Below are 135973 nucleotides of genomic sequence, written 5' to 3'. Positions count from 1 at the left end.
GGAAGATAACTTCTGGAAGATAACTTCTGGAAGATTTATTCTGGGGGAAAACATCTTCTGGAAGATAACTCGCGAAAGTCTTCTTCTGGAAGATAACTTCTGGAAGATTTATTCTGGACGAAATCTTCCAGAAGATTTCTTCTGGAAGATAACTTCTGGAAAAAAAACATCTTCCGGAAGACATTTGCTGGAAGATAACTTCTGGATGACATATTCTGGATGACTTCTTCTGGAAGACAACTTCTGGATGACATATTCTGGATGACATTCTGGAAGACATCTTCTGGAAGTTAACTTTGGAGGATTTGTTTCTGAACTTTATTTGAAGTTTTCGTGACTGCAGGACTCCATACTCATTGGTTCTTTCGGTAAAGTCACGTCGGTAGAAATAAAACAAAATAAATCGACATTTCTAACGCAACACAAGCGTCCGTCTTCAGGTAAAAATCGCGCATACCCGCGATGTCTGCTGCGAGCAGCACGATGTCTGCTGAACATTACGGCAAAAGTTGTAGAGCTTCATAGCTCATCGGATTTCTCCAGTATGAAACACATTCCTGCGGAGGGAGCTGGTAGGAACGTTGGGTTACTCGGTCAATGGCCAGGGTCAACGGCGGCGTGGTGTATTCCGCAAATATGCCCGACTGTGAGGGCGGGCACAAGCCGGCGTGAGTAGGTTAAACGTTGAGTTTTATAAGGGCACCACGGGGTGACCAGCCCCTCCCCACCCAGCCCCACCCCTCCCACCCCCCACCCAGCCCCACCCTCCCCTCCCCACCCAGCCCCTCCCCTCCCAGCCCCTCCCCACCCTCCCCACCCAGCCCCACCCAGCCCCACCCTCCCCACCCAGCCCCACCCAGCCCCACCCTCCCCACCCAGCCCCTCCCCACCCTTCCCAGCCAGCCCCTCCCCACCCAGTCCCTCCCTGCACGACGGACGGACGGACACAATAATCCCCTGTGGGGTGGTGTAACCAGGAGGCTCCTACCAGTATCAATATTCTGATTCTCAACGTGACCGCAAACGATTGGAGCGGAAGACGCAGTTGGCGACGGTGCCGCATTCAGACCTCGCTCTGCCAGGAGATGGCTCCACTCACCTAGACTTAGACTCCCCCCACCCTCTCCCGTGTAGCCTCAACAACATCTGTGGTGAAAATTGCTGTGAGCGAATAGCACCTACGACTGGAAACCAGTGGTGGCCAGCACCTTGCCCGGCCCCTTGTATTCATTTTAGGCTGAGTCGACTTAGGGGAAGCCCAAGACCGGCTAAGATAATCGTCGCCAGGTTCGGAGTGCAGCGCGCTGAGCACTGCGCCACCGCTCCCATCCATATGGACCGTGCACACACACATAACGCGTGTGTGTGTGTGTTTTGTTGTAAAGGCACGTCAACATGCACCTAGCCTGGCACAAGCGCCGTGGGGACGTCACCGCCACTAAGTGGCGGTTGTTGTTGTGAAGGGTGTATCAGAGCACTTTCACATTCCACAATGCCCTTCAAGATAGCCCCACGTCTCGGGGTCAAAGTCCACCCGGTGATCAAAATAGTCTGTGCTCTTATTCCTTGAACCAAATTCCACATTGCCATGGTGGAGACCAGTCTGTGTCTGTTTGTGTGTTTTTTTTAATGTCAGCATAAGACCAACAGTCTATTTAGCCAGGTGAGTTTTCCAAAATAATTATAAACAAAAGATTTCAGGAGGTTTCTGTTGTCATGGGACGTTTGCTGAAATCCATGAATAAGCGCTTCGCTTCGTATGGGAGTAAACTATTTTACTCAGAGACAACACGCACAAACACATCAGTGGGTAACACAGCTCTGCACGGATGGAAACAAGAATCCATGGCTGTGCTGGCACGTTCATCATCTCCTTGCCTTACAACACTGGGTATTCTGAGGCAGTCTCCCAACCGAGAACTAACCAGGCTCAATCCAGCTTACCCGCCGTGATCCAACACGATTTGGTGCAGACTGATTTTATCGTAAACAATTTCTGATGAATTTCCACCAAGTTCTGCGGTGTTACTAGGTATTGGTCGGTTTAGGCGACGAGATGTTCACTACCTCGCTTGGTATACAAGAGCGCATGGGTTCGATGCACACCCCGACGTCTTTATATTTGAGTTTGCACGTTCTCCCCCCGTTGGTCGTGCGGATTTTTCTCTGGGTCCTCCGGTTTTCCGTCCATATTTAGAAGCATGCGTTTAGAATGTTTGGCCGCTTTAAATGTCCACATGATGAGCAAATTCGTTGAGCTATCATTTGTGGCAATGTCGCTTCTGAAAAAAAAGCTGTATAGCTCAGTTGGCCTTACCTGGTAAAATTAAAAGTTTGTAGTTTTGAAATAGCTTACTCATCCCAGAGTGGATGATGCTGAGATTAATTGATGATGAGAGCAATGATGATAGGTCTGTGTTGATCCTGCCTGGATGAACTCAATATGCCTGTAATGCTATTAAATGAACAATGGCCTAAAATACCAAACCGATATAGCCTTGTACAATATGCACAGTGTTGAATACAATTTTCTTGCTGTGGATTTCACACCTGATGATGATTGCTTGTGTTGCAGTCGAAACGTCGTGAGAATTTTTATTGTTTTATATTTGTATTATTGTATTATTTCCCTTCTACGTGACTTTACCGAAAGAACCAAGAATATGAATCCCTGCAGTCACGAAAGCTTTAAATCAAAATTTAGTATTGAAAGACGTAAAAAAAAGCTATCAGAAAATACTTAAGCAAAGATGAAAAAGACACACATGGATCGGTGAGCCAATACAAATCAGGCACGTGCTTGGGCTGGAGACGCCAGGGCTAGAAGGGATGATGGCCAATGGACGAGACTTGAGACAGAACGGCAGGCAAAGGAGAGAACGCACTCAAGAGCACGACCACCACGGAGATCGAGCGATACGATCGCTCTACGTGCTGCACTGACACAGCCTGTGGCATCGCCACACTCAAGAGGGATGGTTCTGACAAGACAATGGCCAATGATGATGATGATGATCTTACCACCTCAAGTGTCGATGTGGAGAAAGTTACACAGGTGCTGTCTTACAGCGAGTTTGCAGGCGTGTGCGTGTGTGTGTGCGGCGAAGGCCATAACAGCGACGGGTCACACCAGACGACTGCAATGCCAACCAGTCCGCTTAAAACCTGCGGTAGATATCAGCATCGAGGTTTTGTTTGTCACAATGGGGGCTTGAAAACGGCTGGAACGTACTGGTTCGTCTCAATACGGGTCGTGTGTAGCACTTGACATATGCAAAACATGTCCTTACCCGCACTTGAGGGATGTTTTAACGAATACGACATCATAAACAGTGTTTTAACACGAAACGGTACAGAAATTGTTATTCCCTTGTACACCGATGATACCGGGCACCAAGATTGTGGATCGAGGGGGTGTCAATAATGCCTCGGATTATAACACATTTCACCAAATCATGACCGAACGCAGTGTCCCGGCGCTGCATCGAATCAATATTTTTAAACCGCGATATTGTTTGAGAATTAAGAATTCCCGTCACCAGCTGTCACTTCGTGCTGGAGATGTCACTCTGAGCGGCGATGCTGGTGGTGATGGAGCGCTGCGCTGTGGCCCCCAGAGGGAACTCGAGCTCGATTCCAGGCCATGCCAATTCCTGACCGTGGCGAAGGCTCCGATCAAGTTGGCGAGTGATATCCAAACCGGGCCTGCCCTCTGCCCCTTCACCAACCCACGCTGACCAGCTTCGTGAGTTTTGGTGAAACAGGCCCCATACGGCGTGGGGATGGAAGTGGGGGGGGGGCATTTATCCAGCAGTGGCAGGACAAAGAGCTGTAATTAATGGCATATGTTAAACCACGTGTTGCTTACTGGCCGCCAATATCACATCCGTAGGCTTTCGTGAAGAACTGCCACCTGGCAATGTATATATATAAAAGGACACCACCACACATTCCCACCTGCAGGAAAGGCTTGTCTGCGATATAAGCCTGCAATGTATATGTATATAAAGGCGGCGAGACTTGGTGTGGAATCAAATGACCCCCGGCTGGATCAGTCATGCTTGTTTGTGACACGGCAGAGACTCACCTATTTGTCATCTCTCTTGCGCAACCGTTGTGGGGGTGGTGGAGTGGATGTGAAAGCCTTGGCGGCGGGGAAAACAAAAAAAAGGAGGGTGCTTGTCAGATGGTATCGAGCTGAAGTGTATTTTTAACTCTGGAAAAACAAGTACGGTGCTTATTTTATTGTTCTGCTGTCAACTTGAGAGATTCTTTCTCAAAATAAGAATGAATACCCCGCGTGAAACGAATGCCCAGTGGCTCCGCATAACGAAGACACATCACCTACCTTTATGCCTTAGGTATATCAGTCATCGCCTGTGACCAAACCGCCCTGAAATGCGCCCGATCTCGTGAGATGTTAGGGAGCAGAAACAGGATTTTGAACCTGAAGATCACTTGCGCGGGTGTCCACCCCGCATCGCAGGCTGCAGGGAGTACACGTGGTTTGCTGAGAGCAGAGAGCAGTTCCGATCATTCATCCGTCGTTACATCGCATCCTGATCCCATGATTCCAACGTTCACTTGTGCTGCCTGCCCAGTGCCGGATGAAGCTAGTGCAGGGCCTGTAGCAAATCTTATAAAGGGGCCCTAAATAAAATAAAATAAATATTAAAACACACATTTTTTTACTTGCAAAGTAATTGTATTTTTTCATTTGCTATACAGTCAGATAATACGACAAATCGCTAACCCTAAACACCCAGTCGTTCATAAACGTTGGAGGCAGTATAGTGCTATAGTAATAGAGCAAGTGCAGAATCACTGAACCGGAATTGACAGCTTGAAAGCATTTTGGCGCGGGGCCCTTGAACGTGCGAGGCCCGTAGCATTTGTAGCTACTTTTGGTCCTAGGATAATCGGGCACTGTGCCTGCCTTCGCCAAAGCCACACTGACCCTCATGGCGAAGTATGCTCAAATGACCCCCGACGAACCCGCACACCTGGGGCGACACGATCCTCTACCCCCTTGTGTTCGTTAACATCTGCCTGCAACTGGCACTTTGAGCGCATGTAAGGCAGAGGTCGCAAACGGGTTTTGATTCCTTACTCGTACCCGTACCCGGTCGCACCAGGGTCGCAAATGGGTACCCGTACCCGGGTACCCGTACCCGGCCGGGTACGGGTACCCGTCACGAAGGATTGCTTCGTGACGTTGTTTATTAAGGACCCGTCGTCTCGTATTCATTGCGGATCTTCAAATATTGAGGGGTTTTTTGACCTAATTATTTTTAAGAAATGGCTCTTTTATTGTTATTATTATGGTTGCCGAATTCTCTACTAGGCCGACAGTGTTGTCAAACTCGGCGTAAATAATACCAGAAGCCCATGCTCTCAATATCTCCCTACGCTATAATGAAAATCAGTGAATAGCAAAATACATAAAAGTTATAATTGAGTCATTGGTAAATTTAGAAAACTATTTGGCTTTGTTTTTTTTGTGGCCGAAACGTCGTGAGAATTGTTTTATTATGTTTTATTTTTATTATTTTATTACTTCCCTTCTACGTGACTTTACCGAAAGAACCAAGAAGGCTTTGGCCTAACGAGGGATTCATTTTGCACTCGATGTTTCCCAGAATAGTGCAGGGTTTGGCTTGGAATAGGTATTATTGGCATAAGGCACTACCACTAGAGCATAAGGTACGCCTATTCATTATAATAATCCGATATTATTGTGCCCTAAATTCCTGCATACCCACCGTAGTATCACGAGGACCAACAGTAGGACGATAGGGACGTGGCATGCCAACATTCCTGACTGTTCAGGTTAAAATTAAGCACTGGGCATGATCTTCTATTCGATCTATTCTATTTTTATTTTAATATTTATTTTTTATTTTCACCAGGTAAGGCGCGCTGAGCTACGTAGCTCTTTTTCAGAAGCGACCTGGCCACAAATGATAGCTCAACGAATTGGCCCATCACGTGGACATGTATAGCAGCCAAATACTCCAAACGTGCGTTTCTAAACGTGGAGTGAAAACCCGGATGACCCGGAGAAAAGTCCACGCGACCACGGGGAAAGAGACACGCAAACTCCAAATATACAACAGGCGTCAGGGTCGGGATCGAACCCACGACCTCCTGCATACCAGGCGAGGTCGTTAACATCTCGCCACCGTGACACCTACTTACCCCTAGCCGAAAGCTAGCCCTTACCCAGGTCAAACACGACACGAGCATTTCCTACAGCACGTGGGTTTTCATTGCGGCGCCGATAACTCCTTGTGAACCCGAGTTATGCAAAATGAATGGTGCCTCCCATCAGAGATTTACTTTTTTTGTTTACAAATATCACATCGCCGGCACGAGACTCCGTCACTCCCCCGCAACCAGTGGCTTTATTAACCACCGCTATTGCGGAACGAAATGCCTCAGCGGCTCGCAATCGGAAAGGTTGTGAGTTAAAATCCTGGTTGGTGGGTTTACTCAGCCCATGCTCCCCCAAATACATTTTTAAAAGACGAATCCTTAATTTCTTCCGGAACACAGTCGGGTTCAAATGTTCACTCCCACCACGGCAAACCGTAGCCTTTTGGCGTCCTCTGGTCTAGCACCGTTTGAGACGAGGCTCAAAAGAAAGCTGTCTCTGGTGTGGACCAATCAGTTTCAAAGATAATGCATATGTTATCAGAGTATTTTTTTGTTTGCATTTTGACCACAAGTATTGTGATTAATGCAGAGATGATTCCTTGTAAAAGGTTTTAGTTTGGTGTTTTAACAACTTAACACCTGTTTTGTTGCCAGATAAAAACTGAAAAAACTTATTCTCAAACATACATATACCCATAAACTTGCAACAAGTTATCGATTATTGCCAGTAGGATTCAATCGTGATCAGAATCGTCGATGTTTGTTCATGGTCACTTGCACTGCAAGCTGACTCCCCTGTCATTGCCTCCCGTAGCCACCAGTCCACTCACACTGCAGACTGACTCCCCTGTCATTACCTCCCGTGGCCACCAGTCCACTCACACTGCAGGCTGACTCCCCTGTCATTACCTCCCGTGGCCACCAGTCCACTCATACTGCAGGCTGACTCCCCTGTCATTACCTCCCGTGGCCACCAGTCCACTCACACTGCAGACTGACTCCCCTGTCATTACCTCCCGTGGCCACCAGTCCACTCACACTGCAGGCTGACTCCCCTGTCATTACCTCCCGTGGCCACCAGTCCACTCACACTGCAGACTGACTCCCCTGTCATTACCTCCCGTGGCCACCAGTCCACTCGCACTGCAGGCTGACTCCCCTGTTATTACCTCCCGTGGCCACCAGTCCACTCATACTGCAGGCTGACTCCCCTGTCATTACCTCCCGTGGCCACCAGTCCACTCACACTGCAGACTGACTCCCCTGTCATTACCTCCCGTAGCCACCAGTCCAATCGCACTACAGGCTGACTCCTCTGTCATTACCTCCCATGACCCCCAGTCCACTCGCACTGCAGGCTGACTCCTCTGTCATTACCTCCTGTGGCCACTAGTCCACTCACACTGCAGACTGACTCTACATTCATTACCTCCCGTGGCCACTAGTCCACTCGCACTGCATGCTGACTCCCCTGTCATTACCTCCCATGGCCACTAGTCCAATCGCACTGCAAACTGACTCCCCTGTCATTACCTCCCATGGCCACCAGTCCACTCGCACTGCAGGCTGACTCCCCTGTCATTACCTCCCGTGGCCACCAGTCCACTCACACTGCAGGCTGACTCCCCTGTCATTACATATCCATTCAACCCGCTGTTGTTGTTGTGTATTATGTTTCACAAGAAATCGCAGTACCTGGAGAATGTTCTGCACAGGTAAGCCAATCAGAAACCCACTTGTTGTACTGCTGCTCTGTGTGTCACCAACTTGTTCTACTGCCCCTCTATGTGCCACCTCATATCCTCGAATGTGGATGCCTCAATAAAGCCTCAATAACTCCAAGTCTACACGATGCACCAACCCCATCGCCTCCATCTCTGCGTGATCCACCAACCCCACCACCTCCATCTTCATATGATCGACCAATTCCACTACAGCACCTCCCATCTCTTTGTAATCCACATTACCCCGCCACCTCCATCTCCCCGTGATCCACCAACACCACCACCACCTCCAAGTCCCTGCATGATGGGATAAGAGAGCATGAATGGTGGGTTACATTCACTGGGTTTCCCGTAAGAAGCAGGATCGTTAACCGGACTTCTTTTGAATATTTCAAACCCTTTGCCAGTCTGCTGCCGAGCCATGCTGGCTTCCACACAATGTGTCAGGTGATCGGCGGTCGTGCTGTTAGAACCTACCTCGTCAAGCATGGTCATCGTGGGCCAGGGTACGGCAGGGCACCCAGTACACGTTTAGATTTTAACTCACCGCTGGCGTTAACCCGTTGACCTGTAACTTGAACTCGGGGTCACGTGGTTCATGGGCACAGCGCGTGCTAACCGCCGCACCACTTCTCCTCCCCCCACCCCCCCGGTTCAGCTTACTCGGATGACAATCTGTGTCAGTTGAATCATTTAGATTTTGTTTTGCCAACGCGGACTTCTCTTCTGCCGGTGGTCACGTGCTGTGATGGACGCAATGATTTTGTTGTTGTTGCAGCAGCAGCATGGGGCGCCACGGTGGCTAGGAGATGTTAACTGCCTCACCTTGGTCGACAGGAGGTCGTGGGTTCGATCCCGACCCTGACGCCTGCGGGCAATGGCGGAGCCAGGATTTTCAGGTAGAGGGGGGGAGGGCAACCCCTCCAGCAATGAAAAATGATAGAGGAGTTGTTAGTCAGTAAGGACTTGTCCCTTGCTTTTTATTCGACGCGTGTGCAGCGATGGCACAGCCATCGATCCAGGGTCGAATTCGAACCGTGCGTGATCGGCATCGCGCTCGCTGAAGGTATGCGCACAATTCTGTGAGTCACTTATAACTGCTTCGCCGTTACTTATTGCCAATTATGAACTCAGACTATTGTCCTATCAGCTCAGAGTCCCTGGCACGTAATAATATGCTACGCAGTGGCAGTGGTTGGTCGCAAAATGCCGATTTATTACTAATAAACCTAAATGATCCGATCGAAATTAGGGATTTCGATCGGATCATTGGGGGAGGCATGTGCCCCCCCCCACTGGCTCCGCCAGTGCCTGCAGGACATTTGGAGTTTGTGTGGTCTCTCTCTCTCTCCCCGTGGTCGCGTGGATTTTTCTCAGGGTCCTCCGATTTTTCTCTCCACATTTAGGCTGTTATACATTTCCACGTCATGAGCCACTTCGTTTAGCTATCATTTGTGGCCAGTTCGCTTTTGCAAAAAGAGTTATACCGTATACCTCAGTGGGCCTTACCTGGTAAAATCAAAATAGTCCTAGTAAAAACTATTGGCTTGAATGTAACTGTGAGTGAATGGAATCAGTCAGGCATAGTTTTGTTTTTTCAGCAAACACAAATTCGCTGCACCCAAAGTGCATTTATTTGCTATAAAGGACCGGACAATTTTTTTCATCCTTTCTTCGCTTCTTCTTTCGTATGGGAAGGTGAAATGTGCAATATTATATTCGTGTGAATCGAGGTTATGAAGCCATCAAATATCCTCTGCAGAGGTTGAGTGGATGCCGGCGATGTTGTTATCCTGTTTGCCCGTAGGATAGATGTTCGGGAGGGCATATAGCCGCACAGTACACGTTGTGCTCAGCAGAGGGGAGTTCAGAAAAAAAAACTTTGTTGTACTCTACGATGCTTAAACTCCCTGTCTTTACCAATCCACACTACCCAGCTTGGTGAAGTATGGTCAAATAACCCTCACGGTGGCATTGTATGGCCCCTTATCCATCAGCGAAATGAACGGCATCTAAACACACATCCGTTGTCATTCATCCTCTCGAAATCTCCGAGGTAACTCGTTCTAACCGAACGAAAATGCGGCACTTATTCGACCAAAAAACGAGTTGCGCGTGACCGCAGCGGATCTCGGCGAGTGAGCCTCTGACTTGCGCCGTGGCATCAAATGTCCAATGTCTCTTCTAGCCAAAGTCCCCTCACCAAACGGACAACTTGATCACCAGTGAGCCATAAAGCGAATCGGAGGGTAAGATCCTCCTGAACACAATCCAAGCGAACGCAGCCCCCTCGTCGCCGCCGCTGACGCAAATGGACCGATGCTTTGAGATTCCGTGGCGTTTAAGCAACCGCTCCCCTGCCCGCCCGCACTCCAATGAAGCAAATCCTTATCTGCAGCACAATATAAAGGTCACGTCCACTGTGCAGCAAGCTCGTGTACAGTCGCTCTGTGTAGGAGGATGAGGAGGAGGGCTTCTGAGCTCACGACACCCGGAGGGCGAAAACGCCAAAGTGATTTCCCACGCCATTAATGCGTGTGAACGAACCTGCTCTGAGCCGCGAGGTCTGGCAATTCCACAATCCCATGGCAGTGTGAACTCTGCGAGAAGCCACCAGACAAAACGGAAACTATTTATTTTATTTTACCAGGTAAGGTCCCACTGAGCTATATTTAGCTCTTTTTTTCAGAAGCGACCTGGCCGCAATTGATAGCTCGACAAATTAGCCTATCACGTGGAAATTTATAGCAGCGCAAATACTCTGAGCGCGCTTTTTCAAAACGTGGAGGGAAAAACCAAATGGACCCGGAGAAAAATCCACACCACCTTGAGGAGAACGTGCAGCCTCCAAATATACATCAGGCGTCAGGGTCGAACCCAGAACCTCCTGCATACCAGGCAAGATAGTTAACATCTGGCCACAGTGGCGTATATTCACCATATCTTTCGCCATCTGTTATCGCCATCTCTTTCCATCTAAGACAAGAGGACCACAATGCACTCCTTGAGGAAATTATGATGGGTTTTTTTTTTGCAAAAGGCACAAACGGCTATGTTTTTACACATTGGTGTCTGCTGCTTGAAACTCATGGGTCACCCAATCAAGGATACACTTCTAACTCGATACTTTCCAGACTGCTGCAAGGTTGGCTTGCAGTAGACATGATCAGAGTAAGGCACTACCACTAGAGTACAAGGTACAGCCATACTATTAATTAATACAGCACTGTGGATGCAAGGGTTGGTGGATCACCACGCATTTCGTGAAACTTCCAGCCCGTGTTCATCGAGGAGGTGCAGTACCCTGGATCGCCAGGCGAAGGCAGTACAGCAAGTGGACTAATCGCCATCTGTTTCCATCTGTACGGGGATAGAGCGTTGCCCCCTCGCACAAGGCGTTGGTTTTCTCCTGCTGCTCCAGAATCCTCCCACACGCGTTTAATATTAATAATAAACAAAAATCATTATTAATTGGGTGAAAACATCTTCAAATAAAAACACAATGTATCCGCAGGGCCCTCCTGCAAAAAGAGTCATACGACTCAGTGCTGACTCTCCTGGATCAATAAGTAGAATATTATTATTATTATCTGATGGTACCACAGTATCATGAGGACAATGTCGAGCGACACGCTTGCTGCGTTCATCCCACGACAGCTCTCCGAACCGCCCAGCTGGAACCAAGCCACTGCGGTGCAACGTACGTCAAGCATGTGAAACATATAGGCAACGTCGGAGCGGTGATTTGTGACCGTGACATGTATAAGTGGATTGCAAGTGCACGGGCACGTTCGCCCTGTGGGGCTTGGACGGAGCACGAGAGAGAGAGAGAGCGAGGGCGAAATATTTTCCAGGTCATAAACGTGACCTTTAGCTTGTTACCGCTCAGCAGCCCCGTGTGACCTCATTGGCCGCCAGCGACCCCACGCAGGGACACAGCTGACAGACGGGCGGCCAAACGGTGGCCACAGAGAGAGCGGCGTGCGATTGACCGGTGGCGTGAGACCCGAGCGGTAGGGGGAAAAGGGCGTCTTGATAAACCATACAACTCGGGGCTGCCACCCGTGAGGTACAACCGGGTCACGTGTCATGGGATGCATGAGAATATCTGACAATTGCCCGGAAGAGAGGACGACTTGCCTGTAAGTGCGTCCGTTGTCTTCGGGTCGCCAATTGTTTCGCAGCGGACAAAAACACGGGAACTTTTAAGTGTCCCGGGAAGACTTAACGATTGCTCTGGGCAACAGCCACCTCGACGAGATAACGAACCTTGGTGGCAACTCGAGCAGCTGGCTACTCGAGTTACAACGTGACGATTTTCACTTGAGTGGAAAGTTGAGTTGGTGGCGAGTTGGTTGGCGGAAATGAGTCCGTGGTGGCCTTGGGGTTTATGGACAGTTTTAGGTTTTATGCACCGCGTATTTATACTCTTAGCTCTTTCGGTAAAGTCACGTAGGTAAATTTTTTTAATTAAAATTAATAAAAAATAAAATAAAAATCACGACGTTTCGGAGGCAACACAAGTCTCCGTCATCAGGTGGGACCGTCACAACCAGATTTGCTATATTTTAATTTCATTTTTTTTACCTACGTGACTTTACCGAAAGTGCTAAGAGTATGAATCCTTGCAGTCTCGAAAGCTTCAAATCTAGAATCACCGCGTATTGGTTCGAATTAAAGTTGACCACCAAGCAGATGGTACGAAAGAGTAAAACTACATCCTGTAATCTGCTGAAAGTAAACTGAGCGACAGTTTCACGAATATGCTTGGAAAGTGCAATTTAAGTCAAGGGTTTAGTTGAAAACACAGGGATATAGAATTACATGCAGAGAAAGGTTACCTTGTTACCCAAAAAAACCCCATGGGGGCGTTCGAATGTCCAGAAGGGGGGGGGGGCGATAATCCTAAATATTGGTTGAGGTGTGCTGGGTGCATGATTGCATCGCAGAACCATGACGGTTGGCGACGACTTGGTGAGGCTTTCCCCCCAGCAGTGGATTGAGCATGACTGCTGCTGCCAATACAATACAAAATCACAACACTAAATATAAATATATATCTCGCCTTGTTTTTTTTTACTTTGACGAAGAGTTACATTTTTCTGAACGAGGCAGCCCAGACAGGCATGGCGCCTTCACGAAAGTTATCTCTCGTCGATTAGGAGGTGGGGGGCGGCGAGTGGTGACTTTGAAGTTGAAAACAATTCGGCCTGGCACACATCAAAAAGACAACTGACCCCGGGCGAATCCGGAATGGCAACACCAGAAGATTTTTTTTTGCTCGGACAAAGCCAAATCTACATTGGCTCACCGCCGCTGCACCGCATACCATCTCGGCCAGACTGCCCCCCCCCCCGTAGGCTGCCGTAGGCTGACGCGGGCTACGTCGTGGGCAGCAGAGGAAGGGCATCGCGGCAATGACATCGCTGGCCAGTTGCACGACGCCCGCGCTGACCAGAGTGCTGAAGTGTGTGGCCGAACGAGGCGCCCGACGGCCTGCTCGGGTGTGGGAGAGGACTGATTAAACAAACAACAGAGCTGCACAGGACGTGTCCTGCCCATGTCAGGGGTGGCCAACTTGTAACGGACCAAGAGCCAAACACTATCCCAGAGTTTTGCAAAGAGTCAAGTGTATACAAATACACATATAAGTGTGTGTGTATATATAGTGGCAGTTGTTGGCACATCACGGGAGACATTCATTATCTCTTTGCTACGACCGCGAGTGTACGGACTACGTTACGTCCCTTCGATAGAGCCGCGCGCGGTGGGTTAAAGAGCCGCACGCGGTGGGTTAAAGAGCCGCGCGTGGTGCCCGGGAGACGCCGCTTGGCCACCGCTGGGCTTCCATCTCCTCGGCAAATCCCTCGGAAGTCGAGGACCATCATCTTCATCTTCCGCCCGCGTCTTGCCCGTGGCCGATGTGGCCGACGATCCGGGATCGACAGACGTCGCAGCAGCTCGGGCGCCGCGTGGTCGTTTTTTTGTTGTTGTTGTTGTTGTTTGTTGTTGTTGTTGTTGCGAGCGGGACGGCTGGCCCTAGGTCACTCGTTCGGCCCCGCGACCACGCTGCCGTCTCTGCAACTCTCGCCCTGCCCTCCGTCGTATTTCCATCGTCACGATAACAACAATGAGTGTCACCGTTGCGCCCGCGACCGGTCCCCGTAGCGATGGAGAGCTTCGTCCGAGAAAGACGGCAGCGGGTGTCGCCGCGTCCCGACGCGCTTCGCTCGGCGGTCGACGTTCGAAGCGGGGACCGCGACCCTCAAAGGAATGACGCCACCCACGTGCTCGCCCTCACCCCCCCCCCCCCCATGATCAAACAAATCGATCGAGACGCCGGTGTACGGCAGCAAGAGCAGTTTACGCGAAACGCCGTCGCCACGAGAGGTTCAAGTTCAATTTCATTTATTAGGTATAGCCCTGTGAGCCATTCGGCTCTTGAATCCGGTGCAACCGCAACAAACAAAAAACAAAAACATGAACAAAAAACATCTTAAAGTGAATATGTGACTAAGTGCAAACAGAAAATCCAAGAAAAGACAGCAAAATATTGCAGAAAAAAGACCGTACACACGTTGGGCGCAACGGTCCTTCGCTGGCTTTGCCTGCGACGAATTCATGAATTGTCATCATTGCAGCAGCAGACCGGGGGGGGGGGGGGGGGGGGCGAGTCTCCCACCAGTTGGTGTCGATGTACTTGCAGCGCTTCCTCCGCCCTCCCGCTGAGCGCGCGGACGCCTTGAGCGAGCTGGCGGAATTAAACGTTTGCTCCGAGAGTCTGCGGAGTCGGACATCCGGGCGACGTGGCCGTTCGAGTCGACGCTGACGTTGGATGAAGCATTTGGCCCTCGATGCCCGTGGCATTTGCCTCGACCAAAAACCCCGAGAGGACGCGCTCACGTCGGTGCGTCCATCTCCTTCCGACCGACGGGATTCGAAAGATCTCACGCAGGCCGCCGTCGACGTCGCTTCTCTTCTCCAGCGCGCCCGCGGTGTCTTCTGCGCCGGAGTCAACGTCTCGGATCTGTGCGGCACGGGGGGTTTGGAGGTCACGAACCGCTCGGGAAAAAACGCGAGCGCGGTTTTCTAATCGGAGGTCGCGATCTTCGAACACGCGTGTTCCCCAGGCGGCCCCTGGGGCTGGAGATGTTTGGGTTTTTTCTTCGATGTCAGCATTCCGTGCGAGGTGACCTCCGAGTTTCAGTCTCGCCATAAATCTTAAACAATACGACGGTGGGGTTTTTTTTGTATTACTTCGCCAGTACGATTGTGGAGTCATGGTTATTTATTTTCATGTTTTTGTGATGCCTGCTCAGGGTTTGGACAATTCCTGGAGCAGAGGTATTTTAGCTTCGTACGCGAGGAAAACCCCGGGACGCCAGGAGAAACCCGACGTGCGCAAGGGGGTAACACCACCACCGCACGGGTAGCCGTTTGGAAACCCACTTGCCACACTGCCTATCGAAGTGATACTTATTTTCCTGTGGCCGCTATGCCATCTCAGGCTGCATATCGTGGCCACAATGACCACTCCGCGCACAACGGGGCTTTCCATAAAACATGCCAGCGTTGGCATGTGGTTGGCATGTGGTTGGACCAACGTTGGGTCAACGTTGGCATGTGGTTGGCATGTGGTTAGCATGAGGTTGATCCAACGTTGACCCAACCAACGTTCCATGTTTACCGGATTATTATGATTATTAATAACCAGCAAAAGCTTGTGAAATTTCACGATTTACATGCACGCCTAAGACTGCATTTGCATCTAACATGTCACCTGAATGTTTCTTCATGTAACAAACCTAATTCTTAAAGCCACAGCTTAGAGAAAGAGGAATGGGAAGATAGTCCAGCTACTGAACCACCTCCGATTAACACGGTTGGCTACGTATGGTGCGAAAGAAGTTAACCATATTTACACTTGCACGTTTGGCTACGTACGGTGCAAACGAAGTTCAACATACATACACGAGTACGGCTGGCTACGTATGGTGCAAAAGAAGTCCAACATACCACCACGTTTGACTACGTACGGTGCGAAAAAAGTTCAACGTACATACGCTGGCGTCCGTCTGGGTGACCTGTGAACCAAGCGATCGCGACCCCGGGGTGGGACAGCGTCTCTCAAGCGCGCAAGGTGACAGTTGTTGTTGTTGTCCGCACACGAAAGGGGGGCCCACTCCCCACAACGGTTCCCTCGAGCCAATAAAGAAACATCGAGCCGGACGCGCCGGGGGCTCGCGAATTCGGGTGACCGTTCGCTCAGCCAGGGCCGGGCGGTCGACGCCTCTCCTCCTGGTTTTGCCCAGAAGCGTTCGCGTTTCGAGGTCGCGGCAAGACGTCGCAGGACGTTTCGACGTCTCCTTTTTTTTTTACTTTTTGCACTTTCGTTGTGCAGTCAAAGTTGCAAATCGAGACAATGCAATTTTACACTTCATTCCCAAAACAACGTGGGATCGCTGGGAGGCGGGGTTCACCGCGTGCCGTTGTTTTGCTCAATGAGAATTGGCAATCCCAGCCATGGCACCGGGCTACGGAGAGGGGAGAGAATTGTCCAAGGGGCCCGATTCTCACACTTTCCCCCAGTCCTACGTGCCGGCCACGCTACATCACTGCGTGCATGGCAGCGGGTGGGTGATGAAGGTCGCATTGGGCTCAAAGGCAAGTCCACTACATCCTCCAGCGTCTCTGGGTTTGCCATCACTCTGCCCCCCCCGCCCCCACATAACCCATAACCCCACAGGTGTTTATTATCCCACTGTGGGCGACAGCCAATCAGGCACAGATACTCCCTTGGGGCTCGATTGCAAGCCTCGAGCCGACACCACAACAGGAATTGTTCTCAACGTGATGGGTGATTGGGAAGGGTTGAGTCTGGAAGGTTAAGTTGTGGGATCACTGGGAGGTGGGGTTTAGGATGTATGATGGAAATCGCCTTTTGCCCGTCCAAGGACGAGTGTATTGCAGTAAATCTGAAACTTGCAAGCGAAAAGCAGAGCGCGACCTGATATTCATTGCATCACTGCGTGTGCAATTTGTAAGGGCGCGGTAACACAGACCTATTTAATGTAAAGGTTATAATCCCTTGTTCATGATGACGTCCTTTTTACTTTGATGTCTCAACAGCGTGACGGAGATCGCGTAATGACGTGAGGGTTCTGCCTTTGTAGTGAGGGTTGTGAGTTGACGCCGAGGAGGGGGGGAGGAGGCGCCTCGCCCCCCCCCCTCTCCCATGTGGAGTGACGTCACCCGCTAATTATTATGAATGGCGGGGGGGGGGGGTTCATTTGGAGGACGTCACCTGCTCATGATTATTAATGAGGGGGAAGGGTGCTCCATGTGGAGTGACGTCACCTTCTCATGATTATTAATGAGAGGGGCTGGTCCATGTGGAGGACGGAACCTGTTCATGAATATTAATGAGGGGGGCTGGTCGATGTGGAGTGACGTCACGAGCGTTAAGGACAGACATTCCTGGGTGATGATAGTAGGTATATATATGTGTGTTACAGGTACACCGCACCAGGTACTCAAATGATCAACCTATTTATTAATAATCTGATAGCCCCTGTGGGCCCTCCTCGGCAGCAACGTTTTCCAACAAAACTCATTTCCAGCATCTTATTTGTCCAGATTAAACAACCGTGGCGTTTCAAGCAATTGGACCATCAGCATAGGCTGCTGTTATTTCATGGAATTCTTATGCAGACACTTGTCTGGACGATGGGCCAGGCATTTGTCTGAACGATGGGCCAGGCACTTTTCGCCAGGCCACTGCAATTAAAATTAGAAAAAATGGACCTATGACAACATTGGCCACAAATTCACGATTTGTTGTTACCGTCACTGCTGGTCGCGATAAGGCCGAGAGCTTTGGCACACGCAATGCGCATATCGTGTGTGCACTGTTAAAATCTAGACACTCCCCTGTTTACCCGTTAATTCCTTATCATCAATGTCATCGTAGTATCATCCCCTTCACCTGCTCTAACCCTAAATAAACACTGCACGATGAATACCGCTGTACTGTGCATACCCATAGCACTCAAGCCGTGTGTACGTACACACGACACTTTGTCAATCCACTGCTGGATGAGGGCCTCCCCACGTCACTGCTGGTCGCCCACTGTTACTTTGACCATACTTCACCGCGCTGGTTGGTGAAGGTGCATTGGGGAGGAAACAAAACGGGGGAGCATAGAACGGAGCACAACCATGGATTTCACTTCATCGCACCATGGATTTCACTTCACCGCACCATGGATTTCACTTCACCGCACCATGGATTTCACTTCACCGCACCATGGATTTCACTTCACCGCACCATGGATTTCACTTCACCGCACCATGGATTTCACTTCACCGCACCATGGATTTAACTTCACCGCACCATGGATTTAACTTCACCGCACCATGGATTTCACTTCACCGCACCATGGATTTCACTTCACCGCACCATGGATTTAACTTCACCGCACCATGGATTTCACTTCACCGCACCATGGATTTCACTTCACCGCACCATGGATTTCACTTCACCGCACCATGGATTTCACTTCACCGCACCATGGATTTCACTTCACCGCACCATGGATTTCACTTCACCGCACCATGGATTTCACTTCACCGCACCATGGATTTCACTTCACCGCACCATGGATTTTACTTCACCGCCCTCCGCTGTCCAACACATCGGCCCCGCAGCCTCTAGCAGCCTCACTCTGCATTTCCGGTGGCCCATCAGAGAAGCCCTGTTCAGACTTTAACCCTCCCTTAGCTGCCAAGATCGCCAGCATTCTGGTAATCGGCCAAAAAAACACACAACAACGAGCAATTGCAACCCTTTTGCTTTCTCAAGTTGTTCACTCCTTGTGTGTTTGCGGGGGCGAGGGGAGGGTGGTCTCAGGGCAGCTTGTCGAGCTGGGGGTCAGAGTCTCGCAGACACGAAAGTCTAATTGGTTGGTGGTGGTGGGCGCTGTGTGGGCGGTGGGTGGTGTTGACGTGACAGCGTGCCGACTTTCCCGTCAATGACGTCGATTCCCGCACCTGGCTTACCTGAAGCCAATGGCAGTGGGCGTGCCGATGATGGAAGGGTGGGGTGGGTGGGTGGGTGAGTGGGGGACTAGAGGAGGGGCAGGGGGGGATAGGGGGTGGGGGAGGCGGAACTCACCTGTACGGCGGTGACATCGCTATGCAAATTATGGAGCTGGGCCACGGCAGCCCACACATTGGGCGAACGTGACGGAGGACCAATCCCATTGACCCGCCGGGCAGAGAGGGGATTTCCCCCTCCTCTGTGTTCGTGAGCGAAACAGCACTAAAGTGTGCCGGTGGGTGGCGGCGTGGGGGGGGGCATGCATTGCTTGGGGCGGGGCGAAGACCCGTATATTACAACTGGCACACGCGCGCGCCAAGACACGTAAGACTCATACCTCTCAGGGGCAGCCGAGCAATCGACAGTTTCAATATTGACGAGTGAATCGTCAGACAGCGAGTAGGTAACACGCTGAGGTCACCTGTCCGGCGAAAAACTAAAAAAAAACCCCAAGGGAGGCGATTTTCTCGTGGTCCGCTCCCCACCCACCCCGACTGCCACCTCTGCTACTACCGTCTGATGTTTGGTGCTGAGCACACCTGGACATCACCTGCGTTGGACATCACCGGTGTTGGGCATCACCTGTGCTGAGCGAGGAGTCAACCCAAGCAGGTACGTGCCGCGCCTGCGAGTGAGCGCATTGCACACAGCGGCAATGATACGGCTACAATCATACAATCTTAACAATAATGCAATCTTAACAATAATGCAATCTTAACAATAATGCAATATTAACAATAATGTAATCTTATAACAATAATGCAATCTTAACAATAATGCAATCTTATAACAATAATGCAATCTTAACAATAATACAATCTTAACACTAATATAATCTTAATAATAATTTGATATTAACAAAAATAAAATCTTAACAATAATGCAATCTTAACAACAATAATGATGATTTTAAGCCCATGGTCAATCCACCGCCGAGTGAAGTTCTCCCCCACCTGTTGTCCCTCGTGGGAATTGTTTGACCATACTTCACCTCGCTGGTCGGTGATAGTAATCGCATCAAAATATCCTTCACCCTCTGATCGGCCATGGGGAAGGAATAGAATTCAGGGTGCCCAGATTCTCGGACGCTGCACTCACCACTGCAGTATCATGAATAGTCTTGGTCAAACGTAGATCACTACACATGAATTGTAAGTGTTGTCATTATCGTCGTCGTAATGATTATGTTGGATAATTCACAATACACACGTGCCAGAAATGCATCTGTAGGTATAGAGAATGTATGGTGTACATTTCAGACATGCGATGTCAGAGCAAAAAACACATTTATGTTTACTTATTTTTAATAGGATGTTTATGCGTAATACAAACAATAATTATGGTATTTATTTTACCATAGAGTGTAAATATTGTGGATTTGCTCTCCAACACACCCGTGTAGTGCTGTACTAGTAATGAATTGGCCACGTTCTGTTTACGTGACAAACCCCTTACTAATCGGCTGTGTCCGGTGGTGACGGGTTTAGCGACGCATTCACATGTATGCGATCTAACCCCCCCCCCCAAAAAAAAACTCTACTATGGTTTAATCTTACAATGTCGTCGTGATTACCACAGCGCCGTTGTAATGTATCACTATTATCGTCGTTCAGCGTTGCCCGCAAAACTTTGTGAACTTTATTTAATTTCACGACGTGCAACTTGGCACGTTGTCGCCACGCTTTTTGGACAATCATCCTGCATCACATGCAGAGGATAAAGTGTGTAACAGACTGTGTCGAGGCAAGTGCTGTTAGCGAGCACCTATGAAAGGTCGGCACGGTACACGAGGGGGTGGATGACCAGCACCACGCCCGGTCGCCTTTCTCTCCCCAGTGGCGATGTTTACACATCGCACCAGGTACTCATTTGAGGCTGAGTCGACCTAGGGGAGGTCGATGACCGGTTCAGATAATCGTCACCCGGGTCGTCGGGTTCATAGCCAGGCGCGCTAACCTCTGAACTACCGTTCCACACACACAAAGACACAGATCCCCCGTATAGCCTTCACGGACTGTTGGGGCAAGTGCTGTTAGCGAGCGCACGTGAACGCACGCACGCACGCATCCACCGCCACAGAAACGTGAGAACTCCACACCAACTCAGGGCCGCCGACAGGGAGCAACACGCCCCGTGTGAGTTGGTAGGAATGCAAACGATCTTGTCAGATCTCAAAAAGCTAAGCGGGGGGCGGGGGGGGTGAGCTCGGACAGTGCTTGGATCGACGACGACTACCACCACCACCCCTACCAACCAGGCATAGAACAGGTGCTATAGGCTTCGGCAGGTGACTGCATCGTGGGGAGCAGAGGGCGGTTGTGGCCAAAAAAAAATACACATCTTGTTGGGCTGCACTTGGCACGTTCTGTTTACGTGACAACCCTGACAAATTGGCTGCCGTCGGGTGGTGGCGGTTTAACGACACATTTATATATTTACGCGATCTAACCCCCCCCCCCCAAAAAAAAACAACAACCCTGTATTATGGATGATATTGGTCGCGAACGCCGACTGCGTGTTAAATTGTTGTACTACACTGCCGTGTTCCAAACCCGCGCTGACCAGGCGCGGTGAAGGACGGTCATATAACCCCCGCGACGCGCACGGCATGGGGAGGGCCCCTCATCCAGCAGTGGATTGGCAAAAGGGTTGCACATGTACACAGTCACACAAAGAGAGAGAAAAATATATATCCCCGTATAGCCTTAACAGACTCTTGGGGCAAGTGCTGTTCGCGAGCACCTATGAAGGCCGGCACGGCACACGAGGGGGTGGGTGGCCAACACCACGCCCGGCCGCCTTTGTCTCCCTAGTGGCAATGTTTACACACCGCACCAGATACTCATTTGAGGCTGAGTCGACCTAGGGGAGGCCAAGGACCGGTTCAGATAATCGTCGCCGGTGTTGGCCGTGCGCGGGAATCGAACCCGGGTCGCCAGGTCCGTAGCGCAGCGTAGCGCTAACCGCTATACGGGCACACACACACAGACACACACACACACAGACACACACACACACAGACACACACACAGACACACACACACACACCGTATTGAATCGAATGTGTGCCCGCCGATTTGCTAAATGGATGTGCGCGTGTCTCGGCGTGTGCAGCATGGACCAGTGCATCAAGATGTGGAATCAGTGGACCAAAGACATATACCCCGAAGTGCCGCAGACTCTCCTGGATAGCGGAGAAAGCATGTACCAGCATCTGACGCCCGCAGCTTTCATAGAGCAAATGGGTAAGCGGCAGCTCATGGCACACCGCTGCCTTCCAGCCTCAACTACTGCCACTACCGCCACTACCGCCACACCACCACCAACACTACCATCGTCACACCACCACTGCTAAACCACTACCACCACCACACCACCGCCATCACACCACCGCCACTTCCGCCACCACGCTACCACCACCACCACTACTACAGCCACACCACCACCACTACTACCGCCACACCACCACCATCACATCGCCGCCGCCGGAACCACTACTACCGCCACACCACCACCATCACACCACCACCACGACCTCCCCACCGTCGCCACGACCTGCCACGCCACCACTGCTACACCAACACCGCCACTGATTCCCAGCACATCAACAAGACCACGCAGCCACTTTGGCACATCCCTACCTCCCAGCCTCGACCATAACCCACCACGCCACTCCAGCGCACCCTTCACGGGCACATCATCTCGGCTGCCTGTCAGCGTCAGCCACCACAACCACACCACCACCACCACCCCAGCATTGTCCACCAATGCTGGTCCACTGCCACCTTCACTGCTACCACAGTGAGCATCGCGGCACCCACTGGCATATCTCTCCATGCTTGTCACATCACATCATCATTGATCGTTGCTGAGCGCGTGGCGGTGAGTCTGGATACCGTGTCTCTCAACTCCAGCCCTCACAAACGTCCACCTTTAAGCTTGAACCCACTCTGTGGTTACAGCCTTCCACGATCACCACCATCGAGGTGTGTGCCGTGTGTTGGTGGGCTTAAGTTGCAAATGAATGGAAAGGCTTGGTGGGAGTTGTGAGGATTGGAGTTGAGAAACACTGGCATGGTGGAGCACGTGGTGGAGTGGATATTGACCTGGAATGGCAGCGGTAGGTCTATCTTTTGATTATTCCGCTGGTTCAGTGCTTGTATTGTACAGTCAGAATCAGAAGATGTATTTACACTGAAGGAATCCGATGAGCTATAAAGCTCTTTTTCACAGTTGTCCAGTCGGGCGGATCAGAAAGTTACAACAACAACAAAGTAGAGGGAAGGTAAACAAGTCACTTTAAAAGATATATAGGCAAATAAAGCTAAACTATTTCTGCCAGGTAAAGCCCACTCAGCTATTAGCTTATTTTTCAGAAGTGACCTGGCCACAAATGGTAGCTCAACGAAGCGGCTTGTCACGTGGGGAAATTTATAGCGGCCAAATACGCCGAATCATCTAAACGTGTACAATGAAACACTTGAACGTGCATTTTCATACGGGAATTTTTTTTGTATTCCATTATTTAAGAGCATTCACGTGCGTACACACCAGAGTATGGTAACCTCAATATCTCAGTGGCCACGCAAAGGTACGGTCCAGCAACTTTTAATGAGCAACTTCAAGTTTTCGAAGTAGATTATGATTTTATTTTGTGTCTAACGAGGTGACCAGCGACACACGGAGTCTCATTGGCAAGAGCGAGCGAGCGAGCGAGTGACTGGGAGGTTACCGTTGAAAGTATTTTTTTCTTTATAAACCGGAGCAGGCTCACGATTATGGAACCGAGGCGATCACGATTTGTAAGCGATAACCATAAACGGCGATGATTTAGAAGGGGGCGAAGATGATGACAATCCCAAGAGCGCACATTTACCGAAAACCTCGCCAAATTGTACAAGTGCACGACCTACATTTGTAAAACAATGTAATAATAATAACGAAAGGGCAGTAAATTTGAGGTTACCCCCCCACCTCGCCCGCCTTTCCACCTCCCACCCCATACGGGCGTTGGTGGTGCAGCAGCAGCAGCAGTCGTAGTAGCGACTCAGCCGGCTGTCGCTCGCGATAACGCCGCGCGCACGCCTCCTGCGGCCGCCGTGGCTTCCCGTGGCTGCCCACCGACTCTGGGTTCACACGCACGGCAGAGCCACTCATCCTGCACCCCCCCAACCCCAGCCCCTCCACCCACGCACCCACTTAGCCCCAACTCCCCCTCCCCCACACACCCTTAACCACGGTGGCGGCGGTGGTGGTGATGGGGGGGGGTGCAAACGCTCAAAAACGAAGAGGAACTAAACTCGTTTCCAGAAAAAGAAAAAAAAAGTTTAAAACCGGAGGGGACCATTTGCATAACCAGTTTTGGGGGGTCCTGCTGCGAACTTGAACATTTCGGCTCACGCACGAGCTCTCTTTGATCGGCGGCTTGGGAAAGCGCGGAGTTGTGCCTGTGGGAATATCGACACCACGCTTACTTCAGCAGTGTGTCATCGTCCTCGCCGCTGTTAGTGGAACTGATATCTCAGAAATGCAAAGTCCAAAAGATGTAGATTGACATCAATACGTCCCACTGCCAGCCTACTCGCGCATCCTGGGAGACATTTGACACCGCTTGTGCGTTGTTAATTCGCTCACTCGCTCCCCACGGACACCGCAATGCTGAGTTCCATATCCCGGCCGGAGTTCACGCATCGGTGGCGAGTGCTATCTGAAGCGGCCATACGCTACATCCCGCTCACCCGCCCCCTGTCCTCCCCTCCCACGCCCTTCGCCAACCCAACCACACGAGCCGGCGTGGTGAAGTATGGTCAAGCGAACCTCCATGACCAGCGTAGCACGGGGAGGGCCACCTCGACTGGCAGTGAAATAACAAAAAGGTTACATTTCGACGGCTGCTTGCGTTGTGGCCGAAACGTCGTGAGAATTATTTTATTACGTTTAATTTTTATTATTTTATTACTTCCCTTCTACATGACTTTACTGAAAGAACCAAGATGAGCAAAAAGGTTTTAAAGGAGTGCGTGGTTCCAATGTCGCCGTGAGCTGTGCGTCCGGTTGAAAGCCGACAACGTGGAAATGTGTATCGCTGCAAAGAGCGGGTCACGTGACGTGGCTGACACACTTGTTCTCGACAGGGCCGGTGATGGCGTCAGACGACCTGCTTGAACCCCTGCCGTCGTCGAGCGATACCGACAGTAAGTGTCCCTCCCTGACGCTCTCGCACCACCCACCCCCATCACCGTCCACGTTTCACGATCACGTCTCTCGAATCACCGAATCGCGCCGTGACGCGGGGATCTCGGCTCGACGGGCGATTATGGGATTCCTCATCGATTCGCGATGTCAACCAAATTGTGACGTGCTTCGTGGTCGATTTGAATGTTCATTTTTAAAAAATATCTAACAACAACAACCACCACCACCAACAGCCACTTCTGCACCAGAAACAGTAACTACACAACGCCTCCGCCCTGTCGCGGTCTCGTACCATCAGCAGAAGTCCTTCCCTCCCCGCTGTTTGCTTCCAGCTCATCGGCGGTTGTCGTCGGCCGTTCGCCATTTCCTGGGACTCGCGTGAAGGCCCCCCTCATCCAGTAGTGGATTGACAAACGGGCTGTGGACGAAGGCCTCGCCGTGCCCTTCTTCTCTCCGCCGCCGTGCGGCACACGTGGCCCAACCAGTTCAGGCGGCGTTCCATGACAAACCGTCGTGATTGACGGGCAATTGGTCCATTGATGCGACCCACCACACGTAACCGCGTCCGCCCAGGATGCGCATGACATTTTTACCCTTAACCATCGATGGTGGGCAACTTCTAACCTTTTGGCCTTTCCCATAAGCAATGCCCCACCAGGTCCCAGCTCCATCAAGTAGCGGCGGGTACCCAGTAAACGCGGAACATCGGGCTAACGTTGGGAATATTGGGCCAAAGTTTCGGCTCACGGTGTCGACCCGGCGTTCCACGTTCGCCGCGCATCACGATTGGCTCAGACCGTCGACAACTCCCGTAACACCGACGAGACGGGAGAGGCGACAAATATAATTTGGACGGCGACTTTAAACGTGCTCTCTTTGGCAATTCCGCCAGGCTGGCACCTGCTCATGGGGGACATGGTGGAGATGGCGGACATCGGCTACGTGTCGGAGTCGCCGAGCCCCACCCCGGGTTCAGAGGACAACGTTGACCCGGGATACACCATGCACAGTCCAGGTACCAGAGGCACTACCCCAGCCACTTGTATTCTCATTTTTCTTCTTCTTATTATTCAATCACACGCTCTGTTTAGGTATCGGCAGGCAGTGTGAACCCTGTCCGAGATTCAGATGACGCCGCCGCCGTTGTCCGTCCGTTTGTCCGCGCTCGATTTTGCAACCCAGAGGTCGGTAGCTCCCGGCGGGGCGGTTGAAACGACGGCGCAAGCCTCTTAAAAACCCCCCCCACGCTGCCGCCCCCGTCCATCCAGCCAGCGGCGTAGACGGCGACTCCCACCGCTTCCAAAACGTCTGGCCGGCGTGGAAGAGTAGGCCAAATACCCTCCACGGGAGGGCCTTCTAGAGCCGCCTCGAGTGGAGGCCCTTCTGCCCGCAGCGGGGTGGGCGAGCAATCGCAGGGCTGCGCCTTTTGCCTCTTCCAAATCCCCCGGTCTGTGACGACGCCAAACTGCACGCGGCGTGTGAAAGGAGCTCCTCCGGCTCAATCCCCGAGTCAGCTCTCGGCTCGTGGAGAAAACCGTCGGACCAGCGCGCGGCAACAACCCGAAAGCACATCGGAAGCGTCGCGCGGCGGCGGCGGCAGCGCGACCCGAGCGAGGGAGAGATCCGTGCACGTCGAGGCGGCGGCGTGACGACCCGCGCCGGGACGCGGCTAGAGATTTGCTCGCGGTCATTCGCATTCACGGGGCGAGGTGGACGGGAAGGGAGGGGGGGCGAGCAGGCGAGTTGCGTTGAAGCGCTCGCCCTCTCCGCGACCTGACCACTAACCGAGATGCTGCCGCCCCGCTGCTCTCTCCGCGTTGCCGCCGCAGTCACCGTGGACCGGGGTCTCTTCCCCGTGATGACGCCTTACACGGACAGCGACTCGGACTACGACCACCTGGAGCTTCACAGCAGCACGCCGTCGCCCCCGCAGACAGGTGCGTCGTCGTGAGCGGTCTACAACCGCCGCTCATCGTGACCCCCAACCCCGTCCCCGCGTCACGGTGCTCTGGGCGTAGGGAGTTAAATGGTTGCTACCCGTTCCCTTATGTTCGCGTTCCGTCGCCTGTACGGGCACCCTGCAGCCCGTGGGGCCCCCGGTGCGGTTGCACCGCCTGCACACTCGATAGCTACGGCATTACCTCGCGCAAAGCCCATCAGCTCGGCCCTTCTCGCGATAGAGTCAATCTCCTGTAGGCACGGTTGTTGTCTGCTTTCTATTCGTTTTTTTTGGGTACTGATTTGTATTTCGCTTCATGGCCGTACTTTTACTTGATTGTTTTTGTTGCTTTGGTGAGCCGGGTCACCCTTGCACAATGAGTTCTCGACCTGGTTCAACAAAATAAATTTGAACTTAATGCTGGGGACATTGAAACGTTTTCGTTGGACTCCGAACTCCGAAACACCAAGCACGTCACACACAAACAGAGAATCCTTGTGATGGAGCTCACCCTGGTGCTGCTCAGACACACACACCATTTCAACAATGATCCGCTCACACATTCAACATTCATTCTCAAGCACAATCATCATGCGAACTCCGGCCAAAAGCCGCTGAGCGAATGACCGCATTGCGCTTGCAGGTGCGCTTCTGCGGCCGTCTGGAACACTCTTCCTTCCGATATTAGGACGCCACTGGAGCTACGCACTTTTAAATATCGATTGAAAAAAAAAACTAATTTCTATACAACTACTTTTTGTGTTTAGTTTGCTGCCCTTCCCCCCACACCTCCAATTAGCACGGTTGGCTACGTACGGTGTGAAAGAAGTTCAACGTAACATAAGTATTTATATTTTTCCGAGGATCGTAAGTAAAGACTTTCCGTTGCGGGTCGATTGAATGATAACGACAAACGGTAGAAACATAACACACGATAGAGATGACACAAACGAGACAACCACAACAACAACAACAAGAATAATATCCGCCTGTGTGGAATCCTCACCCCGAATCGTGACACGTTGTCAGATCACTCGGGCAGATGGCAAATCATCACACGACTACCAAACACCGCCCAACCATTCCCACACCACTCAGTGTGACACCCAAATGGCTCAGTGGAAGAGCAATCTGAAGTTTGTGAGTTTAAATCCTGATTGGGGGGGAGGAGGGGGGGGGTTACTCAGCCAATCAGCCCTCCAGGGTGGCATACAACTAGCACCGCTTTGTGTAGCATGCAAACAATCCTTGTCTTATGGATAGCCTCGCCCCGTCATAGGAATGTGCAACTTCCATCAATATCTCAGGGCTGTAAACAGGAGGTGAGCACCGCACTGATTGCTCAATTGAGCGGCAATCACTTTAGCTTGAACGGTCACTTTGAATTAAACAGTCACTTTGGTTTGAATGGTCACTTTGACCATGAAGGGTCGTCACCTTGGCCAATCCGATTAGAGCGCCATCCACGTCGATTCTGATCCGCGTCACCCGCCCCAAAGCTGCGGCGACCAAGCGAATCCCGCGCCTTGTCGTCAAGTAGTCGCCCATGAACGACAACGCGCATCTTCACCCCCTGGGCTTCCAGAAACCAAACGCAAGCCACACGGGCCCGCGTTTGACGACCGCTCACAATCGGAGCGGCCACAACAATCGCAGCGGAGGTTTATCTTCGCGCGGGCTCTGCGAGCACGTGGCCGATTTTCTCGTGAGATTTGTCCACAGAAAAGGTCCGTGCGTGACCCAGGTGGCACGGCCGCCCCGGGTTTCATTTATGTCTGAACAATTGAGGCTTAAAAAAAAGGAACTATGCAGGAGCATGGGAAGCGGAGTGCCGCTCTATTGTGCGACGATGTTGACTCCCAACTGCCCGTTTTGTTGCGCCGCAGACACCGACGACGTTTTCGCGGCTGCCAGGAGGAAGGCCGGCAGGCCTGGCCGCCCACGCAGCGCCAACAGCCTGCAGACGACGAAAAAGCACGGTGAGGATTCGACGACTCCCAAAAAAAAATAACAATGTTTTCAACGAAAGAGCACAAAGGGAACTGAATACGTATCTTATTCCGCTGATTCTTAAGTTTTTCTTATCTGGGCATCGGTATTTCGCCTCGCAGTACAGCGTTTTTGCCAGCAAGCACAATTGTACAAGGAAGTTTTTTTTGTTTTAAACCAAAGTTAAATACAAATGTTATTATTAAGCCCCACATGGAACTGGCAAGCAGGGTCGATGCAACGTGTCCAAGTGGTAATACCAGAACAATCATTCAGTTCCCTTTATTCAACCTGGAATGTTAAATGCAAATATAGAGGAATAGACTCTGCTCGCCACAGTCGCGACGTTCGTTATTTAAATCGTCACGAAAACGTCGGCTGGTCTTCCGCTCAATTCAGTCGGTCAAGTCGTTTTACTTCGGGTAAAGGCCCCTTAGAGCCAAGAAGCCCTTCACCAACGGCCACCCGGTGAGCATGGGACAGCACTTGTACCTGGTTCAGCGCTTGAGGTCGCCGCATTCCCCCTGGTTGAAGGGCGTCCCATCCACTGAGCAAATGTTGACTTCGCCACAAAGTGGAACTTATTTTATCGACCCCCAAAGGGATGAAGGACTGAGACAACCGCCAACCACGATCAGCGCTCACATCCTTTTGATTACGAGCCGCTCACTCTGTCGCCGGGTTTAACTTTGGGTAATAAAAACAAAAGTTTGTTTATCTCATGTCCCATGGAACGCAATAGACTGCTCCTCGGAATGATTCAGCAGGATCTTGAGAGTTAATTTCACGCTGCCATGTTTACTTTGTCGAAGCGCCACGGTGGTGAGATGTCAACGACCTTGCCTGGTATACAAGAGGTCGTGGGTTCGATTCCGAACCTTTACGCCTGCTGTATATTTGCCGTTTGCTTGTTCTCCCCGTGGTTGCGTGGATTTTTCTCCGGGTCCTCCGGTTTTTCCCACCGCATTCAGGAGCATGCATTTTAGAGTATTTGGCAGCTGTGAATTTCCGCGTGATAAGCCACTTCATTGAGGTATATTTGTGGCCAGGTCGCTTCTGAAAAAGAGCTACATAGCTCAGTGAACCTCACCTGGTAAAATAAAAATAGTAAATAGACAAAGACCCCCTCGCCCTCCCCGTATAGCCTTAAGAGACCGTTGGGGCAAGTGCTGTTAGCGAGCACCTATGAAGGCCGGCACTGTGGCACACGAGGGGGTGAGTGTTCCAGCACCACGCCCGACCGCTTTTATCTCCCCCAGCGGCGATGTTTACACACGGTGCCAGGTACTCACTCACACACACACAGACAAAGACAAAGACAGCGAACGCCAGAACTCGCCACCGCGATCCGAGACGCGACGCGGCGGCTCCGTGACGTCGCCGTGACGACTCCGTGACGTCGCCGTGACGACTCCGTGACGTCGCCGTGACGACTCCGTGACGTCGCCGTGACGACTCCGTGACGTCGCCGTGACGACTCCGGCCCATGTCCCCGCAGGCTCCAGGGGAAACCACCTCTGGGAGTTCATCCGCGACCTCCTCCTGCAGCCCGAGCAGAACCCGGGCCTCCTCAAGTGGGAGGACAGGCGGCAGGGCGTCTTCCGCTTCGTCAAGTCCGACGCGGTCGCCCGCCTCTGGGGCAAGAAAAAGAACAACTCGTCGATGACCTACGAGAAACTGAGCCGCGCCATGAGGTGAGGAGCGTCTGCCCGTCGCGATCGTCCTCGTTTCTCTTGTTGACGTCGTCGTCGTTGTTGTTTTAAAGCTTTCGTGACTGCAGGGATTCATATTCTTGGTTCTTTCGGTAAAGTCACATAGAAGGGAAATAATACAATAATTTCGATTTAAAGCTTTCGTGACTGCAGGGATTCATATTCTTGGTTCTTTCGGTAAAGTCACGTAGAAGGGAAATAATACAATAAATTCGATTTAAAGCTTTCGTGACTGCAGGGATTCATCTTCTTGGTTCTTTCGGTAAAGTCACGTAGAATGGAAATAATAAAATAATAAAAATAAAACATTTTATTATTTCCATTCTACGTGACTTTACCGAAAGAACCAAGAAGAATAAAATAATAATTATTATTTCCCTTCTACGTGACTTTACCGAAAGAACCAAGAATATGTCGTCGTTGTTGTTGTTGTTTAAAGGAGGCCCTCCTGGGAAATCTGTCTCACCAAGGAGGCATTCCAAGTCAGCGGAGTAATAGTACGGCACCCAATAGAATGCGTCTCCAAGCGGTTCACTCCCTCTTCCGTCACTGCGAAACATTCCTCTTACTTCCCGTGGTATGACCCCGGTTCTTTGTATCTCAGCGGTGGCGGTGCTCGAGGTTCCGTCATTCTCCCCATGCCAGGGCATAGTTCTCTCCGAGTCCTCTCTCTGCAACATCCTCCGACCCGTCGCCGCAGCTCCAGAGTAACGCGAATAATCCCGCACGTCGCCGGCCGGTTACAACTTCCACGGGCACGACTCCTTCAACATGTCCCTCTTGGCCCCTCGACGGTCGTGTTCCCAACTTTTTTTGTTTCACCTTCTCGCCACCTGTGAATGAACCGTTTCGGTTTCCATTACCAAAGTCTCATCCTCTGACCCCCACTGCCTGTTCACTGGCTTCTTGGCCTTTTGCGCAACGGGGGTTCCTGTGCTCGGCCACCGTGATTTAGCTTCATCGTCATCATCACCATTATTATTGTTGTCATTTATCAACTCCGGCATCTCTTTCAGAACTGCCCTTTCACCTATTGTGCCACTATCGCCGTTTTTCCGCCCAAGCGTCGCTCAGCCCACAATATTTGTGGCTCGCCTTCCGTGACAGCGAAAATGCAATTTTTGTTCGTGTGCGTTTGTCCCCCTTTCATACCGCTGTCCTTTTACAACACGGGATGACACGACACGCGACCTCGAAAGGCTTCAAAAGCGCGAGGGCGTTTACCAAACGCTGCTAAAGGCCGGGCGGGGGAAGCGGTGGCCACATAACCCATCTTTATAGTCCCATTCGTGAATGGTTTCATGGGCCTGAGTGTGAACAAAGAGGCTCAGGAGGCATCAAAGCCGCCTTTACTGCACAGCTGTTAACTTTTTTTTTACTTTAGCAGCGAGTATTATTTGTGGGGCGTTTGCTTTTATTTTTATTAAGCTGCAGTGGAGCGCAGTGAATCCGCTGAGCCGAGTTCCATTTCCGGTCACGGATAGCAATCAGCGGCGAGCGATAAACGAAACGATCCAGGGCCGCTCCCCCTCTGCCCACCTCACCTTCACCAACCCACACTGACCAGTTGAGGGGGTGGTGAAGTATGGTCAAACAACCGCCATGGCAGGCCCAGCAGCGTAGGAAGGCTTTCAACCAACAGCGGACCGTAACTCGTAAAACTCGAGGCGTAAATGAAGTTAAACAAAGCGTAACCAAGTGAAATAAAGTGTTACGGAAACTGAAGTCAGCCACGCACAAGCGGAGATTTTAAGAAGTTATCATGTTCGCCATTAGCACCACGTTATAACAGACGGACAAGTAAATGAGTATGACGTTTCAGGCAATGGCCCTTTATCAGATCCAAGAAGGCATGATTCACTGACTGTGTAGTGGCTCTTGGAGAAAGAACATTTCAGCAGACTTCACAAGCGAAAGATTGTTTCGAGCTAAACAACGACAGCTTTCCACAAGTAGATTATTGAGCATCGCACCGATCAAAAGTTCATTATTTCTCCGACTCAAAACCTTTCCGTCGGGACTGCGTGAAACCTTGCAGCGTAAAGTTTGAGGTGACGGAAAACCCCACAATAATAATTTAAATCGACAAAGCGCGCTTCTACAACTGCGATGGTCGAGGAGTGTGAACGCGTGGGTGGCCACGTCGCGAACTCGGCGAAAGCCGACCCTGCTTGATAGTGGGGGGGGGGAAAAAACACCCCCCAAACATAAAATAGCTTGAGCCACGGTGTGTGGGGGGGGGGGTCGTTGTGCGGGTGTTGCTGGGTTGGTTGTGGTGGGAGAGGGCAGGGCACGAGCGAGTCCTGCAGGCAGAGATACGCATGCCCTCTCTCTCGCGCGCGCACACATGCGCACACGCACAAAGATAAAGATCCCCCGTGTAGCCTTAACAGACTGTAGGGGCAAGTGCTGTTAGCGAGCACCTATGAAGGCCGGAACGGTACACGAGGGGGTGGGTAGCCAGCACCACGCCCGACCGCCTTTGTCTCCCCAGTGGCGATGTTTACACACCGCACCAGGTACTCATTTGAGGCTGAGTCGACCTAGGGGAGGCCCAGGACCGGTTCAGATGTATCGTCACCGGTGTTGGCCGTGAGCGGGAATCGAACCCGGGTCGCCAGGTTCATAGCGTAGCGTAGTGCTAACCGCCGCACCACCGCTCCTCGCACACACATGCGAGCACACACACACGCGCACACACACACACGCGCACACGCACACACACGCGCACACACGCACACACACGCGCACACACGCACACACACGCGCACACACGCACACACGCGCACACACACGCGCGCACACACACACGCGCACACACACACACGTGCACACGCACACACACGCGCACACACGCGCGCACGCACACACACACGCGCACACACACACACGTGCACACGCACACACACGCACACACACGCGCACACACGCGCGCACGCGCACACACACGCGCGCACACACACACGCGCACACACGCGCGCACGCGCATACACACGCGCACACACACACGCGCACACACGTGCACACACACACGCGCACACACACACGCACACACACACGCGCACACTCGCAGGAACCCCCCCCCCTCCTTCCCCCCTCCCAAACGTCGGTGGCATTGGCAGCGCCGTCGAGATAAGGCGGCGGAATTAAACCGCAGGCGTCGAGCGACGCAAACCTCCTGCTGCACTTTGCACGCGGCACACGAAGCCGCCTTCCACTCTTACTCATCGTGCTCGACAATAAGAGTGCGCGCTTATTCGCGTCTACGCCAGGGTACAATGCACCGAGCAGAAATTCAACGCATTCCTCAATAGGAAGGGGGCGGAGGCGAGTTGGGGGGGGGGGTGAGATAATCGAGGTGACATTTCCTGAAATCGTCCGTTCTTCGCGGCAGAGACACGAACGGCGTTTACGATAACGGCATCTTTCTTAATAACAGGGGGTTTCCCCTTTTTTCTGGCGACAAAACCTTTCGCAAGGAATCATGTTTACATTAACCACAATACTCGCAGTCAAAATGCAAACAAACAAAAACACACTGATAATTTTTGCATTGTCCTTGAAACTGATTGGTCCACACCAGAGACAGCTTTCCTTAGGGCCGAGTCTCATTCGGTGTTCGACCAGATGACTAATATTATTATATTTTGGTACTGGCAAAGGAGGCCCCGTGATGTAGATGCTTGCCCCGAGCTCTCATTACTCTGATGGTGCGTTGTCTTTGAGCTGTGCGCCTTTTGGCGTCATCTGGTCGAACACCGAATGAGACTAGGCTCAAAGGAAAGCTGTCTCTCGTGTGGACCAATCAGTTTCAAGGACAATGCATAAATGATCAGAGTGTTGTTTTTTGTTTGCATTTTGACTGCAAGTATTGTGGTTAATGTAAACATGATTCCTTGCAAAAGGTTTCAGTTTTGTCGCCAGAAAAAAGGGGGAAACCCTATTAGTATACTTTGGTACTGGCAAAGGAGGCCTCATGATGGCATCTTGTTGAAATCACGTTTTAATCGTTTGCAATTGGTCGTATCCCGCACTTGCCGTTTGACCTGCATTTACCGTGGGACAGTGGGAATTTTTATCCACGAGTTCCATCACCAGATTAAACATGATGATGATGATGAATATGATGATGATGATGTTGACAACTGTAACGATAGGCGGTCATCGCTTTCACGTGGGGTACTCCGACCTTGCCACGGTTTCTGAGCGGCGAGGCACTTCCGTTCAGCGCCTCCCTCCGCTATCCGAAGAGATTCGGAGCGTCAATCGATAGCACCCCCCCCCCCCGTCCTCTCTGAGATCACAAGAACTGGCTGGCGATGGTGGGTGCTGGAGGAGACTCTGACCGCTCCGTGTGCTGCCTCTTGCGCAGGTACTACTACAAGAAGGAGATTCTCGACCGGGTGGATGGGCGACGTCTCGTCTACAAGTTCGGACGCAACTCGAGCGGCTGGCAGGAGGAGCGCGCGTGATTGGTCGCCCTCCTACACAACACGTGCCGCGCACGGCACGCTGGCATCAAGAGGGGGGGGGGGGTGGTCGGAGAAGTGGGGGTCGGGGGGGGGGCAGCATTACGGTTAAAAAGGGTTTTGAATTTTGAGCCGGGGTCCCACGAGATCCTGGGATCTGGGATGAAATTCGTGGCAAGACGTTGGCCCTGTGAAAGTTTCGAGTCTTGCAACAACAACAACAGCAACAGCAAAGAGACAGAGCTCCTCGACGGGAAAAAGGAAATACCCATCTCTGGTTATAAATGTGACGACGCATCAGCCATGCACTCACTCAGGAATCCTCAAACCCCATGCGGGTGACTGTTAGTTTTTTTTTTGTATCGATAATGTATTTTACGTTTTTTTTAATCGGCCCTGAACTGCTTTGAGTTATTCAAGCTAGTCGGGATGAACGTTCCAATAATCTCTGCAAGACAGAATCAATGTAGTGAACACAATCAGGGGCATTTAAAAGCGATGAGATTTTATTTTTTAAACGAGAATATATTGCTTGACATTTTTTTTTGTATATAAATACGCCTTAAATGTTAACTCAATAAGGAAATGTGCTCCCGTGTCAATATTGGCGACAGTGCCTTTTGTGAATACGTTGACAGTTTGCACTGTGTAGAAACGTGGGATCGGGGAAGGGAGGGGAGGTTGAGGTGGTGGGATTGCTGTGTTCTGGAGAAGTTTAAGCCATAGGTTGGTGACAAAAGCAGTAGTCAGTCTATTTTATACATTTACTTTGCCTCTATTGTATGTTGCCTTTTCGCGGGTTGGGTATAAAAGAACATTATTTTAAATGTGCAAACTGAAAGTGGCAACGGCGTTGTTTTCCATAACAAAGGGTTCTTTGGGCGAGATCGCGTAAATATAAATGTGCCGTTAGACCCGCCACCACACAAGCAGTGTGTTGGGGATTAACGAATGGACACGTTTTGTTTACGTGACAAACCTTACTAATTGGGTGCGTTTCGGGTGGTGGCGGGTTTAACGACACATTTATATTGACACTTTGTTACGAATAATATTGATCGCGAAAGCCTACGTGTTAGACTCGCTTTCTTTCCGTGGCCTCGGAGCCAGCCAATCTCAAGTACTTAATTATAATTTGTTTTATATATTTGTTCCGCGGTGAATTTTATAAAGCCGAGCGCTTCTCCCCATCACTCCGGCAAAGCGCCGTTTCGAGTGGAGCCACGATGCTGACGCAGACTTCCTGCCGCGCTGTGTACACACGCGGTGCTGAACGATGCCAACAAAGTAGACGTGCAGCTTAGCTGAGTTTGTTCATGAAGCGAAAGGCAAACGCCACTGGGGACGCGGCTTGGCCTGTGGAGAGTCCACTGACCGACGAAATGGAATGCCGATAACTGTTTTTTTTACCCTTCTATCTGGCAACAAAACTGACACTTTTTTTTACAAGGAGTCATGTTTGCATAGACCACAATACCTGCAGTCATAATGCAAACAAAAAACAAAACTCTGATAATGTATGCACTGTCCTTGAAGTTGATTGGTCCACACCCGAGACAGCTTTCCTTAGAGCCTAGTCTCACATGGTGTTGGACCAGATGACGCCAAAAGGCGCACAACTCAAAGACAATGCACCATCATTTTTTACTGGCAAATGAGGTTCCAATAGTGAAATGGAATGCCGTTTAACGTCCGTGACGAAACGACCCCCCCCCCCCAGCTTTGCCCATGAGCCCCTATGTGTCCTTTTTTGTTTGTTATCATGTAATGTACAGCACTTAGCCTATCCACTGCTGGATAAAGGCCTTCCTCCATAGCCATGTGGGTCTTGTCACGTCGTTGCGCCACGCTTCGTCGCCATGCTCGTCCGTACGGGTTGAGCGAAGTGCGAAAACCCAGCGGCCGGTTCCGATAGAACTCGTCACGATTGTTAGCCGTGGCCAGCAATCGAACTCGGGTCGCAGAGCTGAGAGCGCGGTGCGCTAACCGCCGTGCCACCGCTTCATCCGTAAGCCACCGAAGGCAGCTTTGTAATTTAAGTTGAATCTTGCAACGAGCACCTTAGTGAGAGTGCCTTTCGCTTAACTTGTGCAGTTTTACGTGTTTGTTTCGGCCGCAACTTTAGGTAACGTCCCATGGTGGCGAGATGTTTACTACCTCGCCTGGTATGCAGGAGGTTGTGGGTTCAATCCGGACCCCGGCCCCTGCTGTATATATGGAGTTTGCGTGTTCTCCATGTGGTCGCATGGATTTACCTCTGGGTCCTCCAGTTTTTCCCCAACACATTTAGAATCAACATGCGTTGAGAGTATTTGGCAGCTATAAATTTCCACATAAGCCACTTCATTGAGCCTTTCATTTGTGGCCAGCTCGCTTCTGAAAACAAGCTAGTCAGCTCAATGAGCCTTACCTGGTAAAAGAAAAACAAAATTAGTTGATAGTGTTAAGCTTTCAAAGCGACGCCACAAACACAAAGCACTCGCGACCCACTCGTGGCGATCGCCGCTGGAGGGATGGTGGAGAGGCAACGTGTAGATACGAGCATTCGAGACCCTCCAACGATGTGTAAATGCTGGCGTGCGTGTGCATCCCGTAAACGTTGACAGGGGTCAGGGAACCCAGCGCCAAACGAGAGCACATTAAACCGGTGTATGAAAGAGTAAGCATTTGTGCTACTTATAATAATGCAGTGTTCGCTGCTAACCTTTGTATATATTTTTGTTATTTCCCCCCCCCCCCCTCGCCTACTGGGCTGTATTATAATGGCAAATTTTTTTGTTTTGTATCGATGCCTAAACCTGTACGAAATAAAGAAGAAATTTGTGACGGTCTTGGCGTGGCATGCGTTGTCCCTCCCGTTTCGCGACGTTGTGTTTGGCCGTCACTAAGCGGTGAGCAGCGTGCTGGGCTTGACCCTACCAGAGGGGTCGTCGGTTCCATTCCATAGGCGCGGCAGTCGAAACGATGGAGCCATAGTCTTTGGTTCTTTTGGTAAAGTCACGTGGGTATAAAATAAAATAAGTGGCGACGTTTCGAACGCAACACAAGCGTTCGTCTTCAGGTGAAAATCGCGATAGACCGCGATGTCTGCTGCGAACAGCACGATGTCTGCTGCCTTGTGAAGAGAAGCTGTTACCAGCAAGAGTTTGTATACGTTTTTTTTAGAACAAAGGTAGCCGAAGTAGTGTTAATGGGGTAATTATAGTGTAAAGGTAATAAATAGCGTGGCATGTTAAAGGAAATGAACTTAGACGAGCATCTTGATTTGAAGCTTTCGTGACTGCAGGAATCCATACTCTTTGGTTCTTTCGGTAAAGTCACGTGGGTAGAAAATAAAATAAAGACGGAGCAAGTTTCGAAACCGCTCCCCCCTCCACACACACACAACCGCCCAGCAGTATATAATACAGGGACACCACAGGTCAATCGCAGGCCACGTGTGGTGGCGTAAAGTGTGGGCCACTGCCAGATCTTCCGAGACGTGTGGACCAGCTTGCAAAAGGCAGCGGCCGAAATAGAGCGGGTGCCCATTCGCCAGCAGTAGCGAGTTGGAAGAAATCGCAGTCCTGCACCTTTACTATGAGTGCCCACAACTTTGGTATCCAACTCACATTGGCCAACGCTATCATTTCCACGCTTGCGAGAGTAAAACTTGGTAACAGAAGAGAACACACACACACAGAGTTTGGTACGTTACACCCTTTCTCAGTCACGGAAAAAAGCGACGGAGCGTTTTGCATACTGCGCAAATAACCTCCCCCCCGCTCACCCGCCTTCACTAAGCCACACTGACACAGCATGCTGAGGTATGGACAAACCAACAACCACGTCCAACAGCATTCGGAGGAACTTCATCCTACGGGCTGTAAATTATTATTATTTTATAAATGTATATCCCTATTATTAATTACTAAAAGCAAACGCTTTTTTGGAATGGGAGGGTTAATACTAGTCGAAGGAACTACAACCAAATTTTGGATGTTTTTTAATAGAATTTCGCACAGGTCGTACATCTAAACTAAAACTATTAAATTTTATTTTACCAGGTAAGGCCCACTGAGCTATGTAGCTCTTTTTCCAAAGCGACCTGACCACAAATGATAGCTCAACGAAGTGGCTTATCGCGTGGACATTTATATCAGCCAAATACTCTGAAACGCATTTTCTTAAACGTGGTGGGGAAAACGGGGGGACATGGGGAACAATCCACGCGACCACGGTGAGAACACGCGAACTCCAAATATACAACAAGCGTTAGGGTCGCGATTGAACCCGCGACCTCCTGTATACCAGGCGAGGTGGTTAACATCTCCTAGCCACCGTGGCGCCCCACTCACAGCAGTGACACGGCGCACGTGAGTGTTGCCTCTGTATCACCTCCAACACAAAACACAGTTTGGAAGTCACGCACGTGACAGCATGCGCGCGCTTCGCTACATCATTAACAGCACTCTCAGCGCGTTCACTCATCTCGCCGGCTGGGGTCCGACGATTATGGAGGCTGGGTGTAAAAAAATAAACCCAACAATTTAGTCGTTTCCATTGCTTGCCGTGAGTTTAGGCCGACGAGCGAGAGTAGAAATATATTCCTCTCTGACAAAAGTCGTTTTCCCTTCGACGGAAATGTCTCCATTATTGCCAAAACAGTTTAAATCCCTCTTTAAGCCTGAAAGCGATAATCATAAGACAAATTAAGAAAAACAAACACTGAAAGGTGCACAAAGCACCATTGAGAAAATGCGTGCTCGGATATGCATTGAGAATTTTGAGAGGTCCTCATCCAGCAGTTGACCGATCATGGCTGACGACAATTTCAGTTTGTTTCCCTCCCTTGATGCAGCGTCTACATTACCCACAACATTCACCTTCAATAACACGCAGGCCTGTGACTTCACCCACCACGTGTCCCTATCACTGATAAGGGGCCGTATTTAGAGGAATTCACCTTGACTGCTGTTTTTGGGTATAAGTCGAAAGACAGCATGACTCACTTTAAATGTTTTGTTATATCATTCAACATCACCATTAGCCATGGTTAATCCAAAGTCAGTGTCATGGAGACACACGAAACACTGGGGGCATTTTCCAGAGGATCACAGTTCGTACCCAGCGGCCGTCCTCAAAATTTACTTCGGGGGTAATAAGCGTGACGAGGAGTATTTACACTTACTAACATCGTACCTGTCGCACCGAGATCCCTGAATGAATCGCAACTTACGTGAATAATTCTTACTACTACACGCAAAAATCTGCTTCACAGCGGACATGAACGACCCACTGACGTCATTCGCAAGTGGAGGCCATCGTGTGTCAGTGTCCAAATTTGCCTAAAAAAAACGACACTGCTCAGTAACTCAACTGGGAGTGCACATTGGGTAGAAAATGGCAGACTAATTCCCAAGGTCACTTGCAACCGAGAATATCCTGGTGTCTTGAATTCTCACCCGGTTAAAGAAAATAAAACTTGAAACTAGGATGAAGGCCTTCCACACCTGCCTGCATCATCTCTCAAAATCCTACGAATAATTCACCCAGCACATGCAGCCACAAGCTGATTTCACGGGCCGATTTTACTTCGGTTGATGTCCTCTTTCCATTCCTTGGCTTTCACACCGCGATTATAATTGGCCATTGACCATCATTCATTCTAGCCGTGTCCTGCCCAAGCCGCTTACTTTTATTACGTTTGCGTCTTTAACCTGTGTATGTTTAAAATCACTGCGAAGCTTATTTTTCTTCATTGTCAAAAAAGTGTTGACCTCTCGTCGATTTAGCAAATATTTTCACATTTGCTTAAACAAAAAGTGTTACATTCAATGTACAATACAAGTTGTGTCAATGTGCAAAATGCATCAACGCCTGCTAAGAATATCCACAATGACTGACATCGCAAGTCTGGACTTCAAAATTCAAAGGAAGATCATTCAAATTCAGACGCTCTTATTTCCAGCAATCAGCAAAACACAAAGCAAAATAAAACAGCTGAACCATGCAGTGGTGATTTGATCAGCTTTTTATTAACAGAAACACCGATGAAAGGGGGCATTTGGCAATGTGAACATCGGACCATACACATCTCAAAATCATTTGTACCACAGCAATGCAGCGTATGAATAACCGATAACTATTGCCACTAAAGCCTTCCTCGATTTACGGAGCCACATGCCAAGATTCGTAAGAGGTGCAGAAGCTCGAGGTGCAGCCGAGTGATGACTCGCACCACTGCTGGCAAGAGGGCGTCCGCAAAACACCCACAACAGAGCCCCCTCTAGAGGGTATTTGGCCTACTCTTCCACACTGGCATGGACATTTTGGAAGGGGTAGCAGTCTGCACAATTCACCCCACCACACGCGACCTACCGATCAATTAATGACATCGTTGGTAAATAAAACTAAACATTAATTTCAACCACCCATATTTAATAGCGCAACCTCTTTAACAGCTCAAGAAAAACATGCGGTGTGCAATTGCATTTTAGATTGAAGGGTCAAAATAATGCCCCACTGAGTGGCCTCATTACAGCACCTGGGCTATTTGTCACCAAAACACAGTGCCTTTCTTTACTCTCCATGTACACCACCCCCCCCACTGGGCCACATTCACCGACTCTATCCCCATCACTATGTACAATAACGTCTGTAGGCAGGGCAGTCTCAAGTTGAGCCACGGACCATTTAGCTTGCCCGGGGACATTCATTCAATGGGCATGTTTGTACATGTTCGTCTCGTTTGGACGCTCCACTTTCCATCAGGAGCTTTGTACGCAATTAAAATATATCATTCCATCATTTACATCGCTTTGTCCACCAATCATTGGGATGAAGGCTTCCCCAACGCCACAATGGTGAATGAGGTTGTTTGACCCTACTTCACCACGCCGGTTGGTGAAGGTGGTGGTGGTGGTTTGGGGGGGCGGGCGTGGAGGTAGGTTTCAGATATCACTTGCCACCGATACTAGCTGTGCCCAGGAATGGAGCCGAAGTGGCCGACTTCACGGCGCAGTGTGTGAGCCACTGCACCGCACAGGTTACATTGGTTGTCTGCATTCCGTCTGTACACGGTAGTGCCTCCACGTGTATATATGGGGGTGGTGAAAGGGTCTTGCGAGTCTAATATAACTCCCAGCAACGTTGCACTCGTACGATGTTATTAGTGCCCACAGATGGGGCGTCGAAGTAGGCCTACAATTAAGTTGTGCAGGGGGATTTTTTTTTTTACAGGCGTCTTTCTCAAAATGCTGTGGCTGCTACTTGAATGAGCAATATAAACAAAATTATAGGTCTGCTTTCACAAATGTTCCGCAGACAATGTATGCACAAAAAGACAAAGATCCCTTGAAGAACTTCTGCAAGACTGTTGGGGCAAAGTGCTGTTTACGAGCACCGATAAAGGCTGGCACGGTGGGGGGGGGGGGGGGGGTTGGGTGGTTATCACCACGCCCTACCGCCTTTGTCTCCCTAGTGGCGATGTTTACACACACCAGGTATTCACTTGAGGCTGAGTCGACCTAGGGGAGACCCATGACCAGTTCAGATGTTCGTCACTGGTCTTGGTGGCCGTGAGCGGGAATCGAACTCGGGTCACCGGGTTCATCGCGCAGCGAGCTAACCGCTGCACTACCACTCCCCCACCGTACACATAAACACATATGTAGAGCGTACATATTGCACGCAAACAGGATGGAATTACCGCCAATGGGTGCAAAGGGACGTTGAAAGTCATTCGTGTTAATTCCTTCACCGGAGGACGCATTCAATTCAAGACGCAATTCGACGGAGCTCCTGTAGTTTATGCGAAGGACACTGGGTCACAGTAAGTGGAGCGACCAATAATTAGCAGTGTAGACAAACTAAGATCAATCAAGTAAAGGTGGCCAAGTGTTATCGAGTTTGTTGATGATAAAAAAAAACAAGTACGATGTACGACGCTCGCAAAACACGGGTCCATGGAGACGCGAGGTGCCGCGTCTTCGAAGTGGACACCTTCGGCCTGGGTCGGTGTGACCAGGAGGAATTGGATGTCACAAATAAAACGCGCAATTTTGCAATCGCTCAAAACCCTTAAAGAAAAAAAACCCTTTTAAAAGCAACTCGACGCCTTCATGCTTGCAAGAGTACACACGTGCACACAGACACACCAAACGCCACTGCACGCAGGCAAACTGCTAAATAGTTTGTTTCTGGGGACATATTTTTGGTTAAAAGACCCCACCGGGACTGGTTTCATGCTTGTTACGCAGAGCTTCTACGAGGTTTTAATGCGTCGTGTTTGGCGTTTTTTTCCCAGTGTCAATAATGCTCAACCTGACACCGTGTCAACTTTCACCGCGTCGTTTTCTGGACCGCCACCAAACTGCGATGCAGATGGCCCCCCCGAGACACACCGAATACTGGTGCTGCTGCTGCTGCGTAGGTTTTCTCGTGGTTGTGCTGTGTAGCTTTCCGATGTGTTTTCGGGTTCTGCCATTTACTCGCTTGCTGCAGAAGCTCCCAGGACGTGGAACGAAACGTCGGACGTCATGCCGACCAACATTTGGTATGAATTAAACAAAAACACAATGGACAGCCACTTAATGTCCTTGCTGTAAGAAGAGGCCAATAATTACTAGTCGTGTAGCGATGCATCAATTCATCAACAGATTCTCAAGCGAACAATACATGGATATAGTTTTATATGCAAGAACCACTGTTGGTGTAGACATTGCACTTAGTTGATTGAGGACTCCTCCAGCCACTAGAGGCCACTACATTCAGCACACTGTAAAAAATGAAAGAATTGATAATTTAATCTCATCGCAAACGTGAATCGCAACAATTACTTGAATCGGATTCAGGGGTTAGCATTATTATATGTGGGATAGAGAATAATTTAGAATCTTATCTTAAAGGGATGTACAGAGTGTCTTTAGCAAGGCGTTTTACAGCATTCATAAAATTGTACATAGTATGATAACAATTTGAAATAAAGAATTGGGTTATTGTAGTTTCGATGCAGTAAAACAAAAGGGATTGATAAGGAGGTATTGGGATAGGCCTGGTCGTAGTTAGAAGGGGGGGGGGGCAACAGAAAACTGGGCAGCTGAAAAGTAATAAGGCATCATTGCAATAATTAACTTTTACAGAACAAGTGAGAACTCAGAACCTGGGACAGCCAACATATTTCAAAAACAAAAGCGTGCAATTTGCCTGCCGCTCATTACGCACCCGTTGGGATGTCTGTGCACGAATGACGAGCGGAACGGCAGAGAATTGTGACGCTCATTAGTTGAACTCTCAGCAGAATAAAATACAAAGAAACAACCCAGGTGTGCCTTTAAATCGAAAACTTGTTTATTGAAGAGTAACGCAAAACGTTGCAGTGGACAGCTAGCTATAGACACCAGGCTTACAAAAGCAAAGACATGAACACAGACCTCAGGAATTATTTTTTTAAATGGCCAAGAATAAGTAGTAGTAGAAGAAGAAAAGTGTTGCACGGTCACGTTTTAGTTTTCGGTGATGTCAGTTTGGACGTTAAATATATATCCTCAACACTAATGGTGTTAGCGATAAACTCCAGAGAATATCACATCTCCAGTTGCAAATAAAGATGCATTAATGGAGGCTCACATCTACGCATGCATCAATGCCACATCATGACACATCCACCGCATTTATACAGCTGAAAACGAGGGACCGATAGGCAAAAACAGAAACCCAGAGTCAATCTTTAAGGACACGGAATGTGACCTTCCAATGAGGTTTAAACAGCAACAATGTATTCTCTTGCACCTTAACCCTGTACACACGTGGGATTGGGGCACCCGGCTGGCCACCTCCAGATACGAAGGATACTTTACATAATCGTGGACTTGGTGGAATCAAAGGATTAATTCACTCCAGTGGTATTCACTGCCTCGTCTTTAGAGCCTCCACCAGCCTGTCGAAGCGCACACACGCACACACACAAGGCGACAGAACACCGCGTATTAGGAGGCAAAGTACACAACCTACATTTACCTTGAGCTCACTGGCACAAAGGAGCATCGCTGTTTGCTTCATTCAAACTGCACCTGTCCTCCGTTGACAAGTGCATGAGTAACAGAGGTGATCGTGACAGCAACAGCTATTGTGGCATAGTCAGCAACTGCTCTACTTTATGGGTGGCTGCGGCGATGGAAAGAGGTCATGCTCCCAGGATGCGAAGATGTGCATGCAGAACCTTGGGAGAGAAAAGGTGCCAGATGTCATATTTGTGAGTTGCTCGCAAAAGGGCCTACCACTCCATGGCCTCATCGAGCCCGGTCCCCTTGGTGGCGGACGTCTTGAAGATCTGCCACTTGCGGTCCTTGAGGGCGGACAGGCCCAACGAGTTGGCCACCTCGGTGGGTGTCATTGCCTGCTCCATGTCCTGCTTGTTGGCGAACACCACGAGGATGGCCTTCTTCAGCTCTTCTTCCTGCAGGGGTTGGCACACACAGCAACAGCCGCCATTCGCGCCGTTACGTGACAGTGACGTCGCCATAACAATTGTGCCAGGCTAGGTGCACCGAGGCCCCGTGAAGTGTGGAAGGCTCGCTTCCGGCAGGAGGTCATGGGAGAGACCCATAGGTTACAGGTTAACTGACTGAAATGAGTGGAAAATGCACCATCGGTGCTCCGCACTGTGTCAACTTGCGATGTTTTACTCAGCCAATGCCCTGCTCATTGTGAGAATCAATTTCCTGCCCTCCGTTATTATTGGGAAGGGCGATCTTGACATTGCTGGCACCAGCCATCGGAAACCCCAATCAGCTCCGCATCCTTCTGTACCGCATCAGCCCATCTCTTCTCCAGCCTGTGCCGCACCCATTTAACCCCCTCGATCTGGCCAAACGGAAGCCGCTTAAGGCTTGTGGTGGTTGGGCATATGGGCGACATGACACGGCCAATGCAACCCGCCTGTCAGAAGAACTTACTGATGGGACTTTGTCCATCCAGATCCCATTGGCACGCACGCACGCACACACGCACGTGCATGCACACACGCACACACACCGTGACTTATTATCTACTTATATAGCCCTCCTGTCAATCAAGTGCTGGAAGAGAGCCTTCCTGCACCTTTTGGGTCACGGGGGGATATTTGACCACACTGCACTGTGCTGGTCATTACAGGTTGGTGAAGGTGAGGAACAGACGTTGGAGCATAGAGCAGTACAACAATGTATTTGGCTGTCAACCTTGCCCTAGAGCAATATAAAACACCTGTTTTTATACACGTTGGGCGCCCATCCAATCACTATCCAGTCTCCATCCTGCTTAGCATCTGCAATCTGATGTTTGATTACATCTTCATTTGCATATTTAAAAATGCAAATGCAGACAATGAAAAGTACTTTTGACAAAGGCAAAGAAAGCTAAACATTTCCATTATTTGTAAAATAAACAATTTGACACACAACAAATGTTCTCAAAAATGCACAGCGTTTGTTCAATTTTGATTTTTATCAGCGCAAAATCAGCAATGTTTGCTGTTAAGCTAGCAGCGCATACACACCACAAACATGGTTCGCCAGAAGTGGTCAGTGATTTTTGCAGGAGGGGCCCAAGCCTTTCTTTCACATCACACGCTCTCAATGTCTAGGGGGCAGGTGCCTTCAACCTCAAGTTAATACGTATTTGTCCGTCTCAATTCTCTTACGTTTACTTCTGGGAATAGAGCGAGGGAACTACATCAAGGCAACCCACGTCAGCATTGCAAGTGCATCAATGCTATCAGATCAAGTAAAACCGATCTCGTAGCACGCATTCCTTTACCTCAAGCACCCGATTACGATCTCGCGATCGTAACTGCAGATACTCGCATGATGCCATTCCGCAGAAGAATCCTCTCCTTAGAAATTGTAATTTCGGCACCAGTAAAACTTTTAAAGGCCTCGTTAAAACATTTTCATAAGCGTGTCCCTATTTTGGCAGTGACGACATCGCACAGAGTGAAATGTGGACACTTTTAATAGCCTACTTCTACCATTCTTTGCCAAACATCCACGTTAACCCATTCCTAGCCAAAGCGTAAAATAAAGCACTCGCTCTGTATGTCTCAAAGGCACACTCAAGCTCTTGGGTTGTGCAATTGCGAAGACGCACTAAGACACATTCGCAGTTTGTCCGCCAAAGCTTATTCCATGTCCAGCGAATGACCAACCACACGCAGAGAAAAGAGAAAAAAAAATAATTTGGCATCATCTTCTTGGTTCTTTCGGTAAAGTCACGTAGAAGGGAAATAATAAAATAATAAAACATAATAAAATAATTCTCACGACGTTTCGGCCACAACGCAAGCAGCCGTTCTTCACCTGAGAACGGCTGCTTGCGTTGAGGCCGAAACGTCGTGAGAATTATTTTATTATGTTTTATTTTTATTATTTTATTATTTCCCTTCTACGTGACTTTACCGAAAGAACCAAGAAGATGAATCCCTGCAGTCACGAAAGCTTTAAATCGAAATTTAATTTGGCATCGACAAAATGCGATTGCAATTTGGGGAGATTTAGAGTTGAACAAGAGCTCGACATTCTGCAAGCACAATTTCACTTCCCTAAACTGTCCGTGCCCGCACGGTTATCACCGCCTCGCACGCCTCGTCCGGCCATGTCAAACCAAAACCACGACCAGCTGAAGCACAGAAACTCCACGAATTACTTTCACAACACAACGCGCACACTACAGTTACAAGAACGCATGCCTATCCAGGTTCGTGCAAATCCCACTCGTAATTTCTGACGCCTCTCTTTTAAGTGTTAACGTAAAAAAAAAAATACGCCAGCTTGTATTCTGCGCACCAGGACCAGCAATCGGTTAATTTATCTATCACACACGTGTAAAACTGTTCACGCTGCCACGAGTTCGATTACGGGGAATACGGCCGTAATTGTGGGTTAATCTAGTTGAAAATATTTAAATACTCATCAACGATGCATGGGAATTTAATATTTGTTAATCTCGATCCACACCCTGAAAAAGTATCCATAAAACAGTACACGTGCTGTGAATCAGAATGTCGAAGCCTAATTCAAAATGAAAGTCTTAAAAAACAACTAAAGGCACTTTGGCAGCGAGATGCGCGGAAATAAGGGCTATGATGAGAGTCATTATTTTGAACAGGTGCGCAAAGTCACGGCAATGCAACGATGAAGCATTCGTCTTTACATTAACAGGCGGAAGGAATGACGGTAGTTTGCATAAGGGGAGCAGTACATAAGCTGTCACTGCATTTTATCATGTCATCATCCACATTATCTTCACAAAGTGCAAGATTTGCATCTACCTGGCCAAAAAACTTGGCCATCATGTTTAACTACCTATAGCTTTAGAAATGTCTTGTTTTTGCATGACAAACATATTTTTGACACGTTCGAAAGCAAAAAAAAAAGTGTGTTTGAGTGGTACTGGCCGGCAAATTCCACGCGAATGGGTTAGGGTTTCGCGCCGGGATGAGACACGGGTTCCCTTTAAAAGTTCCGACCATTTCGACAGATGCTGGACAGCAAGGATGTGAAGCACGCAATTTCTCACAGGGCCTCGTTCATATTTCGCAAGATATTGGGAAAGGGCATGTGAAACTCGCTGTGCCTCAGGCCGGTTGTGGAAGTATACGGTCCCACGGATCTATTGCCAATAAAACCACAGTTGGCACAGCCGGCACACACTGGAAAAAAACTTACCGCAACGGCTAACGTTTATCTCAATGCAGCATAATCTTACCTGGTCAGCACTTACGATAGCTCGATTAACATTCAACCAGACCTCAATCAAATCGCCAGAAACGGTAAAGCACTGTGCGATTGTAGATGGGCAAATATCTCAAAGTAAAAACGCACACACTTAACCTGTGTGTATTTCATTTCATGCACAATTGTGACATATAAATGTTCAAAAACGCTGGTATACAGACGTTGGGCGCACCTCCAGCATGGCCACGAGCTCAGACTTGGAGATGCCCATGCGGTCACGATCGCAGCTGTCGACCACGTAAATGATGGCGTCCGTGTTCGAGTAGTAGCAGCGCCAGTAAGGCCTGCGTGAGATGGACATTAACATCGAAGAGGCATAAGAGTAAAAATAATAATTGACGTCACGAGTTCATTCAGGCAAGCCTTGGCGAGCCTCAAGACTTGTTCAGAAGGATCCTGCACTGGGAAATTTAGCCGATTATTGTTTCATATATATGCACAGATCTTGTCACTCCACTGCTGGATGAAGGCCTCCCCACGCCGTGTCAGTTATGGGGACTGTTTGGCCCTATGTCACCATGCTCGTGGATTGGCGAAGGGGGTTGGGTTGCAAACGACCAGTTCGGATACCACTCACCAGAGGTGTGGACTCGAGTCATGTGACTTGGACTCGAGTCAGACTCGAGTCATGAATTTGATGACTTGCGACTCGACTTGGACTTGCATAACAATGACTTTGTCCCACCTATGAGATGTGGACTCGAGTCATGTGACTTGGACTCGAGTCAGACTCGAGTCATGAATTTGATGACTTGCGACTCGACTTGGACTTGCATAACAATGACTTTGTCCCACCTCTGCCACTCACCACTGATATTAGCCAAGGCCAGGAACCCAACTCGGGGAGCTGGGTGTTTATCATTTGCTATAAAAGCAGAGGACATAGAAATCCAACATGGAAGGGGATAACTCTGAAAGGTCCACACAGATGGGTTTAAGATTACATTGCCGAAGTGCCATCTCCCATCCACTTGGCAACCCAAAGCTACAACACCTGGCTATTCCTCAGCAGTTTCCAATTCAGGTGCTAACCAGGCTGAACCTGCTTAGGTCCCAATATCTGATGAGATTGGGTACATTCGATGTGATTTATTCTTTGATATGGATTTGGCCAACATTCCAATGCAGGACCCTCCTGAAAAATAGTTTTGAGAGTCAATGAAGCGGTCTTCAATAAATGAATGACATTGCACTATTAAATGTGCATTCTAAGGATCATGCAATATTAGCTACAATTATATGAACAGAGGACTGAAGGAGACACAAAAGAAAGTTATATTATAAAGCATGAGCCAGCAGTGTGAAATATACATCATATGCTGGTTGCCAAAATGTTTCCATATAGTTGTACGATGTTTACATTTTACATTATTACTTTTGAAGTGTTGTACCTCATTTAATAGTTTGTTTATCACCTTTTTTACATCTACAAGCACTCCGTACATATTTACCACAATCGATTTCTTTAATATGGCTTGCCATAGGACATTAAAAGAGCCAAACAAATGTCCTTATTAGCCAGGCAGCAGTGATGTCCATTTGGTTTACAGCCAAGAGGAGACAGCCGTGCCCGATGACCTCACCTGATGCTGGTCTGTCCTCCGAGATCCCACACTTGGAACCTCAGATTTTTGTAGGTCACAGTCTCAACATTGAATCCAATGGCTGGGGAGAACAAAACAGAGGGAGTGGAGAACACAGAGAAACGCACAATGAAACAGCTTTAAAGCCATTGACATATTTCATCATCATCAGTCATGAGCCACGGTAGTTTAACATCAATAATCTAGAGGAGAAAGCGGTCGGCTGATTTTAGACCAACTTGAGTAACAGATTCAAATTCCTGTACACGCGCATTGATGAGAGAGATGTCACCTCTTTTAAACAATGTATCAAGTACAACAATAATGGATAGTGGGTGGAAGGGGAAGGTTAGAACAGGGGTCAGCAACCGGCGGCTCTGGAGCTGCATGCAGCTCTTTAAGGACTGTTTCGAGATGTTACCTATCAAGCACCACAGTCTCGTACTCGCATGCACTGCGGCTCTTGAAATTGTTTTAACCGAATTTTAAAAACAGGCTCTTCTTGATATTTTGGTTGCCGACCCCTGGGTTAGAAAGTAGATAACAAATTGTCCAACATATTTATGTCAGGGCTAAATCAAACCGAGCCCATGGACAGTCTTGGGCAATCGTTGGCTCACTGCCACCTGGGTGCTGCTGAGTTGCCTCTGAGTTGCTCTAATACTGTACACTGCGTTGCAAATCAAAATGATGAATTATTATGAGAAAGAATACAATTGTGCACACGTATATGTACAGCCCTTTTGTCAATCCACAGCTGGATGAGGGCCCTTCCCCACGTCGTGCGGGCAGTGGGAGTTGTTTAATGACGTCACCGCACGGTGCGGGTTGGCGAATGTGTTACAAAGTCACGTTGACAATAAGCAATGTCGCCAGGACTTGCGGAATGTAGAGATTTTTTTAACTAAAATTATTCTCCTCCACCGAGTTTGTCAACAGGTTCAGAGATTTGAATGTGTGATAGATAGACATCAACAATGATTCCATCTCACTGGCCATTTTACACAAGCTGCAGTTCGAGATGATGTTGTGCAGTCAGTACTGTACATGTTTGCTCATTAATAAAAGATTATTCATTTGACAATTTTAAAACTTCCTCTTTTAACGTGAAAAAAAAAAGAAAAATCAGAGATGTTTTTATGATAGAACTTATTTCATCTGGCCATCCCTTCGGATGGAACATCTCATTTGCCAAGGTGTCATTGGGTGTTAAGTGACACACGTACAGCAAACACGTAAATTACACGTGTACCAACATTTTAAATTTATAACTTGTACAATGAACTTGACAGCCAAACACATGCATCCATAAATAAGCGGTGCTCACCGCCAGTGGCTGTAGCACGAGCTCTCACTGTAACAGTTGTAGACGTTGTGCAAATGGCATTAATTTTTTAAAGTCAAATATTTAGGTAAGTCGACACTGGCGGCATATATAACCTGCCCAATGAAGCAGCTCTGTGTCCGAGAGAGTGTGCCGCCGTCTTTGGGTTTGTACTCAAGTCATGTTAAAAGCATTGCGATTTCGGGAAAGGAGAGCAGCGTTATTGTTGGGAGTCAAAGGATAGCTGCTCAGCTAAGTAAGAAGCACCATTTTGATGCGTACACTTGCCCAGTGGACTCCCTTCTATTTTGGGGGGAGAGCCATGTCAAGCAATTGTACATATTCCACAGTTGTATTGTCAGATATATCTGCAAAAAGAGTTGGAGACAGTGTCTACCTTTTTAAAGGAAAGTTTACGAGGCAGCAGAACAAACGTCAGCAGAACATAGTCAAGTAATATTATATTTAGCATGTTTTGCACGTTAATTTCATGAGACAGTGACACTCACTCTAAGCACAAATGACAACACCATGCCTTCTAGGCCTGTGTGTATGCAATATTGACCTCAGACAGGGGTCATTTGGTCTAAACGGTGAATGGAAAAAAAAATGTTCAGTTGCAGCACAAAACCAAAGCTGCGTGGGTGGTATGGTGGGGAAGGGTGGTCCCTATGTATGCCCAATTAATATACTGCGTGAAAACTGGGTACAAGTTGCACTATTGGGGAGTTTCTGACGAGATTACTTATACCAAATCACACACAAACGCACAAGCAAACGGCGCTGGTGTGGTCACACCATTAAAGAATTGCTGTTCGTGAGCGACCATTGATGTTGGAGTGGCACATGGGCGAACAGACAGGCCAGCACCACAGCCACAGCTTTGTCTGCCCAAGCCACTGTTGACACACCTGCAATGGGCACGCACAGTTTAAGCCGAGTCAAATTAAAGATGTGAGCCAGGTGTGAACGCCAGTTGTCAGCGGCGTGCCAACTTGGATATCCAACCATGAACACAAGCACTGAGGGACGGTGTAGAAACGGCAAGCACAAAAATGTATTTACGTGAACACAAAAAAAAATCTCGAACGTTTTATCTTTTATCGTACAGTCCCTTTGTCAATGCATGACTGGGTGAAGGTTTACCCCATGCCGTGTGAGTCACGAGGGCCGGTATGACCATACTTCACCACACTGGTCAATGCAGGTTGGCGAAGGGGGGGGGGGCCAGTTAAGATATCACTTGCCATTTATGTTACGCATGAACGGGAATCAATCTGCATTAAGCAGATTCAAAGTGCAGTTCGCCAACCTCTGCACCAGCACGTTACATACTTAGTAAAATTCCTAATTTCTGAATCTTGGCGGCAATGAAACAAAATGCTTTTGAGCGAAATCCAAATTTCAGCAGCAATTTGGATTTCACTCAAAACCACTTTGTTTAAAAAGTGGCTCGTGTTTCGGCTGGGGCGACACCATGGATCACGTCGCAAGCAGAGCAGTAATGTATAACTCGGGACAAATATTGAAAGATTGCCAAAAGAACGTTGCCGTACGACATAATTCTGACAAAAATGGAGGGCCACTCAAATGGTCCGTGCTGATGCGATAGGAACAAATCCCCATTCAAACATAGAATAGCACGCATGCCTGCCATGCGAGCGTGTCACACACAACACCCAAAAATCTAGGCACTGAAATGCTTAAATGACAATGCACTTTCTGCTTCGTCCTAGCCAAAATGTTTACACCACCTGCTACAGCACGCACTTCCTTTCTGGCAGGCAGCATTACCCTGACTTGCTTATGCAAATTATGTATTTAAATGAATGCCAACAGTGAGACAATTAGAGGTGGGGGGGACCATTCGACACCAGCAGTGGTCAAACTTTCTACACTCAGCTTCCCAGTATTTTGGCCTGAACTGTAAGAGGCAATAAAACATACGCTGATCAAACAGCAAGGAACACAGAAATGATGAGGGATTAACTTGACAAGGGGACGCTGACTGTGTTTGTGGTCAAAGCAAAGGCACTGGGCCTCCTGTGTGCTATGTGTGTTTGTACTTGCATGGGGCAGTTATAGTCTGGCTTAAAGGCTGTCTGTTCTGGACTCATTGCTTTTGTTATAGGGCCCACAGTATTTATTAATAATGGTAAAGGCGCAGCCCTGCAACTGCTTGTTCAGGCCACTGCTGGTGGAAGGGTCTCCGCTACAGGGAGTTCTGGTGGGCCCTTTCGGGAGTATGTTGGCCTACTCTTCCACGCTGGCCAAATGTCTTGGTAGTGGTGGGAGTACCCACACTCTTTCGTCCACCATGCCACACTACGGTGGACTCATTTATACTGCTGGATGGAGAGGTGGGGTAGAGATGGGAAGGGATTTAAGAAACGTGCCCATTGTTGCTTATAACGACAGCATCCACATCGGAAGATCAAACCGGTGACCTACGGATGGCAAGTCCAACGTGCTAATGATAATACCATTACAGCATGTTCCACGTATTAGCTGTAATACGTTTTAGTTTTCTGTCATGTTGGAAAAAAGAACGTGTCGTGGCAATGATGAGCCCTAGATTGCACGACATAGTTGTTCGTGCAGACACGGTGTGCGCGCACTCACGTACGCCACACGGTGCTGTTTGTTTTTACAATCGGGCGCAAGCGTGCATGCCTGGGTAAACGCAAATCGTGTGAACGCACACTCATGAATAGAGTTGACGAGCTCGGGCAGAGACACGCTTGAGACACCACAGCAGCAACGTGGCCCTTAAACCAGTGACCTGGCCTCCACACCGCCACAGCCGTCGAAACAAGACAAACGGCTCTGTGCAAACGAGCAAACCCAACGTCCAGAAACTGAATGTCTGCTTGGCACTTGAATGTTCCATTCGGATACGGGCCGTTGCCCCAACACATGGCCTATTATGGGTTTTTTTTCTTTTTAGCTCAGTTTTATGGACAATCACGTTTGGTGTTCATCATTTGTAAATTCGTACCGAAGCTCTGCAAATGACCACCATCATCGTTTATTATTCACATAGTGCCTCCCATGCAGTACATTGCGAGGTGCCGGAACAATGGGACATTTTAGATGAATTACTCAGAGTAAGGAAGTGATTACAGATCAAATCGAAAGTTCAGAAATAATACATTATGGGCAAAATATACAACAAATGAGAATAAACAGATTCAAAAGCTGAACTGCGGAGAAGACTACTTAAGTTTCGATCCACTTAATTATATTTTTGTCCACAAATGCTGTCGACAGAAGAACCCCACTAAAAGCCCCACTTTTTTTATTGCAGTGCATTGGCTAAAAACATTCCCCTTGAGACGGCAAGGCAAATCAGAACTCACAGTAAAGAAAAAATAATTTTAAGGTAAAACATGAACCAAAACAAATTGCTCTGATATTGTAGCTACAGCACTTAGGGTCGGTATCCGGAGTTGTCCGGTGGAGTTTTAAAAGTTTTTGATGAGATAAAAAGGGAAGAGAAAAGGACTTTAAAGGCGACTTTGAGATTCACTCTTGTGACGGCACTGTGACGAGACTGCCATACCCTTCAGTGGCATCATTAGAGTGAAAATGAAAATACATTCAAAGTCGTTCTTTCACGTAAAAGACGTTTCAAACTTCTTTCAAACAGCCAAGGACATACATAATAGGTACAGAATAATGAATGTGATAATGCAAAGATTAATTCATGTAAATTCATTCTTACCCAAACGACACTTGGAGTCAATCAGGGGCATGACGATCAATCAGGCACGTATGATCCGTGCAAATAATATAAGGCATTACGTTTACGCGAAGGCGACAAACAAACACTTTATTGAGAAACGATACAAAAGGTATTCGGGGAAAAATAATTAATGATTTATGAACTGAATTTGGATCCTGGCTTGGGACAGTTCACTAAACCACTGTGGGGGGTATCGATAGCCGCATACCTACTCGAACAAGAAACAATGCAAATCAGATCGCAAAAACGATACTACAATAACATAAGCGAAGCGTGACCCCGACTCGTGAAAATTCATCAAATCTCTGCGGGGGGGAAGGGCGGGATAAATAGGTGTCAACAAAAACAGCTTTTTGTTGTTGTTGTTGTTGTTGTTTTCAGCACGTTCTCATAAACAGCCTTGCAGAGATTGCTTTCACTTCCAAACGTCGACCTCATCTCACGGTCACTGTGATGGCATGCGACCGAGTGGGCGTTTGGCTTGCGTTGCGCAACGAAGGCCGCCCAACAGGCTGCCAAGATAACCGGCGTGAGCCGGGAGAGAGGGGGCCCACGAGCAGCAGGACTACGCTCAGATGCACCCCCCCCGCACCGCCGTGTCCCCGGAAAGCTCTGCCCACAGCACCTTAGCCCATCAACGATCTTGCTAAAGCGATAACTGCTGGTTGCCATGGCGCAGGGTATACTATCGGCCGAGAGGGACAGCGGGCGGCTGTCAAGTTGGGGTGTCACAACGGAGTGCGTTAAGGGTAAATATGAATCACCAACATTCGCCCCCTCCCCCCACCACTGCTCCTTCCCTTCGCCCAGCCAAGATTCCATTAATAAATAACGAATTTGAACATTACAACGAATGTCGCAACTCCAGTGGCCGTTTTGAGCTGGGTAAATTTCCCCCTTGAGGGTCAAATGGAGGATTGACAAGAGGGGACACGTCTTGAACCACCTCCTGTTTTTCGCCGCGTCATCTGCCAGGCATCACATCGTGACAGTTCTAACGCATTACTCATGGGTCTTCATTGGCTGCCGATTCAGAAACGTATCGCGTACACAGTGGCATCCGTCACTCATCAGACTCTGACAGGGCAGTCACCCATCTAATTGCCTGGACGGCTCACAATTCACAGTCCGATCGGGCGTCGGTGATCGGACAGCAAATCCCTGCTTGCGATTCCACTGACCAGAACCGTAATGGCCGGCAGAGCATTTCCAGCTGCCTCTCCATCGGCCTGGAACGCTCTGCCCCATCACCTTCGATCACATCCCATCTCATGAAAGATTTTACAAAAATATATTGAAACACCGTTTTTTTTACGTAGCCTTTGGGACTTAGACCAAAAGTCACCGGCACCTCCACACTCGATCATCGGCCACAGGCCTCTGCATTGTGGCATTGCATATGATAAATAAATGTGCTTATTATTATTGTTATTTTTTCCAGCTTTTCCTGCGGCTCAAACAGGATGGTCCATTGCTGCCTTGTGAGATGCGCGAGATATCTGACCAGACTTCACCACACCAGTGAACGTCGGTTGGTAAATGAGGAGGGAGTGCGTAACAACAATGGATTTTGCCAAAGTGCCCTCACTGATGCCGATTATACCAGTCTTTTTGCACATAGTGGTCACCCATACAAGCACTACACCAGGCTCAAATTCTGCTTGGCCTCTCAGATCTTTCCCTCAGATCTAATCCAATCAGGTGAAATCTGGACGGCGACGGTCACAGACTCATCTTCGGGTTAGAAGACCCAAATTGACGGCACAAGACCCCGGATGAGGCATATACAACGTGTGGCTCTATGGTGGATAAGAGGCGATTGAAAGGACTTCTGGGATGCCATCTTTAGGGGCTGTTCTCTGGCACAAGGTGATGTGCTGCTCGCTGTGGAAGGTATGAATGGAAATCTCTCTCGTTACAGTACAACTGAGAGCACCGTTGGAACATTATTTGGAGAAAAAAATGCCTAAAAATATATACTTTTGAAATCGCAACCCATTATCCATCCACCTTTATGTTCTATGTCAAATGCTTGTCAAACCTAAAATGCCCCAAAGATTAACAAATATTGTTCTGGGCACACTCCAAAATAGATGTTGAAAAACATTTCCTTGCAAACAAAAGGATGTTAAGATATAACTTATTTAAATAAATTACTCATGTTTTTGGTTTCTATAGTCCAGTGGCGCTAGGGAATGTAGAAGAGCAGCACTACGATTGCATCTGTAAATTCCTTTTTCAGACCAGTCTTTGAAAGATTATGGGAATCGCATGTCCAAATAGTTATCTAGAAAAATACCTGCGCTCTGGACAAAATTCTGAGCGGCGATAATGATCAAAACAATAACCATATATATATTTTAAAAAACTTATGATTGGCAAGGAATGCATGCTTGGATACAGTTTAAGTATTCTGTATTTAACAAAATTAAAGCTCTAAAAAGAGAGTTATTGCTTTCGTAATGGCAGACCCGGTTTTAACGATCTATGCAAATTATTGGTGGTGAAATTCTTGGGTAAGCTGGGCAAAAAACGGCAAAAAACAATGACGATGGGGCGATAAAACGACTGGCAGTACTCTTAGTGCAGTGTGGATGCCATCATAGCTCATGTTTTGAAACAATGAACCAGCTGTTTCACAATGAAAGTACAAATGCGTTACAATGGTTTTGTTGATGGCATGGCTGGCATATATACAGGAAGAGATTAGGACATAGTGATATTGTTTACGATGAGGGTAAGATAAGAAAGAGAATCATCATACGAGAGCACATTGAATTGTTCGATGAATCACACTATTTGTTTATTTAAATGCTAAAGCTGTCCTCGAACTTTTCAAGTCCCGCTGTTCATTAAACAGGAAATAATTACGTTCATCAAGAAAAACGAATGATAATTTCACAGTGCAAACATTGCTCACAGGCATCGTGCTATCAACCCAGCCACCAGTTTGATTCCTGGCCATGGCTAATGGTGGTGACTGACATTTGAAATGGTTCTGATCAACCTGCACTGCCCAGTGTAGTCAGGTATGGTCAAACAACCTTCATGATTTAAATCACGTGGGCTGGGGGCATTCATCCAGCAGTGGACTGACAATGGACCTGCAACTTTAAACTGTGGCTCACGCATATATTTCTGACACCAGATTCTTTTTTTAAACCATCATGAGGAATCCAATGCGTGGGCTGAAAAAAAAATGGGGATCCGCACCCTATTCTTTCAACTTGCCCAATGAACTTGACACGTGTGCAGTCAGGCCACCTCCATGTCAAATCCGTGGAAGTGACTACCAAATGCGGGCAGGAATGCAGGCAACCCATAAACAACCGCACGGTGTAACCGGTCCTTCAAGTCCTCCCTAGCCTTGAGAGCTGTGCCATTCGTCGCAAATTTATATATTCCTGTCTCCCGAGGACAATGCCAGCAAAGTATGCGGTGTAGTGATACGACGTGCGCTTTTGAAACTTGGCTACGGGTGGAAATATGTCCATTTTGGTTTCTTATTCCGTGTTCGTTTATGGATAATGCCTCATTTTAACGCATATTAAGAGTAGTTATATTGCTCTACCCTAGTAAAGAATTGGTTTGTATACTTCTTGAGAACAGGCCATCACTGATAACACTTTACGATTATTGGTAACAAAAGGGTGTAATGTTGTAGCAGTTAAAGTATTGCCACATTTCTCTCTACTTTATCGATGTACATTTTCTTATCCGTAATTAAATGGGATTACGTAATCTTAACATAATTTTCTATCACTTAATCCTTTATTGTACGAACTATTAACCACGACATGATTCCATGTGGTTGTGAAGCCTGCCAATCAGAATTTTGTGTGCTCGTGTGTGTTCATCAGAAAATTGCAAACTTCTTTGCATGAAATGTTTACCAATCCTCAACTTTCTTGTCCAACTGTGGCAAACCAATTCACCAGGAGCTAGCGATATGTTATGGGGGGAAAAAAGCACATACCCACACACCCCATTTTTTTAAGGAACTGAGAAAAATTCAAGGGCCCTTCTCAGTATTCAATCCAGCCAGCACGTCTTGTTTTTTAAAACATCCACACACGTGCATTCGTGGCGTAATGTGGAGGGGACAACTAATCCGTCTTTACGAACCTTCGACCGAAATCGTATTCGAAATCTATATAGCCATGCAAACTACCAGAGCACCTTTGTCCACTATCTGCATGTAGATCTAACATGAAGGCGGACAGTCAGCAGGCACTGATGCGTCTCAGTCGAGGCATGCATTACAACCTGCCCTTTAAAAGCAGCCACGTAATGTAGTGAAGCCCCCTCACTTTAAGCAACTTGTTACGGAACGCAATGGAAACTTTTTTTTACCTTGCAGTTCCTAGTACTACAGTACTGAATTAATACCAATTTAATATAAAGCCATTGTCAATCCACTGCTAGACGAAACCGTTCCCCCCTGCCCTACGCCGTGCAGGTTATCAGGGTTGTGTGACCGTAGCTCACCACGCTGGTCAGTGCCAGTTAGTGAAGGCAGATGTGGGATTATAGAAGTACAGTACAACATTGGATTTTGCTGTACTGCCCACCGCGTAAGCTCCTTAGCCTGCGACACCTGCTGTGCGTGGCCATCGCACAGGCAAGCGAGATGCACCATCCCGCTTCCAACATCTAGGACGTCGTGTGCATCCCTCGTGCCTTGGGTCATAGGCTTTGTTCCTATGACAGTGGTTTTTAATCTTTTTGCTGTACTTTTGTAAAAAAAAAAATTTGGGATTTGCAGTCATTTATCTCCGTTTTCTCTTACAACACAACCGTGCAATTTAAACTGCGGATGGAGTTTGGTTGAAAGTAACACTGGCTGGGTATAGAATTCAATGTACCGGAACATTTTTCTTGTGCGTGTGAGGAGGAGCAGTGGTGATTGCAGCTCATAGGGGCGTACAGATAGTAAAAACACGCTTATGCAAAGACACACACACACGCATACCACTCCTCAACACACGTGCACAGTTGTAAATGTTGTAACATAGGCTTCATGGGTGTAAAGATGGATCCATTCGTTGATTTAGAAAAAAATCTGAGGCTTACGTATTCCTAACATCTCATGGGTTCCAACGACTCCTGCAACCAGTCGTGGCGTCCTTGATCTTCACGGCAATGTAAAAAAAAGTATTTATTTAATTGAATCGCAGGCCTGATTTGCGGAAATGCATCGATTGCCTTTAGTTTTTTTTCCCAACATTGAAATCATACGATTGAGGCCTCTGTGGATGCCTGGCCGAGTGAGACCCCCTGCTGTATATTATTAGGCACTGGAACATTCAGCTTCCTGGGCCAACCACGCCTGCTAATTTCTTGCGACGATTGAATAAACTATTCCGTCGCCGGCAAGTCGGACGTTAAAGACCCGGCAGGCGGCACTCCTGAGTCCAACTGGATTCAAATCCGGGTTTCAGGCGGCTGCGATGAAACTGGGTTCACAAATGCAACAAGCCAATGGTCTAAACTTGATCAACAATGGATGAAGAATGCGTCACGTTAAATTCGATTTTGCACTTAATTCGTCTAATTTTAGCTCTCGAGACTCGAACAATCTTTGGAGGCCGTTAAAACGTGTGCACGTCAGCGTGGATAAAGATGCCTCATCGCAAGTTAGTTTTATGCCAGTGCGTTACAAGACTGGTTGCAGAGTTTCAAATAGAAATGTCTTCATCTCATGAAAAACATTTTTAAAGCACAATTGCAATGTTATTTGGGTGGGGTGGGGGTAAACATAGAAAATTACCCAGTATCATCATGTATAATGATATTCCATTAAGTCATTCATGACATATAGAACACAACATAACCTACAATTAATTTGGAACAAACAATTCCCCGTCTGTCAACAGTACTGTACATAATTCCACATCATGGAAGTACAGTATACACTAATACTCGTAAAAATAAATTAGGGGCCGTCCATAAATGACGTCACGCGATTTTGGACGATTTTTGACCCCCCCTCGTGAAATCCACAGCAAGAAAATTTGAAAAAAAAAATTGCAACATTTTCTTGCTGTGGATTTCACACCTGATGATGATTGCTTGTGTTGCAGTCGAAACGTCGTGAGAATTTGTATTGTTTTATATTTTTATTATTTTGTTATTTCCTTTTACGTGACTTTACCGAAAAAAACAAGAATATGAATCCCTGCAGTCACGAAAGCTTTAAATCAAATGGGTAACACCTCAGGTATAGGACCTGCACAGGGATGTAATTAATGTGACGTAAGGCCACGTCTGCGATTGTTTAGTCATCAATTACACAATATAGCCTCACGCACACAGGTAGAATTTCACGAGGAGAACAGTTTGCATGCAATTCATCCAAATTATAGGCAAACTTTACATTTTGGGGTGGAGTAGTGGGAGTGTAGCTTGTACACCGCATGGTGAACCTGGCAACCTGACTTTGAGAGCACAGACTTGGGACTCCTGCGCCTCACCAATCCGCACCGACCAGCGCGGCGAAGTATAGCCAAACAACAACCCCCACGGCCTGCACTACCGCAGTGAACTCATGCTGAGGGCTGTAGAAACGTCGTACGCTATTACATTCATTGAGCCATAACGTAAATTTCAGTGGATGTTACGTGGCTGTGGGGTGGGATGAGTCGGTGGGTTTGTAAACCGATTGCGAATTTGCGGTCACATGCTGTTTACCGGGGCCAGTGCACTCACATGCCCCGTCAACCAGAACGCAACCCATCCCGCACCCACCCACCCACCCGCCTCTCCTCCACTCTACTCAGTAATTCTTTGGAGATCGTGATCTGTAAATCCCTTCCCTTTAAACCTTTGCAAGATCCTACACCACCCCCTCTCCCCCGCCTCCTGCCCCATCACTGTCACGGGCCAAAACTCAACGCGTGACGCGTGCTGCCTGCCTGCTCACCAGTGCTTCTTCAGGTATGGGTCAGGTGCGCGCGTTTTGTAGGGTCATATGACTGGTGCATACAGGCACACACGTACACAGCCGCACGTGGGCACGCTTTACCGGCCACAGGTGTTTCATCAGAAACGCGACCAATCGTTGCGAACGCTACGCACGCACGCGTACACGTACGCACCGCCTACGCATACGGGCCACCCTGAATGAAAGTGGGATTGGAGGGAGAAGGACAATGCCTGCAGTCCTGTTGTACTCGCTGTAAAGATACAGACGACAGCGGGCGTTTGAACTCATTTCGTAAGATCGCGTTTGATACCCGACTACAAAAGGAATACTCGTGGCAAAGTGTGAATGTTTTTCTGTCTCCAAAAAAATCAGTCGCAGCATTATTGAGTAATTGCAGGCTGTACACATTGTTTATTTTTTGTGGGAATAAAAGCTATGCAAGGGTGCAGCTCTCTGGAATGTTCAAGATCAGGCTTGAAAAAAGCAGTAATTTTTGGCACGTACAATCTAACAAAGGAACTTTTATTTAAGCGGTTTACATCATTGATGCTCATTAAACTCAAACTCCCTTCATGCTAACTTAATATCGGCCTTTAGCAAATAAATGGAGGGTTGGAAATGTAGGGTGTGAAAGAAGTTCCACAGACGTATATAAGCAAAATACACATCATATGATTTGGCATCAAGTTTCAGGGCATGCCTTGGCAGGAATAGTTTACAAGTTGATGCTTTTGATTGCAAAAATTCTGAAAAACAAATACTGTCTTGCAAATGGGACTGGACACACTTCATAAATGGGCTAGAGCCTCAATTACTTATGTCGCTTCAATTCTGACATGCACAGTATGTAATGACACATTGCATGTGGTACACACATGAGGCATGCATATGTTGCAAAGTAATTATACATCTGAGGGGCGTGGCAGCACACCCCGCGACACGAGCTTGATTCCTGCTCATGGCCAATAACAGTGACGATCATTTGAGCCAATCCTGGCCTGCCAACCCCTCGTGTCGTGCCGGCCTTCGTAGGTGCTCGCTAACATACAGGACTTGCCCCAAAAATGTGTGAAAACTATTGAGGAGGTATCTTTGTCTGTTGTCCATCTCTGCATATATGAGTGGAGAGTCGGACTCAGTAGTTAGCGCAATGCATGAGCCAGATGATTTTAGATTCCCAGCCATAGCTAGAATCGGTGTCCAGTAGTATCAACTTTAAATTAGTTATTGCTGCGGTGTGAAAACATCAGCACTGGAGGCATGTTTCTGGCCACACCACCACCCTGTGCATCATTCCAGCTTTAATAATCAAACTTATCCAAAAAGCATGGATAAAGTCACAATTTCCTGCCCAGCTTTATTAAATAATTCTAAAATACTGGCAGTGAAGTCAGTTGTTTGACCATATTTCATTACACCGGTCGGTGCAGGTTAGTGGAGGGGCACAAGACTGGCTGAAATACAACTCGCCACTGATGTTAACTGTGACTTGGAATCAAACTCAGGTCATGAGATTCATAGCACACCGCACTCCCCACTGCTCCCATCGCCTATATGGCAATACAGGAAATATGTCACCGTGTGCGCCATTTCGAACAGAACCGGTTTGTAAGAATAGGTTTTTCTCTTTTTTCTGGCAACAAAACAGGTGTTACGATGTTAAAACACCAAACTGCAACCTTTTACGAGGAATCATGTCTGCATTAACCACAACACTTGTGGTCAGAATGCAAACAAAAAACTCTGATAATATATGCATTGTCTTTGAAACTGATTGGTCCACACCGGAGAGAACAGCTTTGTGCTACAATTATCATGAAGTCCAATTTTGCATTGCACAAGCAATGCTTAAATTACTATTTCCATTCTACATGATTATAAAAAACTAAATAAGTATTATGTATAAATATGAAGGCTGCACATGTGCAATATAAGAGGCCATGAAGTTGTACTGTTCATCAATTCAAGGACAGTAATGCGCCTTTTAAGCAGTTCGTAAACCAAGTTTACTGCGCATTTATGGCACGAGCAAATTAGTATCTGCCTTTAATGTGCCGCCAACCTTTGCAAAACGGGTAAACCTTGCATTTGACACCACGATACAGTCGAGCAGATTGGATCCCATTCCTACAAAACCTGCATTTAAGACTTGCGCCACGTTGTATGCGTTGCCGACTACAGCGCAGAGATATTTTAAGGGCGACAATGGGTACACGAATCAGGACAATTTGAGCGCCCATTCTAAAAAAGAACGCATCCAAGCACAACGGTGGCAGTGAATCTACCCACCTCCACTGCTCTCGTGAACGGGGGAGAGATTATTAACACAAGTGCTCCTTCCAGGAGAACACATCACAGGCGACCGCCACCCTGTGTTTTATTGGACATGCAATGCCGTAAACCTTAACGATCTTCTTTGGTGAGCATTTAAGATTTCCCCCCCCCTGGCACGTGCTTCAGCTACTGGCGCCAATGGTGGTCAAAAAGCCACCATCGTACAGACCTCCACTTCTGATGGCTGGCAAGCGTTCTGCGCGGCAAATGAAAACGCCAAGCCTCAGGGGTAAATTCCCCATCTCATCCTCACCTTGCAGTTACTTTCCAAAAATAGACTCGTGTTTTAAACAAAAAAAACCTGAGACGCATGATGTAAGCCCAAAGTTCTCCCGCTCCGGCACGCACAGCAAGGGCGGAGCTGTTGCTCAACAGCTTGGCCTCGTGCCACAGCGTCTGCCGTCAATCGGGCGATAAAGCATAGGCCGAGCCAACACGCAGGCAATTCTTAATCACCCGGAGCTCGTGCACGTCGTCACGGTCCCACGGACTTGTTATTTGCTCCAACTTTAGTCTGCCTTGAATTCCAAGGCGATCGTGTGCGCCCCAGCAAGCCACAGCCGCACAAAGTATGTCACTCAACACGTTTGATCGATGTTGGACACGGCTGAATATCCACCACACCTGTTTACGTGCCTACAATGAAAGTGTTGAGCTAGGGTATGATTTAAATGGGCCAAATCGGCCCTTGAGAGGCTGGTTGAACTTCTTTCGCTTGCACTTCGGCAACCATGCTAATCAGAGGTGCGGGGGAAGGACAGCAAACATTTATCACAACAACAAGCAGTTCTAAAGAAATTAGTTTTAAGCTTACAAAACTCGGGAGATAACAGCCTTAAAGCGAGTGCACTTGAGGGCATATGGCACGAGATTGTCCTTAAGGGCGCACGTGGTGAAATCATTCATATAACCATTGAACTGCTACGTTTTATTTATGTGAGAGACACATCCGAGTGCAGTCCGATGGTGGCAATTCCAAGTACAACCATCACGTGGCAGTCAGGTTCGGTTTGACCATAACCCTGTGAAACATCCGCTGTGAACGTTTAACTATTGAATCAGGTGAACAATTAACTTAAGACTTGGTTGACGGTAAACAAGTTCGACATGCCAGACGTCAATGTCATTATCATGAAAAAATAAATGAAAAAGTATGCAATTGAAATACCAACCATGTCCCGAAGGTCTATCAGTCATGTCATGGGCAAATAATAATTAATATAAACTTGAAAATAACAATAGAAAAAGATAGCGCAGAACAGCTTTTGACAGATCTTTAACAGGACCAGATATTTGTCCTCTGTGCTTCATACATAATAGTTGATTGCACGTCACTCATCCGCTTTAATCACAAATCATATCCCGCAATGCTGGGACAGGCTCACTTAGGAGAACAACCAATATTACATTTTACGATTATGTTTTGTTGTACAGTTATTGACATTACACTTGAAAACCAGGAGGTATATTCAAACATTACGCCTGAGAGGATATCAACATGGAGGTGGAGAGATTAAATCAGCGTGTGCGCAGATTCTCTCGATGGAATGTTGCATTTCAAGACCATGAGAGAGAGATTGGATGGCTTGGAGAGGGCTTCATTTGAACGTGGACAGATGAAGGATAATGATAATGGTGCCGGGCGGCAGCGGCGCACGCCTGCAATCCAGCACTGTGAAGAGGCAGCAAGGGTTGGTGGATCACACATTTGTCGTGAAACTCCCTTCTCCCATGGACATCGAGGTGCCATAACTGGGTTCTGGAGAATGCGGCACGGCAAACGTCGATTCCACCTGTTCCGTCTACACGGGACGGTGTTTTCCCCTCGCACACGTGGGTTTTTCTCTGGGTGCTCTGGTTTCCACCCCCCCCCACCCCATACATTTACACTCATTAACTGAAACTTAATTTGGAGCTTTCGTGACTGCAGGAGTTACTCTTTGGTTCTTTCGGTAAAGTCACGTATAAAGATAAAATAATAAATTACATACTAGCATACGACGTTTCGATTGCAACACAAGCAATCATCATCAGGTATAAATGAAATAGAAACACAAATCTAGTATACTTAAAAATGTAATGTAATATAACAGAGTCGGATAACATAACAGTCAACATTCTCAGGAAGAACGTAATCAACCAGGTAGGGTGTTGACTGTTATGTTATCCGACTCTCTGTTGTATTACATTACATTTCCAAGTATACTAGATTTGTGTTTCTATTTCATTTATACCTGATGATGATTGCTTGTGTTGCAATCGAAACGTCGTATGCTAGTATTTAATTTATTACTCATTAATTGGCCAAAAACATCTTCATATAGAGGACCACAGAGCTCCGCTGGCTCACGGCCTTGGCTGCCCGACCGCGCTTTTTCTGCGATTCTTCGCGCCTCCCAAGCCGTTTGCTCTCTTCAACAGTGAGCGAACACTGTGCAGCGTGTTGCAAGTTGAAATGATTATCATGATGATGAATATTTTTGCAGCCCTTTGTCAATCTGTCGCTGGCTGACCAGCATATTGTCAAACATTCAGCATAACTGACACGAAGTGGGGATGTCATCATCCACCAGTAGATTAACTATTGGCTGTACATTATTATTTAAATGTCGTGATCAGCCATGATCTATCCAGTATGTCACAATGTCCGACTCACGATGGAAACATGACCGAGTGTATTGGAATGAAAATGGTGATTATTTTATTCGGTCGGGCCTGTGTGGTCAGCTGCTCGTGGTGTTTGATACAGGATACTGATAGGGAACTAAATCGGAATGCAAACAACGACAGAGTTGTTTATGCTTTGGGGTTTCTTTGCACATTTATTTCAGGCAAAGAGCAAGGCATGAAAACCCCATGCATCGGTTGTGTGTTCTGCATCCTTAAGTTACGTGGAAGGTTTGCGTAATTGTTTTATGGTAATGTAATAATCCTTGAGATTATTGTCTGTGGCAACCTGAACGTTAGACGACACCGACAGATTAAACAATTAAGCCATGACGATATAACCAATAAAAAAACTACCACATCACTTGACAAGAAACATCACACCAAGGTGTAGATTCTGTAACATTTTCCAATATGAATTTGTTCTCGGAAGTATTTACTTAGCGATCACAACGTTATGTTCCAAACCGCACAACAAGACAAAGTCACATGGCTAATTACATGCGATGCTGCGAGATGACACGTAATGACGCTATCTCGCCATTTTATGACGTAATTGCTTTGGCTGGAAAGAAGAAAAGTGTTATGGCTGGATTTCATCATGAGCTTTGCATACCATTGAATTAACTTGGCCAGTTTTCTCGAGGTGCAGTCCCTTATAGCAGCACATTCATTCAATAATCACGCATAGTCAGTGAAGGACTGTTGCGCAAAATGTGTGACCTTGCGACAGCATTCACATTACTATAAAGCAATTTTATCGGAATTTTTTTTCACATTGGAGCATCTTTCTGAGATATATTATATACCAACTATTTCAGATAGACAGACAGACCAATGGAGAGAGCTATTTGAGAAAATTTTAAAGCTCAGTTGGAAAGCGATAAAACATAAACCAAATGTGTTTAACACTACTGCAGAGGAAAAACATTTTCACCTTGGTACACAGTACTACATTTACGTACTGTGGGCGGTCAATTTGGCTATGAGACTGACACGCTTGCACCGAGCACTTTTGTAAGCACTCCCCAAGCAAACAGATCGCCTGTGACACGATCAGGCGGACCGAGGTGGGGTTCATCATTGTCGGACTTTGGTCCCGGCAGTAAAAACAGAGCACATTGAGACGATGCCTGTCGCCACCATTTCAGCCATGGCCACCACTACCACGTTTGGTCCCTTCACCTCCGATTAGCACGGTTGGCGATGTACAGTGTGAAAGAAGTTCAACACATAGCTGCATGTGGCAAGCCTCTCCTAAACCTTTAATCACGTCGTAAGTTTCATCGCAAAAGCCCCCCACCGCCTATATGACCTAGGATGCACCAGATCTCACCAAATCTTGCAAATTAAGCAGGGTTGGGTCCTGGATACTATTTGAATGGGTGCTCATCACCATGCATAAAACAGGTGCTATAGGGCTACGTTGCAGGCAGCGCAGAAAAATACAATGCTGTACCGTACCATACTCCCATATCTATGTTCCCCGCCTTCAGCGACCCACACTGACCAGCATGGTCAAATAACCCCTCCACAACCCATACAGCTTGGGAAAGCCCTCATCTAGCACCGGATAACCAAAATGGCTGCACATGTACTTAGACCTAATTCATGACTGAAGTAACGTTGATATTAATAGTTCGCGTATTTGGAAATAACTAAATGGGTTTTTTTTTTAGCCCTTTGGTAAAGTGAAGGCATGTGGGCGTAAGGTGAGATGTGTATGGGGGCGTGTGGGCGTGCTTACGCGTGCAGATCTTTGACTTTAAAAGCCTGAATTATGTGGGCTGAGTGCGATGGGCACACAAACGTCACCGAGCGTGGATCTGTGCTACGGTGTGTGAACCCACGTGACAAATTACTGACGTGCGTGCAAACACTGAACGAGTGCGTGAGCTCACAGAGAGCGTGGGGGCACGAGCTCGTGAAGACGTGACGTTTACAAACAACCTGTAAACAACCTACTGAGAGTTGGCTTACGTGTACAATGGGTGAGCTGATGGCTGGCTGGCAGTTAAGCCACTGCTTTCCAAGCATAATATTGTACAGAGCATTTCCGTGTCGAACAAAGGTCATGGGAATTAATTTTATTCCACTATGATTTCTTCATTGGGCTTAGCGGTCCGTCTACAAGATACAATTATTATTGTACAAAGTAAAATGACAGTATTATTACTTTTATTAACTGTCATTTCTATGAAAGTATTATGGTAATCATTGGCATTATTTGTATTCAATCTAATATATAGGCAACTGAGAGTCACCTGATATTCATTTACATTACTATATTGCTTATGTAGCAATTTGTGAAATCATTACATGAACTGTATGTGCAAGCATATGTCACCCGGATGAGTGCAAGCAAATCTCTTTAATTTCTTTCCCCTTTTTATATTTTTTATAGCAGGTTGTGGCATCACCATGACATCAGGAGAGAGAAACACCCATTCTGACTTCTTGCAGAGCAGTGCATCGCAGAGAACTGCTTGCCCAAAGATGTCACGGAGTTACTTCTGAGATCCCGTCAAGTGACTTGTAAACGGGAAAATGTTCATTATAATGCTTTTTATTTTCAGAGCTAAAATTAATCAAATTAATTGAAAGATCATTTCATGTAATGGATCTTTGGCATGCAGTTTTTAGTGATGACCAGGCTGAGACGATCAACATACTAGTAATTCAAATCAAGGTGATTTTTCTTCTTCAGTGAATGGTAAGGGGTCCTGAAACCATTAACTTACTACATTTGAGAACCTGACTAAATCATAATGGGCTGAAGCCCAAATTCAAACTCTTACAGCTGGAGAGACCGAAATGTTCATCTTTGTAGCAGGGCACTGATACAATTCTGTAATCATAATTGTGGTATGTAAGTTGACCTTCTTTCACACCGCACGTAGCCAACCGTGCTAATAGGAGGTTCGGGGGAAGAACAACAAGCTAAACACAAAAAGCAGTTCTAAATAAATGTGTTTTCAGTCCAGATTTAAAAGTGCATAGCTCCAGTGGCTTGGAAACAAGGGCATTCCAGATGGCCACATCAGCGCATCTGAAAGCACGCGATGCAGTGACCGTCTTCGTTCAATGGCTAGCCAAAAGCCTCTGCGAGGATGACTGGAGTTCGCGTGATGGTTTATTCTCCTTGACGAAATCAGCAATGTATTGTGGTTCATTTGCGGCAAGCACTTTGTGTGTAATGAGTGCGACCTTATTGAGCTCAGAGTAGAGTCTCCACTCACTGGGGATGGTGGTGACGACCTCTCCAACCTGCAGCCGGTACAGGATGGTGGTCTTGCCAGCACCATCCAGTCCTAGGATGAGGATCCTCATCTCCCGGCTGCCGAACAGCTTGGCGAGCAGGCCTGAGAATATCCCACCTGTGCAACAACAAGGAGAGGCCAGGATGTTAATTCGTGGATACCGTGTGGGTGTGTGTACGTGCGTGCAAAGGTGGCATAGTGACCTGCATTTGATTTACGGCCACGGCTAACATCTGTTGATGCAGCCTTATATTAGTACTTTGTGCGGTGTATAAACATCTGCAATGGGGAGATTAAGACGGTGAAGTAAGATGCTGACTCATTCATTCTTAAGTCATGATACAAGCATTGCAATTGTGCATGGAACGATTGATTATTTTATGTTGTACGTAATAGGTTCACATCAACCTCTGCAGCCACTAGAGATGCCACCATACACCACACTATTGAATAAAGAATCGATTAAAATAAACCAAAAAGTCACGACAAAATTTGAAAAAGGTCACGACAAAATTTTAAAAAAGTCATGACAAAATTTTCCATGTAATTGAATATCACAACAATTAATCACATCTCTGGGGAAGGGATCAATTATTCCAAACTACTGCTTTCATAAATACATTTATTCTGTCTGGATTGGGATGGTGGATCACATTGTCAGAGCTATGCCTACCAAACCAGATCATGATGCCACTCATACAACTGCAGGCACAAGTAAAATTATATCAACGCATTTTAAAACGTATTTCTGCGTAAATGGGCTCGTCATTGATGGCAGACTGGGTGGGGGGTGGATAGGGCAGTTTGGGTCTCAAGAGGGAGCTTCAGAAAGGTTGAGGAGGCTGGAGAGAGGGTTTTATCTGAAAATTTGCCTCGGGCTGCAATAAACCTTTCAGCGGGCATAGGGCTGGTGAATTAAAAACGTCCACCTTCTAGACAATGCTTGCTAACCTATGAAATCCTCACTGAGTCTCACGACCCTCATTCAGTAGGGTCCAGCCAAGTTTTTACAGTAGGGGACGATGATTGATATGTATGTTGGAATTGAGCAATTTGCAGATATATTTTTCAAATGTGTAAAATTTGTATCACGATGCCGGCACATAATAGCCGACTTTTTCGAATGACGTCTTAGGGGATCTTTGCCGTCCACTGGAAAGCAGACGGCGTGTATTGCTGAGGTTAATATGCCTGCAGGGTGGCCGCTGGATTTCAAAGCAAGAACCTTCGCAACAAATGGTGAACGGGCTATTGCTAGGCAGTGTCACCAAGCAAATCCACGGTTTAGGCTAAACTCAGAATCAGGTAAAAAGGGAGGGTATAAAAATAGGGGTGGGGGAGGGATTCGCTGTGGTAATCGTATTGCGCTATGAACAAGGTGACCCCGAGTTCGATTCCTGGTAATGGCTGATGTCGCAGCGAGTGATATCCAAATCGCTCCTGGGGACCCAACCGCCACCACCTTCAGTAACCGAGCGTGGTAAAAAGAAAGCATCGCTAACATGGCGCGTGGTGGGGGGGGGCCTTCATCCAGCATGGAACTGACAAAACTTTGTAAATTACTAATTTGTTAGTCAAATAGACACATCTTAATATATAACCAAGCGAGAGCACATGGAGACTGAAGCCTATTTCCAGGGTTAGAAAGAAGGTACACAAAAATAGTGCAACAATTTAACCTTATGGCAGGACCCCAGGGTCTCATAAGCCCCCAGCTCTCACATAAACTGCGTTGCAACGTCATTTTGTGTCTGTTGAAGGCGAACGATAGAGCAATCTATATTCCTCTCGACGAGCTCTACACGATGCGCTAATGAAAGTTTCCAAGTTTTGTTTCTTATGCGCATTTGTCCTCGCTGCGCTTGGACGACATGACAACAGAATGATCTGCGCCAGGTGGGATGCGGCGTCAATGTGCGCGGTGGGACGGAGTCACCAAAAATAAATACGTGATTTACGATTTTGACTTCCGCTTATTCGGGACCCCGGGGTCCCACCATAAGGTTCAATTGAAAATAGAAATCCCAAATGCAATTACAGGAGATGCAGTATCAAAGAATACATTTTAAAAGGGTAAATGTAGCATAAATCAATAAAACATAATAAAGGTAAGTGATATTGATCAAAGTATTTACATTCAAAATATAATTTATTAATAATTACTTAAGTCTCTTATACAGTCCTCCTGCTCTGGCATTGTTGGCCATATTCCATGAACGTTTGTTACTGACATCTTCGAGAGAATAATGCTCAAAGCTCAGCACAGCTGGATTTAAGCCTCAATTTACGTAATTGCCAGCTCATGGCCACTTCACATCCTGGTGGATATATTCGTTTTTTAAATCTGTATGTGATCTTCCAATCCTTGGTTCAAAAGAGCTGGATTAAAAATTGTGCAGCATCATGACCATGAAACAATATATTTTCCAAATGTGTGTTAGTTATAGTAGTAAATGCAGTCAGCAAAGCTCTGGTTTACATTAGACACTGTTAGCAGACATAAATAGCATCTAGGTGTTTTTGTTCGTGGGAAAATCCGCGGCAGCAATACTACCTTCATGTAATAAAAACATGACATCGGCACTCCAGAGCCTATACCTAGGGAAAAAAAACTAAATGGGGAAGTCCCAATCTCAACAATGAGGCCGAGCTGAAAATGACACAACAAGGCAGGCAATGCAGCTTCATTCTTAAATCAATGTTCGTAGTTTCCCCACTGACAAGCCCATCTCATGTTCCATCTTTAGGTTTGTCCTGTTCACTAATTCCTCTTCTAAACAATTAATATTTTAATACGCATCTGAATATTCCTATATTATGTGTTAATAAGTAGTCGATAATATTTTACACCTTTCCTTTTGAGAAAACTATTCTATTCCTACATGGTTCAGACTTTAATGAGAATACGGACTTGTTGCTTGGCAAATATGAATGCCAGTGATTGAGCGATAAAGTTTTCCTCACTTAAAATGTACCCAAAATATATGCCAATGTTTAAATGTGATTAACAGTTCACGTTCTCATTAAGCTTTTAAACAATTTTGGTATTGACCTTTTAAACTGACCACCGCAGTGGTTAGGCACTGCACCGTGAACCTACGGACCCGAGTTCAATTACCGGTCATGGTTAACATCATAAGCAAGTAACATCAGATCTAAAATGGTTTCAGGCACCCCCCCCCCTTCACCAACCGGCACTGACCAGCATGGCTATGGTAAAACCACTATTACTGACATGACATGGCGAGGCCCTCATCATGCAGTGTGTAGACAAAACTCTGTAAGTTTATTTTTTTCTAAGTTTGTAACGCCCAGGTATTCCTTTAAAAAAGACATGGTTAGTCTCAATGGACAATGACCTCGGTTAAAAAACTGCACTGAACATGTTTTTACAGCCCGAAGCCAGTCATTGAAATGCTTTGTTCCTACGGCAGGTGAGTTTACCTGGTTAGGAAAACCAATGTTACCACCTCTGAGACACACTTAAGCGGTGTGCTTTCGCTAAGTTGTCTCCACCTGAAGAAGGATGCTTGTGTTGCGCCCGAAACGTCGTGATTTAATTCATTTAAATTTTTTACCTACGTGACTTTAGCGAAAAAACCAAAGAGTATGAATCCTTGCAGTCACGAAAACTTCAAATCTAGAATTAAGTAGTAGTTCATACGTTGACCCAAGAAGGAATGAAGGACAGAGTTGATCCCCATAACCAGCATTTGAACTCGTAACCTTCCGATTGTCAGCCGCACACTAACTACTGTGCGCCACCCCGCTGGAAAAGTGCACCACATCGCAATTACATTCGACAAAGTAAAGCACTGTAATATTCAATAAAATAACAAGCTTGTTTTTGTTAAAAAATCATTGCCTGAGGAGCAAGTTACTAAGTCTTCATTGCCCATCTGTGACAGACTACGACTGACCACAATAACAGGATGTCTACTCAGTACAAGAACTGACGAACATGTGTATTTGAGTTTAATTCAGATGTATGGGTGTGCAAATGAAATAATAGTATTGGCCTCAATCACATGTGTATAATCATGACTATTAAAGTTAAATTCTGTGTTGTGTTTTATGGTGTTATATTGCTCTTCAAATATATTTGAAAAAAATAAAGGAGCTTAAAGTGTATCAGTGGTTGGCAGAATGGATTCAATATCAAAAGTTGAAATGTGCGGGGCTGCACTTGGCACAACCAAATATGTAAAATGTTTAACTTTAGCGTGCTGGCAAGCGATTTATTGCACATCCTTTAAACTGAAAACCAGAAAGAATGCATTCATGCCATTCGCGAGCTCGCAGTCACTAATATCAAACACAGCAGAATCAAGCTAGATTATTATTACGCTTATGTTTGCTTTACCCAGGAAAGCCTCACCGAGTCTCAAGATGAGACTCCTCTACAGGAGGTTCCTGCTAGTAGCAATGTTGCTGCTGTTTAATCCCAATTGAGTGATTTTGCAGCATTGGGATGTTTGGCCAATACCAGTTACATTGTATGTGGCCCATGCAGAAATGGGAGAAAAAAAATTCCACACAAAGTTGCCCGAGTCGAGAGTCGAACCCAGGGTTCTCTTGCTGCGAGGCACGAGTATAACCACTGTGCAACCCTTCCGCCTGTCAATCAAATGAGTATTTGCTAAAAATGGTTTGAATGAAATGCTATACATTCTAATGCAATGATTTGCCATAAGGCCAAGATAAATCCACACCTATTCATCAGTCATCATCATTCATACTCTGACCAGGTAAAAACCCAGCATCTTAAAATATGTATTTAACAAGTGGGACTCACGTAAGCATTTTTACTTCTATAAATCCACGAGTTCATACAACACACACAGTGCTTAGAAGTACCCTACAAAAAGAATGCGAAACATTTGGCAGTGCGATGGTTGTAGAGACGTACTAGCGAATTACGTTTCAGAGGAAAAAAAAACTGCCAGAAGTTCATCTTCCCCTATGACTAATTGTGCTATTTCTACTGACGGCTATGTGCACAGCTATTTTTGGACAATAACAGCATTCTTGTGCTATGGAAGCAACTCATTAATTGGGTCAATGTAACCCAATTAATTCCTATGCATCACTATGCTTCTTTGCCAACATTTTAGCTGTTCAATTGTCTGTCAATGTCCATGTTTCTAATCCATGTTAAAGTAATCAATACACAGCACAATGACAGAAACATTTTTTGTGAGCCACATCGGTGTGCTGCTTTACACCAACAGACAGGAGAGCAACACGTAGATTTGACAACCTAAACAATATAAAGGACTTATATTGACTGTTAAGAAAAGAAAGTGGACTTGGGCAGGACATATCCCAAGAAGGAATGATGGACACTGGTGGAGATTAACGACACAGCAGCAGCCAAAGGAGGGAATTTGCCCAAGGTCAACCACTGTAGAGATGGAGCATTGGCATCAGCTCTTGAGCAGGTGCTAGATAGATTTCACATCGCGAGACTAACATAGGGCGAGAGATTGAGGAAGCCTTTATCCAGCAGTGGGCAGATCATGGTTGAGGATGAACTCTCAAAAAATGCATTTCATAATGCTGGGATACGACTGTAATATTACATCTGTGTACACGCTACACCTGAAAACCCACACATGCAATTATTGTTTCACAGTGAAGACTAAAATATACCCTTTTGCATAGAGCAAACAAACATTTGTAATCTATTAAATGTGTATTTATATATATTCTTTTATGCTCTCCTGCCATGTTTTTTAAATAAAAGTAGGCTAACTGGGCTGGGCACGACAGGTATTACTACTCATTTGCAAAAAATAAAACAAAGTATAATGTTCCCTTCACATTGCCCAGAGCCACACATCATTACAGGGCGTACTCATTCGTAGCAAACGTGTGGGCTTCTCCGAATTGGAGCACGATGCGGTACTCAGAAAAAAAAGTGTTTTTAACCCAGTTTACATCGAACAGCAATGTAGCTCTTGTGCCACAACAGATGTTGAGCTGCACAGCCACGTAAATGCATTTACAGTATCACCAGCAATTTATTTTACCAAAAGATACCACGAGCCTCAGTCGACAAACATTTAAGATTGGATTGAAAAACAATAAAACGTTGATAACGTCAACAATCTACAAATATTGTATGAACTATTTTCTGCACTTATGACCAGTGAAACAATACGACAGTCGAAAGCAAAAACACTCCTAAAGAAATTCTAGCCTTAACTTAAGGCAACTTGATAAAAAAACATCTAAACTTAACTTTTATTTATATGCTGTAAGTCGTACCGGGTTTGGCAGGCCTGTTATAGCACAGGCTGATATTTTCTAGCCATCACTAACAGCGCTGACACAATGCACTTAATCAAAAAAGACTTCAGCTTGTTTGAGGCAGAACACCCACGGGAAAAACCAGTCAAGTTCACAACTGATTATAGCGTCAGAGACGAACCACTTTTGCAAGGGGAGCCATCCCGCACTCAAATGGAATTCAAATTCAGTTTAATGATTAATGGAAAGAGTTGTTTTGCATGTCTCGAGACTGATTTGTTATTAATAAATGCACCTTTATGTTAAAGCCAGTACTCACTAAACATGAGGACATTAAAACACTCAAAATTTGCTGCAGTACTTGTATACAAAGATTTATCATGATTTTATAGTCCAGAGGCATTTTTTACTTTCCAACAGTGACCCCTGTTGGCTTAACTGCATAAATCAATGTCAGAAAAATGACAGGCCTGCACAGCTCAAAGTTCATGTGAAGACGATCGGACACAAAAACTTCAATCAAAACTTTTTTCTCTGTGTTGGGGAAATTCAAGTTAAGATTATGACATTTTGGATCTTGTCCTGATGGTGTTTGATGTAGTTTCAAAGGAAAAGTCATATCTAATTTTGGTTGTGAAAATTGTTCTTCAAATTACTGGGGAGTTGAAACAATATTGTTCCACCTGTTATATGTATTATTGTTTAATAATTGACCAGTTAAACACTTGCACACGTGACAATGGAATTTGTTGGGCTGCGTGGGGTGGTGGAGGGACTTACCAACACAACTTTGGCCAAATCATTAAGTGGCCCAATCGAAACATAATTAATGAATCAAGGTAGTACTGAAATGCCACATTGATATACAGAAAGAAAAACACAGCTTAGAGAACGTACACAGGTGAGAGAAATATAGTAATTTCCGGGTATTCCTTGTGAAAGAGGTGATGTTTCATGTGTCTCAATTGGTTCATTTAATACCCTTGTTAAATAAAAGATGGATACAAATGGTAAAAAAAATTAAGTGGGCTTGGGCATGTTGCTAGAAGGAATGATGGGCAATCATCAAAATAAGGATGGAGTGGCAGCCAAGGAATTAAACGCTGCAGAGACAGAGTGATGAATTCAGTTTGTGTGCAGGTGCTATGTGGATACATTGCAGATATGTGAAAGATGGCAGCAGCTTTCGAAGGCCATCCAGCAGTGAAATGATCATGGCAGATGATGGTTTGGTCCCACAAAGATTGCTTTTAGGGGGTTGCGATTCCATAAAAAAAATCTATGATGTTTCATCTAATTTGATTTGCTTAGTTTATACTCTTTCTTTTCTGGTTTATCTTTTGGGTATATTTTTGATTGCTGTATTAGCCTTAAATGTTAGAATACCACTTGAAACAAATATGCATGAATCTTAAATTACGTATTATCCCATGTGTAATTTGACTTAAAAACATTATTGCAAATGAAACATTTGTATTCAATAAATACATGCATTGTTACATGTTAATATTTAATCACTCAGAAATGTTAAGGTCCAATCGTAATAGCTATTTAGTGTTCACAAGCGTATTTATGTTCTCATTTTATCCCCATTGGGCAATAAATGCTGAGTTTCGATTGGGACCTGGTAATATCATAGATACCCGGTAGTAATATTTAAAATTTTCCACATCATCAACTTTAAGTAAATGGTCAGCTGGTCGGTGCACTTTGCAATTAATCCAGTGACCTGAGTTTGATCATCAGCATTGGCTAACATAAAAAATAAATTATGAAGCAAAAACATCATTCACAAGTAATATCAAAATCAGTCTTAGGATTGCCCCTGTTTCCAAACCCACTACCCAGTGTTCTGCAGTATGGTCACAAATCTGTCACGACATGCACAACACGGAGAAACACCCATTGAGCAGTGCAATGACAAGGGCTGTACATGCTCAATATGCTTTATTCACTTCAATAACCACTGCTGTGTGACCAAGTCTGAAACTGTGAATAAGGTGCCGTCCATAAATGACGTCACGCACCTGGGGGGGGTCAGACATTTGTGACGATGTGTGACGAAGGGGGGGGTTTGAGAAATGTGACGTCACGTCAAAATGCGCAACTTTAAATAAATATAGACACGTTCTACTTAATTAAATAGACTTTTTAATAAATGTTTTCTCCTACAACATCAGAGGGCAGCGCCACATTAAATACGCACTACAATGACAATAGTTTAAAGCGATTTGAAGCATGTTTTATTTTGGGGGGGGGGGGGGGGCAGAGCTGTGTGACGTCATATTTGAGGGGGGGTCTGACTTTTTGTGAAGTCGTGTGATGAGGAGGGGGGGGGTCAAAAATCGCGTGACGTCATTTATGGACGGGCCACTAAGCATAAATACCACCGAACTACATAACTGATCCTATAAAAATATATATTATTTGCATCAAATTTTATATTTGTTTGCACTCTATACAGCAGGGCTTTGCAACCGGCGGCTTCGGGGCCACGTGTGGCTCAAGGACTTCATTGCGCCTCTTGAAATATTTTTTTTAATAGAATTTGAAAAAAACGGCTCTTCTTGTCATTTTGGTTGCCGGCCCCTGCTACAGAGTATGACATTGTTTAGCTTGTAGATAAGAATCTCTGTCTCAGGTAACGATGGAATCATGTTAATATCTTTTGACACGAACGCCCACAGAATTTGTTCCATCAACACCGCCAGCGAATCCACCGCCTACAGCTACCCTCATCCCGAGACAATGGTGTTTTGCACCCCTGCAAATAACCCTTTAATTTTTTAATGACGTACTGGCATTTTACCATCACACGTCACAAAGTACACTTCTTGAATTATAAAGATCACCAAGATTGTTTTCATTTTTAGAAATGAACACCCTAATGGAAAGCAAGATAATCATCTGCTTTCTTTCTACACCTTCACAAGTAATTCAATACGATCCGCCCACCATCGTGTGGTGAAACTTCCTTAACTGTGGGGGAAAAAAAAACCCAATTTAATTTTTACATGAAATTAAATCTGCATTGAAACGCCTCCAAAATCACAGCTCAAGTAAAGTAATAAAATAACTACTGTATTGCAACGCACTTAAACACTAATTCAGCATTTAAGACACTGGGAAAACCCCACCTCCCACCCCCATATGCAAATAAAATGTGACGTCATCATCATCGCGTGTGACCCCAGTTGTAGGTGCAGAAAAAATTCGCCCACACAATGCCGACTGAGCAAACACGTGGGGTGACATCAGCCTCTGTGGGCTGCGGTAAACAGCGAGAGACGACGCTGGCAAGTCAGTCGCTGTGCACACACAGTCGCGTTACTCCAGGTAACAGAAGATGGTGAGTTTACACTGAATGCTACCAGTAAGACATTAAGGTGTGTTGGTCAACACACGGCAATGTTATGACTTTCAATGGAAATTTGAATGGAACAAACCCTCGATATAGACTGTAATTCACAGTCCTTTTCTCAATTCACTGCTGGTTGAAAGTCACCTTTCATCCAACCATAACATCACCAGGCTCCTGAGTACGGGTTGGTGAAGATGAGGGGGGGCAGTATCAGTTGAGATATCACTTGCCACCGATGTCCGCTATAGTCGGGAATCAACCACTATGCCACCACTCCACCCACACACTCCCCATTTTACGAATACGTAGTAGTGTACAGCTTAAGCAAACGGAATGATGAGCGCCAAAATATTAAATAAAGGTCAAGTGACGTGGCAATCTTGTACTAGAAAAGAAAGTTTAACATTACCCACTTGATGCAATGGGTGGTGATTTTTCCCTTGCATTTGAAAGTAATGTTTTAGACATTTAGTTGGGCAGTTGAATAGTGCTTTATTAAATTCAGCAGAAACTCAATACGCCATTGCACAATAATCCAAACAAGCAATGCAACCACACCAGTTTTAAAGCAAAATACTGGTTGGACATGTTTCTGTACTCGCCATCATCCCTCCATGACTGACCCCACACCCCATCCATCTTAACTCAATCGTAAACCACTATAATAGCTGGAATGTACTCTCAGCACGACTGCGTAAAAAACAGGGTCCGCATTTCTAAGGTTGTTTTTTAAAGGGAAGACATTTAAAAGTCACAAGGCACAAAGTGAAAAAACCTTTGGAAACCATGTGCGGGCAGGGCAGTGAAATTCAGGCTTCGATGTGGCTATGTCGCTATTCACATAATCAACTCCTATTCACCTGCATTGACAATGCAGCAACGCTGAAAGCAATTAGCAGCAGAGGAACACAAGGCAACAGCGCTTATTGTTGAAGCGCCAAGTCATACCGTTTGTTGTACACACATTTGTTATTGTATTACTCATACAGGGGAAAAACAGAAGGAATGGCTGATGGCAAGTGCTTGTGACAAGAGGGTGAATCAACTGCATTATAAAAATGCACAATTCCCCTTGGGCAAATACTCAAGCATTCAGCACACACCAGTGTTTGACACTAGTTGCATTACATTGACTGGGCAAGGTGTGTGACAGTGGTTCTCCACGCCAGCATTTTCAAACCACACACATGCCAGCTCTCCATGTCTGACAATTTAATGTACTGCTTACATACTCAGCAGCACATTCCCCGCTTGTTGCAGAGTTACATGGTTTAAATCCGGCAGGCCGCCCTGGTTATAACTGTGCCGTAAAAGTACCTGTTTCAAAGGCGTTATACATGCCCTGTCATTGAAATGAGTAGGCCATTTACTCAATTTGGAAATACAGCAATCATCGCCCCCGTACTGGCAAACTAATTCCCACTTACTGGCCAGGTACTGAATCACCTTGTGCCGCACACATATCTACCACTGGGCGTTCCCTTTCAATTGTTTGAAATGAGATGCGATTGAAGTCGGTTATCACGTGTAAAGCGCTCTCAGACGCCCCGACGAAAACAGTACTCTATCAAACACATTCCTGCGGAGGGAGCTGGTAGGAACGTTGGGTTGCTCGGTCAATGGCCAGGGTCAACGGCGGCGTGGTGTATTCCGCAAATATGGCCGACTGTGAGGGCGGGCACAAGCCGGCGTGAGTAGGTTAAACGTTGAGTTTTATAAGGGCCCCACGGGGTGACCAGCCCTCCCCACCCAGCCCCACCCCCTCCCATTTTTGGATGCACGACGGACGGACACAATAATCCCCTGTGGGCTGGTGTAACCTTGAAGGTTCCTACCAGTAAAACCAATTATTAACTACATACAGGTGCCTCTCTGAGAGAACACCATTATCCAGCCACTAGATGGCACTCACTTATGTGTGGGTGGATCCACGACACCGCCTCCGTGCTAACACGTGGCGAAATACATGTGGCAATTGACTCATGCATTTTTTTTGTTACCACCAAAACACATGACTGGTGTTGAAATCAACCATTTTAAATCTGTGCTCATCAAATACTTTACAAAAGGACTTCTTCACTCAAACACAGTTCATTCTTAGTTTCTAGGAACAGAGATACGCAGACAATACGTCTCGTTCATAAAATAACTATTTCACTCAAACTTCGGCCCCACTGTCTCCTGGAAGCGCATAATTTCAGCAAGAAAACGCTGAACCGGTTTCGACATGTATTCTCATCAGCAGTTAGGCTTGCTTGAATCAATGCTGGAGAACTGCCAGATGTTACAGGAAATGTCCTCGCTCTTTCAGTTAAGTCGTGGACTACAAGCCTGATGTACTAACCATCACACCACAGCACCATCTAGATATTCGACGAGTCCTTTACATAATCTAATCGATAGTACCGTATGTATGTGGTCGATAGTAGATACACCTTGGCTTATATCTGCTTGTTCATGCGATTTGTTCACCTCTCAATATGCCATTACTCTGTACCAAATAATCGTCAAATTGAGGTATGTCCATCATTTTGTCTAAATGCCACTGAATTGTCGGCCTTAAATGAAACAATTGATTGCCAACAACCACTTATTTTGTTACCACACATTTCACAACTATAGTCACGACTGTAGGCATAAACTAAACTAATCATTAGCTGAACATCCAGCAAATACACCTCACTCAGTAATAGAGGATAATAAAAGTAATATATTCTGGATAGCCTCAAGTCTCATGACTTTCGGTGGGGGTCCTGCATTGGTAAATTTGGCCAGTTACTTTTTATGATCATTATGATTCCTGCAGTTGGAAACCGGTGTACCTGGAGAAAACTCACCACGTACAAGAGGTAACAAAAACTTGTAAAAGGTTTTTATTCATCCACTTTCTCCAATTTATTTCATGGCCACCACACAGCCCAGCGCATTCTCTCAATAATTCACCAACCCTTGCGCCTCCAAAGAAACACTGTGGAGTGATAATTAATAATCTACGACCATCAATCCAGTAATGATGGCCTTCCCACTCCGCCGCGGTCACGGGAAGACGTTTGAACCCACCGAAATTCACAAACGCTCCTCAGTGTGAAGTGATAAATGTAGCGTCCACAACTCGCCACTGATGTTAGCATTGAATCGAACCCAGGTATACAATAAAGCAGTGCGTTGACCACCGTGCAGCCGCTCCAAATCTATTCGATAATAGAGTCCACTTAATTAAGCATGTAACTGTCCCAATAAATTTCGATTTAAAGCTTTCGTGACTGCAGGGATTCATCTTCTTGGTTCTTTCGGTAAAGTCACGTAGAAGGGAAATAATACAATAATAAAAATAAAACATAATAAAATTATTCTCAGGACGTTTCGGCCACAACGCAAGCAGCCGTCCTCAGGTGAAGAACAGGTCTGTCGTAAATGACAGCGTCTGAATCAGCAGACCTGTTCTTCACCTGAGGACGGCTGCTTGCGTTGTGGTCGAAACGTCGTGAGAATTATTTTATTATGTTTTATTTTTATAATTTTATTATTTCCCTTCTACGTGACTTTACCGAAAGAACCAAGAAGATTTGTCCCAATAGTTATCAGAAGCTTTACTTTTATCTTTCAAGTTAACATGAACTACTGGGGTAACATATGGATAACATGCAGACAGTATCCCAATGCCACCAAATTAAGTGTATGTTATCACCATGGCCAGAAATCAGTTCCACAAGCAGATGTACAATACGATAGATTCATAACAATGACACAAGCTTAAAGAAGCAACAATTGTGTAACCATTTTAATGCAAATGAGTGCACGAAGACGCGTAAATTTAAATGGCTTAATGCAGTTCGGGCGAGGCTGGTACGCTTAGAGATATCCACAATTGATTCAAAACAAAACTCGCATGCGCCCATAACCATAACGTTTGACTTACTCTGTTACACACAGCGTACAGTTTAAGTACAATCTAAAGTTCGTAGTTGTAAAGACTTTTTATTAATGTATAAATCTCTTCGCCTCATGCAAGCGGATGTTTAGGCCTCACCCAACCACACCGCCGAACTCCTACAAACGGCGAACGAAACGCCTCACACAAAAACAAAAAAAGGACACGGCTTACCCATTGCTGCACGTTACTCGGAGTGCGGGAAAGGATTAGAGCGTACACAAAAACAAACAAACAAAACAAATTGACTTTAATAAATAAGCAAGCTGGCAAGCCCCGGCCGACTTGCGCTGCTGGACTTGCAAGGCCCACGGTTATTTACGTGTCAAGCCGCGCGGCTGCTGCGGCGGGGAGCGAACGTCACGCGAGGTGCGCACGAGACGCCGGCGGCCATGTTGGTAAGGGAGACTCCCTAATGCGTTGCTATAGGGGGGCAAGCGGCGGCCATGTTGGTAAAGGAGACTCCCTACTGCGTTGCTATAGGGGGGCAAGCGGCGGCCATGTTGGTGACGGAGACTCCCTAATGCGTTGCTATAGGGGGGCAAGCGGCGGCCATGTTGGTAAAGGAGACTCCCTAATGCGTTGCTATAGGGGGGCAAGCGGCGGCCATGTTGGTGAAGGAGACTCCCTAATGCGTTGCTATAGGGGGGCAAGCGTTGGTTCAGTAAGGTCAGGACCCCCCCTTTTTCCCCGAAAGACGTTAACAGACTGCGTGGGGAAACGTTCGCGAGCAACTGTGAAGGCCGGGACTGTGCCACAACGAGGGGGGTTGGGGGAGGTAGGGACAGTAATCACGCCCGGCCGCCTTTGTCTCCCCACGCCGGAGATATTTACTGCACATCGCACACGGGGAGGGGTAACTCGTTTGAGGTTAAGTAGAGCCTATCAAGGCCGGCACGGTACACGAGCGTGTGGGTGGTCATCACCACGGCCACCACGTCCGCCTTTGTCTCCCCAGTGGCTGTGTTTACACACCGCACTCGATACTCATGTGTGACCGGGACGATCTAGCCGTAAGATCGAAATATTGAAATATCGTAAGTCGGAGCATCGTAACTCGGGGACTGTCTGTAATGTGTCTCAGAGGAGGTATGAACATTGGAGCTGTGCTCTTAGGTTTTTTCGGTAAAGTCACGTAAGTAAAAAATAATAAATAATAAAATTTAAATGTGTACAGGGCTGTGCATATTGCAGTGTGATATTCGTTCTAAAATATCATGCGCTTTCGGCAGCAGACGCATCTGGTTACCTGCCCAATCGGGGAGGGATTGCCTGGGATTCTCACACATCTTGCAGATGTTAGACGGAAGTGCATGTGACATTGCCTGGCCTGGCTTTATCATTGCATTGTTGTGCTTAGTGGAGGAGAGAGAGCGCGCCCCAAGAGGCTCAATAAGCAGAGCAGCAAATCTCCCGCCATCCAGTGGTTTTCCCTCCAAAATTCAGCACCCGGGGCCCTCTGAGCAGCGCATGCTGCACGCCAGCTACTTGATTCGCAGTCTTGTTGGTTCTATTTGTTTGTAAGTGTGCACGACTAGGATAGTCGTGCATTGATTGACACTTTCTCTCGGGTCTTGCGTCGTCGGTGCTACGAACGGGGTGGTGGTGGTAATTGTGTCTCGTTATTTGGAAGTGTCTGCGCTGTGTTGTAAATACTGTACGGTTGGTTACTTTAGCGTACGCATTGCCATTGTCGTAGTTGGAGAGTGATTGTGTGTGTGTATTGTGCAGTGATTTCCTACCACTAGTTAGGATTGGGGTGGTGCTCGTCTTCAGTTTACAGGCCTGCGCCTGTGGTGGCAATTCCACCTTCCTATGGCAGGGCACGAGTCTATCCCCACCGTTGACGACAAAGTGGAAATGTTTTACCGGCCACGGATGGATAATGGGCTGAGTCAACCTCCAACCAGGATTTGAACTTGCAACCTTCGAATTGTGTATATTATTGCATAGTCTGGAGGGTTGTATGTGCTGCAATGTGTATACTATCGTGTTCATATACCAAAGTGTTTTTAATGGTGTGTCTACATTATAGTCTTGTGTATGGGCATGCTGTTGTATGTATTAATGGTGTATATACCCTGTGTGTGTAATGCAGTGTTGTGTACAGGGCTGTGCATATTGCAGTATGTGATATACGTTTTAAAATAGCATGCGCTATAGGCACCAGACGCATCTGGTTACCTGCCAATCGGGGTGGAATTGCCTGGGATTCTCATCTTGCAGATGTGAAACGGAAGTGAATGTGACATTGGTCTGGCCTTGCATTATCATTGCATAGGCAGATACATGATAATTATCTCTTTTATATTCATTAATCTTAGTCCAAATGGCCGATCCAACGTAATCGTCTTTAAGATTCATAATGAATTTTGGGTCAGATTGCATAAGTTAAATGTGTCATGTACACTCCCCTACCCGACACAGACAATTAATAGAGTTGTTACGTGAATAGGCGTACCAATGTATTACTGTTTCAGTAAACAGGTGTGTGGAAGAGCAGTACCTGTGTGCTGCTGCAGCAGCAATACATTATGAACACGTTTACGTGACAACTCTAATAATTGGCTGTGTCGGGTGGCGGAGGGTGTACGACACAAATCTTAACACGATCTGATCCAAAAATCTATTAAGTCATAAACTTGGTCGCGAAAGCCTACGTGTTGCAGTGAATCCTCATTAAATTACAAGGTGGTCAGTCGATTCTATTGAATGGAACCTGAGCCGGGGTTGAATTAGAAGTCACGTTCACCTGTGCGCTTTAATGTGGATGGTGCATGCAGGCAAAAACGCGACGTGGCATCATTGACTCGAGCATGGATGTCAAGCGTAAGACGGTGGGTGGGGGGCAGCTGCCATCCTCCCAGGGCGCCATGGGGGGCAAGCGCGCCCGCTCAGATTGGGACGATGACTGCCCCACGAACTTCGAGGAGGAGCTCGCCTTCATGGACGACCTGGAGGCGGAGATGGCGCTGGAGGAACGCGAGGAAGAGACGGCGTCGGCCGCGGCCGCTGTGCCCGTCGGTGCGCACGTACCGCGCAGCGTTTCGTGATGCTCTCCGGCCTTGTGCACATCGTCTTCATCGTCATTACTGTCTTCATCATTGTTATCGTAATTGTCTCGATAATTGTTGTCATCATTATGGCAATCATCATGTTCATCGTCGTCTTTGTAAATCATAATTGTCATCGTAATGATTATCATTTTCATCTTCAGCATGTCTGTCATTGTTATTGTTGTAATCATCTTTGCCATCATGTTTATCGTTGTAACTCTTCATTACACGCAATTTACAGCACAGCTCTCAATGTATGTTATTCCCTGTTATATAATGGTTTATATTTTTGGAACTTTGGATTTCCACGATATTAAGATAATGTTGATGAAATACTTTGCCAAACATTCCAGTGCAGGATCCTCCTGAAAAATAGTCTTTAGACTCTACAGAGGCTTCCCCAGGTAAGTAGTTGACTTACATAATTGGCTATTTTAATGTGGTTTAAACTAACCAAATCTAATTTTAAATACACATTTGAAACCTGCCAAATTAATTAAAGAAAATATCTTGAAATAGTAAAATAACAGAACCTATACTTTTGCCCTGTTTTATCTTTCATTTGTCCCTCCACTCTCCTTTCACCGTGGTGGCGAGATGTTAACTACCTCGTCTGGTATATAGGAGATTGTGGGTTTGACCCCGACCCTGACTCTTCTATATTTGACGTTTTCAAATCATAATACTTAATTTTCCCTGAATGCTGAAGTCCAAATGAGTTACTCTGAGCTGTGAACACGATATGCTAGCTCTTTATAAATTACTGCCCAGACGAGGGACGCATATGGTGTAAAGGACAAATAAATGTTTGTACCTGACAATAAGTGTTGTGTTAGGATAAGACAGTTGTGTCTAATTGTATCTGTTTATGTGCATCGTGTTTGTGTCATTCAGGAAAGCTGCTGTCATCGTCTGTTTTTAACAGCAAGTGGCTGCGTCCATCGTTACCCAAAATTGATCAGAAAAAAGAGTCGCTTGTGTTCCAGCAAATCGAGCTCGATCACTACATCGGTAAGGCTATACAGTAAACATTCTTTCATTCCACATTTAGCTATGATTTTCTTGATAAGTACAGTCGTTTCTTAGCTTCTTCATGCTCTTGAATACATTTTCACAAATGTCCTGTGAATGCAGACGTAACCACGTAAACTCTGGTCATCCTACCCAGTAGCTTTTGACTAACCAAACAAAAAACGGTCACTGGATCGCACGCTTTCGGATGCGCTTCTGTGGCCGCCTGTAACCCTCTTCCGATATTAGCAAACCACTGGAACAATGCACTTTTTAATATAAATTGAAAACTATATTTTTTAGAACTGCTTCTTGTGCTTCGTTTGTTGTCCTTACCCCACACCTCCGATGAGTACGGTCGGCTACGTATGGTGCAGTTTTTTTGTTGCATACATACACATTTTGTGTTTGGCCATGTTTGTTTGTTGTAGTACAGAGTTAGACTGATGGCCTTAATCTAAGTTGTCTTGTGGTTGTTGTTGTTTGACTTGCATCCCACTGGGATTTTTGCACACAGTGTTGGTGTACGGTGCTTTTTCTGCAATATTTTGCTGTCTTTTCTTGGATTTTCTGTTTGCACATAGTCACTATAAGATGTATTCTTGTTCATGTTTTTGTTTGTTGCGGTTGCATCCGATTCAAGAGCCGAATGGCTCACAGGGCTATACCTAATAAATGAAACTTGAAACATACATACATACATTTGTTTTGGGTTCCATTAGTGAACCTTAAATTAAGAAAAATAATTGACAATACAATGCTTTGTACCTTATTGCACATCCACACTTCTAAACACCGAGTCACATATTACAGAATTTACTCGTCAAAAATCTTTCATGGAAAATCCACTACAAAATTATTGACTTTACGTCATAAAAAAGCTCATGCTTCTTTTCTTTGTACGACGGTTTTGCTGACGATGGTGAAACTCAATGGGCACAAGACTCATGATCTTCTTCCACAGCTTGCATGCAGTGGCCTAACGTAGCTCTCATTGGCTCTGGTGCGATAAATTAAATGGAGTCGCCCCCCCCCCCTGTCCAACTTACCCCCCTTCCCCCATCTTCATAACCAAGAACTTGGGCTCTTGCAGTTGCACGGCCTGCACAGTTGATTAGATACGCCACTGCGTGTGTGCTGTTATGTTCGTATTAATCAGAATGGTGAAAATTAAACAAGCGCAGCAAAATCCATTGCTGAGTTATACTATGTTCCAACATCGACACACCCCACCTTCATCTCAGTTGTATTCCCATTGTGCTATCTTTGTTGTGTGTGCAGGCTTCCATGTGTCGGGGATGCCAGGAGCCACCCAGGGCTCAGTGCCCGTGGTTCGCATGTTTGGCATCACCAACAAGGGCAACAGCTTGTGCTGCCACGTTCACGGCTTTGCGCCCTACTTCTATGTGGCTGCCCAGACCGGTGACTACCTCATTTTCTTTCATGAGTTAATTTTTTTCTCTTCTCTCTGTTGTATTCCCATTGTGCTATTATCATTATTTCATAAGACGAAGTAACCATGCTGAGCTATTTCAGAGCAGAGAATAAATCCTTGTGTTGGATAATGACCCATGGAAGAAATAACAGAACAGTTTTTGAGATCCCTTCAAGTGACCTATCGATTCTAGAGGCTACATATTTGTTGCATGGTCGTCAATACTGTATATATATTTTTTGCAGCCACTTGTGAACATGTTTGAACCTTCAAGACGTTATACTTGAGAACCAGATTTAATCATTGGTGGCTGAAAGCTGGATTTAAATCCAGGTTCTAAGTTGCACCAGCTTTATGGTCTGACTTGAGCTTCCCAGCCACGTGAAGAAATTTCGATCATTGACCCTTGGTCACTAACAAAGATGATCGCTGCCCAGCACTCGTGTGCACATGGGAGTAACGTACTTTGAAAACCTTTTTGGAATTACAGACAACATTAAAATCAGCTATGATCATACGAACCGTAACACTTTTTGTGCTTTGCAGGGTTTAAGTCGGAGCACTTGGTCAGCTTTAAGAGAGAGCTTAACAACGCGGTGATTAAGGACATGCGGTCTAACAAGGACAACTTGAGCCATGCGGTGCTGGCTGTTGACATTTGCGTCAAGGAGAGTACGTCCCATTTCCTATCTTCAATCACAACCTCTGACGCTGCCTTTTCGCATTCACTGCAGACTTTTGGCAATGACAATTCTGACCTTCACGACTCATCTGAGTGTATAGTAACTGTTTTTTTAATGAAGCTAGAGCACTTAATACATGTAGTAAATCATTTTGTGTGTTTAACCTCATTGGGAAAATTTGAATTGTATAAATATTGATGGGCGAGGAACTAATAGTAGACTGAATCTCAAGACTCAATTTCAGGAGGTTGTTTTTCCCAATTTAAGTTTATTTTTATGGTTGGGGGTATACCAGAGCATTGTAACAAACCCCACACAAATAAGGGGATGACACTTAAGCTCCATAATTATTTAACGGCAACCAAATATCTGTACTTCCTACGGTCACTTGTTTCACCAGACTTGTTTCTCTGTAAGTGGTTGGCATGTTTGGCTTGATATTGGCAGGTACATGGTGATTATATGCTAAACTTGACGCTCGGTAAGGATAAACATGTAAATGTGTATTAATCAGAATGGTGAAAATTAAACAAGTGCAGCAAAATCCATTGCTGAGTTATACTATGTTCCAACATCGACACACCCCACCTTCACCAACCCAATGACCAGCATGTTAAAGTTTGTTAAAAAAAAAATCCTTACAACCCGCACGATATCAGGAGCCCGTGATAAAGCAGTGCATTGTCAAAATGGATGTCCACGTGCACATACGCATCGATTAATTGATGGATGGTGCTGCTTGCGCCTCTCTGCGTGCCCTCCATTCAGGTATATATGGCTTCCACGGGAATCAGAAGAGCAACTTCCTGAAGGTGACGGTGGCTCTGCCTCGTCTCGTTGCGGCCGCCAAGCGGCTGCTCACGCAGGGCTTTCGTTTCGACTCGTTCCCCGAGCACTGCTACCTGTCCTTTGAGGCCAACATTGACTTCGAGATTAGGTTTGTAGATGCACGTGGTTCAGTTAGCCTTGGCGTCAGCCTAATGTATTCAGCACCGACGTAGATTTGTTTGTTTTTGTCTTTTTAAAATAATGATATTTAAATTAAACGTGTAGTTTTATGGCAGCCGATGATTCATAATTGGTTTTTTTTTGTATTAGGTTCACGTAATGATCTGGGCGAATTTCTGAAGTAAGACCCTCCTGCACCCGATATAGCCAAACAAATTAATAATAATTGGAGCGGTAAATGTGAAAAAAAATTGGCTTTGTCGGGTGGTGGGGAGGGCATAATGACAGATTATCACGTGGCCTCACCCTAAAATCAATTATGAATCAATTATTGAAGCTGTGCTGACCAGCAAATTAGCTTGATATTGATAAATGGCCATTCTCCGCAAATCCGATTAGCATGGCGGGCGAAGTACGGTGCAAAAGAAGTTCAACATACATACATTGGGAACGCCCAATTGCCAGTGCATCAATGCGTATTAGAGAACACCCCCTCTGATAGTTGTTTTCACACAATTATTTCTGAGTTCCCTTCAATTGCCCCTTACCCACGCTTGGGACTCTTCACATTCTCTAGTGTGCTATCAGAGATCCTTTTTTGTGTGGCAGTAAAACAATATTATTTGTGCTCGGAGCTGGAAAAAATATGTAAATAAGTGAAAACCAAAGTCAATGCGATGGATTTTCTGTCGGTCATTGTTCAATATTTATCTCAAAATGTGTTTCAATTGTGCTATCAGCATCATTGTGAGATGAAGGATCCAGAGCAGTGCATCACCCTGTTTTGGAGAATGGTCCATGGAAGTAGATATTACGGGATTGTTTTTGAAATCTATGCAAGTGACCTCTTATCTATCCTATGAGCAACACTTGTTCACCTGCCCTGCCACTTCATAATTCATCGTCATAGATGGAATTTGTCAATATAAAATTTGCAGGGTTTTGTTCATGCTCACAATAATTGTTGAATAAGATTCATAATAACCTTGTGCATTTACAATTTTTGCATGGAAATCATTCACGGATTACGGCCCTAACGTTGAAACTGAGTGGACTGACGTGTGTGTGTGTATGTGTGAAATTTCATTGAGGCAGGTTCATGGTGGACCATAAAGTAGTGGGGTGTAACTGGATCGAGATTCCAGCTGGAAAGTACCGACTGCGTGAGGAGTCAGCCTCTGGGGATCTGCCTGGCAAGGTGCGTCACCTCCACTCTCCGCTCTCCTTTACCCCGTTCACCGTTGCCGCGTTGAGCCGGCTTGCTGCGGCATGTTCAGAATTAAAAAAAAAAACTTCCCTGTGCTATATTTGTACTTCGCAGATGTCCCTTGTTCAGCTGGAGGTGGACGTAGCGGTGACGGATTTTGTGAGCCACCCGACCGAGGGGGAGTGGCAGGCGATCGCGCCGCTGCGTGTGCTCAGCTTCGACATCGAGTGCGCGGGGAGGAAAGGTGCAGTTCATGACAATGAGTGGTTGAATCATTTGGTTGTAGAATGGCATTTTCTACTACAGGCACTCCTCGATTTACAAACGCCCGAGTTACGAATATACCCGCACTTACGAACCGAAATATAAACTAAAATAAAATTACTTTATCGGTACCGATCCTCCCATAAGGCCATGGTGGTCGGGCGTATGGCACAGCTTGGCGCCAGCTATCATAGAGTGCGGTCGTGTCACTACAGCTCTCAGTGGTGAGTACAATGCCTTTAAAAATAACGGCGTATTGCCTCGAATTAAAGTTTACTCTGAGCCGTTTGCATGTTCCGAGATTCAGAGGTGAACGGGATCCAGACGTCTCGGAACAGGGAAGGGTTCATTTGCTTTGCGCACGGGCAGGTCCCATTGCTTAACGATATTTATCCCTTCTGATCCCCTCTTGCTCTTCACCTCATAAAACCACAGTCCATAATTGTGTTTTTGAGCCATAACTATGGGAAAAAGAGTTGAGGTGTTTTTCTTTGACTCCCTCTTGTGTGTTTTTATAGTTGACGCCATCACTTGATGAAGATTAATGCCATATCCAGGGCAATCTTTGTCATAAAAATGTCTAGTTTTTACACTTTGCTTGTTTGTATGTATGTATGCAAAACCTTTGCAGAAAATACACAGCTTTTTCATCAAAATGGGTGTTCAGCACCTGGCAGTCAACACTTTTTTCTTCCACAACTCACTAATGACCTTTTTCTTACATTTAATGTTTACTCATTCCATCTTCCACCTGCCTGGTCCGCCCGCCCACTTGCTCGCATGTGTGCAGGCATCTTCCCGGAGCCGGAGAAGGACCCGGTGATTCAGATCTCTAACATGGTCTTACGTCAGGGGGAGCGCGATCCCTTTGTGCGGAACGTGTTCACGCTCAACACGTGTGCCCCCATCGTGGGGTGCGAGGTGCACAGTTTCACACACGAGGGCGAACTGCTGAAGGTGCGAACGACCGACCTCGCAAAGGCCACATGAATCGGGTCGTGACAGAAAAAATTAGAAACGATATGCGTGTGGCCGTTTTGCAAAACCACTGCTTGATGAGGGCCTCCCTTATGCTCTCAGTAATCAGTGTGGGTTGGTGAAGGTGGTACACGTCGACTGAGAAGTACAGGAGAGCTACTCATTTTGCTGCACAGAACTTTGCTGCCCACAACTATGTTGTGAATTAATGCCAATGAGATGGGAATACAGTTTACATATGTTAAATCTTTATTTTAAGCTTTCGTGACTGCAGGGATTCATATTCTTGGTTCTTTCGGTAAAGTCACGTAGAAGGGAAATAATAAAATAATATTAATATTATTTCCCTTCTACGTGACTTTACCGAAAGAACCAAGAATATTTACATATGTTGTTTTGTAAGATCATGTTAAAATATTTTTTTTATTTCATATCATATTAATACATTTAACAATTGCCGCAGTGTTTGTCTGCTGGGCGAGTTACCATTGAAAACGAGCTGTGTCGTTCAATGGGATATTTCCTCGGGTAATAAACTTCTGATTCAGAATTGGTGGTTGAATCGAATCATGACATTGCATCAAATCAATGGATGTGTTGATCGTTATTTATAATACTTAATGATTAATTGTAGATGCACCATAACCAAAAGTGTGCTCATTAGTCATCCATGCTTTCTACAATTGATGCTTAACTTCGTTAATTAATAAATGGAAAGCTTATGATGTTACATTATGAAGAACACCAAATACATTTGACTGAAATAATGATCATGACTTTAGATTAGATAGCAATCCCTCGTGTATACGTGTTTTAATTCAAGATAATTGTATAGAAAATATCAGTAAAAACGCTTACTCTTTTAACTGCAGGTACTCATCCCGTTTTGCAAAAGACCTTAAGAATCTCAGCAGCCTCTCACCAGTTAGAAGAACTAGTTTCATAAACACTAAAATGTTTTTTTTTTGACACCTATCATTAGGCATGGGCCGAGTTCGTCCGCATCGTTGACCCGGACATCATCACCGGCTACAACATCCAGAACTTTGATTTGCCGTACCTGCTCAACAGGGCCAGCACGCTGCGGGTGAGAAGGTCACGACATGGCACCATCACACGTGCATTTTTGTTCGCTGTTACCGTGGAGAAAAACGGTTGATGGTTTAAATTCCGATTTTTTTTTTTTACGTCTTTGAAATGTTTTTTACCCAGGTGTCAACGTTCTCTTTCCTGGGCCGAATTACTTCGATGCGCTCCATCATCAAGGAGTCGTCGTTCCAGTCGAAGCAGATGGGGCGGAGGGACAACAAGGTCATCAACTTGGAGGGCCGTGTAACCTTTGACCTCCTACAGGTCAGCAGCCGCCATCCTCCCCCTCAATTGTTTATTTTAATTTTAGGTTTGCTTTCTTTATATTTTGTGCTGTGTGAGTTTTGAACGCAATTTTCTTCTCATTTGTTTTTAACTGGTTGACTTTTGACACACGTGCAATGCAGCGCTTATGAATGCGTGGTTGACTGCTGCTCTGGTGGTCTATGAGGCAAGCAGCGCTACCCTGTGGGGCTACAAGACAGGCCATCGGCACAAGCAAGTAGGTTGCCAATATATCTGTACGGGTTTTTGAGCGCTGTCTCGATGGTGTGGCAAGGTGCTGCTGCGAGACTACAAGCTGCGCTCGTACACTCTCAACGCGGTCAGCTTCCACTTCCTGCAGGAGCAGAAGGAGGACGTGCAGCACTCCATCATCACCGATCTGCAGGTGCGTTCATTTACGCACCACTATGCTGGTCCGCAGTACTGAGAACTCTTGTAATTAGAATAATATGCTTGGTTTATCGAATAGTGGGCCAGTGATGCTTTAATTTCAGCATTTATTCCTTAAAACATAATGGGACTTTCTCATAATAGGCAATTTTTAAATTTAGGAATATTAATTTAAACTTGTAATTTATATTGGGGGAGTGGTGGTGCAGTGATTTAGTTCCCTGTCATGGCCAACATCATTCTTGAAAGACATCTGAATCGGTGATGACCACTGTCCAACGTGCATTGTGAAGTATGGTAAAGCAGCTCTCAATGATTGCCATGATGTGGAGAGACCTACATCCAGAGGTGGATTGACATTGGCTGCAAATTATTATACTAATCATAATTCGAGTTATGGATGGTCAAGTGGAGTAACAGAATGACAGCCAATGAATGGAACACGCGCAAGAGGTTGATTGATGGTGTGATGCAGTAAAATCAGGTGCTTGGTGGATTCTTACATCGTGACGGCTTCGGAAGGCCTTTGTCCAGTGGTGGATTGACTGTGGCTGACGATGTTAATGTTGAGTAAGAGCAGTAAAAGAAGAACAACAACGGGATTTTTACCGTGGCAGAATGGCAACGAGCAGACGCGCCGCCGGCTGGCCGTGTACTGCCTGAAGGATGCGTTCCTGCCGCTGCGGCTTCTGGAGAAACTCATGTGCGTCATCAACTACATGGAGATGGCGCGCGTGACGGGCGTACCGCTCAGCTACCTGCTGACCCGAGGGCAGCAGATCAAGGTCGTGTCGCAGCTGCTCCGACAGGTGAGCGGTCATCCACCTCCGGCTGCGTTTGCTGGTCGGATTGTTCGCTCGCGCACACGCAATACACTCAGCGACCAGTGTCCCTGGTCTGTGTGTGTTTTATCTCTGAATTATTTTTTTTGCTTGTGGTAACCACTGCACGTTGAAAGAGTGGTAGTGCAGTGGTTAGGACTCTGTGTTATGTACCCAGTGAACTGAGTGCGATTGCCGGCCATTGCTAACATTTTCATATTCTTAGGTTTTTTCGGTAAAGTCACGTAGGTAAAAAATTAAAATGAATTAAAGTAAAATAAAAATAAAATAAAAATAACGACGTTTCAGCACGTGCTGTGACGGTTCCACCTGAAGACGGAAGCTTGTGTTGCCTCCGAAACGTCGTGATTTTTATTTTATTTTTATTTTACTTTTATTCATTTTAATTTTTTACCTACGTGACTTTACCGAAAAAACCTAAGAATATGAATCCTTGCAGTCACGAAAGCTTCAAATCTAGAATTGCTAACTTTACTGGTGAGCGACATCTGAACCGGTCCTGGGTCTCCATCCCCTGCCTCCCTCAGCCATTTCCCTTTCCACACCATTTTCAGCAATCCACACTGATTGATCCTTACCTTCGTGGTACACGCATTGAGTCATCCACCTGATAATCGGTTGATCACAATTCATAATGATCTTATACCTATGGTGTTTGCCACACCATCCTGTTCATTTACCATACCAGCTTTAATAGGTGCTCAATAACACCACTGTCCCCTTGTGTGTGTGTCTGCCTGTGTGTGTATGTGTGTGTTTATCAGGCAATGAAGCAGGACCTGTTGTTACCCGTCGTGAAACCGGAGGGGAACGAAGATTATGCAGGAGCCACAGTCATTGAACCGATCAAAGGGTAACAAACTCGCTTGGAAAACACTTCGACACTGGCACGTGTAGATTTCCATGTATGTTGGGGAGCGTTAGTGTAGCGGTGTTAGCACCTTGCGTTACGAACTTGGAAACCCGAGTTTGATTCTCACTCACAGCCAATACCAGTGACGATTATGTGAACTGACTCGGCCTCAAATGAGTACCTAGTGTGGTGTGTAAACATTCCCTCTAGGGAGATAAAGGTGGCCGGGCGTGGTGTTGGCCAAGCACCCCCTCGTGTGCTGTGCCGGCCTTCATAGGTGCCCGTTAATAGCATGTCCCTCAACAGTTTAAGGCTATACGGTGGATATTTGCCTTTGTATGTTGAACTTCTTTTGCGCCATACGTAGCCGACCGTGTTGAACGCAGAGCGTCGGCCGACGTTCTTCGTTACTGGCTGCATTAGTTTGTGACACTCATGCCGGTTCCGTGCAGATACTACACGGTGCCCATCGCCACGCTGGACTTCTCGTCGCTGTACCCATCCATCATGATGGCTCACAACCTGTGCTACACCACGCTGCTGCAGAAAGGCGTTGTCGAGAATCTGGGGTGAGCTCACGGAAGGCAACTCGAACGATCATTCGCAGAATTATCACGGTACAGGGACACGACTTGAATCTCCAGAATGCATTATTTTTTACGCCTGCATGGACGGCACGGAGGTGCAAGTAGCACCACAATAAAGCAGTACAATCGATTTGTCGACTTAACATATTATATGTCCATATTTGTGTCTTCTTGGTTCTTTCGGTAAAGTCACGTAGAAGGGAAATAAAAAAATAAAACATAATAAAATACAATTCTCACGACGTTTCGGCCACAACGCAAGCAGCCGTCCTCAGGTGAAGAACAGGGCTGTCGAATTTACATATGATATGTAAATTCCTTTGTCAAGGCGCTCTCCTCTAACCCCTGCTTAAATATACGCTGCCAAGCTTGGTGGTGTTCATTCGGACGCTGTCTTTCCGACAGCCCTGTTCTTCACCTGAGGACGGCTGCTTGCATTGTGGCGGAAACGTCATGAGAATTGTATTTCGTTATGTTTTATTTTTATTATTTCTCTTCTACGTGACTTTACCGAAAGAACCAAGAAGATGAATCCCTGCAGTCACGAAAGCTTTAAATCGAATCATTTGTGTCGTCAAGACGCCTCATTTCTGGCTTCCTGGATTGTTTTTCTGACTTGTTGGATCTTGTCCTGATGATGTTCGACGTAGTTTAAAATAAAAAGTGTTATCTCATTGCTAAATTTGGTTCTGAGAATTGTTCGTCAACTTGCCGGTGAACTGAAACAACAATAATTTGCGCTTTAAGCACTTGTACACGTGCCAGTTTAATTTGTTTGGCTGTGTCGGAGGGTCTTAAGGACTTCATTTTGATCAGATCATTACGTAGCCTATCCCAAAAATCTATTATGAATCATTGTATTCATTACTGAGTCGTGAAGGTGTAACGATTGATCTGCCCAGGATGTCCCAGATTTGTTGCAATTCAGGGATGTGATTCCATGAGAATCGAATTATTTGTTACAGTTTGGTGAATGTAGTAGTTTCTAGTGACTGCTGCGGTCATGCACAGAGATTAGGTACAGTCTAAATAAAGATACTGATATCTAAAAGATAAGAACTTTATTTATTTTTTCCTTCAATCTCCAGTTGTCAGAATCTCAAATGCAGATTAGGTTTTGCCCTTCGCACACATTTTACAATGGGTTAACAATAATACTTGCAATGTGGTGGAATATTTGGGCTATAAGGAATGGAGTTTGAAAAGCCCTGCCCTTCATTTAAATGTGACACATTGTTGTTGGCATCCATCATGGAGCGCTCGGCTGACAATTGCAAATTTATGATGATTTTGAATCCTGGTCATGGATCACCTCATCCCGTCATCCTGTCAACCCTCTGGGGTCAATAGAATGAGTACCGCCTTGTGTGATTTCAACAGCGGTCAGCCGATTGATAAACTATTCCCCGCAATACATGTGTGGCTCATGACCATCGGTGGAAATGACACAAGCGCTATCCTGCCGTTCATTCTATTATGAACACACTGACTTATGTATTTTTAAGCTTTTCTTTTCTCGTTTGAATCAGGCTGTCGGCCGAGGACTTCATAAAGACCCCGTCTGGAGACCAATTTGTGAAGAGCTCTGTGCGCAAGGGGCTCCTGCCAGAAATCCTGGAGAATCTTCTGTCTGCCCGAAAGAAGTACGCCTTCACACCCCGTACCAGCCACGTAGCATTTGGAGGGGCTGTAGGTGGCTAAGCCCCCCCGAACTCCACCCCTACTGAAGGCTTAGCCTCCTTCCAAGTTCTTTCTAAGCCCTCTCCCCACCCCCTACTAAGGCTTCACCCCCTTTTCAGGTTCATATCTCACTCCGCCCCTACTGAAGGCTTTGCCCTTCTTACAAGTTATTTTCTAAGCCCCCCTTCCTACCCCGACTGAAGACTTAGCCCTCCTCCCAAGTTCTTATCTAAGCCACCCACCCCCCACTGAAGGCTTAGCCCTCCTTTCAAGTTCCTATCTCTGCCTCCCCCCCAGCCACTACTAAAGGATTAGCCCTCCTTACAAGTTATTTGCTAAGCCACCCACCCCCTACTAAAGGCTTAGCCCTCCTTTCAAGTTCCTATCTCTGCCTCCCCCCCAGCCAATACTAAGAGGCTTAGCCCTTCTTACAAGTTCTTATTTAAGCCACCCACCCCCCACTGAAGGCTTAGCCCTCCTTTCAAGTTCCTATCTCTGCCTCCCCCCCAACCACTACTAAGAGGCTTAGCCACTCTTCCAAATTCTTACGACCAAGTAAAACACTTTGTTTGCAGGCTCTCCTCACGTACGTAGGGGGTGATATCTGAAGGAGATAGGCAAAGTCAGATCATATCAGTACTCGTTCTGTTTAACGTTGAGCATTTGTTTAACATATGTATGTATGTTGAACTTTTTTTGCACCGTACGTAGCCAACCATGCTAATCGTGCCCCCCGCCCATGGAGTTCTTGTATCCCCCCTTTAAATAAGGTTATACTAAAGGGTTTCTTATTCATGGTTCTTTCGGTAAAGTCACGTAGAAGGGAAATAATAAAATAATACAAATAATAAACAAAAAAAAATTATCACGACGTTTCGACTGCAACACAAGCAATCATCGTCAGGTGCGAAATCCACACCTGATGATGATTGAAAGAACCAAGAATATGAATCCCTGCAGTCACGAAAGCTTTAAATCAAAATTTAAAGGGTTTCTCTCGACTACTTTGCTGAAAGGAATGAACGCCGTTGGTTGAGAATTACAACGGAGTGGCAGCCAAAGGACGGAACTCGTCCTAGAGCAGGTCCTACGTGGATTGCGACATCTTGGGACTGTGAGAGGTGGTGCTGGCCGGAGGAGGCCATCACCCAGCAGTGGATTTATTGTGGTTGCTGAAGTTAATGACCTCCATACCTCCCTAGCCCACTCATGGAGTCCCAACTGTGGTACTTCCAGCATTGCGCACAGCTATACAGAGTGTTGGCTGCATCATATTTAACCAACCCCAAGCACACTTGGGGTGAAGTCTGTGCTGCAGTCCTGGCACAGGCTGTGCGGTTTGAGGCTGTGCTTTCAAGTTTTTTTGTTTGTTATTTAACCAAGTGAGAACTCAAGAGACCAGGATATTTCAAGAGTGACATGGATCAATAAAATGATAAAAGCAAGACAAAATAAAGTACAACAATGACACAAATAGAAATTAGAGGAAATATATCTCTGTAATGCGAGAAATTTAAAATATTCCGTAAACATATATCATCGTTAAATAAGAAATTCCCGTATTCATCAAACACTCGAACGGAAATAGCTCGAGTGTGTGATGTGTTTAAAGGTCTCAATGCAGTCCTTGATCATTGATCAAAAACCCTCATTCCAAATTGGTCTCGGAAAGATGAACATGGGACTGGATGAAGATTTGCTTCTGCAGGCAAGGTAGTAAATCTGGCAGGATGGTTTAGCGGTTAGAGTGTGCGACTCGAATTCCAAAGGTTATGGGTTAAAATACCTGTCAGGGATTGACTTGGGCCTTTGTCTTCCAAGGGTTAAGTGGTTTTTCCATGGCAGGGCTGGCCCCTTGCCATGAACATGTGGTTTTCACCCATTGTCGGAAGGCTATAAACATAAATTAAACACCCCTGCAAGCTAATTTTGAGAGACTTTGAGGAGAGGAAAATGTGTATGTGTGTTTGAGAGTGTGTTCATGTGAGTGAGTGCAGGTGTGAGTGAATGTGCAGATGTACAAAATTATTAAATTGAATGGCACACCGAGAAGTAATATTGAGCCCCATTCTGGTATTATTACGTGATCTAAACTGTCAGTCGATTTACCACGTTGGATGAGGGCCGCACACAATTTCATAGCCAACCACGTATTAATTAAATGAACGATTAACACCGAATGGAAGAAGAGCACGGTAAAACTAACAACCCCATCGGGTCTGTGTGTGTGTGTGTGCTCCGGGCAAAGGGCCAAGCAAGAGCTGAAAAACGAGACGGATCCATTCAAGCAGAAGGTTCTGGACGGCCGACAACTGGCGCTGAAAATCAGTGCCAACTCGGTGTACGGCTTCACCGGTGCCCAAGTGGGCAAGCTGCCCTGTCTGGAGATCTCACAGGTATGCTTGCCAGTTGGCACCATGACCAAAGATCCCCCATATAGCCTTAACAGACTGTAGGGGCAAGTGCTGTTAGCGAGCACCTATGAAGGCCGCAACGGTACACGAGAGGGTGGGTGGCCAGCACCACGCCCGATCGCCTTTGTCTCCCTAGTGGTGATGTTTACACACCGCACCAGGTACTCATTTGCGGCTGAGTCGACCTAGGGGAGGCCCAGGACCGGTTCAGATAATCGTCACTGGTGTTGGCCGTGAGCGGGAATCGAACTCGGGTGGCCGGGTTCATAGCGTAGCGCGCTAACCGCTACACTATCGCTCCCCACGCACCATGACCACGCAGAGTATCACAAACAGCTGCTGTCCGACACCCAATAGGGTCCTGTTACAGGTTTGCTATCTCCTACCAATAGGGTGTTGGACAGCAGTTGATAATGAGTACCTATCTTAGCTGACGTAGCACACAAGGGATGGTGGAGTTGTCAGCACACCTTTGTATTCCTGGTACTGATGTTTATCAGTGAACATTGGGCAGTTCAGGCGAAGGTCAATGTACCACTGAATGAAACACGTTTTTTTTCTGTGGAATGCTGCAGAGTATTGTTCTGTGTCACGGTGTGTGTATGTGTGTGTGTATGTGCCTCTGCTTTTTTGTGTGTATGTATGCACTTGTGCATGTCTTTGTGCGTGTACGTACGCGTGTTTGTACGGGGTGTTGCATCAGAGTTGCTCGCACACTGCTCTATGCATTCCGATTTTTGAGTTTGGTTCCTAATAATGCAATGCATTAGTGACCAGTGTTATACAACAAGCCCTGAACCTCACCTAAGTTGACTCAGCCTTAAAATAAATACCTATTGTAGTGTGTAAAATCCGGGTGTGGTGATAACCACACCACCATTCACATGCCATGCCAGCTTTTAAAGATGTTCACTACCAATGTGTGCCCATTTTGTCTGTATAACTATATGAGGGGTCTTTGCAAGAATAATAATACATTAAAAAGACGAATTCAAGACAGCAAAGGATGCTGTTGTGACAATAACAGCCTCCCATTGTGCGTTGTGTGTCATGTGACATCACCATCTTGCATGGATAATGCACACAGCCTTGTTTTAGACGACCAACTCAAAAAAAGTCAATTTTATTGCCATCTATTTGTGGTTTTCTGAAGAGTTTCTAATCATTTACAGCAAGTGTTAGAATTAGTCCACGGAATTAGTGTGTGTGTGTGCCTCGGTGTGTGTATGTTATTATTATTATTGCTGCGCTTGTTTACCCAGGAAAGCCCTACTAAATCTCGTGACGAACGCGCTAGTGTTGGCTCATGTCACCGTTCCTATGTACGTGGTTGCTCACAGCACTTCCCCCCCAACAGCATTATTAAAGGCTATATACGCGGATCTTGGTCTTTGCACTCTGCAGAGCGTTACAGGTTTCGGTCGTCAGATGATCGAGACGACCAAGAACTTGGTGGAATCGCGCTACACGACCGAAAATGGACAAAAGGCAGACGCCAAGGCAGGTCATCGCTCTTCTCCTTATGGAGCAGCCGCACTCAAAAGACTCACGGTTTACACTCTTGCATTCATTGGGAACTGACTCGCTGCCAGGTTGATGTTTTTTACATGCGTACATTTCTACGTACATTTTAAAAGAGTGAAAGTTGAATAATTAGGTCTTTATGGATGTGCATGAAGTCAGTCCTTGGTCACCGGGTTAAATAATGTACCCTTTTACTATTTTAAATAATATACATTGAATTTACACATGCATGCAGTAATTGTATCGAATAATAGGCTTTGAATCTGTTACAGCTTCCCTAGACTAGGTCAGTCGATACTTCACTATGTTGATCAGTGCTGGTTGATGAATAGGGAACCCAATAATAGGAAAAGGTTCATGTCGCTCACCACTGATGTTAGCCGTGACCTAGAATCTAACTGGCATTGCTGGATTCAAAGAGCAGTGCGCTAACTGCACCCTCCCCCCCGCCCCCCAAAAATTGTATCGAGCAACACATGGAAGGGGAATGTTTTTAGATGAAATCCTTCATGAGGTTTGATTCGGCCTTTCATCCCTCCTGTGGTCAGCAAACAGCCACTCCTTTGTGGGACAAATTGACCTTCCCGTTGAAAAACTGGAGCCCACCATAGGATTATATGTCATTTTGCACTATAGACTTAGAGCCATGAGCGAATATATGAGCATCATCTCACGGTCATTTTGGCGGTGAGACACTGGTTTTTAATGATACGATTATCATCATCATTCATGATCAATTCACTGCCGGGCTGGACAAAGGCCTCTCACGATCCTGCGATGCAACAATTCTGCACCACGATCCGCTCTCATTAAAGTGATACACGATGGTCCAATACACCAGCCGTGGCCGTGCCATTGAGATTTGCGTCGTCGCGGTCACAGGTGATATACGGCGACACGGACTCGGTGATGGTGAAGTTCAGCGTGAAGACGGTGGCCGAGGGCATGGAGATGGGCCGTGAGGCGGCTGCCTGGGTCTCCAGCCACTTCATTCCACCCATCAAGCTGGAGTTCGAGAAGGTCGGTCCGCCACATCTCCCCTCGCTGTCTCCTCGTCCCAATTATTCACACCATTTTGTAGCTTGCAGCTGCCCTGTCAAAACGTGTCTTGATAGTAATAATGTCTTTATAAACTCAAACGAAAGTAAACTATTTTGTTCTAGATTTGAAGCTTTCGTGACTGCAAGGATTCATATTCTTAGGTTTTTTCGGTAAAGTCTCGTAGGTAAACTTTTTTACTTTAAATTAATAAAAGTAAAAAAATCACTACATTTATTTTTATTTTACTTTTATTAATTTTAATTATTTACCTACGTGACTTTACCGAAAAAACCTAAGAATATAAACTATTTTGATTTTACCAGGTAAGGCCCACTGAGCTATGGAGCTTATCAAATGGAAATGTACAGCAATCAAATACACTGAAAAAAGCATGTTGATTCTAAACTTAAAATATACAAGCGTCAGGGTCAGAATCGAACCCACGACCTCCTGTATACCAGGCTAGGTAGTTAACATCTCCTAGCCACCGTGGCACCCATGAAATCCTGATTAAGGCCCAGTTTGTTTTTCAGGAGGATCCTTGGCTTATTTTTAAGTATTTCATGACAGTAGAAGCAAAAATGTAATTTCAGGATGCGTTCTTTTTTGGTCTGTTTTTTTGTTTATATTGTTTCAACTTGTTCTCTCTTGTTTGCACAGTTTTGTGTTTTTATGCAATTAATAATAGTCTATTATCAGCATGTCATTTCGATATAATTTGCTTAAATCTTAAGACAATTATTCTCAGGCGCCCGCCGTAGTTTTGTGAATATTAGAAACAAATTTAATCGATGCATCATTACTTCTTCAATATGCTCAATGCATGACTATCATCCATTACCTAGCAATGCAACTCATGACTAGTAATATCCATTACCACACTTAATTATTAAGTGTGATAATGTGTACTTTCATGAATACATAATTATTTGTATTGCTGGCTTTGCAGGTGTACTACCCGTACCTGCTGATCAACAAGAAGCGCTACGCAGGCCTCTACTTCTCCTCCAGCTCAGAGACGCACGACAAGATGGACTGCAAGGGCATCGAGACGGTGCGCAGAGACAACTCTCCGCTCGTCGCAAACCTCATCAACACCTGCTTGCAGAAGATCCTCATCGACAGGTGAGGGCTGGACCCTGCATCCCACGATGAGGCACTCTGGATCTCCAAATTAGAATCGTAGCCAGCATCGGCCATTCCTTGGGCGCCATTTTGCCACCGTACATGGCCGTGCACACGGGAAGGGCTGCTGTGTGCATGGGGGCCGACGCGCGTGGCTTTGCTAGAGGTCTCAGAGTCAGAATCTTTATGTAGACTGGAGGAATCCGATTAGCAATGAAGCTTTTTTTCACAAATGTCCAGTTTGGGGTGGGTCAGCAAGTTACCGTGGCCGCCGTGGCAAGGGAAAAGATAACGATGGGGTAGTAAGGCAGAGACGAGGCGGGGTATAGGGTTCGGGAGTGGAGTGTGGAGCTGTGGGGGTCTCGTTATAATTCTTGCGTTGTTTGTTGACCCAGGAAAGTTTCACTGAGTCTCGTGGCTTTTCTTTTTTAGGAGGGTCCTGCAAGGTTTTTGGCAGTAGGGGGCGATGTTTACTACGTATATTCCAGTTGAGTATTGCCGGGTAATATGTCAAATTTGGCAAATTTGAATCTTGAGTTAGGGTGAGGATACAAACGAGCGGTTTTCTAAAATAAACCGGTTCAAGGAAATGGCGCCTTCGATGGGGTGGGGTTTGGAGCGTGAGAGAACGTTACATTGTCGCTCCGTCCACCTGAGCCCCTGCCGCGTTGCGCCGCGTTTCAACTCTCACCCTTACTCACGTGTGGTGGTGCCGCGTCCGGCATTGCGACGCAGGGACCCGGACGGTGCGGTGGATCACGCCAAGGACACCATCTCGGACCTGCTGTGCAACCGCATCGACATCTCGCAGCTCGTGATCACCAAGGAGCTGACGCGCACGGCGGACGAGTACGCGGGGAAGCAGGCGCACGTGGAGCTCGCTGAGAGGTCGGTGTTGTGAGTGGGGCGGCGCGGCGTGGCGAGCTCCCCCGACAGGCGTTTGCACTTGTGAGCGTGTGTCTCGGTGAACGTTTGACCCGAGTTCAATTCCCGCTCACGTCCGATTACAGTGACGGTTATATGAACCAGTCCTCGGCCTCCCCGAAGTGTGTACATGTGTGTGTGCACGTGTACGTGTGTACGTGTATAGACATAATGGGGAACGGTAGTGTAACGGTTAGCGCGCTGCGCTCCAAACCCAGTGGCACGAGTTCGATTCCCGCTAAACGGCCAACAGCAGTGACTGTTATCTGAATCGGTCCTGGGCCTCCTCTAGGTCGACTCAGCCTAAAATGAGTACCTGGTTTGGTGTGTAAACATCGCCACTGGGGAGACAACGATGGCTAGGCGTGGTGTTGGCCACCCACCCCCTCATGTACCGTGGCGGCCTTCATAGGTGCTCGTTAACAGCACTTGCCCCAACAAGTCTGTTCAAACTATATGGAGGATCTTTGTTCTTTGTTTGTACAAATAACACATTCCTGCGGAGGGAGCTGGTAGGAACGTTGGGTTGCTCGGTCAATGGCCAGGGTCAACGGCGGCATGGTGTATTCCGCAAATATGCCCGACTGAGGGCGGGCACAAGCCGGCGTGAGTAGGTTAAACGTTGAGTTTTATAAGGGCACCACGGGGTGACCAGCCCCTCCCCACCCAGCCCCACCCCTCCCACTCCCCACCCAGTCCCACCCTCCCCATCCTCCCCTCCCCACCCAGCCCCTCCCTACCCAGCCCCTCCCCACCCTCCCCTCTCCACCCAGCCCCACCCCTCCCATTTATGGATGCAGGATGGACGGACACAATAATCCCCTGTGGGCTGGTGTAACCAGGAGGTTCCTACCAGTATAACTTTGACACTTATGTGTAACTTATGTGTAAAATTACATCTGTGTCCTGCGTATTTTTTTTTATCCATGTGTCTCAATGTAATCCCCAGCATGCGTCTTTCCATGCTCCTTTGCACACTTATTATTCTGTTCGTTCCATGTTTTCAACACACCATGTGACTTGGAACAAGTGTTATCTTGACGTCGCTACCGCTTCGTAACAAATGGCGGTTGTTCTGTCACCTTATTCTAATTTGCCCCGAATTGATTGGAGTGCGAGTGCACCTCACATGGCACGGGTGTCGTGGCGTATGTAAAAGTTTTTTAGTTTTCTACATGTCAAATTATTGTAAAGCGTCTTGGCATGATGTTGGTTTTATATGCTATTACATTTTTATGTTGGTGTACTGCTGTTTATGGTTTGACAAATAAGCTTCATAATGCTTGTGATGACATGGCAAACAGGTCAAATATTGGGACTATTATTCTGAAAAAAATACACAGCAGATACATGCATGTGTATGAATATGTGTGTGCGTTTAGAGGCTGTGTATGAAAGTTTGCAGACTAAATCAGAAATGCAGTGTGTTGCATTGAATGTGAAAGAGCTCTCATTCAGGAAGTCGAATGTTGTTCGTGCGTTTAATGTTTTGATTGTGAACGCATCCGTCGTGCAGAATGAGGAAACGTGATCCCGGCAGTGCCCCCAACCTGGGAGACCGCGTTCCTTATGTTATTGTCAAGGCGACTAAAGGGGTGGCGGCATACATGAAGTCAGAGGTGAGATCAGAATCTGAATATTTGTGTTTTCCAGATGAATTCGATGAGCTATAAAGCTCTTTTTCACAGATGTCCAGTCGGGGCGGCTAAGAACATTACAACAACAGACAGTACAACATCCCTAGCACGTAGGGGTGTCCTTGAAAAACTCAGTAACCCGCATGTGTATATTATAAGGTAATAAGAATTTAATAATTGTAATAATAATTTAGATATAAAAGATGCCTTTATACAATGGATCTCCGAGCACCAAGATAACCCCATACGGCCTTCGGCTAGAGTGGGGGCTCAGTGGTTGACACGCTTCGCTGTCAACCAGACGACCTGAGTTTCATTCCCACCCATGGCTGATATTATTGGCGAGTGGTAACTGGCACCACCTCATTTCTCGCCTCCACCAATCCGCACCGAACAGCATGGCGAAGATCCACACGGCACGGAGAGGCCTTCGTTCAGCAGTTGGTTGACAAAAGGCTGTAAATGTGTAGTGAGCATGATAATTTCTGTCATTGATGAATCATTGAATATTTTATTGCTAATAAACAATCCAGTATTTATATCTGTATTTCACAAGATGAAAGCCTATGAGGATACCTAGTTCGATGTGTTGGATAAAATGTATCACTATTAAAAAAAACTGCATTGTAGCAACACGTCACTGGCAAATGAGACAATTCTGGTCTGTTTGAGTTCTTACCTGGCTACACAAATGCACTTGATTTGACTTGACTTATCACAGCCATCTCAACAACCTCCACAAATGATAAATACTGGACCTTGCCCACCCTGTGTGCCGGTTTGAGTGGCCATGCCGGTTCGAGCTGTTTGTGTGATTTGTAAAGGAGACCGCTTCACCCCCACACTCCACTCGCTCCAAATTCAGTCCTGGATCAATTCCAAGATAGCACTCGCTATCTTCAAGATCCTCCACAGACTTGTCCCTTCTGTCAAAGCCCAAGTCTACATTTTCTCACTGTGATGTCACTCATTCTTTGCCCCTGTTTAAATCCAGGCTCCGCAACCTATATTTTTCTTTTCCCCTGCCCACGACTTACTGCATCGCTACAAAAGCAATACTGGCCCACTATTTTCTCCACATCATCTTTGGACACAGTCGCATTTAGATGCTATATGAACCCGCATTGCATTGCAAGGTTATTGTGTGTGTGTGTGTGATCCTCGCCAGGACCCGATCTACGTGCTGGAGAACAACATCCCCATCGACACGCAGTACTACCTGGAGCAGCAGCTCGCCAAGCCCCTGCTGCGAATATTCGAGCCCATCCTCGGGGAGAACAAGGCGGAGAGCATCCTGCTGAGTAAGGTCCCCTCCGACCGAGCACACACGCGCGGGGAGGGGGACCCACGAACGTCACGGCGGTAACCACGTGTTGATTCAAGTTTTGTTTACGTCCATATTTTGTCAGAACTCCTCAAATCGCCCTGTGGTCTGTGACCAAGGCACCCACAATGCGCCCTGACCTCGTCAGACCTTGTCAAATCTCATCATATCTTGGAAGCCAAGCCGAGTCAGAAGTCAAGCGGTGTTGGAGCCTGGAAAGTGCTTGGATGGGCGACCATCATGCATACAATTAGTTGTTATAAGCTGCTGTGGGGCTACATTGTGCTCAGCAGAGGGCAGTGTAGCAACAACCATTGATGGAATGTGCTATGCCGTAATATATTCTCAGATCTGTGTTCCCCGTCGTGAAGTGTGGTCATATAACCCCCACGACCCGCACAATTTGAGGAGGTATTCTTTGGGTCTTTCGGTAAAGTCACGTAGATAGGTTCATAATTTTTGTTTACAAAAAACTACGACGTTTCGATCGCAACACAAGCGGTCGTCATCAGGAAAAGGGGGTTAGTCTCTAAAGGCAAACTGTTTATAGAGGTTTGAAATGGGCGTAGCCCAAGTGTCACCAGCATGGGCGGGGCAGCTAATGTTAATGTAAGTGATGGTACTTGTAGAGGGCAACGACGGCGCTGGTGATGGACTTCCACCAATAAAGGGCTACTGCTAGTGGCGATGTTAGTAGTGGGCAGCGATGGTCCCGGTGGTGGGCTTCCACCAATAAAGGGCTACTGCTAGTGGCGATGTTAGTAGTGGGCAGTGATGGTCCCGGTGGTGGGCTTCCACCAAATGAAGGGCTGCCAAGTCCAAAATGGAAACATTACAGGCAGTTATGACTTAAGCTGGTTGATAACGTCCTTCCAGTGTGTTTGTACCCATCTTCTCGGTTGAAATTGTGCCTATGTCTGTATATATGGATGGCTTCATGAACGAATCTTTGTTGATAGCTAGTGGGTTTGCAAAGTACCTTCGTCTTAGGGAAAACAATTTCGTGTGAGCCCACCGTATTAAAACAATGATCAGCCACGGCCGAGGTATTGGTCCTACCGTGTGTCAGATCTGCCTTAGATTGAGGACGCCTTCATCCTGGAGTGAAATGACAAAAGGGCTGTACATTGGATATTTGTGAGGATTTAAGTGAAGTGCCCGGAGTAAACCCTTCAATACAAGGAGACAACAACAACAGCCGCTATTCGCCACTAAGTGGCGGTGACGTCACCACGGCGGTTGTGCCAGGCTATTTGCACTCAAATTTAAGGCCACGTGAAGTGTCGAACGTCCGCTGGCAGGAGGTCACGGGACAGACCCAGGTGCCATGGATTTACTGATTGAGATGACTGGCCGATGCACCACCTGGTTCCCCCTACTGTGCCAACTTGTGTTTTAGCCGCCTTGCGCTCCGCTAGTTGTTTTGAGCGTCACTCCTCTGTCCTCCGTTGTTGTTGGAGGGCGACTGCCTTCAACTGCCCAGTAGCATCCTGCATGAGTCTGTAGTTTCAGTCTGTGTGGTCCCCCTTCATAAAGAGGGACCACCAGGGCATCCTTCCAATCCTGCGGAACCCGTCCAGTGGTCCAGACTGTTATAATGATGTCATATAGAGCAGTCTCAACACAAACGTCACCCTCCCTCAGCAGTTCATTTGGGAGATTGTCTCTGCCCGGCGCGTTTCCTAATCTCAGACTCTGGATTGCCTTCTATTCTTCCTCAACAGTTGGCACTTCAGCCAGCCGCTCACAGGGGGTGACTACTTCCAATATTTGAGGCACGGCAGCCTCAGCAGAGTCATCCCCACTTTGCCCCATGATGTTTTGTGGGCTGATGGGTTTTCCTTTACAGAAATGCTCAGCAAACCTGCTCTTGGGGGTCAGAGATCAGATAACCTTTATTTCCCCAAAGGATGGTGAGCATTGGAACATTCCACGTGGCCACTCGCAGTGGCGTTTTGCTGTTTCTGGAAGAACCCCGAGTGTGCGGGATCGGTCTCCTAGTTCTGCCGAATGGGGTTTGGCCAGGAGACATCATAGGGGTTACAAGCGCCTCGCATCCGTTCAGAGCTCCCCGTTGGCCGCTGTGGTGGCTACCAGTGCCATGAGGGGATCAGCCGATTGAATCGGCTTTCCCTCCATGGCATTGCTCACATCCACCACAGATTTACCGTCCGGCACCATCGAGGGAGGTCGTGGTTTGTTTTTACCAGACTAACACTCAGGTTTCCATAGACACGTTCAAAAATCATGTTGCTTTGTTGCCATCTCCTGGCCACCTTATAACCTAGCAGCTAGCTTTGGGAGTTTCACTAATCCGCATGCAAAGCATTGGATCGCAGACGTGCTCCACCGCGCCTGCATATGTCTACACATACATAAAAACTAAATGAAAACGTTTGCATGCGCGTGACGATTCTTCGCCCGCTTGTGCCCCCCGCTTTCAGAGGGCGAGCACACGCGCTGCAAGACGGTGCTCACGTCCAAGGTGGGAGGCCTCATGGCGTTCGCCAAGAAACGCTCCACCTGCATCGGCTGCAAGGCTGTGCTGAAGAACGACGGTATGAAGCCGACCGTTATCGACGGGCGCGTACGCGCGCGCATGGTTCACGGCGCGTGCACACTGACGACAAGACGAGAGGGACTGACTGAGTTAGATTGTGGGGTCCTTGATTTTGGGAATCGGTCATCCCTTCAGAAAATTAATCTAGAAAAAAATTGATGGTCGATTAACAATCCAAATATAGTTGCAATACAGTGTGGATCTATATCTCAAGACGCTGGGCAGACACGGCACGCATAATTGAAGAGGAGGATAAATGCGGTGATTAGGCATGTAACTGCACGTATACACATGGATTATGAAAACAAAATTATGCTAATATGTTAATGTAATATTGCGCTCATTTATTGAATAAAAAAATAAACAATCAAGATGTAAACATTCGAAACAATATAAATGAGAAGGCAGACACGAGACAACAATTTAATCGATTCTTGAATTGTGACCCTGATTGTGACAAATTATCGAATCTCCGTTGGGTGCCGGGTGAGATGAATGATCGTAACCTGAGTAAGTGCATTTTGGTGGTCATTTATTATCAACCTGAGACTTTGGCAGTTGGCTTGTACGACCGAGTGGTAAATATGGTTATTGGTTTTGGGAAGACTAGTTGGTTTGGGAATAGATGAGGTTTACCTGTACAGGCGGTCCCTGCTTTTACGATGTTACAATGCGTTCCTGGAAACCCTGTGGTCATAAATCGGATCCATAATCGGATCGTCGTAAATTGGACCCTATTTTCCCAGAAGAAACAGTCGAAGCATCAGCCAGATTTAACGGGGCTTAATAGGTAAAAATCCACAAAAACACTTTTGAATAACAAAAACTCCCTGCCAAATCACATCGGAAATCAGACTGACTGACTTCCAATGCATTCGGAGTCATGTAGGAAGAGACGTCGTCTTTTTTTACTTATTTAAAAAAAGTTTTTAAGTGTCCGTTTGTTGACCAGAAATATAATCTTGTGGTTTAAAATCGATAGATTTTATTTTCTCTTGTAAATACCATAATGAGTTCACAGCACGTGCACATGAGATCCGTCTTGCTAATTGAGTGTTTTCAATCATGGTGATGATGATGATGATGATCGTTATGCGGAGTCTATAAACGAGAACCACGTAATACACTCATTGGATTTTCAAACAAAACACAAATGTGTAAAAGCACTCGGCCTGTACACAAAAAACACCAGCAGTTCCATTTTTGTATCTCTTGTCTGAAGTCACCATCAAAATAAATCTGAGTAAATGTTACCGACTAACAGGGAGCAGTGATAGAGAGATAGACAACTGTAGACCAGGTTCAGTATTATTAGGATTCATCAGTGCAGCATAGTCACCATTGCTTCCGTTGGAGTAGGCACAATGACGTTTTGTTTTTTTTGTACCTGCAGGGGCTGTGTGCGACTACTGCAAGAAACAGGAATCGGAACTCTACCAGAAGGAGGTGAAGTTAGCACGCGGCGTTGAACAACGCTCACGCTTGCACGACAATGCCGCGGCTGGTCTCCCAACGGTCGAATCCACCGTGTCTCTTTGCCCCTCCATTTTAAACCAAGGGTTGCGCCAGAGCGTGCATCTTCTATGAAGGAGGCACTGGAAGGGGGTTAAGCCAATTCTTATATACAACCAGCGTCGAATAAACTGTCCACAGGGGCTTAAGACCCCAGGGTCTATCTTTGAACCAGAAACGGGAAAATCCTGCAAGAGACCATGGGCTCACCGACTCCTCCTGCTAGCACCGTTTTCCGATCCCTCCCTTCGCACGGTCAAACCAGCACTTCATGCTCTGGAGGGCGACTTGCTTTGTGGTGATATTTAAGTAGATCCGGGAGAGCCAATCCTCCTTTCACAGAGAGAGTAAAGGAGTGATAGTCTATCCGTGCGAGTTTATAATTCCAGATAAAGGATGAGAAATTCGATTCATGTACTTTCAAGAAGGGCTATGGAATCCAGGAGGGAATCATTCTTAAAGTGATGTAGCAGTTTGGGGGAGGACCATCATCGTGATCAGATGTGCTCTTTGCTCTGTTGTGGAGGGATAGGGGGACTGACATCTGACCGTTCCACGAGTAAAATTATAATTTCCTGGAGCAAGAGGGGAAAGTTCTTCTGTAGAAGCATTGTTAGGGAAGAAGGGACCTTCACACTCAGGTATTTGATATGGGTTAGGCACCGCTTAAAGGGTAACAATCCCTCCTGAAGGTTTAGGGGATACGTGGGATAGGGCCATCAACATACTGGGAAATTCTTGAACAAGTTGATGTACAAACAGTCGTTTTTTTCTATCATTATTGGTGCTTGTACACCCACTACCAATGGCAACCTCCAATATCTTCTTTAATCATTATCCTCACTTTAGTGAAATATTGAAAAGATAATGTTTGCAATATACTCTACATTACGTGATTCGTTGCTGTTTTTTCTTCATTATGTATTTCTTTGTATTTAAATGTTTATTGCCACCTGTTTTGTTTGCCAGGGAACCGATGTTTTTGTTGATGAAACCCGATTCAAGAGCTTCTTACCTCGAAGGGTACTCCAAAACAAACTGAAATCCTCTATTATAGTATTTTCACCTTCCTGTATTTGTCTGGTTTAGGTTCTACACTTGAACGCCATGGAGGAGAAGTTTTCTCGGCTGTGGACTCAGTGCCAGCGGTGTCAGGGCAGCCTCCATGAGGATGTTCTGTGTACAAGGTATCGAATCGCACTCACACCACCCAATCACACACGCACACCACCCAATCACACACGCACACCACCCAATCACACACGCACACACACCCAATCACACACGCACACACACCCAATCACACACGCACACACACCCAATCACACACGCACACACACCCAATCACACACGCACACACACCCAATCACACACGCACACCACCCAATCACACACGCACACCACCCAATCACACACGCACACCACCCAATCACACACGCACACCACCCAATCACACACGCACACCACCCAATCACACACGCACACCACCCAATCACACACGCACACACACCCAATCACACACGCACACCACCCAATCGCACACGCACACACACCCAATCACACACGCACACACACCCAATCACACACGCACACACACCCAAGATCCCCTGTGCAGCCTTATTTAGAACACTCGGGAAAGTGCTGTTCGTTAATCAATATAGGATAGGCCCAGGATCAGTCCAGGTATCACCCGCCACTGATATTTGATTTGGCTGGGCGTTAAACTTGGCACACTAGCTTCATGGCACATTGCACAATGCACTGCACTGTCACTCCCCTGCAAAAAAATAAAAAAACAGAGCCCCCCCCCGTATATTGCCTTGTAGATTAGGGTTTTATATATCACTCATCACTGCTGTTTGCTATTGCTGCGAATTTAACTCGGGTGGCTTGAGCATTATGCACAGTTGTCAAGCTCCTGTTAAGGCTGTCACGGCACACAAGCGGGTGGTCTGACCATCACCCTGGTTGCCTTTGTCTCCCTAGTAATGGTGTTTGCACAATGCACCAGGTACTCGTTTTAAGGCCGAGAACCTTTTCTGATATCACCCACCACCGATGTTTGCCATGTCTGGGGATTGAACTCGGGCTGCTAGGTTCATAGTGCATTGTACTGTCCACTGGGAAACCGCTCCCATAACACACACACACAAGACCCACACGCCCTACACACACATTGTGCACAAGTATGTGGCGTGAAGTCGGGCCTATGTGGGTTTCCCACTCAAAACAATTGTGAGGAGGTGCTCAGCTTCTATTACAGCTCTCTGAGCCAGTGTTGGAAAACGCCACCGTATTATAACAGGGTCAAGTACATGCACAGGACAGCCGCCTGGTTGACTTCCCATAAAGTAGTGACGAATGTTGTCAACCCCAATGGGAAAAGGTTGCCAAGTCGATCCCCGGCCAGAATTTCAACTCGTGACTGTCCAGTAGCGAAGCATGCACTTTAACCACAGTGATGGCCAGTGAAACTAAACCTCGCCATACCATCGCCTTGTGTGGCTGCCAGTTAAGCTCCGTCTCTATGCTAATTATAGAAAGTGTGCATTAGAAATCCATTGCCGACACGCTCAAACACATTGGGTGGTGCTCATCGCCGCTCTGTTTGCAGTTGTGAGTCAGTGTTGTAAATTCCACAGTTGTCTGTTGGGGGTCAGTCTATCCCTTGCCAAACATTTCCTCAGTGAAAGTTGACACACACACACACCTCGACATAATGGGCTCACCGTGTGAAGAATCATTTCATAAGTGTCAGCACTTTTAACTATCTCATGAGCAAAAGAATTGTAATCGCTCCTCGTACTACAAATGACTGCCGCAAAAAATACTTGGCATAGAACAATGTGTCGATAGATTTAGCAACACGCAAAGGCATTTATTGTGTTGTTAATCCTATTTTATATCGGCCAGTGTTCATTTTTATGTTGTGATGGATTTTATCGTCATTTAGCAGGTTTGAATCGATGTATCGATAAGTAGATTAAAATCGGTTATTGACTAGTGCAACATGCGTCTAATCGTGTCTTGCATGACAATCGATGATGTATCACTTAAGCAACTTAGGCACTGAATAAAACTACAAGCAAAGCAAAAAAATGTCATTCTTGCCAGAAGGGTTAAAGCCTATTCTTTTTAAAATCCGCCTAATGCCTTGTTTAAATTGCGCATATGACGTAACGATAGTGTTGTAAACACAATGCAATGTGTATTTATATTGCGTCTTCATATGACCCAAACAGCGAACATTTTGTAGAGATCTGCGGTCGACTTCGAGTTTATTTTGTTTTACCAGGTAACAACTCAAGTTTTCCAGGGTAGCCTCATTTGCAAGATGAGTCACCGAAATAACAAAAGCAAAACTAAAAATCGGACCAAAAAACAACCCCAATCACTTGAGGAATGGAAAACATTGCAGACATAATTCCCTGCAGTGCAAATCGGCTCGCGTGCAGAAAAAAAGAATGGATAGACCTTTGAGCCTGGACTTGGAACAAGGGGCAGGGATTCATATTCTTGGTTCTTTCGGTAAAGTCACGTAGAAGGGAAATAATAATATAAATATAAAATAATTAAATTCTCACGACGTTTCGACTGCAACACAAGCAATCATCATCAGGTGTGAAATCCACAGCAAGAAAATGTTTTTGTTTGATATTTTTATTATTTTATTATTTCCCTTCTACGTGACTTTACCGAAAGAACCAAGAATATGAATCCCTGCAGTCACGAAAGCTTTCAATCAAAATTTAAAGGGACAGGGAGTTGGCCGCATGGACGACTGGGGGGGAAGGGAGTTCCATCCAATGGGAGCAGCAGAGGAGAATGAGCGACCTCCTCCTACTGACCGAACGCGACAGAGCGATGGCGATGCTCTCGCCCAGTGGTTCTCAACCGGGGGTACGGTGACCCCTGGCGGTACGTGGCAGTGTTTCAGAGGGCACGTGAGGTGATCTTAAATGTGTGAAATGGTATCGTACATCACAGTCATTGGTGAATAATAATAATCACGTACGAATCTGGCAATATAAAATAACTACGACAATTTACGTCCATATGGTAACCTATAACGACGTAAAAGACATTTCTAAACTCGTTGATCGTTGTGCTGCGGAGCGTCCGTTGAATTTGTTTATTTTATTATATTTTATTTTATTATTTCCCTTCTACGTGACTTTACTGAAAGAACCAAGAAGATGAATCCCTGCAGTCACGAAAGCTTTAAATCGAAATTGCAGTTACTAGCTCGTTAGGATACCTCACAAAATGGACAATGGGTTACAATATCGATGTTTCGATTGAAAGCTTCTTTCGTGACTGCAGGGATTCATCTTCTTGGTTCTTTCGGTAAAGTCACGTAGAAGGGAAATAATAAAATAATAAAAATAAAACATAATAAAATAATAAAATAATATAATAAAATTTTCTTATAAATTATATTTTATGTTTTAATTTTATTATTTCCATTCTACGTGACTTTACCGAAAGAACCAAGAAGAATATCGATGTTCATTGTTAAATAGATTCATTTCTCAGAACCATGTTGGGTCAGGCAAGGCAGGGAGGTGGGGGGGGGGCGGGGGTTACTACTCTGTTGAAACTAAATTCAACAAGGGGGTTAGGTAGGTACAGCAGCCACAACAAACAAACAAAAAGGTTGAGAACCACTGCTGTGTCTGGCGTGAGTGTGGGAAAACTCTGGAGACCCGCGTGTGGCACATCTTCATGACACGCGAGGGGTGCTGACGGTTTCCCTTTTACCTTTAGCAGCATCACAAAAGTCCTTTTGCGCAATTGTGTGTGTGAAAATACGTCCCGCCCGTTAGTTAAACACACCGCGATTATAGAAACGGGGACATTTTGAACACCCGCTGGTGGGTCTTTGGTGGGACGTATTGACTTTTCACAAACGGGCAGAGGTGGGACAAAGTCATTGTTATGCAAGTCCAAGTCGAGTCGCAAGTCATCAAATTCATGACTCGAGTCTGACTCGAGTCCAAGTCACATGACTCGAGTCCACATCTCATAGGTGGGACAAAGTCATTGTTATGCAAGTCCAAGTCGAGTCGCAAGTCATCAAATTCATGACTCGAGTCTGACTCGAGTCCAAGTCACATGACTCGAGTCCACACCTCTGCAAACGGGCGCACATTCGCACATTGTGTTAAAGGGTCACAGACACCTGTACACTCTCCAGATACGCAAGCTTGCACCAAGGACGCCATTTACAAGCTGCCCGTAATTGTTTTTTTCATTAAACCAATAATTAAATAAGTATTAACAGTAACGTGGATGTAATAATTCACTCTGTTCATAAAAGCCTTAGTTGGGCCGCAACACTTCCTAAGGTGTGTCGCGCTAGGAATGTATTTCATCAATGTTTAGTTTACTTATTTGCTGTGGGAGGAAACAAGGCTGGCTGGAAAAGATCGTGGCCGGAACGATGGATCGATGCATATATTCTTAGCCAAATCGACACGCACATCCAATTCGTTGCCCAAGAAGCAATGTTATAATGATGCAAGCTATACACATATTTAATGCAGGGATGCAGGTAAATGTAGTAGATCAAAAAACGAGGACCAAAAGCGGAGGAGACATTTAGTGAAGCCGAACGAAAGTTCAATAAAAAAACACAACAGTAAAAACGAGAGTGTTCAAAAGAGAAGTGCAAAGTACAAAAGGCACGAGACACAGTGCACAAGAGACAGAATCCACTCCCATCGATTATCATGGGGAAAAATTATTCGCTTCCCGGATTGATTTGGCACCCATGATCGATGCATTGAATTCCCAGGGAGTCAGTAATTTATGGCTCTTCAGACAACCCATACACCTGCCCCAATCGGCGTAATCCTCCGATCTCACCTCCCAAGTCGCTGAATTTAAGTGCTCACTGCTATTCACTCCATAGCAGTGAGCACTTAAACAACACAGTGACTCACCCCACCTCACGACATTTATATCGACTGCAGCTCAACATTAGCACATGCCGAATTGCAGTGTTGAGTCAACTTAACTTTGCCTTTACTGTACTCCATCCCCCCCCTCCTCCCTGTACTCACAGCCGAGACTGCCCTATCTTCTACATGCGCAAGAAAGTTCAGAAGGACCTAGACGACCAGCACAAAGTGGTGACCAGGTTTGGGGAATGCACGTGGTGAGGCTTCACGAAGTCTTCAAAACCCCCCGGCGCGTCGTTCTCCAGAAAACCGCTGCCGGGACAATTGTTGCTTTTCTTCAATAACGAATGATATCGGGACTTGTGAAGAGGCTAGTGAATGTTACCCGTTTGAGGACAGAGACAGTGCCACGCCTGTTGTGTGTTGTACGCACGACCCGTTCGGCATTAAAGGTTATTCAATTCATCAACATACACCGAATACGTTTTTTTCCCCTACATTTCCACGGTCTCTTCCGAGATGTCTGTGGCCAGCATGGGTAGGGTGTGGGCAAACACTACTCCCTCGAGTTGGGCTTCTCGCTAAGATCTCTCTCTCTCTCTCTGGAGCTCTCCTTAGTTGCAGTCTCTTCTGCCACCAGTGGCATAAGGACGCAAATGCTGTAGGGCTCACCTTTACCCTCGGGTTTTTTTTACTACCTTTTATCATGGGCCATGAAACGGCAAGACACTATTGTGTCACCACACTGAATGGGCACCTTACCAGTAGAAAGCTACCATTGAAAGCTCATAGAGTGTTTTAGATGACATATTGCCCTCAACTGGAGGCTGTACTATACTTGTGTGTGTGTGTGGGTTTGTATTTTTTACACTTTAGAGCAGCGTTTTTTGTAAAATTGGAAAGTGCCAGTGTGAACTTAAAGCAAAGTGTTCCCCTCCTGTGTGTGTGTGCATTTGTGATGCTTAAGGAACACGCGTGAGCATTTGCATGTGCTCTTTTTACACCGGTTCTTTTGAGCGTTTGAGGTTTTTGTTGAATAAAGATGCCATTTGTATATTTGTTTCATTGTCGTTGGCTTGCAATCGATCTTTTGAGGTTTTTCTGGAGATGTGTAAGAGTCGTTAAGAGTTCCAGTTTCTAGCCCACGACTTAGACCCAGACATTCCGGGCATTGACGTTTGTACCGAGATCTGCTACCTGTGTTGTGTTGAATTATATTTCAGTAAACCTGCACAGTTGTGATAGACCAAGTGTGGACTGAGACGTTTATCCGGGTATGGTTCTGTGCAAAAAGTTGGCACCTTGAATCCAGAACGAAAATGTCTGAAGGGTGACATGACAACGAAACGTGAATTTAAATACGATTGAAAAAAAATAATAAGCCCCAGACGTGACCAATTTGTGTTTTCCCTGCAATATATCATTGCCCCAATGGACGAGTACCTGCTACGATTTTATCCGGATTATACGACCCAACTGTTTCCCTTTATTACGAAGCAAACGATTGGGGGTGCTTCCTATCATCCGGTAGGTGTATGTATGCGAGACAAGATTACAAAGACAACATTTAATTGACAACGGTACGTCTTACTTTCTGGAGCGTTTTAGAATTCGGAGAAATTGTGACACGGGGCAGCTGGAGATGCATCAGCAATCCCGATTTTTCTCCGCTAGGGGGCAAAGTTCAACCGTGAATGTCACGTGGCATGCAACGACTCCACACCCAAGAGCCACCAAATATGATGATTTTTTTTTAAACCTCAACATTCGTCACTAACACCGTGACGTTTAAAGGAAACACACACGTCTATATGCTACTTTTTCTGGCAATTATTCTTCATAGCACGTAACACATTCCTGCGGAGGGAGCTGGTAGGAACGTTGGGTTGCTCGGTCAATGGCCAGGGTCAACGGCGGCGTGGTGTATTCCGCAAATATGCCCGACTGTGAGGGCGGGCACAAGCCGGCGTGAGTAGGTTAAACGTTGAGTTTTATAAGGGCACCACGGGGTGACCAGCCCCTTCCCCACCCAGCCCCACCCCCCACCCAGCCCCTCCCCACCCAGCCCCTCCCTGCACGACGGACGGACGGGCACAATAATCCCCTGTGGGCTGGTGTAACCAGGAGGTTCCTACCAGTAATATAGTAAACATGTTTCATAACAGTAAGTAGCCAGTCCACTTTATAGCATCCAGTTCACTGACTTCACTCAATATATTTGGATGCAGCAACAGTCCATATTCCGCGGGATTCTCACTCTGTTTTCAATTGGACGTTCGGTAACACCGCATACACAAATTAAACGATACTATGAGAGCTCCTTTACCAGTGGCAAAATATAGTAATAGGTTTTTACCCTTTCAACTGGTACAAAAACTGACACCTTTATATAAGGAATCATTTTTGTACCAGTTGTAGGGGTAAAAACCTATTACTATATTTTGCCACTGGTAAAGGAGGTCTCATAGTGTAAATGCTTACCCCGAGCTCTCAATACTCTGATAGTGCGCTGTTTTTGAGTTGTACGCCTTTTGGCGTCATCTGGTCCAACACCAATGGAGACTAGGCTCTAAGAAAAGCTGTCTCGGGTGTGGACCAATCAATTTCAAGGACAGTGCATATCATTATCATCAGAATTGTTTCTTTTTGTTTGCGTTTTGACTGCTTGTGTTGTGGTTATTGCAAACATGATGCCTTGTATAAAGGTGTCAGTTTTTGTACTAGTTGAAAGGGTAAAAACCTATTACTACAAATTAAACGACTTCAAAAAATTCTTAACGAACGCTGGCAAGTAACGTAGGGAAGCGTGGCGATGTGAATGCACGGAATTTCCCTGAGACACAGGAGCGCTTTGGACCAGAGGCCATGTGCAGGTCACTGAAGTAACTGCGCCTGGGTAGGGGACACGGCGTCGATTAAATTCAGTATATATTGTTTTCAGTGCCTATCCACCACGTGGGTAGGCGAATTATTTGGTGATAAAATGGAATACGTACCCGGCCCCCGTGGTTATAAGAGTGCAGTCTTCAACTCGTGTCCACCCGTCCTGTATGGCCTCTTGTATTGATGTATGCCGATGAAGGGCCATTGCCGAAACGTCGCGTATTACCGCATATATTGACTTTATTTAAGGTCACATGCTGGTCTCTACGCCCTTCGACGTACTTGGCCAGCATACGCTGCTCGAAGTGATGGTGGTGGTGATGATGATGATGGCCGATAGCCAACTTCACGGTCGAAGGTGGCTGCGAAACGGAGTGGGCCACGTCCTACGTGGAGACGGAGCGACGAAACCAGCGGGGCGCGCAGGATCTAGGATCCAGAGTGGATTTGCTGCGTCACGAGACCGCGGGAGAGGATGGGATGCACAGGGAAGCCACTGCGGCAAGTTCGGCCTAAACATATCGCGACCATTAGAGACGCCGTCCTCATCCCATTGTTTTCCATTGCCCGCGCCTGAGCATTTAAATGGCATTACTGGCATGGCTGTGATGGGGGGGTGGTCGGGCGGGCGGGCGGGGGCGGTGGAGGGGGGTGATGGACCTGGGCAACTGTGCCCCCTCTTTGTGCCATGACGACCCCAATGCGCTCGAAACTTTCCATTGAGCCACTGCGCACTCGGCCCGCAATTCCGCAGCCGTCGTGGCGCGCTATTTGCTCTGCTTCGTCTGTCCCGCGTGTACGCGCGTGTGCGTGCGTGTGTGTGTGTACGTGCGTGTGTACGTGCGTGTACGTGCGTGTGTGTGTGTACGTGCGTGTGTACGTGCGCGTGTGCGTGCGTGTGTGTACGTGCGTGTGTACGTGCGTGTACGTGCGTGTGTGCGTGCGTGTACGTGCGTGTGCGTGTGTGTACGTGCATGCACGTGCGTGTACGTGCGTGTACGTGCATGTGCGTGTGTGCGTGTGTGTACGTGCGTGTACGTGCGTGTGTGCGTGCGTGTGTGTGTACGTGCGTGTACGTGCGTGTGTGCGTGCGTGTGCGTGTGTGCGTGTACGTGCGTGTGCGTGTACGTGCGTGTACGTGCATGTGCGTGTGTGCGTACGTGCCTGTGTGTGTACGTGCACGTGCGTGTGCGTGCGTGTACGTGCATGTGTGCGTGCGTGTACATGCGTGTGTGTACGTGCGTGTACGTGCGTGTACGTGCGTGTGTGCGTGCGTATGTGCGTGCGTGTACCTGCGTGTGCGTGCGTGTACGTGCATGTGCGTGTGTGCGTGCGTGTACGTGCGTGTGTGCGTGCGTATGTATGTGCGTGCGTGCGTGTACGTGCGTGTGTGTGTACGTGCGTGTGCGTGCGTGCGTACGTGCATGTGCGTGTGTGTGCATACGTGCGTGCGTGTACGTGCGTACGTACAGATAAAGAGGATCCTGGAGTGCAATGAATTATCCAAGAAGGTCACTAGTAAGGAGAGAGCGGCTTGGGACAGCTTTGTCGCAGTGGTTCGTGGCTTTCTGGGCAATCACGAGGTCGAAAACTATGTGGAGCTGGTTGAGACTCTGGTGAAGAACTACGGCACAATGGGCTGTAGGATGTCCCTCAAAGTCCATATCCTTGATACTCATCTTGATCAATTCAAGGAGAAAGTGGGAGCGTACTCGGAGGAGCAAGGCGAGCGCTTCCACCAGGATATACTGGACTTTGAACGCCGCTACCAAGGACAGTATAACGAGAACATGATGGGAGACTACATTTGGGGGCTGATTCGTGAAAGTGATTAACAGTATAATCGTAAATCTCGAAAAACTACTCACTTCTGAATATCTTGTAGTCATTTTTGTATTACTTTAGTATAAATAAATGGCAATTTTGATTCATATGTAGTTTTTTCTGACTTTGTGTGAACGAAAATACAAATTCGCCCGTTTTCTCATTGAAAATCTGTAAATTTCAAAATGTAAGCAAAGTTTGTGGGAAATAATAGGCATTTTCTGTTATTTTGAGGCATAGGCAACTAGGAAATAACACTTACTACCCAAAAACTAAATTTAAAAAATGTGTTAAACAGTGTAATAGTAGATTGGTGTGCGAGGTGGCCAGGAGAAAGCAGAGAACTTCTCACGGTCCTGCGATGGAACGATCCATCCACCACCTGTGTTTAGTTTGTTGTCCTTCCTCCCCGTATCTCCGATTAGCACGGTTGGCTACGTACGGTGCGAAAGAAGTTCAACGTACGCACGTAACCTCTTGCACGCGAGCCCCTGCAATCTCACCGTCTTCGCGTCGAATTTTTCCCGACTTTGGCTGCCACTCCGCCGGTAGTCTCGACCACCGGTCATCGTCGCCTCTCGAGACGATTGGTCCTCTACCCAAGCCCACTCCGGGACAATGCCAACCACGCAGATTTAAGCGGCCTCGCTCGCCAATGTTAAGACAACTTACCGCGTACCGATTTCTAAAATTCTAGATTTGAAGCTTTCGTGACTGCAAGGATTCATACTCTTAGTTCGTTCGGTAAAGTCACGTAGGTAAAAAATGAAATTAAAATTAATAAAAATAAAACAGTAAAATCACGACGTTTCGGAGGCAATACAAGTCTCCGTCATCAGGTGGGACCGTCACAGCCAGATTTGCTGAGACTTGTGTTGCCTCCGAAACGTCGTGATTTTATTGTTTTATTTTTCATTAATTTTAATTTCATTTTTTACCTACGTGACTTTACCGAAAGAACTAAGAGTACGATTTCTAAAAATGTAATCAAAATCATTTCACATACGTATTTATTTATTTAACAACAACAAACACAGCATGATTCGCTACGCAAATCGGTGCGCTGCTTGAAAGGACTTCACATCCGCAGGGCTGACAAAAGTACGAGTCTAAGACACGCGTGTGTTCTCCCATGCACGTGTTCCTCCTCTTCCCGTGTCCCGGTGCCATTCCAAGCGTGATGCTCTCCTCCCCGTGCTTTTCTGCGCACTTTTCACCCGACATGCGCCTTGTTTCAGTGGGCACCCACCCACGCGCACTGTTGTCTGGGCACACACACACACGGCCACTGGCTGCCTATTGTGGAACACCGAGCCCGTGTACCCCCTGCGTCGCCAAACGCCCATGCCCCTGGGGGTAGGGCCCCGTGTTATTAACCTCTGTTCTGCCGATCTGTCAACGGCGCCGGGAAGTTGACAGCTGCTGGAAGTCACAAGCGGCATTCCCCTTCACACGCAGCGAGTGTCCGCGCACCCCATGGCTCACAACTCACACCCCGACTCACACCACCCCATTCACACCGCACACCACCAACTCACACCCGACTCACACCACCCCGTTCACACCGCACACCACCAACTCACACTCAGACTCACACCACCCCATTCACACCGCACACCACCAACTCACACCCGACTCACACCACCCCATTCACACCGCACACCACCAACTCACACCCGACTCACACCACCCCATTCACACCGCACACCACCAACTCACACCCCGACTCACACCACCCCATTCACACCGCACACCACCAACTCACACCCGACTCACACCACCCCATTCACACCGCCTCCACCAACTCACACCCGACTCACACCACCCCATTCACACCGCACACCACCAACTCACACCCAACTCACACCACCCCATTCACACCGCACACCACCAACTCACACCCCGACTCACACCACCCCATTCACACCGCACACCACCAACTCACACCCGACTCACACCACCCCATTCACACCGCACACCACCAACTCACACCCGACTCACACCACCCCATTCACACCGCACACCACCAACTCACACCCCGACTCACACCACCCCATTCACACCGCACACCACCAACTCACACCCGACTCACACCACCCCATTCACACCGCCTCCACCAACTCACACCCGACTCACACCACCCCATTCACACCGCACACCACCAACTCACACCCGACTCACACCACCCCATTCACACCGCACACCACCAACTCACACCCCGACTCACACCACCCCATTCACACCGCACACCACCAACTCACACCCGACTCACACCACCCCATTCACACCGCCTCCACCAACTCACACCCGACTCACACCACCCCATTCACACCGCACACCACCAACTCACACCCGACTCACACCACCCCATTCACACCGCCTCCACCAACTCACACCCGACTCACACCACCCCATTCACACCGCACACCACCAACTCACACCCGACTCACACCACCCCATTCACACCGCACACCACCAACTCACACCTGACTCACACCACCCCATTCACACCACACTCCACCAACTCACACCCGACTCACACCACCCCATTCACACCTCACACCACCAACTCACACTCAGACTCACACCACCCCATTCAAACCGCACACCACCAACTCACACCCGACTCACACCACCCCATTCACACCTCACACCACAAACTCACACCCGACTCACACCACCCCATTCACACCGCACACCACCAACTCAGACTCACACCACCCCATTCAAACCGCACACCACCAACTCGCACCCTCTCCCCGACTCACACCGCGCTCCCCGACCCCCAATCTCATGCCCCTCGCTGACACCCTGAACCCCCATTCGCCACTGACACCGTCACCACCAACCACAGAAATCACACCCCCCCCCCACACCCTACCCCCAGATCACACGCGGACCCCGCACTCACCATTCGCACCCCGAACTCACATCTCGACTTCACACCCTCGACCCGCACAGCGATACATAAACCCACGGCCCTGACTCACACACCCCAACCCCACCCACAACCCCCGTCTCTCCACTCGCACACCCCCTGGCCAGGCAGGGTCACTTTACTCGGCGTGTGTGGGGAGGGTGGCTACGTCGGGGGTGAAATGTGTGGGTGTGTGTCTGTGTGCCTGCAAGTCTTTGTTTTGTGTGTGTGTCTGTGTGGGTGAGTGGATAAGTTGGGGTGAAATGTGTAGGTGTGTGTGTGTCTGTGATTGAGGGTGTATTCGTGTTTGTGTGTGCTTGCTTGGCTGAGAGCACTTGCTCCAAATGTCTGTCAAGGCTATACGGGGGATCATTGTCTTTGCATATGGCATTGAGCGGTGGCGCATTGGTGAGCGCACTGCGCTGCGAACCAATAGCAGCGGCGAATATTTGAACTGATCATGGACCTCCAACAAGGTCAATTCAGCCTTAAATTAGTACCTGGTGTGATGTGTAAACATTAGCGCTGGGGAGACAAAGGCAGCCGGGCGTGGTGTTGGCCACCCACCCTCTTGTGTCCCGTTCCGACCTTCATAGGTGATCGCTAACAGCCCTTGCGCAAACAGTCTATTAAAGGCTATATGGGGGATCTTTGATCTGTTTCTGTCTGGCACAGTGGAGAACACAGCCGCTAGTGGCAGAGATGAGGGTGGTGGTGGTGATGGTGGCAGTGATTGTAATGGAATTGATTGTCATGGTGGTCGTGTTTGTGGTGGAGTTGTGATTGTGACGGGTGTGATGCTTTTCGTGATGGTAGCAGTGGTTGTGCATAGCCGTGGTAGTGATTATTATGATGGTAATTTTGTTTGTTGTTATGGTAGCTGTTATGGTGAATATAATAGAGGTGCCAGTGATTACGGCGGTGGTGGTGGTAGTGAGGGTGATGGTCGTGATTATGATGATGGTAGAGGTTATGGTGGTTATGTTGGTGTTACTCGTTATCATGATGATAGTCCTGATTTTAATAGGGTGATGGTAATGATGATGATGGTAGGGGTTATAGTGGTCATGTTGGTGTTACTCGTTATCGTGATGATAGTCCTGATTTTAATATGGTGATGGTAATGATGATGATGATGGTAGGGGTTATGGTGGTCATGTTGGTGTTACTCGTTATCGTGATAATAGTCTTGATTTTAATAGGGTGATGGTAATGATGATGATGATGGTAGGGGTTATAGTGGTCATGTTGGTGTTACTCGTTATCGTGATGATAGTCCTGATTTTAATATGGTGATGGTAATGATGATGATGATGGTAGGGGTTATGGTGGTCATGTTGGTGTTACTCGTTATCGTGATAATAGTCCTGATTTTAATAGGGTGATGGTAATGATGATGATGATGGTAGGGGTTATAGTGGTCATGTTGGTGTTACTGGTTATGGCGATGATTGTAATTATACTGACGCTCTTCACGCGTGTGACGATGTCGCGATGGTTGCATCGAGGTCGCGAGGTAGAAAGCCGCGGACCGCTGAGATCCCGCACGCGGAACGTTTCATCCATCGCAGAATCAGAACCTTTATTTATCCTCGAGAAATCCGATGTTCCATGAAGCTCTTTCCAACACCGTGGCCGGCTGGCTGAGGAAGGGGGGGGGTCACAGCGCTGCGCTGACACTGCCGACATTCCTGGCTCTGAGTCCAAGCAGCCGTCCGGGGGGTGGGGGGGGATGTTTTTTTTGTTTCGTGTAAATCGAACAAATAAATCAATAAACGTGCACACACAACACACGCAACGCACACAAAAATAAAACACCCGTAAATTCGGTCCTGTGATCAATTTGGATCAATTCCAGCTTGGCGAATCAAAAATATCGCGACGGAGGTGATTCGTTGCACCAGGGTGGGCGGATAATCGTCGCCCTCCTCACCATGTGGATCAGAGGTCACTCGAAAACATTTCGGACGTGGTGCATTCTGCGACGACCGTGCGTTTGAAATAACACGCGGGACACGCGTGCCCCCCACCCCACCCCCCTCCACGGCGTACTGACATGATGGGCGTTGCCATCATTTACGCCTGCGCTCCCCTGGTCACCGCTTCACACTCCCGAAATATATATGGGGCCGTCCATAAATGACGTCACTCACCTAGGAGGGGGGGGGGTTAGATATTTGTGACGATGTGTGACGAGCGGGCGGGGGGGTTGAGAAATGTGACGTCACGTAAAAATGCGCAACTTTAAATAAGTATAGACAACACGTTCTACTTAATTAAATAGACTTTTTAATAAATGTTTTCTCCTACAACATCAGAGTGCAGCGCCACATTAAATACGCACTACAATGACAATAGTAGTTTAAAGCTCCGTCATCAGGTGATGACGGAGACTTGATGACGGAGACTTGTGTTGCCTCCGAAACGTCGTGATTTTTATTATTATTTTATTATTATTAATTTTAATTTCATTTTTTACCTACGTGACTTTACCGAAAAAACTAAGAGTACATATATCTACATGTTCCCAGTCAGATGTAGACATTTTTTTCCGTCAATGTTAAGTGTGATTTCAGGAGAGTCTTGTGTTGCTATCGAAACGTCGTGGGTTTAATTTAAAAAAAAATTTCTATCTACGTGACTTTACCGAAAGAACCAAAGAAAACTGGAAGCCTGATTTAGATTGCTGAGTCTCCTCCCAAGACCAAGACCGACACCGCATGAGTTGCCCGTCAGTCGATATACAAAAACATAAGAAGTACATTCGTATTATTGCTTTTGTTATTTGTAAAAGGCAGTGTAGCCTCATTCCGCGTTATTCTCCTCTAAATAGACTTCACATTTTCTCGTTTGTAAATTTGTGTAAAAAAACATGATTCAATTTTATTTCTTAGCGAGTTTTTTTAAATCGCAAAACTGGGATAACTTCTTCCAAAATATTATCCAAAGTATCTCTGAGTGAACATCTCAATTTGCACTACATGTACTGTATATACATACTTTAACGTACACCTCATTTAACGTTTAAATTTATCCTTTAATTGTACAACTTGATCGTTTTTTTAATCCAAGTCTAAGGTGCCCGTGAGCACACGGAGACACACGGAGACACACACACAGTGACACACGGAGACACACACACAGTAACACACGTAGACACACACACAGTGACACACGGAGACACACACACAGTGACACACGTAGACACACACACAGTGACACACGGAGACACACACACAGTAACACACGTAGACACACACACAGTGACACACGTAGACACACACAGTAACACACGTAGACACACACACAGTGACACACGTAGACACACACACAGTGACACACGTAGACACACACACAGTAACACACGTAGACACACACACAGTGACACACGTAGACACACACACAGTAACACACGTAGACACACACACAGTGACACAGTGACACACACACACAGTGACACACGTAGACACACACACATACAGTGACACGTCTAAAAAAAATACAAACACCTCTCACTCACTTCGTTTACGTAAGACAATAAAACAAATTGTACTGGGCGAGAGACATCGGTTTAAAAAAACACAATACCCCCAGAACAAAGGACTTTCGCTGCAGAGGACACGTGGATTTACACGTGGCTATTTATACACTCGAGTGAGTGAGCGAGCGAGCGTGGGCGCACATAGACGCGCACAGGCGCCAGAGCCGGGAACGTGTTCACGAATCCGCGTGTTGCTGCTGCCGCTGCTGCTGTTTCTGCTGCCGCTGCTGCTGTTGCTGTTGCTGCTGCCGCTGCTGCTGTTGCCGCTGCTGCCGCTGCTATTGCTGCCGCTACTGCTGCTGCTGCCGCTGCCGCTGCTGCTGTTGCTGCCGCCGCTGCTGCTGCTGCTGCCGCCGCTGCTGCTGCCGCCGCTGCTGCCGATAATGCTGCTCATGCCGCAAGCTGCACGAACCACGCGGCTCCCTTCGTCACCCGTCCCGTGCATCTCGCAACAGCGAGCAACACGTGGCGGCGTGCCAATACTGCACAGCCAAATCGGGACGTTACGAAGACCATCAAACAAACCACCGCCTCCTCCCCCGTCGTCGTAAAGGGCAAAAAAAGGAAGCTATAAATCACAGCGCAGGGTTGGAGTTTGACACACGACGCAGGCATGCGTGCAACGAAAATTCACTCAGCATTTTGCGCATAATGCAATTCTTCAGGAAACGTTGGTGTTTTGTTGCACTATGCACTCGGCCTTTTGTGCATTTGTGCAGTTCTTCAGGAACTGCTGGTGGCTTTTGCTTAATGCACTCAAGCCTTTGTGCACCCAGAGGATCGACAGGAACCATTGATGGGTTGTTGCCCGTTGCGCTCAGCGTTTATCGAACGATGCAGTTCTTCAAGAGTCGATGATGGACTTTCCACGGTGCAGTTCTTCGATAACTGCTGGTGGAGTTTGCAGAACGCGCTCAGCCTTTAGCGCGGTCTTCAGGAACTGCTGTTGATGGTTCAGTGTCGTCGGCACACGTGTCCAAATGTTGTTTGGCGCGGATGCAGCAATAAAGGCAATGGTTTATCATCGCCTTTATTGCTGGCACTTTTATTTGACACGTTATTGCGGATGAAGATGTGCGCATGGCTCTGCGGTAGAGACAGCGGCTCGCAATCGGGAGGTTACGAGTTCAAATCGCCGGCTGGGAGAGGATGACTCCGCCAATTAATCCCTCTAAAGATGACCACTTTGACAGTGGTTGTCCTCTGGATATACTCGGCCCCGTCGTACGAATGTGTAATTTCCACCAATAGAAGACAAGCACTTTTTCAATCCACGAGAACTCACTTTAAGCGCCGAGGTCTTGTGGCCAACACCACGCCCGGACGCCTTTGTCTCCCCAGTGCTTAATGTGTATACACCGCACCAGGTACCGAGTCTACCACTCGCCACTGACGTTGATAGCGAGAGCTGAGATTCCAACTCGGGTGAGCAGTGCATTCCGATAACCACTGCGCCACCGCTCCCCATACACACGTACACACGTACAAAGGCAAAGATCCCCCGTATAGCCTTAATATACTTTTGGGGCAAGTGTTGTTCGCGAGCACCTATCAATGTCGGCACGCTACACCAAGGGTGGGAGGCCAGCACCACGCCTGACCACCTTTGTCTCCCCAGGAACAACGCTTACACACTGCACCAGGTACTCATTTCAGGCTGAGTCGACCTAGAGAAAGGCCAGAACCATTTCGAATATTCGTCACCGAGTGGAAATCGAACTGGAGTTTGGTGGCCTTGTTGGTAACGCAGTGCCCTAACCACCGCGCCACCGCTCTCCAACACGAGCAAAGACAAAGATCCCCCGTGTAGCCTTAACAGACTGTTGGGGCAAGTGCTGTTAGCGAGTAGCACCTATGAAGGCCGGCACGGCACGCGAGGGGGTGGGTGGCCACCATCCACGCCGGGCCGCTTCTGTCTCCCCAGTTGCGATGTTTACACGCCGCTCATTCGAGGCTGAGTCAACCTAGGGGGGGGGGTGAGGTGGGGTGGGGGGCCAGGACCGGTTCGGACAAACGTCGCCGGCGGCCCGCGAGCCTGGGATCGAACTCGGGTGGCTTCGTAACGGAACTCGCTCGCGCGGAGACAAAGGCAACGCATTTAGACTGCCGGAGTGGTTAGCGAGCGCCTATTAATAGAGAGGCGCTCTCAAGAAAACGCGCTTGAGAAAGGCCACGCAGACTGCAGGCGCGTGTGTCCGTCTTGTCGGCCCTTGCCATTGTTTAAATAAAGCCAGTTGCAGCCAGGGACGGATTAAGGCACGGGGGGCTCTAGGGGCTGCAAGCCCAGGGCGCTCCGTCAGCTGTAGGGCCTCCAGAGTTGAATTGAAAAGTTATTTCGTTTGCGAATGCTGAATTTTATTTGTTGTTGGCCTTGTAAAAATACAATGTTATTTTTTCTTTAACTTTGAAAATATTACCTGGGGGGGCGGGGGGGGGGGCTCTCACACTACCTGTAGCCCAGGGGCCTACAACATCTTAATCCGGCCCTGGCTGCAGCCCAAACACCCAACAGCTATTAGCCTCGCAGATACCTTCTTTTAAAAGGGGGTGCTATACAATCTCAAAGTGGGGGGCACAATATATGATTTGCATACTGTGTCAACCCATACGATTTGAACTCGAAATCTTGTACAGGGAAATTGAGTTTGCAGGTCCATACGGCGTACAGCCGTTTCGATACGGGAAAAAATTGTGTTTTGTTTATTTTGTTTGCGTTTCTCCTTCGTGATGGGACTTTGTATGATGAACGTTGAGATGTATAAGAGGCACGGAGTGACCAATAAGGTCTGCATTGGTCTGTAATAAGGTAGGCAGCAGTGATATAAGTGGTTGACAGGTATGTCATTGTTTAAAATAAAACAAAAATCTTAAACGCTAATCAGAACGCACGTGTGCACGTTGGACTTCTTTCGCACCGTACACGTAGCCATCTGAAGGCGCGACGTGAGTGGCAATGCCTTCTGCTCTGGCTCTCGCCCGGTGTTGTTCTTTCGGCATTGTTTGGGACTTTAATTTTGCGGGGGGGGGAAGGAGGAGAACGGGTTGGGGGGCTCAGACCCCCCGACGCTGCTGAGCTGCATCCACATCACTTTAACACAGCAGCAGTAGCAGCAGTAGCAGCAGCAGCAGTAGCAGCAGCAGTAGCAGCAGCAGTAGCAGCAGCAGCAGCAGTAGCAGCAGTAGCAGCAGCAGTAGCAGCAGCAGCAGTAGCAGCCGCAGCAGTAGCAGCAGCAGTAGCAGCAGCAGCAGTAGCAGCAGCAGTAGCAGCAGCAGCAGCAGCAGTAGCAGCCGCAGCAGTAGCAGCAGCAGCAGTAGCAGCAGTAGCAGCAGCAGTAGCAGCAGCAGTAGCAGCAGCAGTAGCAGCAGCAGTAGCAGCAGTAGCAGTAGCAGCAGTAGCAGCAGTAGCAGCAGCAGTAGCAGCAGTAGCAGCAGTAGCAGCAGCAGCAGTAGCAGCAGTAGCAGCAGTAGCAGCACGAGGCGGCTTCCGTGACTAATATCATCCATAAAGCAGGTCTGTTGGGTTAGATCGCGTCAATGTTTACGTAAATGTTTACGTTAACGTTTACGTAAATGTTTACGTACATATTGATGTAAACATCGCCACAAGGGAGACGTAAATATGTACGCGATCTTACAAAAATACCTTTATTTGCGCGATCTAACCCAAAAACAACCTGTATTATGGTTAGATCGCGCTCACCACTACATGCACACACACACGTACACACACGTACACACATAGACACATGATCTCTATATTAATTGCAATCAGCGCTCTCTACGTCACATGTCATAGATACGTACACACGCACTCAGTCTTCATTTGGATTAGCATTCCGGGCGTCAAATACATACACACTTACACACGTGCATACGTGCATACACACACACTCGACCCTCCACACGTACATACAAAGACAAAGATCCCCCATATAGTCTTAACAGGGGCAAGTGGTGTTAGCGAGTATCTATGAAGGCTGGAACGTTACACGAGGGGGTGGGTGGCCAGCACCACGTCCGACCGCCTTTGTCTCCCCAGTGGCGATGTTTACACACCGCACCAGGTACTCATTTGAGGCTTGGTCGACCTAGGGGAGGCTCAGGATCGGTTCAGTGAACGTGAATCGAACCCGGATCGCCGGGTTCATCGCGCAGCGCGCTAACCGCTACACTACCGCTCCCCACTACACGTATACAAAGACAAACACACACACTCGACACGTGCATGAATACACACTGCAGTTTTCCGTGGTAAAGGAATCGAACTCAGGTCATCGGATTCATAGTGCAGTGCGCAAACCACTTCGCCACCGCTCCACCCTCTGCGTTAACTACATCGCACTACATTGCCTTGGGCCCTCTATCATTCATTCATTTTCTCCGTTTGGAATTGCTCGCATTCTGGAACGCGTCCGCTCTTTGATGTGTTAATTGACTAATTGAATCGCTCTCCCTCACCCTTTCATAATAACCTCACGCCTGTCTTCGTTATCATTGTTAATATTCCGAATCATTACTACAACACAGTGAATGTTTTGAATTGTTTCTGGCCAACGTTTATCTGTAAGTGGATCGCGTTCCCCGATTACGGACCTCTGTTTAATAAACAACGAAACGTTAACTTTTATTCTCAACAAAAGTTCACTTTTGTTTTATAACAAATATTTCTGTTAAAAAAATAACAATAACCGGAGTAGTGAAGAATGGTTAAACATCTTTTTTTTTACCAAAGTCCTGTGCATACTGTGGATGCTCTCATCCAGCAGTAGATTGACAATACGACTTCACGTGAAAATTCCATTCTTTTCTTGCCCCATGAATGGCGGTAAGTTCAGGAGCTACATGTCAATGCTGAAGTCTGCTGATCAGGAGAGAGAGTTCGTGTGGTCGAGATGGCCATCCTCCGCTTCCGATGAAGGAATGCAGACGAGAGTGGTTTAAGATATGGTTCAGAGTTGGGGTGGAGTGACCACGATCTCCACTCCTGTGATTTCCACCTTTAATTTTAAACGTATTTAAGTTAAGGTGCGCATCGGACATGGCCATTTACATACAGTGAATGGCATACCAATGCACGGCTCTTGATGTACAATCCACTGCCGGATCGAGGATCCCACA

The 135973-nt window shown here is 46.9% G+C and overlaps 3 protein-coding genes across 6 annotated transcripts; 2 read left to right on the top strand and 1 right to left on the bottom strand.

Annotated features, from left to right (window-relative positions):
* Window positions 1-19300: 19300 nt before the first annotated feature.
* On the top strand, window positions 19301-35359 carry LOC144720350 (ETS-related transcription factor Elf-3-like). Its single transcript, XM_078597057.1, has 8 exons — window positions 19301-19590; window positions 22093-22223; window positions 25113-25172; window positions 26066-26188; window positions 27003-27110; window positions 28999-29091; window positions 30600-30795; window positions 35186-35359. The coding sequence occupies exons 2-8, from the start codon at window positions 22094-22096 to the stop codon at window positions 35283-35285; spliced, it is 810 nt and encodes a 269-aa protein (XP_078453183.1). The 5' UTR covers window positions 19301-19590; window position 22093; the 3' UTR covers window positions 35286-35359.
* A 9231-nt stretch (window positions 35360-44590) lies between these two features.
* On the bottom strand, window positions 44591-84827 carry ARL1 (ARF like GTPase 1). Its single transcript, XM_078597058.1, has 6 exons — window positions 84593-84827; window positions 70854-70991; window positions 50620-50701; window positions 49209-49320; window positions 45542-45720; window positions 44591-45201 (listed from the first exon to the last, which is right to left on the bottom strand). The coding sequence occupies exons 1-6, from the start codon at window positions 84594-84596 to the stop codon at window positions 45171-45173; spliced, it is 546 nt and encodes a 181-aa protein (XP_078453184.1). The 5' UTR covers window positions 84597-84827; the 3' UTR covers window positions 44591-45170.
* A 200-nt stretch (window positions 84828-85027) lies between these two features.
* Window positions 85028-120744, top strand: POLD1 (DNA polymerase delta 1, catalytic subunit). Of its 4 annotated transcripts, none has more exons than XM_078597056.1 (27): window positions 85028-85087; window positions 87202-87442; window positions 88369-88485; window positions 89767-89907; window positions 90467-90592; window positions 91372-91540; window positions 92647-92749; window positions 92873-93002; window positions 93813-93979; window positions 94983-95087; window positions 95213-95353; window positions 95649-95759; window positions 96382-96573; window positions 97371-97459; window positions 97912-98028; window positions 99576-99689; window positions 101975-102122; window positions 103545-103640; window positions 104547-104684; window positions 105655-105830; window positions 106566-106718; window positions 108271-108373; window positions 109560-109692; window positions 112160-112273; window positions 113669-113721; window positions 114877-114974; window positions 119855-120744. In XM_078597056.1, exons 2-27 carry the CDS (start codon window positions 87235-87237, stop codon window positions 119949-119951), a joined length of 3339 nt encoding a protein of 1112 aa, XP_078453182.1. In that variant the 5' UTR covers window positions 85028-85087; window positions 87202-87234; the 3' UTR covers window positions 119952-120744. The 4 variants fall into 4 exon arrangements, with proteins under 4 accessions (XP_078453182.1, XP_078453179.1, XP_078453181.1 ...); XM_078597053.1 differs by having other exon boundaries at window positions 85048-85196; XM_078597055.1 differs by having other exon boundaries at window positions 85048-85455.
* The last annotated feature ends 15229 nt before the right edge of the window (window positions 120745-135973 follow it).

Source organism: Lampetra planeri, chromosome 8 (assembly GCF_965212315.1).
Source record: "Lampetra planeri chromosome 8, kcLamPlan1.2.h2, whole genome shotgun sequence".
Taxonomy (NCBI): domain Eukaryota; kingdom Metazoa; phylum Chordata; class Hyperoartia; order Petromyzontiformes; family Petromyzontidae; genus Lampetra; species Lampetra planeri.
This window is presented reverse-complemented; position numbering and strand designations above follow the sequence as displayed.

Coding starts and splice junctions, on each gene's coding strand:
- POLD1 (XM_078597053.1), top strand. CDS start 85,050: ATGCGTTGCTATAGGGGGGCAAGCGTTGGTTCAGTAAGGTCAGGACCC. Junction 102,123..103,544: donor CCTGTCTGGAGATCTCACAG/GTATGCTTGCCA, acceptor TGCACTCTGCAG/AGCGTTACAGGTTTCGGTCG. Junction 106,719..108,270: donor CACGTGGAGCTCGCTGAGAG/GTCGGTGTTGTG, acceptor TCCGTCGTGCAG/AATGAGGAAACGTGATCCCG.
- ARL1 (XM_078597058.1), bottom strand. Junction 49,321..50,619: donor GGAGGACAGACCAGCATCAG/GTGAGGTCATCG, acceptor CATCTCACGCAG/GCCTTACTGGCGCTGCTACT. Junction 45,721..49,208: donor AGCTCGTGGCCATGCTGGAG/GTGCGCCCAACG, acceptor CAACCCCTGCAG/GAAGAAGAGCTGAAGAAGGC.
- LOC144720350 (XM_078597057.1), top strand. CDS start 22,094: ATGGACCAGTGCATCAAGATGTGGAATCAGTGGACCAAAGACATATAC. Junction 22,224..25,112: donor AGCTTTCATAGAGCAAATGG/GTAAGCGGCAGC, acceptor TGTTCTCGACAG/GGCCGGTGATGGCGTCAGAC. Junction 26,189..27,002: donor ATACACCATGCACAGTCCAG/GTACCAGAGGCA, acceptor TTGCCGCCGCAG/TCACCGTGGACCGGGGTCTC.